Raw genomic sequence first — 144,179 nt, 5'->3', positions numbered from 1 at the left:
AGGCAGCAACAAAATACATCCCAAAGAAAGAGAAAACCAAGAAGGCAAAATGGCTGTCTGCTGAGACACTAGAAGTAGCCCAAGAAAGAAGGAAAGCAAAAGGCAACAGTGATAGGGGGAGAAATGCCCAATTAAATGCAAAATTCCAGAGGTTAGCCAGAAGAGATAAGGAATTATTTTTAAACAAGCAATGCGCAGAAGTGGAAGAAGACAATAGAATAGGAAGGACAAGAGACCTCTTCCAGAAAATTAGAAACATCGGAGGTAAATTCCAGGCCAAAATGGGTATGATCAAAAACAAAGATGGCAAGGACCTAACAGAAGAAGAAGAGGTCAAGAAAAGGTGGCAAGAATATACAGAAGACCTGTATAGGAAGGATAACAATATCGGGGATAGCTTTGACGGTGTGGTCAGTGAGCTAGAGCCAGACATCCTGAAGAGTGAGGTTGAATGGGCCTTAAGAAGCATTGCTAATAACAAGGCAGCAGGAGATGACGGCATCCCAGCTGAACTGTTCAAAATCTTGTGAGATGATGCTGTCAAGGTAATGCATGCTCTATGCCAGCAAATTTGGAAAACACAGGAATGGCCATCAGATTGGAAAAAATCAACTTATATCCCCATACCAAAAAAGGGAAACACTAAAGAATGCTCAAACTATCGAACAGTGGCACTCATTTCATATGCCAGTAAGGTAATGCTCAAGATCCTGCAAAGTAGACTTCAGCAATTCATGGAGCGAGAATTGCCAGATGTACAAGCTGGGTTTAGAAAAGGCAGAGGAACTAGAGACCAAATTGCCAATATCCGCTGGATAATGGAAAAAGCCAGGGAGTTTCCGAAAAACATCTATTTCTGTTTTATTGACTATTCTAAAGCCTTTGACTGTGTGGACCATAACAAATTGTGGCAAGTTCTTAGCGGTATGGGGATACCAAGTCATCTTGTATGGCTCCTGAAGAATCTGTATAACGACCAAGTAGCAACAGTAAGAACAGACCACGGAACAATGGACTGGTTTAAGATTGGGAAAGGAGTACGGCAGGGCTGTATATTCTTACCCTACCTATTCAACTTCTATGCAAAACACATCATGCGACATGCTGGGCTTGAGGAATCCAAGGCTGGAGTTAAAATCGCTGGAAGAAACATTAACAATCTCAGATATGCAGATGATACCACTTTGATGGCTGAAAGCAAAGAGGAACTGAGGAGCCTTATGACGAAGGTGAAAGAAGAAAGTGCAAAAGCTGGCTTGCAGCTAAACCTCAAAAAAACCAAGATTATGGCAACCAGCTTGATTGATAACTGGCAAATAGAGGGAGAAAATGTAGAAGCAGTGAAAGACTTTGTATTTCTAGGTGCAAAGATTACTGCAGATGCTGACTGCAGTCAGGAAATCAGAAGATGCTTAATCCTTGGGAGAAGAGCAATGACAAATCTCAATAAAATAGTTAAGAGCAGAGACATCACACTGACAACAAAGGTCCGCATAGTTAAAGCAATGGTGTTCCCTGTAGTGACATATGGCTGCGAGAGCTGGACCATAAGGAAGGCTGAGAGAAGGAAGATCGATGCTTTTGAACTGTGGTGTTGGAGGAAAATTCTGAGAGTGCCTTGGACTGCCAGAAGATCAAACCAGTGCATATTCCAGGAAATAAAGCCAGACTGCTCACTTGAGGGAATGATATTAAAGGCAAAACTGAAATACTTTGGCCACATAATGAGAAGACAGGACACCCTGGAGAAGATGCTGATGCTGGTGAGAGTGGAAGGCAAAAGGAAGAGGGGCCGACCAAGGGCAAGGTGGATGGATGACATTCTAGAGGTGACGGACACGTCCCTGGGGGAGCTGAGGATGTTGACGACCGACAGGAAGCTCTGGCGTGGGCTGGTCCATGAAGTCACGAAGAGTCGGAAGCGACTAAATGAATAAACAACAACAACTTACAGATGCAAAAAACCCCAGCAACAACAACAACCCACTCTGTGGAGAATATGTAACCCACAAGATACTGCTTGTCCAGCCTATAAAATCAGAGACAGCTATAGCTGACTCAATATGGCAGATGTATTTGTTCATATAAGAAGTAGATAAGAGAAAACTTTCCATCAATACTTTTGTTTTGATGTCAGAAGTTTGGCACCCTCACACATGAGAAGATTTGCAATGGATATTTGGGGGCGTGGGGGGGTGACAATATGAAGGGGCTCCATTGCCTCCACCAAGTTGATACGTCTGCCATGGAGACACCAATCAGAAAGCCATCATCAGAAGCTCAGTGTTCATAACCAAAGAAGCAAATTACTTCTTAATCAACCAGGTGCACCATCATGTGAAGTTAATAAGTGCCACTTATTTACATGAGATTCTTCTCATTGTTTTATTATTCCAACATAGAGAAATGAGTTAAAATTGTCTGATCATTAAGTTCTTCATGGTTGCCTCAGGATACCAATGTTCATTAGAAAAGAAGGAACCAGAAGAAGCTCCACAGTTGGTAGAATATTAAGGAGTATATACATTTTTAATAGCCCCTTGCTAATGTACTTTAGCCTATATTTGTAAATACATATTGCGTTCTCTAATCAGGAAAGCAATGGGGGAATGCCCATGGACCAAATGAATGCATCCACCAAGAAGCTTTTAATAAACTACATCTAAGTCCCACGAGTAACACTTGCTGATTTTATAGATTTGCGATCCAGCAGAGTAGTGCTGCTAACTGCTTGTCTAATTTTATACCACCAGGAGAAAAACAAAGTATTTGCCACCAGTTTTAAGCAACATAACATTAAGTCACAACACTTGCCCACTCCATCTCTCTTGCATGGCTATTGTCATATAAGACATATACTTAAGTATGCTCCACTTAACGTTACCGAAACATTCTTGAAATATTCAGTCTAAGAATTCCAGATTAAACAGCTGTTACTGGCATTAAAAAAATAAATGAATGCATGCTCATAGGTTGTGACTGAAATCTAGATTCAATTCTAGTTGCACTCTTCTGCCGTATCCTGCTCTTTCCTACATCCAAGATTCATTGAAATGTTTGATGGATAACTCCAATGATGTGGAATCAAATTTTCCATGTGCAAGCAGAAAGAAACTTCTCTTCCCATTGTAGCTCTTATGGCATGTCCTTGGTGGTTCCAGAGGACCTCCCAAACTCCAGACAGTTTCAGAGATGAGACAGGATGGAAAACCCTAACTGCTCAAGTTTCTTTGATCCCAACCAATGGAAATGATTGGCAACTGAGTATAATACTTCTGACCATTTTGACACCTACTTTCAAAGGAAAAGGCAGCATGGATTCAGTGGGAAGCTAGGACAGAGATGACTGCCAGAATAATAGCAGGCTATTCTTTATGAGTAGGTTTGAATACTGAGCAGTTCCAGTACAGTAGAGAAAAAGAGGGTTGGCAAAGGCTAAAGGGTCAAGGCTCCCATTTAGAATGGGAGGAAAGGGGAAGAAGAGGAAAGTGAAAATGTGGTAGTGATGGGCATGTTTAAAAAGAAATCATGGCCAGCAAGCAAGAACAAGCTAAAAAAGAGACTGCACACTATTTGATATAGTGGCAGGATGTATATGATATTGTTAAGAAAGTGAATGAGAAGTAATGAGAAGCAACTCAGTGATAAGGGCTGAGGACATGGAGACTCTTCCTATGGAATCAAACAAAGTTTAGTTGGGACCTTCTGCCCACTCACCGGCTGGCACTGATGAACTAAAGATAGGATAATTGTTACCTTACTTTTTTTTCAGCCAGAGTTGGTGCTCTTTTTTAAAAAATTAGGATCAGCTTTTCCTATTCTTAATTTAACCTTCCTTTACTCCTTCCTAAATACTCTGGAACATCATTCAGACCTCTTACTGAACTTAGTTGATCCTTCCTTGCACCATGAAATACACTTCAGTTGAGTCTTTTTCTAAACAGTGCTAGCTGGAACTGACCTGTTGGGAGTCATACCCTATGATCAGCTGCAACTGAAAGCCCCTTTGACCACTTGCTTAGTAAGCAAGTAAACATACACATCCCACTCAGAAGAAAACACCCAGTCTCACCCTATTAGCTAAATTCATCCTTTTAAACACAGCTGATCAGCTCTACAACTCCTCAGTTCTCTTGCAAAACTCCCTTCCTCCTGTTGACTCTGTTTGATGATTCTGCTCACAAATTCCCAACTCTCTCTCCTCTGTCTGAAACTGGCCCAGAAGTGAGGGGAGAGAGCCATCAGAACTACTATCTGATTCATCAATAGGTTTCACATAAGTCAACAAGGAGATTTACTTGGATTGATTGAACCAATTTATATCTCATCTTTCTGTCCAACTGAGTAACTCAAGGCAGCAAGCAACATATTTAAATCCAAAATGTTATTAATCTCACGTTTATGACTGAACAGGCACAGGATTGATTTTGCAGCACGTTGAGTTTGTTTAAATGGGATTAATTAGACCTTTAGAATTAATAAGCAGAAGACATGATTTTTCAAATGTAATGTTCTAATAAGCTCAAGTAATTATTCTGCTAGTTTTACTTTTGGTTAAACTGCTGCTACGAAAAATAAAATAACATACTATAAATAAGTTCCAAAGGACTGTTGGTATATTGTTTTCTGCTACAGAAATTAAGGTTACTATGGTAACAAATCACTCTGGAAGGGGGAGAAGGTCAAACTTAAGTATCCTCAATTTGGGGGTGAAAAGAATGACCAAATAAGGAAATTGCCGGGAGGGCAGCTTGCCTGGGCTTGTTTTAGTTTCAGTTTCCTTTCTACCTGCCTTCCTCCCTGTCCTCAGCTCTGCGCCTGTTAGTGCAGAAGCCTGTAAATATGCAGCAAACAACAGCCCAATCAAGGAACTCCCAAGGAGAGAACAACGCCTCCACCAACACAAGCTGGACAGTATATAAACTGAGAGCAAGGCCCACTCCCTGTTTGCACTGAAGATGTTGCCTAGCCTGGCAATGAAACATCTGCAAGAAAACAACAAGGCTCAAAGAGCACCAAGGACTCCACAGAAGGCATTATCTCAACCTTCATTTTGGGCACAAGTGGTAACTACTAATGCTGCTACTGTTGTCATGCTAATGCTCCCCCAAACAATAGGAATAAAATAAGTCAATCTTTTCAGAATCTCTGCAGAGAGGAAACATACATACATACATACATACATGTATAAAAAGCACATTGGTTTTCCAGCAAACAAGAATCCTGCAATATAGGAACCTCACTCATTGTCATGAGTGCCGTTGAGCTGAAGACATCAGCGCAATGGCACACATGACAATAACAAGGAAACAGGGGAAGGGGCTCAAGATAAGCAGCCATCAACTCACAAAGACGAAAGAACAAGATACAATGGCTAAACGGATCACGAGACACACCCAAGCTGTTAGCGCTAGTGCAACGGAGATCGCCCAGCTGACAGCAATCACCGGAGGAATAGGGAAACCGATGATGGGCGATCCCGGAGCGCCAGTGGGGCCTCGCAACCCCTCACCTACCGGCAAGACAGCATGTTGGACAAAGGGGGGGTGACGTAACCTCGAGTGAGGGGGCGCTGACCGGCGCGGGGTATTTAAACCCCGCACCGGCGCGCTCCTGTCACTCTCAGCTTTTTTCTACCACTGTATCTACACTACGAATAAACCAGAGCCTGCTTCAATGGAATCAGTGTCTGTGTGTTACTCGGAGGTAGGCAGCGCATGACATAAAGCTGAGAGTCACAAACTCAGCCTCGCCGAGCCCCACCGGACGACATCGAGCCGCGGGAGGAGTAGACGGCGAGAAGACCAGGAACGATGAGGCCGGCGCGACGCGGACAAGGGGGGCGAGCCGCACGGCAAGAAGCAGAGGAGGACCGATCGAGGCCAGAGGCACCGCGGACTCCCGGAGCCATGGACGCCCACCCGGCCCAACCCGAGCCTCAGCTCCAACCCCAAGGGGAGATGGCGACGGAGGCAACCCGGCCACAGGAGGGAGCAACATACCTCCCGAGACCAGCAGAGAACCCCGCGCCCCACATCGCACCCCAGCCACGGGCGTGGAGCGGCAGCCCAACGGCGGTAAGCATGGGGGAGGACGAAGAAGCAACCCAGCCGACGGCGGAGGAAGCGGGCCAACGGTCGGGAGTGCCTGAACCCCACCGGCGACCCACCCCCGCCGACACACCGATGGAACCGGCCCCAGTGGCAAATAAAGATATTCCATTTGCTACATCCACATGGGTGAATGTTCTCTGATTCTGAATGCCTGAATGGAGCTAGTGTTCAATTCTTAGATAGCAAAAATGGGACAATCCATGGGAGGGGGGAGGAATGCAAGGATCAGTAACTTAAAGATTTGTAAAAACAACTGGGGGGTGGGTCGGTGGGCACTAAAGTAAGGAACAGATGCAAAACAGCCCAATGAGTAGTGAATATATTCAGTGGTTCCTATACCTGAGGATAGGAGGTATATCCTATCCTTCCATAGGTCTGAGGTCTATGGAAAATAGAGGAAATGGAATGGGTACAGCAGATTTGAGTGTCATGAAAGGTCCTCCAAGATCATTTTTACCAAAACAAAACAAAACAAAACAAAACAATTAGAAGTAAAAACCAGAAAGTATATACAATATTAGTATACAAGTTTTTCTAGGAAAATCATTTGGTCATATAAGCCAAACAAAATGCAGAAAAGCCTTCTGGGAAAGAACTGAAAGTTACTTTGATGGAGGGCCATTCTTTTGCCTACTCTCTGGTGACATATATCAATAAAATCAGAGTCAAGAATAGCCATAAAATATAATTGTTTTTATTATAATATTGTAAACCGCCCAGAGTCCCTCTTTGGGAGGGAGATGGGTAGTGATAAAGTTTGATAAATAAATAAACAAACAAATAAATAAATGGTGCTTCTTGGATAAGCAGACCTCCCAAAGATGACAGAGGTGATAAAAGAAAACACTGCAGTACTCCAGATATTTTAAGTATCATTTTATCTACCATGGAAATGTAGCTATTGATAAAAATGTTTGACATAAAAATACGTTATCATTAAGAAGAGAATACGGTGTTTCCTTCTTAAGAACATACTGTGTGAATCAGATAGATCCGCTAAGTAATTATGTTACAGGTCTTTAGGAGAAATGTGTTAGTAACTTAATTGTGTCAACGTTTTTCCATGTTAATCTAACTCAGCAACATTTTGAAACAATTGTAGCTTGTCATAGATTTAAGTTTTAGCAAAAAGAGAGAAAGACACTGTTCATTTATCAGCTTAAGGATAAAATACTGGGTAGCAAAGACCCAGAGAGACACATGTCCCAAAGAAACACTGACAATGTACTGCTCTGAGTGTTCTCAGTAACTACTCAGTAACAGCTTAAAGCAGTCACACAACAGGATTTCTTTTTAATGTAGAGTAATAGCTCTCAGCACATTTAGAAATTTCAGATTATGTGGCAAGTGCCCTCACAAAATATCTGCCCTGGGAGTCTTACTGATTCACAAAATGGCTGCCATGATAGACATGGCCAGGTACAAAAATCAATTTATGAGAAAGTAGATTTACCTCCAGGATGCCATCTACCATCCCAGCATCTCAGTGGAACTTTGTGGGCCACCAAGTCACTGCTGCAAGTGACGACAATGCTAGAGTCTGGTGCTTTAAATTGCCGCTTGTCAGCCTCCTGCTAATTTTATTTATCTTACTTATAAAGTCAGGTGGGATGTCACAGAGGGTCTGAGTTGGAAACAGCCCCAAGCAGGACATAGGAATTGTGTGTCCTACTATGAACAATTGTCTTTATTAGCAACATGCTCTGCGAAACTCAAATTTACTCATTAAGTGAATAGTGAAGTGCTGTATTATGCATTGTACATGTTTTATTTCATATACGCTTCGTCTCATTTATCCTAATGAATTAATCATCTATCCTAGAGCTTATTCCTATATCTGAATTTAACTTTCAGTTCCACAGTTACACCATATACAGTACCTCCAGCTGGCTCTAACCAACTCCCAGCTCGTCTTTTTCACTTTAATGTGGCCTTTTCTTCTGGATTCTTCTTTCCTGTTATTGTTTATCTCTTCTACTGTACCTTATCTTTAGCTCACTCCTGTCAATTTATTCTATTATTGGCCTATGCAGTTCCCTTCTTAACTTTACTTAACACTTATCCATTTACCTCTATTATATTATTAACTATGTCAAGGTCCAGATGTGTTTTACCAGCCAGTCTTGATGTGGCTGTCTGCCATCCCTCTCTTTACCTCCCATGGCTAGACACCATTGAGGGTCTTGGTGCCTTTAGCATAGCTGCTCTGGACAAAATTCTCCAGTGTTCCTGCCCTTGACCAGCACTGTGTCCCACTGTTCCAGCCCTAAGTTGTGAGCATAACTGGAATGTCATTGGCTGCTTGGAACTACAAGGGGGAAAAGGGAGGGAAGGGAAGAGACCCCAATTTTCGTCTGCCCCCATCATTGCCTTGAGATCCAGCCCTTCCTTCATTGCTGAGGTTCTTGCTCCTCTGCAGCTCTCCTTAAGGCTTTCTCTGCTGATTTCTATAATTGCCTTCTAGATGCAACATCTAAGCTGTGAACATCTTTTGTGCTACTGCCTTCTAATTTATTTGGATTTCTTACTTCTTTCCCCCCTTGTTTCTTCTCTTACCTTCCTTTTAAAACCCTTTTCCCCCCTCATTTTTCTGACTAGCCAGAAATAAAAACAGATTGGTATAAATCAATCTGTGGTAGGAAAACCATTAATGGTATCTTTCTTCTTGAAAGCACCATCAGTTTCTTGAAGTGGACCATCTTGTCCAGAATGCAATGGGGGAAAAAAATAGAAAGATTTGGAATAATGGTTAGGAAAGAACCAAGATGAGCCAACATTTTCAGGCACTTTCAGCACCTAATTCATTCAATTATTTGTTGTTTAAAGAAACAGTAACTGTGACTATTTTAATCTCTATTTAAACAGGCTTTTTCACATAAGCTTTTCTTTCCCCTATTTGCTGACCAATATCAATAAAATGTATAAAAGATTGCACCTTTTGCATACCTTTGATTGTTATCATAACATACACTGCCAAAGTATTTCTCTAAGCTAGAATGTCTTTGTAGTTAAACTAATCCAAGGGAGGGAGGGAGGGAGGGATTATTAACTAGTTTTCAGAAGCTAAAAGAAATTAAATGATGTTTCTTCTGTTCACAACACTGAACAAATTTGTCCCTGATATAAAATCTGGTGAGCAACCATCTTTGAAAACTAGTCTTCTAATTTACTGCCATTATGAGATACTTTGATAGCTACGACAAAGAATAAAATAGTGGCCATCTTGTATTTCCTAATGGTAAAAACTGTTTAACAAATGGAACAAACTGCCTTGAGAGGTGGTGGCCTCTCCTTCACTGGCCATGTTTAAAAACCAGTTGGATGACTATCTGTTGGGGGTATCTAGTAGTGGATTCATGCACTGAGGATGGGGTTGGACTAGATGTTCTTTGGGATCACATTCAGCCCTGCATTAAATTATTCATTCCATGCATAATGTTAAGATAATTGAGTTTTCTATCAACTCTGTTAGTCATATAGCCTTCCACTGCATGGTACTTTAAGGAATATAGCTCAGTCTGCAAATCTCCCACAGCTATGTCTTCCCAAAAGCTCACTTCAAGATCTCCAAAACTGCCACCTAAAGTGATTGGGAACTGGTGTGAAACCCTTGTACAAGAAAAATGAATGATACTGTATACCACTTTTTTTTTTTATTTAGGAGAAAGCAGAAAAGGGCAAAAAAGGGAAAAACAGGATGCCCAATGAAAAATGTTATTTAAAAAAGATTATGCCAGGTTTCAAACCAGCAACCTTCTATTAACAAAGCTGTGAGTTATATTATTATTGCTATTAGACCGATCATGAAATGGGCCTAAAAGACATTACAAAGTAACAGAAAAATAAGGAATTGGTTTTTTTTATCCCACTCCCACCCCACATGTTGTGCCTGCATGTATGTACATCTTGATTGATTGATTAATTGATTGATTGATTATGTGCCATCAAGTCATTGTAGATTCTTAGTGACCACACAGGCAGATTTTCTCAGGATCTAAAAAGCTTCCTGTGAACCTTTTCTTTTTAAAGTTTTCCCAAAACTTATTTCAGAGGTATCCCTACCCATTTTATTGGTTTCAAATAGGAAAACAAAAGGGATCTCTCTTTTTTCCCCATTCTGCAGTGAATTGCAGCAAAATGTTGCACTTTAAATGTGGCTATATTGCCATCTTTTTTCTTCAAATTAGAAGACTTAGGCAATAGGAACAAAATTATATTGCTTGCTATCACCTTCTACCATTATGCCTCAATTGATTCTCACCACCACCAAGTTACTAATCTTTTAAACTGTAGTGCCTTTTCAATTTTATTTTACAGAAAAGTTTGGTTTCTTGTGAGAATATGAAAGTTTTTTTTAAAAATCCCAGAGAGAGATTGTGCCAGTAGGGGGTGTATCTGAACGCTCAAACCTTTAATCTCAGTCTAGCCAGATACTTGATGCAGATTGAAATATCCAGGTAGAGGCGAGCAATGGCATTAGCATGATTGACCTACAGCGTTCTTGGTAGAGGGTATCAGAAAAAGCCTTATAATGAATGGTTTTGCCTATGTGGAACTGGTCAAACTGAAACCACTCTCACTTTCTTCTATACTGTCCTTTTCATTAGCATATTCATGCATGATATTTGACACCATGAGTAGCAAATTCTCCAGGACATGCATATTTGTTTTATCTCTGGTATTTATTGTCTGATAAAATTGATACAGTCTCTCTGAATGTTGCTAAATACTGTTTTATTGCCTGCAGATATTGAAAGGGGATAATTGCATAACTGTTTGTGAGAGCATAATATCCTAGTATTTTACAGCCATCAATTGTTTTATTAGTCTGTATTTTAGTCTATTAGCTGGTCATTAACTCTAATGAAGTATTCATATTCTATTATTAGTATTTTTGTTGCATCTTAGCACAAACATTAGTTTTAAGAGCAGAATAACAGATTCCTTTTAGATTTAGTTTCTTTAGATTATTGATTTTATAGATTTAATGCTCTTAATGCCGTGTTATATTTCATTACTGTATTCATAGTTATATGGATGCCTCTTTGCATTTCACTATGTTTTACTTTGCTATTTGCTGGCTATTGACTGAAATAAAGTTTCTTCTTCTGAGATTTCTACATATTGTTTTGTATGAGATAAACTGAGATGTAAAACTTTTAGGAAATGTGCTGCTGCTATCAGAAAAGTAATTCTGGAGAGTTTGCTGACTCTGTGATAAGAGACTTCACAGTCCTGGGGATAGAAATGGCAAGCTGTGATCTAAAATTGCTGGAAGTTCCAGACCAGCAAGAGTGCAAGTAAAAGTATTTGGGGTGTGCCAAAATTACAGAAATAAAGCAAAAGAGGAGTGTGTTAGTGGCACAAAAGAACGAAAAAGGATAATGAATACAATTGTATATAGAATCTGAAGAACATAAGACAAGCTTGATGTCAAAGTGAGGCTTGAGGTACAAAAGCAAAATATGTAGGCAGATCATAAGTGTGTGGGAATGTAATCCAATCAATTTATTTGCATATTTGTCTAGCTCATTCCCAATCTGATTCCAGATTGGACCTGCAAATTAACTTTAATTCTGTATTCTATGTCATCAAGGTCTCCTGGCCAAAGGTCTAGTTTGGCAAGTTCAGAACACTATTCATTTTAATGTCCAGAAGTACTTACAGGGCTGAAATGTGAGGCAAATGCATTGTCATAGACAGTTGAAAGACTGGGAAGGAGAGGCAAAGTCCAAAGAGAGCTGGAAGGTGTTGGTTTATTTATTTCACTACCAAGTCAAAGTTACACCTTCTTTCTATTCAAAGTCTATAATTCAAAAGAATTATATAGAGAGAAAGGTCTCTGTGTGTGTGTGTGAGTGAGAGAGAGAGAGAGATAGAAAGACAGAAGGAGATTTTGAAATATAAAGGTTTTAGAACCAAGTAAAATAACATCATTAAAGGCCTGATGAAAAAGATTGATTGATCGGTTGATTGATATCAAGTCAGTATCACCTCTTAGTGACCACACAGACTGAGCTTTCTTAGAGTGATCTGTCCTCAACCAAGCGCTTCAGGATTTCCAGCACGACACCCATTGCCGTTATAATTGTCAATCCAACTTGCTGTTGGTCTTTTTTTTTTTCTTGTTCTTATCATGTGGTTTTCTTGTTGAAATACAGGAGCCATTTATCATTACCTTTTCCCATGCATATGAAATCATGCCTTTGCCATCATCACTAAAGTGATCATCTGCCTCTAACATCTACCTATAAAGCTGCTGCACAATATAGGAGCCTGTTGCTTTAGCTGGACAGCCAAGATGACCTTCACACCTTGAGTGAGCCCTGCTGGGAATGTATGCTCTTGGTATACTCTCCTAGTGTTGTTCTTTCATGTTGTTGTTCATTCGTTTAGTCACTTCCGACTCTTCGTGACTTCATGGACCAGCCCACGCCGGAGCTTCCTGTCAGTCGTCAACACCCCCAGCTCCCCCAGAGACGGGTCCGTCACCTCTAGAATATCATCCATCCATCTTGCCCTTGGTCGGCCCCTCTTCCTTTTGCCTTCCACTCTCCCTAGCATCAACACCTTCTCAGGGCTGTCCCGTCTTCTCATTATGTGGCCAAAGTATTTGAGTTTTGCCTTTAATATTGTTCCCTCAAGTGAGCAGTCTGGCTTGATTTCCTGGAGGATGGACTGGTTTGATCTTCTTGCAGTCCAATGCACTCTCAGAATTTTCCTCCAACACCACAGTTCAAAAGCATTGATCTTCCTTCTCTCAGCCTTCCTTATGGTCCAGCTCTCACAGCCATATGTTACTACAGGGAACACCATTGCTTTAACTATGCGGACCTTTGTTGTCAGTGTGATGTCTCTGCTCTTAACTATTTTATCGAGATTTGTCATTGCTCTTCTCCCAAGGATTAAGCGTCTTCTGATTTCCTGACTGCAGTCAGCATCTGCAGTAATCTTTGCACCTAGGAATACAAAGTCTTTCACTGCTTCTACATTTTCTCCCTCTATTTGCCAGTTATCAATCAAGCTGGTTGCCATAATCTTGGTTTTTTTGAGGTTTAGCTGCAAGCCAGCTTTTGCACTTTCTTCTTTCACCTTCATCATAAGGCTCCTCAGTTCCTCTTCGCTTTCAGCCATCAAAGTGGTATCATCTGCATATCTGAGATTGTTAATGTTTCTTCCAGAGATTTTAACCCCAGCCTTGGATTCCTCCACCCCAGCTTGTCGCATGATGTGTTCTGTGTACAAGTTGAATAGGTAGCGTGAGAGTATACAGCCCTGCCATACTCCTTTCCCAATCTTAAACCAGTCCGTTGTTCCGTGGTCTGTTCTTACTGTTGCTACTTGGTCGTTATACAGATTCTTCAGGAGGCAGACAAGATGACTGGGTATCCCCATACCACTAAGAACTTGCCACAATTTGTTATGGTCCACACAGTCAAAGGCTTTAGAATAGTCAATAAAACAGAAATAGATGTCTTTCTGAAACTCCCTGGCTTTTTCCATTATCATCGGATATTGGCAATTTGGTCCCTAGTTCCTCTGCCTTTTCTAAACCCAGCTTGTACATCTGGCAATTCTCGCTCCATGAACTGCTGAAGTCTACCTTGCAGGATCTTGAGCATCACCTTACTGGCATGTGAAATGAGTGCCACTGTTCGATAGTTTGAACATTCTTTAGTGTTCCCCTTTTTTGGTATGGGGATATAAGTTGATTTTTTCCAATCTGATGGCCATTCTTGTGTTTTCCAAATTTGCTGGCATATAGCATGCATTACCTTGACAGCATCATCTTGCAAGATTTTGAACAGTTCAGCTGGGATGCCGTCGTCTCCTGCTGCCTTGTTATTAGCAATGCTTCTTAAGGCCCATTCAACCTCACTCTTCAGGATGTCTGGCTCTAGCTCACTGACCACACCGTCAAAGCTATCCCTGATATTGTTATCCTTCCTATACAGGTCTTCTGTATATTCTTGCCACCTTTTCTTGATCTCTTCTTCTTCTGTTAGGTCCTTGCCATCTTTGTTTTTGATCATACCCATTTTGGCCTGGAATTTACCTCCGATGTTTCTAATTTTCTGGAAGAGGTCTCTTGTCCTTCCTATTCTATTGTCTTCTTCCACTTCTGCGCATTGCTTGTTTAAAAATAATTCCTTATCTCTTCTGGCTAACCTCTGGAATTTTGCATTTAATTGGGCATTTCTCCCCCTATCACTGTTGCCTTTTGCTTTCCTTCTTTCTTGGGCTACTTCTAGTGTCTCAGCAGAAAGCCATTTTGCCTTCTTGGTTTTCTCTTTCTTTGGGATGTATTTTGTTGCCACCTCCTGAACAATGTTGCGAACTTCTGTCCATAGTTCTTCCGGGACCCTATCTACTAAGTCCAGTCCCTTAAATCTGTTCTTCACCTCCACTGCATATTCCTTAGGAATATTAGTGAGCTCATATCTAGCTGATCTGTGGGTCTTCCCTAATCTCTTTAGTCTGATCCTAAATTGTGCAAGAAGAAGTTCGTGATCTGAACTACAGTCAGCTCCAGGTCTTGTTTTTACCGACTGTACAGATGTCCGCCACCTTTGGCTGCAAAGGATGTAGTCAATCTGATTTTGGTGTTGTCCATCTGGTGAAGTCCATGTATAAAGTCGTCTCTTAGGTTGGTTGTTCTTTCATACCTTCCAGAAATATTCACCCCAACCCACCCAACCAATGAAGGAGCATAGCAGGACTCGAGGGGGGTGCATCATTTCAAATTTCCTAAAGACAGAAAGAGGGAGGGACAGCCAAACACAGCTTCTGAGAGAAGACATTCCATTATCTTTAAATGACATACTTGAAGGCCCTCTCCTACATGCAGAACAGATAGACCTCTGATGTGACAGATTCATCTGACTGATTCTACCCACATCTATGGAACATAACCAGGAATATACCAGAGTCATGTAAGATTGATCAACTAGCAAATTAGTCCCTCTAGTATAGATGTTTGTCTCTGTATGTAAGTGAAAAAGAAAAAGAGGAAAAATGCCATCACAATATCTCACATATCTTTGAGATTTCATTCATTAACCTTGACAGAAGAGAATTTTCCATATTGTTCTTCTTTTTTCTTTTTTGACACTAAAGCTGTGACAGTGATAGTTGCTTCTCATATTTCTGGTTGGCTAGGTTTCTACTGCTCTCACTGGTTATTTTTCTGAAAACATGCCACTGAACAGAGACATGGCCCACTTTGTTCTGTGAAACCAACTTCACCTGAAGTTTTCAAGATAAATTCTGCAAAAATCTTACTGCTGTGCTCAAACTTGAAAACAGCACTGACAGATACATATGCCTCACATTACAAACTGAACTGACAGTTTCCTAACAATCTCCAGAGTTTTGAGTAGAAAATCATTCAGCTGAAGACAGAATATTTCTGAATTAAATATTTGGCAAGTGGGAGATAATTTGCAAGGGATAAACCTAGTGATCTTAGGGAAGCTAGACAAATATACTTTACTATCAACAACAAAATGGCATGGACATTTCTTAAAGTAGCAACTCTCACTAATTTAAATGACACTTATTTATTTCCAAATAAGTAAGTAACTGGACAACTACAGAATTACTTAATTCTGTGTTTAAATAAGTATTTTTCATAATGTTACAATTTATTCATCTGTCTTGATTTTAAATTGCCCTTTCCCTGCTTACTTTGTTTTAGCACCTGTCTTTAGCAAGAACCATTTTATCACTCAATGCCCAGACCATTTCAACTTCATTATTGGTTTAGAAATACAGACAAATACATGTCAGCTGATACAATTATTTATATACAATGTAAATTTTCTAGCATTATTGCTCCTGCGAGTAATATTGTTCAGATTTCAATTAAAATTGGTTTCCTTCTGGTGAGATTGGAATTAGCTCTCCTTTGTATCTTATCTTGCCTACTGCTTAGAACATCCAAAGCTAAGGGTGCTAGTGAGCAAGTATGGTGGAACACTGTGAACATCTGAACTGTCTACTTAAAAAAATATTTAGTATGCTTCTTGTGCAACTTTTTAATTAATTTGTTTGATTGGTTTCTTCAGTTTTAACAAGACTGTTGCAAATAGACTTCTTCAATGTTCTTATGCCTTGACCTTGTTGGTTAATTCTCTTGTGTATTTCCAGACCTTGTTGCTTTTAAAAAGAGCAGCGTAATTATTAAATCTAACCCTTTCAAATGTGGTTAAGAGGAAGTGTAGGCTTTTATATTTGAGGCAGGCCTTCACAATTTACAAACAGCAGTCCCTAAGGCCAGGTATGAAACTCACTAGATGTTCAGATAACTTTCTTTTTCCTACTCAGCCATGACTTAATATAGTGGTTATTGGGAAAATTGCGGGGGGGGGGGTGGAAGGGAAGAAACTTATTTGGGGTAATAAAGGAAGGAAAACATGCTGAGATCTGTAGCAGGAGTCACCCAGCAGATTCTAGGAAGTAATGTCATACTCTGCAGGAACAAGGAAAATTTTCGTAGTAGTTTTGTTCAAAAATCAGATAAGCCTTAATATCTTCCAGGTAAGAATTGGCTGAATTTGGTTCCTCAAGCAACATACAGAAGCACACAGTTTAAGAGAAAGAGTTTTGGAGTCACACACTGTGCCTTCATTAAATAACCTTGGATTGTCTTCCCTGTTTTCTTCAATGGAGATTCATAGGATTATAGCCATGGAGGCAACCAATGAATAATTGAAATTCAGCAGCTTCTGTTCCAAGTTCTTAGTGGAATTTTCTTTTTTAATATTAGGCTAATTGGATTGTTGGGATTACAACAATGATGATGACAATAATGTTGTTGTTGTTCCTGGCCTTAAGAGTTGCTTGAGTCTGGCAAGATTGATATCAGGGCCAGCCCAAGAATGACCAAGAACCAGTCCAGCCAAACTTTGTTTTTTTATTTGCTAATGCCACATAGACAGAATCTTGCCAGACTAAAGCAACTCTACCTAACCTAAGGGGAAATTACCTGGGAAAGCTCTAGGGCAGGGCTATTCTGTACCTCTTGGTTTTCCCACAACTGCCACCTGGACTATGTTTCCTCTTATCTCCTTTCCCTTCTTGGAATGTGCTCCCTCCTTCCTGAGAACCAGCAGTGCTGCTGAAATCCACCACATCACCTCCCCCTTCAGGGGCACATTCCAGAACAAACTGCTTCCAAGTTCCAGTTCAACAGATTAACATCTTCCCAAGGTTACTCAATGGAAAGGAGAGATTACTGTCTCTGGATCATCTACATATTGTTGACATTTTAGTAGCTGTTTAGTGAAGTTTAGCTCATCCTCTAAACCATGTCACCCAATGGCTTCATGAAGAATTTAAAAACCAGAGGGAAAAGGTAAAGGAAGATTAAAGAGGGTAAGAAATTAGAATTGTCACAAAATTAAATTCATCAAGTGCATATTTGAGTTCATATTAAATATATTTTAAATATATAAAATAGTGTATTTACTTCTTTTAAATACATTCTATCCCCCTCTTCAAAACAATTAATCTTACTTCTTGTTCAGATCTCAAGTGTTGTCTCTGTCTCTCACTGTTTAATTGATCTAACATTTTCCTGTCTTATTAGAAGTTAATTAAGATCAGGAATTCCAAGTTCCAGCTCACAATTTTGTCTCCCAATAATCCAAATAAATGCATAATAAGCTCAGACTTCCTAGGAACAGAGACTTTCTTTTACAGTGATTCAGAATTGATTGCTTCAATAGAAGATTCCCTGTACTGTCATTCTTTGGGAAGCTCCATCTACAGTAGCAAATCTGGCCCGCAGGACATTCATTCAGACTACTACTTCATTAGCTCCCATAAATTGCATATCATACAGTTGGTACAGGATTGATGGTAATACTAGTTAGCTGGTTATTCCTTCCTCACAGTAGCATTGGATAGCCTAGGAAAGAATGGTGGTGATATTACAAGTTCTTTTAAGTTGTTATTGAGAATATTTGTATGCTACCCAGTCCCTTAACACCCCTGTAGTTGCTGCCTCCTCAGTTCTCATTTCTTGACATTGTTGTCCATTTTTTCACCAAAACTCACTGAATGACCTTTTTATGGACACTCTAGGAATAGCTGTCTATAGACTTTATGATGCATTTGGCAATGGTAGCTGGGGGTAATTTAGAAATGGTGCTGGTCCCAGTAATACTCTGTGCAAAAAGTTCTGACAATTATTGGAGCTTTGATATTTACAGGGAAAACCTAAATGGAGAATTGCAGAAGCAAGCCTACTGTGATGCCCCACTTTTGGTATTTCAATGTTTTATGCAATGTTCTTACATGTATTTCTTTCTGCATCCTGATTAGCGAGAGAGCTTCTTCACTCTTTCATTTAGAAGTGACAGACAAAAATATGCTGTGGATTATCTGCTCTTCAATGAAATTTCCAGGTTATGGCTACTGCAGATGGTGCTCTAATTAGATCCTCTGCATATTTTATTCTATTGCATTGGAGGGAATTATTCTCAATATATTACTCCCTTCTCATTGTAATAAAAGAAGCAGATGGCATAAGGAAGAACCAATATAAGTTTGCACTTTCTAGTCATATAGGAAACATGAAAAATTCATTTTAAACAATATTGAAAATTAAAATATTTTGAATTTTCAGTCTTATGTACTCTTTCTTCTGTATGCATTTGGAGTTTTTTTTATTCTGAAGAAAATTTATTGTAATATTACTTGGACTTTAAAATCCTCTGAAGTCCAATCTTCTGTTGCATTGTACTTTATATAACTCTTGTGTATGTTGTGTTTTGAAAACTCTTTTTATGTATAACTGAGTTCTCATTAAAATATTTGAAAAATAGGATGCCTCTCAGGACTCAGGGTTTATTTTTTGTAAACTTTCAACATACTACATTTGCAAAATGTTCCAAATTTTACCAAACTCTCCCCTCATATCATACTAATTGTAGTAAATGAATGCTACAGTTGGAAATAAAATAGCATCTGGAATAACTGGAAATGTTGGTCATATTGTACAAAACAAAACAGGTGACAGATTTCTGCCAAGAAAATTCAATGTTTATGGCAAATACCTTCTTCCAACAACTTAAAAGATGAATGTACCCATGGACATCAATAGGATAGAGAAATACCAAAATCAAATTTACAGTACACTCTACAAGCAAAGATGAAAAAGTTCTATTTTGTCAACAAAAACAAGAAATTTTGATGTAGAGGGTGGATTGTGGATCTGCACCCAAAACTCACTCCTTAGCAAATGGTATCACCTTTCCCAGAACACTTTGCTCCTGAATTATGTATTGGAGACATAGTGGCTCCATGACAGATGTTTGATCAGGAACAAGGTGATTAGAAATTTCTACCCTACCTTAGATGAGTTGAAACCACCCCATGTGCATTTTGTGAGGAAAAGGAGTAGATATCATTAGCTTTTATTATTGTACATTGCCCAAGTAACTTTTGCTATGAAATAACTAACAATATTTAGAAACAAATAAATGAAAGAATATTAATGATAATTGATTTAAAGCAGAACTTGGATCCCTCAAATACAGAAGGCTCATTTTCTCCTGGCAGTTACACTTAAAATATACAACTAAGAGAAACAATGACCTAATTCATAATTGGTGGTGCATCTATGGGATTGCTGTGTGGACTACTCTCAACATTTGGTGGGTAAAGGCACTCAGATTCACTCTGAATTGAATTCCAGCTGGTCAGGTCCTATGGATGTGACTAAGGCACAGTCCTATGATGTTACCTGGGATGTTAAGCCTGTTGTCCCAAGGAAATGGACAGGGTCCTCAGAACTATAGATGCAGCCATCTGTACATTAGATCAAGCCCTCCAGGTTAGTTAATACCTCCAGGGAGAAAACATGTAGGTAGATCCATGCAGTGGTAAATGCCTCTTTCAAAGAGGGGTGAATGTGTTGGCTCTAAAAGAGGCAGTGGTGTGTCCCCTCCTTAAGAGACCATCCTTGGATCCAGCCAATCTGGACAAATTTTGTTTAGTCTCCAAATTCCCTTTTTAGGGAAGGTAGTTGGTCTCCAGCTTCATGCTAGATCAACAGATAACCTTACCTGCCCTGAAGGAAATGAATTATCTGAACCCTTTCAAGTTAGAATTCGCATATTCAACCGTGATATCCTTCTGGACCAGCTGAGAGGGCTGAAACTGGGGGACATAATTTTGCAGTGGTTCTCCACCTACCTCTGTGGGTGTTTCAGTCAGTATTGGTGGGAGGAGAGTGGTCAAATCCTAGGCTTCTGCTTTGTGGGATACCTCAGTACTCTACCCTCTCCCCCATCATTTTTAATATCTACATGAAGCCACTTGGTAAGGTTATCTGTTGATCCAGCATGAAGTATCATCAATACACTCATGATATCCAGCTCTACATCTCTGCCCCCGCCCATTCAAGTGAAGCAGTTAAGGTTCTGTACCAGTGTGTGGAGGCTATAAGGGTCTGGATGGGGAAGACAGATTGCAACTCAACCCAGACAAGACTGAATGGTTATGGGTTATGGGTCCCCCAAATCAGGGAACTAAAGTGTTTCCATCTTTGGCTCTAGACAGGGTGACACTGCCCTGTTCAGACTTAGTGTATAATCTTGGGGGTCCACCTGGATTCCCAACTCCTGCTTGAAGAGCAGGTAGCAGTTGTAGCCAGGTGGGCCTTTGCACAACTGTGTTTTGTGCCCCAGTTGTGCCCATTCCTGGACCAAAAGGCCTTACTCATGGTCACTTATGCCTTAGTCACCTCCTGATTAGACTATTGCAATGTGGTCTACATGGGGCTACCCTTGAAGATCATCCAGAAACTTCAGTTGGTCCAGAATGCAGTGGTATAGTTATGGGGTCTCCTTGTTATGCCCATATGACACTGTTATTCCACAAGCTGCTCTGGCTTCCAGTAGATTTCTGGGTACAAATGAAGGTGCTTGTTGTCACCTTTAAAGTGACACAGCACCAGGTTACTTGCAGGACTGCCTTCTAACAAGACCATCAGCCCACCTCACAACCTCTATAGGGAGGGTTTGCTCCAGATTCAATTTTTTAAACTTTGCCATCTCATGGGATCTAGGAAGTGTGTCTTTTCAGTGGCTGTCTCTGTGCTTTGGAACAATCTCCCTTCCAATATAAAACAGGCCCCAACTTTGCTTCTCTTTAGAAAGCCACTTAGCACCTAGCATTTTCCCCAGGCATTTAGTTCCAATTGAGTGGAGTTCCCTTTTGTTTGTTTAATTATTGTGTTTGGTCACCATTTTATATCTTATATACAGTATTTGGTAGGTTTTTTTTAATGTTGTGTGAGAGTTGATTTGTTTGTTTGCTTGTCTATGGTTTGTTCTTGCTATACACCTCTCAGAATCATATTATTTGAGTTGGGTGCCCTATAAGTCAATTAAATAAATCAATAAATAACCCCACCCACCCAAAACCACAAAGTACTGCTCACGTTTATCCAAAAATGCAGGGGACATGTGCTTAAATTGCTTAAAATACTTTTTGAGGTTTTTTTTAAAAAAGAAAGGAAAAGATAGAAGGGAAATCCCACCAAGGATATGCAGAACAGTTCTATATAACAAATGAAGAGAGGAAATAAGAATACCCTGATGAAAAAGGAAAGGGAAAAGAAGTTCTGCTTTCTAAATTTGGCTATAAACCACAGACTAACACTTTCTAAAAGATTAAGAACCCTTGTTATACTCCATTGGGGACCTTGAAATAAAGTTATATATTGTCCAGGTATTCTGTACTGCTAAATACCATCCAACAGGCAAAGAACTTTGGGAAGTTCAAACACATTTTCTGGCCTTTGATTGTATTGTGTTCTGATATTTGTGAGGCATGGAACAAAATCCACAAGGGGGTGCCCTGGGTGCTACAAAATGGGAAAGAAAATAATTTTATACTACAAATGAACTACTACCATACACAAATTGTAACAACTTAATATATTTATTGAAAGCTACATTTTCTGCATTTTCGGCAGCAACTCTGCCCTTTGGGATCTATTGCACAGTTCAAACAACCAGCTAGCTGTCCCCTCTGGCAATAAAATGTTAATAGACTGAAGCATTTGAGTTGCATTGCTCTTTGAGTGATGTAATTTAATTTTATACAGCGCCATCAATAAAACATGAAAGGTATGGCACAACACAATGGGATGTTTTTAATTTCTACAAGGAAGTTGAAAGGAAGACCGAAGGAAGTGTAGCAGGACACGGGAAAGAGTATCAGTGCTGAACCAAAAGGGGAAGAAGGCTTTGTGTATGGTTGCTTTTCATTCACTTATCATATCCACCATTTTGTTCCAATCTCCAATAGCAAATGACAACATTACATACAATCAAAAGGTGGATGTCAGTGAAGAGTGACTTCTTCCCAAAAAAACACAGGCTGACAGTTCCTATCTCTGAACCAGTCTCATAAACTAATTGGGGGTAGAGTAGCAGGTTTTCTTTCTAATGGAAAACAACACTCACATCCATTGCCATAAGAAGTGAGAATTAGTCTAGCAGGTGAACATGCCATGACAGATTAGTAATTTGACATACACTCTTCTCCAATAGCTTTTGTCTCTCTTCTCCTGTGGGAGGGAAAAACAGTGGGAAAATCCTCATCTTTCTTAGGAGTGATGCCATCAAGACACTAACCAAACTTACCTAGTAGTTCTACAACACAAAAAAACATTTATAACTAGATTTATATTGAAACGTCTCATAACTGACAAAGAACAAGACTAAAAGGCTTTCTAAAGTCATTTCTCTTTCTCTCTCCCTTTATAACCATTAATGATGGCATAATTCTCAACAGTTCCCCACCTGTAATAACACAGTGCCATCTACTTTTCTCCTTTCGATTTAATTGTTCAAGAAAAAAAATCAGTTAAAAAAATTAACAACAGGCTGCATAAATAGTAAGTTATTTGGTGTTCAAATACTAGTATATAAATAAAGCTCTTTTCCTAGGAATGTGAAAATCAGGACTAAAAACCAAACACATCTGAAATCCAATAAGTCATATGGAATGTTAATGTATACTTTATTATTAAAGAAATATCCCATTTTCAGTAGCTTCACCATACCACAATTTCTTCCTTTTTAAAAGGGGCTTGAAACCTAGGGTATTTTTTAAAGAAAACAAAAATGTGGAATGCTAATTGGGTTAAGATCAAACAACTTGACTAAGGTTTTGCATTAATTTTAAATATCCTGATCAAAGTTGAGATGAAGTCTGATCAGGACTATAGCATATGAAGAATATCTGTATGTAAAAAAATACATTCATTTTAAAGGTTTGATAGAGAAATAATATGTATGAAACATTCATGAAGCTGATTTTAGAAAGGTAAAGCTTTTTAAAATTGGAAGTTAATACAACTGTTTAGATCATTTGAAATCAGATTGTAACATGACATGAGAGATCCAGTCAGGGCAGAAGACATGAACTGAAACATTTGAAATGTGCTGTGCTGGCACTGCACTGCTGCAAAATGCAATTCTGTCCTACAAAATAAACTACTAATTTTCGACCTGAATCAAATAAAATAACAGTTTGAGCAGGTCACACACACACACACACACACATACGGATGGTTTAAGTGGTTTCTTGCTTAAAAATTGCTCCCTAGCGTTTGCTCTTCAGCAAAGGATCGTTACCTTGTCATGGTGCTGGAGCTTGAGCACCTCAATGATGCCATGAGCTAAACCGTGAAGGGCCACCCAAGACGGGAAGGTCATGACAGAGAGGTCAGACTAAATGCGATCCCTGGGGAAGGTAATGGCAACCCAACCCAGTATTCTTGCCGTGAAAACTCAATGGATCAGTACAACCAGAGATATGTCGGTATACCATCGGAAGATGAGACCCCCAGGCCGGAAGATGGTCAAAATGCTACTGGGGAGGAACAGAGGATGAGTTCAACTAGCCCCAGACATGATGACGCAGCTAGCTCAAAGCCGAAAGGATGGCTAGCAGCCGACGGTGCTGGTGGTGAACGGCAAATCCGATGTTCTAAGGATCAACACACTATTGGAACCTGGAATGTAAGATCTATGAGCCAGGGCAAATTGGATGTGGTTATTGGTGAGATGTCAAGATTAAAGATAGACATTCTGGGCATCAGTGAACTGAAATGGACTGGAATGGGCCACTTCACATCAAATGACCACTAAATCTACTACTGTGGACAAGAGGACCACAGAAGAAATGGAGTAGCCTTCATAATTAATAGTGAAGTGGCTAAAGCAGTGCTCGGATACAATCCAAAAAATGATAGAATGATCTCAATTCGAATTCAGGGCAAGCATCTAACATCACAGTGATCCAAATATACGCCCCAACCACAGATGCTGAAGAAGCTGAAGTAGAGCAGTTCTATGAGGATCTGCAGCACCTACTGGACAACACGCCTAAAAGAGATGTTATTTTCATCACGGGAGACTGGAATGCTAAGGTGGGCAGTCAAATGACACCTGGAATTACAGGTAAGCATGGCCTGGGTAAACAAAACGAAGCAGGACATAGGCTGATAGAATTTTGCCAAGACAACTCAATCTGCATAACAAACACTCTCTTCCAGCAACCTAAGAGACGGCTTTATACATGGACTTCCCCAGATGGACAACACCGAAACCAGATTGACTACATCCTTTGCAGCGAAAGGTGGTGGACATCTATACAGTTGGTAAAAACAAGACCTGGAGCTGACTGTAGTTCAGATCACGAACTTCTTCTTGCACAATTTAGGATCAGACTAAAGAGATTAGGGAAGACCCACAGATCAGCTAGATATGAGCTCACTAATATTCCTAAGGAATATGCAGTGGAGGTGAAGAATAGATTTAAGGGACTGGACTTAGTAGATAGGGTCCCGGAAGAACTATGGACAGAAGATCGCAACATTGTTCAGGAGGCGGCAACAAAATACATCCCAAAGAAAGAGAAAACCAAGAAGGCAAAATGGCTGTCTGCTGAGACACTAGAAGTAGCCCAAGAAAGAAGGAAAGCAAAAGGCAACAGTGATAGGGGGAGAAATGCCCAATTAAATGCAAAATTCCAGAGGTTAGCCAGAAGAGATAAGGAATTATTTTTAAACAAGCAATGCGCGGAAGTGGAAGAAGACAATAGAATAGGAAGGACAAGAGACCTCTTCCAGAAAATTAGAAACATCAGAGGTAAATTCCAGGCCAAAATGGGTATGATCAAAAACAAAGATGGCAAGGACCTAACAGAAGAAGAAGAGATCAAGAAAAGGTGGCAAGAATATACAGAAGACCTGTATAGGAAGGATAACAATATCGGGGATAGCTTTGACGGTGTGGTCAGTGAGCTAGAGCCAGACATCCTGAAGAGTGAGGTTGAATGGGCCTTAAGAAGCATTGCTAATAACAAGGCAGTAGGAGATGACGGCATCCCAGCTGAACTGTTCAAAATCTTGCAAGATGATGCTGTCAAGGTAATGCATGCTATATGCCAGCAAATTTGGGAAAACAAGAATGGCCATCAAACTGGAAAAAATCAACTTATATCCCCATACCAAAAAAGGGAAACACTAAAGAATGCTCAAACTATTGAACAGTGGCACTCATTTCACATGCCAGTAAGGTAATGCTCAAGATACTGCAAGGTAGACTTCAGCACTTCATGGAGCGAGAATTGCCAGATGTACAAGCTGGGTTTAGAAAAGGCAGAGGAACTAGGGACCAAATTGCCAATATCCGATGGATAATGGAAAAAGCCAGGGAGTTTCAGAAAGACATCTATTTCTGTTTTATTGACTATTCTAAAGCCTTTGACTGTGTGGACCATAACAACTTGTGGCAAGTTCTTAGTGGTATGGGGATACCCAGTCATCTTGTCTGCCTCCTGAAGAATCTGTATAACGACCAAGTAGCAACAGTAAGAACAGACCACGGAACAACGGACTGGTTTAAGATTGGGAAAGGAGTACGGCAGGGCTGTATACTCTCACCCTACCTATTCAACTTGTACACAGAACACATCATGCGACATGCTGAGTTTGAGGAATCCAAGGCTGGAGTTAAAATCGCTGGAAGAAACATTAACAATCTCAGATATGCAGATGATACCACTTTGATGGCTGAAAGCGAAGAGGAACTGAGGAGCCTTATGATGAAGGTGAAAGAAGAAAGTGCAAAAGCTGGCTTGCAGCTAAACCTCAAAAAAACCAAGATTATGGCAACCAGCTTGATTGATAACTGGCAAATAGAGGGAGAAAATGTAGAAGCAGTGAAAGACTTTGTATTCCTAGGTGCAAAGATTACTGCAGAAGCTGACTGCAGTCAGGAAATCAGAAGACGCGTAATCCTTGGGAGAAGAGCAATGACAAATCTCAATAAAATAGTTAAGAGCAGAGACATCACACTGACAACAAAGGTCCGCATAGTTAAAGCAATGGTGTTCCCTGTAGTGACATATGGCTGCGAGAGCTGGACCATAAGGAAGGCTGAGAGAAGGAAGATCGATGCTTTTGAACTGTGGTGTTGGAGGAAAATTCTGAGAGTGCCTTGGACTGCAAGAAGATCAAACCAGTCCATCCTCCAGGAAATAAAGCCAGACTGCTCACTTGAGGGAATGATATTAAAGGCAAAACTCAAATACTTTGGCCACATAATGAGAAGACAGGACACCCTGGAGAAGATGCTGATACTAGGGAGAGTGGAAGGCAAAAGGAAGAGGGGCCGACCAAGGGCAAGGTGGATGGATGATATTCTAGAGGTGACGGACTCGTCCCTGGGGGAGCTGGGGGTGTTGACGACTGACAGGAAGCTCTGGCGTGGGCTGGTCCATGAAGTCACGAAGAGTCGGAAGCGACTAAACGAATAAACAACAAAACAAAGTGTTTGCTATGTAAACTATGCTGTTTTGAGTTGATGCTAACGTGAAGTGTATTAAAAGGGAATGAAGTTATTCATGGAAAATCAGACTATAAATGGCTAGATGTATTGATGGCTATGTATTACTGTTCTTCAAAATCCCAGACAGTACTCCTTTTATCAGCCGTGAATTTCTTTGTATTTTATTTTGGTGGATGAAATTTTTTTCCCCCTTAATCTGGAAAGATGCTTTTTGGTAGGGAGGGGGAAGGCTACCTGACTCAGTGGTGACTCCTGGAGACTGCCTGGATGTGTGCCTGCAGTTTTCTTAGCAAGGTTTTTCAGAAGTGGTCTGCCATTGCCTCCTTCCTAGGGCTGAGAAAGAGTGACTGGTCCAAGGTCACCCAGGTGGTTTCTGTGGCTAAGGTGGGACTAGAATTCACAGTCTCCCAGTTTCTTTATTAAGGAAGTATATTGCTCTTGTTAAATAACAATGGATAATCATGAAGTATCTATCACAGATGTAACCCATCTGTGATGCTATATGATCACATGGCATTTTTCAGAGACTTTACAGAAAAAAGATGAATTCAGGAAACAATATCTTCTCCTCTCCTCTCCCTCCCCCCTACAGTCCTATTATATGATAACTTAGGAAATTCTAAAATAACCCCCCCCCCCATTCTAAGAGCTTCCTAACCTCATGCATAAATGTTAACTTCAAATAACATTTTTTTTAAAAGAGGAAGACAAGGCAGTTTAAGAGCTTTCAGGTCATCTTGCATTATTGTAGATTTGATATGCTTTTCCTAAAGCATACGATACATATACAAAACTTTTTAAAAGGTTAACATTAACGTTTATAAATTTTGTTAGGTCTAAGTTAGGACCTTTTATAGGTATTTGTCATGTTCATCATTCCAATGTTCTGAATATATCGTAACGTTTTGCATGTCACTTTCCTGATCCGTGTTTGCTGGGTGGAGATTTCCAGCCGTGCCAGGCTGTAATCTCCTTGCTGTAACTGTGCAATGTATGTTTGGGTTATGGAATGTGTTCAAGGTTACTTTCTCAGGCCGATGTGGGCAACGGTTGCTAGCACCTGGGAGGGGGTGGTTTGAAGCGAGGGTGGAACCGGGTTTGAAGCGAGGGTTTTTAGTTTGTATTTGGCGCGCTTTTGCTCATTCTCAGCTTTCTTTGTATCTGCATACTATTCTTTCAATAAACCAGTTATCCTTAAGCACCTGCTTGTGAGACTGAGTTTGTCCGAATAGGCAACCATTACATAAAGCTGAGAAACTCAAAAACCTTATTCTGCTAGCCCCTATCCAGAGTCATCTGTGAAGGGGAGCGCTAGCGAGGAACGAACCGTGATTGCAGGAGATGGAGAGCGAGGCATCGAGCGAAGGGGAACTGAACTCCATGGTGGTTAGAGCAGAGAAGGTACCCTGCAGCGACGCTCCGGGGGTCTGGGCAGAACCCAACCCCAACTCGAAGGAGAAGGAGGGACGTCAAAAAGTACCCGAAACAACCAGTACTTCGGCTGGTGACTACCTTACTTGGGAGGAGGAATCGGACCATGGGGCAGCTCAGGCATCCTGGAAGCGGCGGTACCCGCTGTCACCCAAGGTGGTCAGAAAGGAAGCGCCCGAGGGGTCCCCCACCCCTGATCATATAAAAGTGTTGGAGGCAAAATTAGACTCGGTCGAATTCATGCTGAAGAAGATGTCAATGGGATGGGGGTCGCCTGAAAAAGGAAGGGAAGGGTCCCGCCGTAGGCATTCCCCCTCACCGTCACCCCTACCATCCCCCAGAGGGAGAAGCAGGGTCCGGCGTTGAGGAGAGGAGAGGGACCCTAGGGTGACAATTTCGAGGTCCCCTCCGGCGGAGAAGCACTCGCTAGGGGCCGTACAAAGGGCTGAGCGACCAGAAACTGCAAGACCCCCACCCTTCACAGTAAAGTTTGATGGGGACCCTGCCAAATTGTCCTTCTTCATAACTAATGCTAACAGTTATATGGAGGATTGGGAACAGGGGTTCCAGTCAGAGCGGGGAAAAATAAAGGTTCCTCCACTTTCCCCGCCAGTGCTTTAAATTCCAGCGCATAATCCACCACGGATCGTGACCCTTGGTACAGTCCCTTTAATGCCCGCTTCGCTCTTTCCTGAGCTAGCGGGTCTTCAAAATGTTGCCATAATGCTCACAGAAATTCCTCGATGTCTTCTAACTCCAGAGCGTTCGATTGGCACAGCTGTACATACCAATCAGCCGCCCTCCCCTTCAGCTTGCTAGCAATGGCATTGTGGGCTATGGTTGATTCAGGGTGCTCACGGTGTTTAATGCATCCTGATGTGGTAGCTGCGTTGGAGTTACCCACGTTTCCTCTGAAATGGCCCATGATCTTCACCCAATTGGATGGATCTACAGCGGGGGGGAAACCGGTGACTCACTCCACAGGGATGGTGGCATTGCAAATGGGAAGCCACTGGGAGAAGCTGCCTTTTGTGGTAGCACCTGTGCGGGGTCCGTTTGTCATTTTGGGGATGCCTTGGTTTGTTCAGCAAAACCCACACATAAATTGGGTGCACAGGACTGTGACTTTTGCAGATGGATTCTACAAAGCCCCGGAGGGGGATGAACTGGACAGCAGTGAGGTGGGGAGGGTGGCAGCAACAACTCCGCATCTCCTTACTAGTCCGCTAGATGGACTGCTGGAACAATACCAAGACTTTGCAGATGTGTTTGGCGAAAAGGAAGCAGATCAGCTACCGCCGCACCGTAAAACTGACTGTGCCATAGACTTTATCCCTAATGCAAAGTTGCCTAAGCCAAAAATTTATGCTATGACCCAGAAGGAACTGGCAACGCTAAGAGAGTTTGTCAATAAAAATCTAGCCAGGGGTTTTATTGAACCAGCCAGTTCCCCAGTGGGTGCTCCTGTTCTATTCAGACCAAAGAAAGATGGGACTTTGAGATTATGTACAGATTTCTGTGGATTGAATGCAGTCTCAATATTAAATAAATATCCCGTCCCGTTAATCAAAGACATGTTATCACATCTGGCAAAAGGTAAAATATTCTCTAAGTTGGACCTGAGGGAGGCATATTTCCGCATTCGTATAAGGGAGGGGGATGAATGGAAAACTGCTTTCAATTGTCCTTTGGGCTCTTTCCAGTATAAAGTGTTGCCTTTTGGTCTGGCAGGGGCGCCTGGAGTTTTTATGCAACTGATCAATGAGGTCTTGCATGACCATTTATTCAAAGGGGTCTTGGTGTATTTGGATGATGTGTTAATCTATACTGAAACCATGGAGGAACATATAGAACTGCTTAGACAAGTGCTCAGCAAGCTGAGAAAGGCTGAACTGTATGCTAAATTGTCCAAATGTGCTTTTCATAAATCTCAAATTGACTATTTGGGCTATAGAATTTCAGACAAGGGTATTGAAATGGATCCAGCTAAGATTGAAGCCATTCTAGCATGGGAGCCACCACGCACGCATCGGCAGCTCCAAAGTTTCCTCGGATTCGCGAACTATTATCGCCAGTTTATCCAGGGGTTCATGGGGATAGCATTGCCCCTCACTGAGCTACTAAAAACTAAAGGGCAGGGGGATACATGGAGGGCAAAGAATCCTGGGGCGTTGTTGAAATGGATGCCCGCATGCCAGGTGGCTTTTGACCAGCTTAAAACGCTATTCACAGCAGAACCCATTCTACAGCATCCTGATTCTAGCAAGCCATTTGTGGTGCAAGTGGATGCTTCTGATCTCTCCATTGGAGCGCTCCTGCTACAAGCAGATGAGTCGGGCTGTTTGAAGCCTTGTGCTTATCTCTCCCGTAAATTCTCTGAGACTGAAAGGCGGTGGCACGTTTGGGAGAAAGAGGCTTTTGCTGTCAAGGCGGCTTTAGACACTTGGCACCATTTGTTGGAGGGGGCTACCCACCCTTTCGAGGTTTGGACTGATCACAAGAACCTCAAAGCACTCAGTGCACCTCGTAAGCTCAACCCAAAACAAATCAGATGGGCTCAATTCTTCAGCCGTTTTGATTTTAAGTTGAAATTTATTCCGGGAAGGAAAAACTTTCTGGCTGATGCACTTTCCCACAGACCCCAGGATTCCAGCACTGGTGACCCGCAGCCAGACTCGTGCGCAACAGCCAGATGCTTCAATTTCACCCCGTCCTGGACATTTGCCAGTTCCCTCAGACTTGCAACAACAGTTTCTTTCCCAATTGAAATCTGACACTTGGTTGCAAGCAAATTTACACACTGTTACTTTTGACCGTGATTTTGCTTGGAAAAACGATTGTCTCTATGTGCCTGAGACTTTACGCAGAGACATTTTACTCCGTTGCCATGATGACAAACTGGCTGGACATTTTGGGTTTGTCAAAACACTTCACTTAGTTAGACGCCAATTCTGGTGGCCCACACTAAGGCGAGATGTTAAAGAATATATTGCTTCCTGCCCTGTCTGCGCTGGCTCAAAACGGAAGGTGGGTAAGCCCCAGGGGTTGCTCCAACCAGTGGCCAGTCCTTCTCACCCTTGGGAGGAGATCTCTATGGATTTTATCGTTGATTTACCTCCAAGCCAGAGGAAAACTGTGATTTGGGTTGTGAAGGACTTTTTCTCGAAACAAGCCCATTTCATTCCATGCGCTTCCATTCCATCAGCCCAACAGCTTGCCCGCCTCTTTTTTGTACACGTGTACAGGCTCCATGGGAGCCCCTCCCATTTGGTGACTGACAGAGGCACACAATTTACCTCCCAGTTTTGGCGTGCTTTTATGAAATTAGTGGGTACCAAACAAGCGCTCTCCACTGCGTCGCATCCTGAGACTGACGAATCTACAGAGGTGCTTAATTCCACACTGGAGCAATATCTGCATGCTTTTGTTAACTATCAACAAGACAATTGGGTCGATCTCCTGCCCTTCGCTGAAGTCGCCTACAACAATGCAGTGCATCAGTGCACTGGTCAGGCGCCATTTCGCATTGTCTTTGGCTGGGATTTTGTGCCCATCCCAGAACTGCCGCGACCAACGTCTCCTCCATCTTCCCCTGCAGACTGGGCGGCACATCTGGGGGACTCCTGGCCTCAAATCAAACAGGCTCTCGCCGATGCTCAAGCTGCTTACAAACGCCATGCTGACAACAAACGGGCACCTCAGCCACCCTTCAAAGTTGGGGATAAAGTTTACCTCTCCACAAAGTTCATTAAATCACCCCAACCATCTAAGAATTTGGCACCAAAATTTGTGGGTCCCTTTCCTATTGTCACTCAAATTAATCCTGTTACTTTTAAATTGGATTTGCCTCATAATCTTAAACGTTTGCATCCCGTTTTTCATTGCAGCCTGCTCAAGCCTTTCCACCAATCCGATTGCTGGCACCCACAACCCTCACCACCTGCTCCCATTATGATTGATGGGCAGCAACACTTCGAAGTCCAGGAGATTCTTGATTCTCGATGCCTTCATTCTACTTTGCAATACCTGGTCCGATGGAAACATTTCCCTTATCCCGAATGGGTTGCTGCCCGCGATGTTCACTCCCCTGTTTTAGTTGACCATTTTCATGCTGCATATCCTGCTAAACCTGCTCCTTAATTTGTTGTTTTTAAGGGGGGCGGTATGTCATGTTCATCGTTCCAATGTTCTGAATACATCGTAATGTTTTGCATGTCACTTTCCTGATCCGTGTTTGCTGGGTGGAGATTTCCAGCCATGCCAGGCTGTAATCTCCTTGCTGTAACTGTGCAATGTATGTTTGGGTTATGGAATGTGTTCAAGGTTACTTTCTCAGGCAGATGTGGGCAACGGTTGCTAGCACCTGGGAGGGGGTGGTTGCTAAGCACAAGCGAGGGTGGAACCGGGTTTGAAGCGAGGGTTTTTAGTTTGTATTTGGCGCGCTTTTGCTCATTCTCAGCTTTCTTTGTATCTGCATACTATTCTTTCAATAAACCAGTTATCCTTAAGCACCTGCTTGTGAGACTGAGTTTGTCCGAATAGGCAACCATTACAGTATTCCAGAATTACAAATAAACCAGATTTGTCTCTATAGGTGTATTAATCTTGAGTTTCAAATGACCAAATTCTGATTTTTTTTTTATTAAAACAAAAAATATTACATATACAGTATGTGTGGAAAAGTTCTAAAACTACTTACAACCACATTAATATTCTAGAGGTTTTTATTACTTCAATAAGCATTCTGATAGCTCCAATAATAACACAGTATTTATAGATACTAAAAAAATTAATAACATCCTCATAAATAGGTTGTATATTCCTATGAATGTACCCCATTATAGTAATATCAAGCTTCAAAAGCATGAAATATATAATTGAAAAAAAATCACTGCATCTTTACTTCACTGTGTGTAGTCATTTATACCATAAACAAATGAAAATGACATATCTCAGACAAATTGATATAATGTTATTTCTTCAAAACTTTTGCAAGACCTCTTTTCTCTTTCAGTGATGATTGGAGGAAATCCAAGTTAAGATATTAATTGAGTACTAGGCTGAAATATTCATAGTCAATGGGATGAAATGTTTTAAGCATGCTCTACGAAAGTCAAACTCTTTCTCTGTATGTTGGTCAAGTCTTAAGCCTTAGCCACAACTCAGACAAAGCTGAAGCTCCCAAGTTTCATTTTTGAAGACCATCAAGCTCTCCCCCAATACTTTTTTCCTTAAAAATTGGTAACACCTTTTTTGCTGGTGATGATGATGATTTATATACTTTGAGGGCAAAATCAACAAATATAGTTCAGTAAGCCCTAAAATAGTTTTAATGTCATTTAAAAAAAAAAGGAGGAAACCAGAAAATCCTGACTTCAGCTATGCACATGACAAGGCCTGGCTCATTTTGCATAATTGTCATATCTAGTGTGGCTTTTGTCTTCTCAAAAAATGTTAAGTGAGCCCCCAGGCTACTCAAGGTTGCCTAGTCTGCTATACATAATTTCAACTTAGCCCATGTGATCATGGGCTGATTTGAGACAGGCTCACATCAGGGCTGTTTCTAGCTTAATGACTAGAGGGTAGATTTTCAAAAAGATGTTTAGCGACTTTTGCAACCTGGCACCTCCCAAATGTGGTATCATCACAAATAATCTCTCGTGCATGGAGAATTCTGGAGGCCACCCAGTGGGGGAAGATAATATAAAAAGTAATTCTTAACCACAGACAATGAGTTAGCTGTTTAGTCACCAGAGATTCTGCCCCCCTTTTTTTCCTTGCCTGAAGTGGCAAGATAATTATATTGTGATATCTTAGAAGATGGCAGGACTGATATTTGGTGGAGTATTGGGGGCATTGAAAGTCATGAAATGAGAAATCAGGCTATCAGTGTTTTATAATTTGCTGCCAATTTTCAGTGGTGTGATTCTCTGGGAGTGACATAATGCTTTTTTCCAATGTTCAACAGCTTCTCTGAGCTTTTACATGGAAACTCTTTGACTGATTATGTGCCATCAATGGGAAAATCAACCTCTCATTTTCTCTGACAGTATTCACTCCATTCTCTTTTGCACTGATCTTCATTAAAAAAAAAATTACAGATTGCATTTAAACATATCTGTTAATATTTATTTTACATCAAAATATTTCTGAATATGGTTTCTCCTAAAATATGCCTTTATGCTATTTATACTAAATATGCTAAAGTATTTTGTTTGGAGTCTTCTTTTTTTGATGGGGTATGCTTTTTAGTTTGTTTTTTGAACCAATAATATTTGGGAATGTTCAGCAATGTGAAGACTTGGGAATTAAATAAGTTGTGAATTGCGTATGATTCCAAAGATACAGATCAAGTCAGCTCACTCAGAGATAACATGGTTGTCTGCGGCCTCAAAACCATTCTTAGACAATGTTAATAAACTTCCAACTTACATTCTAGATCTAAACAACAACAGTTAATTCTGAGAAGGCAAAGGAAGCATTTTAAAAAGTGCTTTTGGAAAATAATGAAAATGGGATGAGAAATTCCCTCCCTCTTTGCCATCTATCTCTCAAGGAAAGACAAGGAGGCATTTCAATGATTGGGAAGGATTAAATGGAAACTTTACAACTGAAGCATCTTTGGGAATGGCTGGTAACCACCAGACACACTCAAAGCTATACACAGTGTTGCCTTTGGAACAATACCTAAATGATAAAGTTGTAGTGTTCCAACAGAAATTCAATATATGTCATAAAGAGTAGCTCTGCTACTGCAAATTCAAGTCAAAGTATGGTTACTTGACTCTATAAAATAACTCTTTGCACAGAAATCACAACACCACTATGCAAAAGAGCCATCTTAATGTATAATAGGTTCAGCTTTCTTCAGGTCAGACAGTCCTGTTTGGTCATCATCTTCACATATTTTAATTTCCATCCATCTAATGGGTTGTAACACCTCTAACAGAGAGCCTATAGGACACATGGACACACGGCTTGATGGCACATAATCAATCAATCAATCAAATTGCATTAGATGTATGTCCATAAATTAATTGCCATGCTTTTGAAGGTGGTCAAAATCAGTTATTTCCCATGTCCTACTACAACTAATTTATTACTCATATGTAAGGACAGATGTTATTTGAAAACTGAGTTAACTATAATCACATAGATAACAATTAAGGGGAACCAAATGAGACTCTAAATCAAGTGACATGTCACTAAAGAAAATCACACTTACAAAAGAGAAGAAAGAAGAAGAAAAATGCAAGCTTCCCAAAGCAAGAGTTTGGAGCATGCTATCCAAATGACTCATTTTTTTACAGCCCATTACTTTCAATCTTTTGTATATTTAGACAAAAAAGAACAGTTCTCTTCTACCATTATCAGACCATCATTAAAGTGTTCAGCTCACTAGACTGCACAGTTTTATATCTACATCAGTCCTCTCAAAGCTAACTTTTTTTCATAAGTAGTTTGCTGTGGTAGTTAACTTTTTCTATTATTAAAAGGGAGATTTTAGAAGTGCTATTTTTTTCCAAAACAAGAAAAAGCACTGCCAATAAAATAGTAACACATAGGAATAACCAATATCTTAGATTAAGAATCTGAGATTGCTATTTAGAAGGATATGTAATTTACTATTGTAAGTTTTTACAAAGAAGCAAAGGATTTTGTAAGCCCATTTTCTACAGAAGAAGTGAGAAGTGTATAAACCTCCAAATGTTGCTAACAATTCCCAGCATTCCTCAAAATATTGCCATGCTGGTTGGGGCGGCTAGAGATTGTACTTCAGCAACTGCTGAAAGGAAACAGATTTTCCATTCCTGTACAGTGTGGAAGAGCCATTGACTTGATCCTGCTAAGATGCCCACTGAAATAGGATTGTTATCCATTATAGGCAGCTTTAAAAGTGAGATGTCACAAATTTATGGTTGATAAAGTAGTTGTTTATCTGCTCAGTCGCTTCCGACTCTTCGTGACTACCTGGATCAGTCCACGCCAGAGCTTCCTGTCGGTTGTTGCCACCCCCAGCTCCCCCAAGGTCGAATCCATCACCTCTAGAATGTCATCCATCCATCCTGCCCTTGGTCGGCCCCTCTTCCTTTTGCCTTCTACTCTCCCTAGCATCAGCATCTTCTCCAGGGTATCCTATCTTCTCATTATGTGGCCAAAGTACTTCAGTTTTGCCTTTAATATCATTCCCTCAAGTGAGCAGTCTGGCTTTATTTCCTGGAGGATGGACTGGTTTGATCTTCTTGCAGTCCAAGGCACTCTCACCCCTCTTTCCTCCAACACCACAGTTCAAAAGCATCTATCTTCCTTCTCTCAGCCTGCCTTATGGTCCAGCTCTCACAGCCATATGCTACTATGGGGAATACCATTGCTTTAACTATGTGGACCTTTGTTATCAGTGTGATGTCTCTGCTCTTGACTTTTTTATCGAGATTTGTCATTGCTTTCCTCCCAATGATTAAACACCTTCTGAGTTCCTGACTGCAGTCAGCAACTGCAGTAATCTTTGTGCCTAGAAATACAAAGTCTGTCACTGCTTCTACGTTTTCTCCCTCTATTTGCCAGTTATCAATCAAGCTGGTTGCCATAATCTTGGTTTTTTTGAGGTTTAGCTGCAAGCCAGCTTTTGCACTTTCTTCTTTCACCTTTGTCATAAGGCTCCTCAGTTCCTCTTTGCTTTCAGCCATCAAAGTGGTATCATCTGCATATCTGAGATTGTTAATGTTTCTTCCAGCCATTTTAACTCCAGCCTTGGATTCCTCAAGCCCAGCATGTCGCATGATGTGTTCTGCATACAAGTTGAATAGGTAGGGTGAGAGTATACAGCCTGCCGTACTCCTTTCCCAATCTTAAACCAGTCCGTTGTTCCATGGTCTGTTCTTACTGTTGCTACTTGGTAGTTGTACAGATTCCTCAGGAGGCAGACAAGATGACTTGGTATCCCCATACCACTAAGAACTTGCCACAAGTTGTTATGGTCCACACAGTCAAAGGCTTTAGAATAGTCAATAAAACAAAAATAGATGTTTTTCTGAAACTCCCTGGCTTTTTCCATTATCCATCGGATATTGGCAAGTTGGTCCCTAGTTCCTCTGCCTTTTCTAAACCCAGCTTGTACATCTGGCAATTCTCGCTCCATGAAGTGCTGAAGTCTACCTTGCAGGATCTTGAGCATTACCTTACTGGCATGTGAAATGAGTGCCACTGTTCGATAGTTTGAGTGTTCTTTAGTGTTTCCCTTTTTTGGTATGGGGATATAAGTTGATTTTTTCCTATCTGATGGCCGTTCTTGTGTTTTCCTCAGTGGGGAACAACACTGGAAGACTACTATTCTATTTCTTCTGCCATTGTGGGAAATGCGGTACTGGCCTAGATAGGCATTTAAAATTAAGCAGCAGGATTGTTTGTATGTTCATATGACATAAAACTGATTATATTGCAATTATTATTGCAGTCCTATGGCCTTGGATACAGTACTTCAGCTCCATAGGATAGAATGGCTCCCAAGTATAAGATCAGAAGATAATGTAGAATGAAGAAACCGATGTTGGAAAGCACAATATCTCTACCCCATTCACATTCAGTTTTACGCAAATTGGAATCTATGATAGTAGGGAGGCCTCAAAGGGTATCATGGGATGTGAGGATTTGATAGAGGAGCAGTTTGAGGATTGTTAGTACAGTGGACTGCTGCTGTGAACCTAAACAAAGACTAGATCTGCATTTTCTCCCAACCGTTGCTTGCACTAAAAGCAAATTGCCTAACAAAGCCCAGCAAGGAGATGAAAAGACAACAATCTCTCTCTCTCTCAGTGTATGTGTGTCTTCACTTTGCATCTGCCGTCAGACATGGTGCTGGATTAGTCAGAGCTCTCTAATGTTGAGACATTCTGTAATGGTTGCCTATTCTAAAATACCATCAGACTCATGAGTGTGAATTCAAAGATATCTGATTTATTAAAGAATAGTATGCAGGATCACAGAGAAAGCTGAGAATGATGAAAGCGTGCCAAATTCAAACTAAAAACCGTCGGTGCAAATGAGATCCCTCCCCCCGTACAATCTTCTCAAGTTCACAATCCCAGGTGATCCTAACGGTTTCTGATGGTCTGCGGGAAAAGTCCTTGAACAGAGCACATAACCCAAACACATTCCATTGTACTGATTTCACATACAGAGCTTGGTACAAGGTCTCACAGCAGCTCCCTCCCAAACAGAAACGTGTGTCAGCACCATGGCATGTGAAACGTTACGATGTATAAACTACATTGAATCAGTGAACATGACACATTCTAGATTAATGAGATGAACAGAATATTAAAACCAGTGAATTAGTTTTCATCAACTTTACCATGACATGGTCTGTAAAACTTCCTATGTTTTGGGACTCTCTTTGGTTTAACTTTTGAAATAACTATCAATTTCAACAACAAAACCATTGCCTTTTTCAGATTATTAATCTGGAAATGTTACAGACACATATTTTTATTAGTCCCTGGGCCAGCCCTTAATATCTTAGTCTACAGGCATGAGAGGACTTGCAGTTGAGAATGCTGATTCCAACGATGTCCCTATGGTTATAGATGTATGATAGTGCCAATCTGAACTCTGTGTCCCTGAACTCATTAGCTATACTATCTGAAATATATTAGTCCAGTCTTTAAATGCATGGGAGGTATCCTGGTATAATTAAGGCAGCAGAACTGGGGCACTGATTAGCACAAGGCTAAATTATTATTTCTATGTTGGCTAGCTGGCTCTGTGGAAATCGACAGGGTATCAGGTATGCTATATATAGTTTCTCCAATGACTTATGTCCAAACTTCACACCTACACTTTTACTTATGCTGGTACCTCAGAATTCACATGTTAGGTGCAAAGGGAATAGCATGTTAAGTTGACACCACTAACAATTTTAGAAGTGCATTCATTCTGATCAATACCATTGGGAGAAAGATCTCTGAAGAGAGCCTACCTAGGCTTAAAACATTCCCTTGTGCCTGTTTTTAATAAACATGAGAGAAATATAAATTCAAGGAACAACTCTACATAGCAGTCCATGCATTCATTCACTCATTCATTTTATTCAGTAGTATTCCCAACCAAAGAGCTGCATGGAAATGCCATTTTTTTCCAAAAGTATATGAGCTGGTATTGCCAAAATGTTTGTGGTTCAAACCTCATTTCACCTATGAATGGGAAAACCATTTATTATATAACCTTGCTACATTATTTATTCTTATATCTATGTCAGTGTCAGATTGAGTGTCCTATAATAACCCGTTACAGAGGTAGGCAAATTAGAGTCCTTATGAGTCAGTCCTTCAGCTTCCATCAGTCTCAAACAAAGCAAACAAGGAGTATTTGGATGGTACCAGGCTGCCTACTTCTCTGAGGAGGTAAATAACAGGTTTGATTTTTTTTTAAACAGGCTGGATCACTGAAAGGAAATCTTTAGTTCACTGTTGTTTCCTGTTACTGTTTGCTAGACATACCACATCTGGGCTGCAAATTGTTAGAATTTTCAATGTCTTTTTGCTGCCATTTAGTGATTTTCCAGATTTTTGCAGCCCAAATCAGGCATGGCTGCTGTTTATGATCTTCCATATTAATGAATGGTTTCTTTGTATAGCTTGAAAGGCCTTTAGCAATGCTCTTAGGAATACTCTCCTAATGCAGGAACAAATCATTTAAACCATTCTCCAAACTGACTTGGCTCAGTTCATAGGGATGCATTTGATGCAAAGATCCAGTTACACACAACCATGTCCAATTTATTTTGCTCCTGGAAACTGGGTTTTTATACCATCTAACACTACAGCTCTGATATGGAAGCAACATTAATATCAGGGATTAACATCATCAAGCAACTGCCATGGCTCATCCCTTCAAAAGGGAAACATGCTGATTCCTACTGTGCTTCCCTGATCCCTTTTGCCCTGGCAAGACTTGGCCATGTGTTTGCTGAGGCTCCTTCCTCAAATCTGAAGCTAGAAAGATGCACCCCACATAACCAATTATTTGTCTCGGGGTTAGCCCTTCAAGGTAGTTCCAACAAGAAGCACCAATCACGAGTACTAACACTACCTTCATTGAAAGGTTACAGTAACAGAACCTTGCAAGTCTGAAAGCATTTCTCCTCTCCTTCATTTTTACTTTCCCCAAAAATGAGGGAGGATCCCTTCTGACCTGCTTCCCAACCCCTTTTGCTTCTGTGGGCTGAGATACTTTTTGCATGACACTTGTCTAGTCTGGGGTTCTTCCTCCTGTCTCTCAAGGTCATTCCCACAGACTATTACATCCAAGGTATCTTAAACCCTTTGTTCTCAGGGCCCCTTCCCACTTTTAGAAATTATGGATGACCCCAAAAGAGCCTTTGCTTGTATGAGTTATATTTATCGATATTTACCATATTAAAAATTAAAATTGTCTCATTCATAGAATATTTATTTAATCATCAAAACAACAATATTAAACTCATTAGATATTAACATAAATAAAATAGTTTTCATGAAAAAACCCTGTATTTTTTAACAAATAAAAAATAAGAAGAAGAATAACATAGTTTTAAATTTTTGCAAATATCTTCAATACCTGGCAAATACTTTTGATTTTGTGGATCCCTGAGAGGGACTTGGGAGACCCCCAGGAGTCCTCAGACCACACTTTAACTCACAAGCAGGCATTTCCCTGTTTAGTAAATTTATACCTGCATGTGTCTGGGCTGCTGAAACAGATCTTGGTCTGCTTAACCTAAAGTAAAAAGAAAAAAAGATAGTTACTGTACCTTTAACTCCAGCTCAGTCTATTGGAAATACTTGCAAGGTTTTCAGGAATCCTGTGGTGATGACTGCTCATAATGCATGCTATTAGTAATGACTTGAAATTAAACATTTATAATGGTATCATACATAGGCGCAATCCATCCCTGATAAAAACAGGTGGCAGTGAAACTCTTAAGTGGCCTCTTTACTGTTACAAGGAGCCTGTCTCTCTCAAGCAGTGAAGCCAGTCGATGGTTCCATCTGGCTGAACTCTGTTTCGGAAAGTCATGTTCTGAAATCTAACAGAATGGGTGAATCCACAGAGAGTTAAAGCTGAAAGTGATATTCTAAAAAATGGTATGAAAGCTAAGAATGGAGTCACAAGCACTTGGAGGTGCTGGGGATGTGAAACACAAGATAATATACAGGACCACCTTGGGCTGGAAGCCAAGTTACATAAGCTTACTGCTTTCATTTCAGATCCATAGCTCCCATAGTAGACATGGAAAATATAATGAACAGGAGATATCTTACATCTACTCCTAAAGAATAATTCACCTTTTGGATCTCAAACCCACTAATTGCATGTCACATTTACAGACATATTTTCTCTCTCTCTCTCAAAATGTAAATGACTGAGCAATGAAAGGTACATTGTAAGAGTTGTTCTACAAATACTGTTGATGGTAATCCTTTGTTAATTTATCAAATGAAGCTCCTGCTTCTTCGCCTCTCATTGTAAATGCTTACAGCAGCTGCTTGTTATTATTAAAGCTGCAATTTTCTCTCTCTGTACAGAACATGGTGTATTGAGTAATTATTCATATAATAATCTATACATCTCCTTAGATGCATTTGTGAACCAGCAGTAATTGTTTTAATAAATTCTAGCATGCACTGTAATTTGCTCCACAAAGCTACGAGAGGTGGGTATTAAAAGGAACACACACTTTATCAAGTGAAATAAGTTAAATAAATAGTTCTTGTTATTTATATCCAAACTCGTATTTTCCAAATGGTGGAATTACCGGCAGAAATATTAGAACAGTTTTCATTGTCCTGAGCAAAACGTCTAGCACAATCTAGAGCCAAATAATGTTATATATGTTATATGTGTGTGTGTGTTTATGTGTATATATGCATACGCACACACGGTATATTTTAATTAACTTATTAGCAAATAATTAATGCAAGGCTAATTTCAATTTTTAAAATAACCACAATAACATTCATCAGCCAGATTTTTTTTTCCCCTCAGGTCATGGGACTTCTCTTTGCAGTGCTTCATTAATGTCACAACTAATTGACATTACCAGTGTTCAAACTAAGGATTACAAAAAATTCCAGAGGGCAAATCAGCAGATTCATAGAAAGAGGAATGCTGCCAAAATGAAATCTCAGTAGTGTTTAGCCTTCCCTAGAAAAAAATCCACTGTCCATTGTGTGATCACATGACCATTCCAGGAAGCACTATGTTGTATCCAAACTATTTTTTTTTTCTTAAAAAGAAAATAGAAAACATGCTTTGACCACCTTCTGGACTTTAGAATCTCCTTTCATCCAAAGTCTGATCTGTTGTTACTGTTGTTCTTTTAATTAAAAAAAAAAAGGAAAATTTACTGGATTAGGTAATTGTTCCTTAAAGCGGGGAGTTAAATGAAGCAGACTTCTGTCTACTAATTTCCAGTCCTGACCCATTTAAAAAGCATTTAAACTTATGCATTACTTTTTCTGATTCTAACACTGCCACTTGTGTTAAATTATCCTGTCCAAAAAACTTTTACCTGCTGTGGGTGGTGCAATATCCTTGTGAGTATGGCGTTGGTACATAAATTTGCAGAGGTGACTGTCAATCATTGATTGATAACCCTAACCCTAACCCATTTGGTGGAACAAAGTATAAGACAGCCAAAATAAGCAGACTGGTACATGAAACTCACTGGCGGCAAAAACATTTTGGTGGCCAAAAACAGAAACAAGAGCCCAGGGCTGTGCGGACAGGAATAATCTTACATCCTCTCTGTGAGACAGAGTTCAGGAAAAGGGGTTTAATAAATGTAGGGAGAGCGAAAGAGGATATCATTCATTTCATCTTCCAGACAAATGGTGAATCAAGGAAAGGAAGATTAATTCTGACTCAGTGTTTTGTAGACTACAGTAATTACTTTTTTCTTTTAGATGGATCAGTTGATATTTAATTTAATTACATAGAAAAAAATAAAATTGTTAAACATCTACAGTCATGGGGCTGGGGGAAGAGATTCAGCTGGCTTGTATTAAAAGTCACTCATACAGACACACACAGACACACACACAATGAAGAGGTTGTGTCTCTCTTCCATCCCAGAACCATCACAATAATGTATATTTGATTAAACCTGGGTGATATTCAGATGAAGCTTTCTGAGAAACAATAATGAAAAACCCAAACTGAACATTCATGAATTATGGGTGCTCACTTCAATGTAATGATTGTCTTTCCTGGGGTTATGTGCTTCTGTCCTTCGTTTTGCCTCTTTCTCTCTCCTCCTCCACCCCCGCCCCCCACCCAATATTAACTAAGAAACATTCTTAGCATCTTTTCTGAGGCATGATCCGCCTTAATAGACAAGAGGTCTGTGACAGCAAAAAGTTGCTGATGAATGGGTCACAACTGGAAAACAGAAGGAGTAATCATCTACCTAGGAATTAATTTTAGTTACATTTAATGTTAAAATCTGACTAATTCCAGCAAGGCTCCTTTAAGTGCTATCTTCACAGAGAATCACTTCCTGATTCACAGCATAATAGGAGTTGCTTTTGATTACTCAGGCAAAAAAAAAATGATTTTGCATTCAGCTATAGTACATGGCAAAATGTGTCTGGGTGTTTGATTCCTAAGGTCAGAAAGATAAGCTGAAGAAGGTGAGCTAGAAGGGGAAAAACCCTAATTGCTGCTGTGCTGCATTAAAGAAATGCTGTTTATCATTGGGCACAGCATCTAAAAGGGATGTAAAGATAATCCAAATTTGTTCCATATCAGTGCCACCTGATGCTCACCTTTTACTCCAGTCCATCATATTTTATGTAACTATTAAATTGGACATGATAGAACAGATTTAAAAAATTAATTAAAAAAAACTGAAAAATAGATTGATGTTTCTATATGCAATTTTCCCTAACATACTCATTTGTGTGCAAATTTACCTAATACATGATGTTGTTTACTTGCCTCAATACACACTGTTTTTAAGCAATGACTGCTAATGCTTTATACAACTTTATACAACTTTTCATAGAATACATTTTTCACACATTCATTTTATAGATTTTTTTATATGCAGTTTTCTCAAATATGCTTTATGTTTTTCAATTCTAAATCTGTGCTTGTGGAAATTTTGAGTTGAAAACAATGGATACTAGCAAGTTCAGTTCAGTATCTCAGTCCATTCTGTTATATCAGCAGCAGTATATTTACAATATTTCACACTAAAAGGAATCTCTACTGAATTTATTTATATGCATGAATACTAAGAATATTTTTACATTCATTAACACCATTTCACTGTAAAAGAATTCTGTGCAGATTTCTTTTACACATCTAGCTACTACTAATGTTATTTTGACATTTCTTTGCTTCATTAATATAGCTCATCATTTTAAGCAATGCTTAGCATTTTACAATTATTCACTAGTCCATGCTAATCTTAATGATGAATACAAATGAAATAATGATTGCACAATAGAGCCCTAAGACACAGGAAGCAAAGCTATATTGATGAAAAGAGCATAAATATGAAGACAAATTCCCTGAGGATTGAATACTCAAAAACTGCCATGATAAAGAACTATAAAGCTGTATTGCAAAATACTGGGATCAGCCCCATTCAAAATAAGAATGACTGGATTACCCCATCTATTAAAGATCTGCAGAGTAAGGAAAGGAGGGTCTCAAGAATAAATAGAAGAGATGGAACAGGGAGAAAAGGAGTGAGGGAAAAAAATATATTTATTTTTATATTTGTTTCCTGAAAGAGTAGGAAAACTTGAAAACCTGAAATAGAACAATGATGCGTTGAGCATAAAAATAATTATCAAGAAATGGAATGGATCAAGAACAAACATCTTTGTTTCATGTCAAAACCAAAACTATTATGATATGTTATAGCTCTTCTATTATCAGAATTCAAACTGATATAATGTGATATAAAGGGAATTATTTGCACACTGTAACGAAGTATTTCATAGAGACTTATATAGAGACACATATTTGTAGAACACTGGCAAAATATGAAATCAAAGACCAGCAGATACTTCTATCAGTCCAAACTCTTTTCTAGTTTTCTAATTTTGAATTCTATTGGTCCTTAGGAAGGGCCTTTTGGCTAAGATCAAGCGTGTAGGAAGGGCCTTTATCAACAACCATTCATATACATTTTATCCTAATCAGTAGTTTGCTTTTCTGATGAACATTCTGATGAATATTTTCCCTATTAAAACAATTCTAATTCACACTATAAAAGTCACATCAACAGCAACTGATCCTTCAAAGGTCATTGATTTGCAAATAAATAAGTGAAATACCAATTCTTTATTTAAATCATTAGTTTTCATTATCTGGTAATTGATTACTAAAAAGTAAATAAATCTTACTGAATTCTTGAAGTTTACTTTAATTAAACATACAAAAAATTTAAAATCATTTCAGAAAATGTACTCTGCATCTGTCTACAGGAAAGGTACTTTGAAATTATAATGAATATTTAGGTTCCAGTTCCTACTTTGACTTTTAAATGACAGTACAAGTAGAAACTAAACTTCTGATATTTAATCATATATAACACAATGAAGGGGAAGACAGAGCTGCAAATATACACTGAAAGACAAGGGATGCATTAGGAATAACTTTTTGGTAACTGGAAGCTGCACTGAACATTGGGAGAGAGCTTCAGCATAAATAGAAAAGCTAGGATTTTAGGAAAGGTGCCCTGAGGTTTTAGAAGATATTTATTGATTTTTTTGTTTTAAAACTATGGTAAACTAATTAGGTTTCTGAGTATTTTGCATTCTAATTAGGTCCTCATCTACTATGCTTCATTGCTTGAAAGATACTCTCCTAGACCAATACTGGGACAGACATTTAATTAAGTTTAATTATAAGCTTTCTCTGGCTTGTCCAAGTGCTATAATGAAATGGGTGACTTTTCTACAGCATTCTTTGGGAACATAAAGGGAGTCCTGTGAAAGACCTATCTAGTCCAGCCTTCTGTGTTGGATATTGGCCAACCAGGACATTAAAGAGGCTCCCAAGAAGGAAAGAATTAACTAGTGTTCATCAGAAGTTTGTGTTTAAGGTATGCTGTCAGTGACCTAGCAGCCATCAAGACTAGTAGCGCTGATGGCCTCTCCTCCATGAATACCTCTTGTCTCTTTTTAAAACCATCTCAATTGCTGCCCATCACCACATGCAGTGGCAGCAAATAAAATAGTTAACTATACATTCCATAAAAATCAGCCCTGAACTTCCCCGTGTTAGCTTGAATAAAGGGCCTGAGTTCTAGTAGTGTGTGAGAGAGAGAGAAAATTAATCCTGTCCATTTTCTCTCTTTTCTCACCAAGATCAAGCAAGACTATCAGCCACTCCATGCTGCAGCCTGGTTATTCGCAGTAGTTATTTATTCCAGAAAACAACTAATTGCAGAAACTGCACCGCTAAGTAACATAGCCTGATCATTTGGGCAAAGGTGAGACATGAACTGAAGCAGGCCTATAGCTTCTTTACATAGCATTTTTCCCAATAACTTCCAGTAAATCAGCAGAAGGTAAATTCTATGTACAAGACCTAAACCAAATCCTTATGATTAATCGCAGTCCATCATCATAAGCAGAACACTGCTTATTGTCTAAGTTTTTTATAAAATATGTAAAGTACAGGCAATCCTCAGAAGGCCTTGGCAAGTATCTCATTTCATTTTCACAGCTCATGAAACATTGTACCAAAGCTCTCCATATAGACATGATAACTATTGATTGTTTACAGCGGGATGCGATCTCTGATGCCAAGAAGAATCTGTAGGATATTATGCAATGATCTTATCCTATCAGCTCAATATTATGCTTCCGAGAACACTAACTGTCCCACAGTGGCCGAAATGCCTTACCTAAATCTCACTGAAACAATCATTTATAAGTATGCCCCCCCCCCTCCAATGTATCACAAAAGTATCTGAAAGCAGGAAGCAGCAGTGATGTGGCTGCTTTGAAATCAGTCATAAAGTTTGGTCAGGTTACATTTTTGATTTAATTATCCAGAGGAGGCACTTTTTAAAATAGCAACAATGTGTATTATTTTATATACTTCAAAATGTAAAAATCAGTCTGGTTACATTGGAAGCTTTTCTCATTTTACTAAGTGGGTTCCTGATCCCCTGCCTTTTAAAACTCTGCTGTGATAGCAGTAATGAGTGAGCATATATCCCACCCTTTCACTCTGTTCTTCAACCCAAGTAAGTCAAACTATTATTAACAACAGTATTTAAAGGTTCTGATTAGGTTTGAGTCAGTGAGACTGGAACATTTGCAATAATAACTGCTCCTGTTTTTCTCCCATGGACAAAACAAAACATAACAGAGATGTTTTATATGGTTTTTTTTTCCCCATCGGTGGGCAAATTGCCAGATAGAAAAGGATGGCTTTAATCATAAAAATGGTTCAGAGGGAAAGGTGAAAACATCTGGTGCCCTGGTCAATGATACGCATATCCTATCCTATAACTGGTGTTATCATTTTACTCAAAGGATAGATCTGAATGTTTGTTTTATTATTCTACAGTCTAAAAGCAATTTGAAACTAAAATATATCAAGATTGAAACTGAAGTTTTATGATGCATGTTAATAACAGAAAATGTTGCAAGGACTCTTAGCTGATCTTCACCGGTTAAATTACCCAGTGCTGTTCTTGTTGGACAAGTTTTACAGTTTGCAGAGAGAACACCCAAGACTTAAATTCAGATAACACTGACAAATTCTGTACAGAACCAAAGACTTTTCTTGGGGCAAATAGATGCAATTGTCCCTGGCCCAAAGCCAAAATGACCAGATGAATCAATGCTTTTCATTCAATATAGTAAAATTAATCTGTTATTAGAATATTCCCAGATCTCATTTCAACTTGTAGGTTTATATTTATGGGGCACTAATGTCAGTGGATATAATACAGGAGAAAAAAATACATATCTTGATATACAGATATATACATATAGATATATAGATACACAGATACAGATACAGATACAGATACAGATACAGATACAGATAGATATAGGGCTTATATAAAGAGCTGTATCAACTTCATCTGTAATTAACAAATACCAAGACTAGTTTCATTTCTGCCAATCTTTTCTCTCAGTTGTAGACATCAAGAGCATGTTACATGAAGGGCACAGGAACCAAACATTCCTTATAAATCACAACTGGTTGGTTCTCACCTTTAAATGATAGCACAAGGGCAGGTTATCTGAGGGACTGCCTCTCCCCCAGAGTATTTGCCTGTCCCACTAGGTCAGTTAAAGGGTACTCCATGTGCCCCCAACATGACAGCTCAAAGATGTGCCTTCTCGGTAGCCACCCCAACCCTTTGGAATAGCCGTCCACCTGAGATTTGAGGGGTCCCAACCCTTTTAGCCTTGTGGAAGGCCCTGAAAACCTGGCTCTTCCATCAAGCATCGGGCAGGTGATGTCTGGTTAGTTTGGCCACTGGTGGGAAGCCTTATTTTTTCTATTCTTGTTTTTTACTGGTTGTTGTGAGCCACCTAGGACCACTATATGATATAGATGGCCATATAACTTAATTAATTAATTAAACCAATGAAAAGTCGTGAGGTGGGAGCCATCATATATCATTCTTACAGGAAGTTAACACACTGGAGCTCCTAACAGCCTCTTAACTTCCTTTATGGACATTCAACTTCCATTTCTACCAGAACAGCGACTAAAAAGGTTCCCAACATTGGAGGAATCAACAGAAAAATTAGACAATTATTATACAGACTGGAGTATTTAATTTTATAATAATTCAACCAGGTGGAAAATCATTTATTTGGCTTTTACCTGTTTTTTTTCTTATACTGTTATAGCACTTATTTCAATTTCATTCTACAATGTATCGCTACCATTTCCATACAGATCTTATGTCATTTCAAAAACTGTAGCTCATTATGAAAATCAAATTAATATTAGTATCAATAACAGTAATCAATGGTGTAAATCATGAAGCAAGCTAAGAAGTTGCAGTAATGTCTGTCTAATCAGTTAAAAGTCTATCCTTATTTACTAGATCAATGAAAACTTAAACACTAAGATGGGTGTCCAACCTGCGGCCCGCAGGCCACATGTGGCCCTGAACAGCTAGTAATGTGGCCCCAAAATATTATTTTGCCATTTTTTTCACAACTCGTACCTTGCGATCAGCCCAGCAGGTGGCAGCAGCCAAGGGAAGGTGCAGGGTAGGGCATGTGTGGCAGAGGGCAGATTTGGGCACCAAAGAAAGAGGAGGCCTGGGAAGGGTGGCAGGTGCATTGCAAGCCACAAGGTGAAGAAGCAAGTCACTGATTGGCCAGCCCTGGATTGCCTCTGGGGCAAGCGTGCCATCAGGCATTTGCAGCAATGGGCAAGAAGCATGAGGTGGGCTGCTTTCTTTTCCTGGTGGGGCTGGTGAGGCTTAGCCTATAAATCTCTGCACTGGGAAGCCAGGGCAGGGGGCTGCCTGCCCAGCCCTCTCCTCCCAAAGGAGGGGTTTGGGAGATGTAGCACTGGAGGTCTCCAGGGAGGGTGGAAGAAGGAAGGGCTAGAAAGGGATCAGCCCTCCTTTCCTCCTTTCCAAGGCTGCCCGCACTGCAGCCATCTGGGGAGGCGAGGCCGGGGAGGGGTCCCCATGTGGGGAAGCCTGGTGGGGGGCTGCCTGCCCAGCCCTCTCCTCCCAAAGGAGGGGTTTGGGAGATGTGGTGCTGGAGGTCTCCTTCAGGGAGAAAGTGTGAAAGTGTGCATATCAAAAGTAGAAAAATAGAGAACTAAGCCATATTGCACTTGACAAATTTAGCTCCTCTATGTTCCTGACATCTCATTTGGTGCTAGAAACAGCTTTTGCTGGATCTTTAGCAGTCCACATCAAGAAGCTTCAAGGGGACCCAATGATGTCAATACTATGGGTCTGATTTTGAAGAAAGACAATTACACAATAAACATTTATCTGAGAGCAGCTGAAGTCTACGTTAATAGCAATAGTCTCTGTTTCCTTCAGTTCTCTTCCTGTTTTCCTCTACATTTCTCACCAGGCGTAACCAATTAATAGCTAAGTAATTTATGATTTGGTTGCAAGTAATAAATCCAAGATCCATTATATCCTAGACTATGTCCATGGATCTCCAAAATAAAATAGGACATTGATTTTCTTTTTTAAAATATTCTTAAGAGGGAAAAATGCCCCAGAATTCATGAAACTACCAAATCTCACATTTTGTATTCTGATATGGGGTTTTTTGAGATCTACCATGGCAGCAGTGAAATATAAATTTACTCCAACACTTTTTTGCTTAAATGATAATGTTTCAGCTACAACTAGTTTGGATTATTGCAATGTGCTCTACATGGGGCTGTCCTTAAGGACCACCTACAAGTTACAACTGGTCCAGAATGCAGTTGTGCATGTAGTGTTGGGCACCCCTAAGTTCACCCATTTTTCCACTCTTATTTGATTATTAAACTTTGCTTTGTTTATTTGGTGACCTAACAATTTAAAATGGGCTTGTTGTGTTATTTCTTTAAAAAAATATTTATTTATTATTTATATTTATTCCTAAATAAATTTATTTCATCATGGCTTCAACGTCATTTCAACAGAAAACAAAACCCAAAAAAGAAAAGAAAAAAAGAAAAATTGCGGATGAAGGAAGAGTATTCAACGAAAAATGGACAGATGAGTACTTTTTTGTCAAGACAAATACTAAGGCACTATGCTTAATTTGTAGGGAAAATGTGTCAGTTTTCAAAGACTACAATTTGAAATGGCATTATACAGAAAAGCATGCTGCCAAATTCGATGCATATCAAGGAATTTGTTGTAAAAATAAATTAGCGGAACTGAAAAAAAGTCTGTCGTCCCAATGTTTTTTTTTAAAAAGTCACAACTGAAAAGGACTCTATTATAAAAGCTAGTTATTTGGTAGCAAATCTAATTGCAAAAAATTCAAAACCATTTACTGATAGTGAGTTTATTAAGCAATGCATGGAAAGCGTGGCAGATATAATTTCTCCTGATAAAAAAGGTGATTTTTCTAAAATGAGTTTGTCTCACCAGACTATAGCCAGGCAAATTGAAGAAACAGGAAAATCTATCAAAAGAGGTTTGAAGAGTAAAGCTGCTAATTTCAAATTTTATGCTTTGGCGATGGATGAAAGTACTGATGCTACAGATTCAGCTTAACTTGCCATTTTTATTGATAATGAAAATAATGTCACTGAAGAAATGGCTTCTTTGGTGCCACTAAAAGACATAACTAAATTTCCTGATCTGTACAAAGCAGTAAAAATGACATTAAAGCAATTTTCTTTAACCATTGTCAACATGTCTGGTATATCTACTGATGGCGCCCCGGTGATGGTTGGTAAAAGTGAGGGACTTACAAAATTGATAGAAGACGATGCAAGTACTGCCGGCAACTCACATTTGATGAAGTATCACTGCATTCTACATCAAGAAAATTTATGCGCGAAAGCTTTAAAAATGGATAATGTCATGCAAATTGTCATCAAAGCAGTGAATTTCATAAGGGCCAAGGGACTGAATCATTGCCAATTCCAGGAGTTCCTTAAAAGTATGGATGCTGATTATGGGGACATCTTTTACTTTTCTGAAGTACGGTGGCTAAGTCAGGGTAAAATGCTGAAAAGATTTTATGATTTGCGAAATGAAATCAAGTCATTTATGGAATCAAAAAGAAAATTTGTGCCAGAACTTGATGATGAAAAATGGCTCACAGATTTAGCATTTTTGGTGGATGTGACTGCTCATTTAAATGAGTTAAATATGCATCTTCAAGGTGAAAACCAACTTATCACTGAAATGTTTCAAATCATAACAGTGTTTGAAATGAAACTTAAAATATGGCAAGCTCAAGGTATGGAAAATAATTTTATACATTTTAATATGTTGGCTAAACACAGTCCTGTGAACAGCAAGAAATATGCAGCCTTGCTTTTCTGTTTGATACAAGAATTTGAGAACAGAAATCTTGAGGTTTCAAGATTTCTGGAAAAATCATCAATATTTTGGTATATTTTCGACTCCATTTTAAGTCAACATAACTACATTACCTCCGAATTTTCAAGTGGAATGCATAGAGTTGCAATCAGACATTCAACTCAAAGAAAAATTTGATCATGTTTCTCCACTGGATTTTTATAAGACCTATCTTCCCGGAGAAAAATATCCCTCACTTCACAATCATGTTTTATTCATGACATCGCTTTTTGGCAGCACGTACATTTGTGAGCAACTATTTCCAAGGATGAAGCACGTGAAGAGTAAAATTAGAATTAAAATTTCTGATGAGCACCTTGAGAACTCACTGAGAATTGCAACCACTTTCATCGAACCAGACATTGATGCATTAGTTTCACAAAAACAAAGTCAAATATCCCACTAGTTTTATGTTGCCCTCTCTTTAAAAATTTTATAATAAAAATATAAAAAAATAAATGTAGTTTTATTACTGATATACAATAAATATATTATATATTTTATGTGTGGCCAAGACTTTGTCTTCACTCAATGTGGCCCAGGGAAGCTGAAAGGTTGGACACCCCTGCACTAGGACTTTATGTTAAGGGAAACCCAAATTTTGAATGTGGTACATTTAGTCTTAATTATATTCACTCTGCTGGTGGCTTCTTGTTTAGTCCTTTTCACTCAATTCCAAAATATTGTTTTAATCTATGTCCATCAAAATTGCTCTATGATTTCTGCACTCTCCATGACTACATCCTTGCAACTATCTTCTTCTCAGTATGTGTATGTGTGTGTGTGTATATATACACATACAGTAGAATCTTGGTTAACCAGAACTCAAGCAACCGGCGCTCTCAAGCAACCGGCACAAAAATGAAGAAATAATATGTTAAATAAAAATTTAAATAAAATCAATTTTTAGCAGAAAGATAAGTTTAAACTTGGTGTGCCACACCGTGCCAATCCAATCCCCCTCCAGCAGAAAGGCAAGCCCAAACCTGGTACTCCGTGCCACGCTGACCCCTCCAGCAGAAAGGCAAGCCCAAACCTGGCACTCCACGCCATGCTGACACAACCCCCCCAGCAGAAAGGCAAGCCCAAATCTGGCGCTCCATGCCATGCCAACACCCCCCCAGCAGAAAAGCAAGCTCAAACTTGGTGCACCGTGCCATGCTGCACCAATCCCCCTCCAGCAGAAAGGCAAGCCCAAACCTGGAGCTCCGCGCCATGCTGCACCAACCCAACCTGATCCCCCCCAGCAGAAAGGCAAGTTCAAACCCAGCTTTTTACAGGTAAGCCCAAACCCACCCCTCCACTAGAAAGGGACCTGATCGGCACAGCGCAGCACGCCAAGCCCAAACCCACCCCTTTGCCAGAAAGGGATCGACTGATCCCTCTCTAGCAGAAAGGCAAGTCCAAATTTGGCGCACCTATTTTTAATAGTAACCCTCAAGCAACCAGAAACTACATTTATCCAGCATCTACCAATCCCCACAGGTGGTGGTTAACCGAGATTCTACTGTATATATTATGATTGCTTTATCCCTTTTTCAGCAATTATTCCTTTATATGCATTATTTTCTGATCCACAGACTCTTTTACTTCATTCTTCTATCAAGCATCCCATCTCATTCTTTCCATTAGTGTAACTCAACTCACATCCATGAAACTTTGTAACATAATCTTTTTCCTTCTATTCAAAATGGCTTCCACATTATCTTTCCTTATATCTACGTTACATTTATTCTGATCATTCTTCCAATATTATTTTCATACAGAACTCATAGTTCCTCTTCCTGCAGTCATTCTACTGTTAGACTCATTTCTTTCATTTTCCTTTCACGTCCATTTTTCCTCAAGTTTATAAGTTTTCTTGACACAACCTAATAAGGGTCGGACTCAAATCTTATCTCACCTCTGTCAATTATTTTTGCAATCTCTTTGTATAAACAGTCAAAACATTCATGTTTTAAATTCATTCCTTAGCTGGTGTAGTACAGGCAAGTAGACTTTTTCTTAAAATATGTATTCAGAATAGACTAAGCTGAGCAGATAGCAATATTCACTAAACAATCACAATCGCTTATTCATCAAACGCTAATGGGAGCCTTTAATAAAATGCAAAGGCCAAAACCTAAGAAAAGTGTAATTACTGCTGATAATCTTTTCTCTCCTATGCAACTAAAAATATCAGTAATCCCAGCCACATTAGAAATGAGCCCATTTTTTAAAAAAGTACAGAAAGCTAGAAAACAATTTCCCTGAGTTATGGAGTACACAAATTTAAAAGTCTAATCCTGTATACATTTACTCAAGAGGAAGGCAAAGTAATCTTGACAGTGTTTACTTTTAAGGACATGCTCAGAGAATTCTAGTTCCTGAAACCAGGAGAGACACATACTGCAACTGAAATCTTGTTAAAAGAAAGGGAAGACTGTAAATCTACCTTGAATCATACAGCTTCTTACATGGCTTAGTAGTGGTTTTGGAAGAAATAATTTGGCTTTTGTAGCTGCACCGTACACAGGGAGAGGCAAAGTTGCAGCTATACAAGTCTACGAAAGATTCATAAACTTAAGGAATCACAATTATACCTTTTTTTAAACTCCCACATCCTTTCACTGGTGTCTCAGCTCCCAATTCACTTTGAAAAATGCCAGGATGTGCAGAAACATGGAACAGAAAAAGAAAGGGCTGCAAGGCAGCAACCAGGAGACGGGGAGTAAAACAATCTGAATATCAAGAAGTATTTCTCCAGTAAAAAATGTGTATAAAAATACATTGGCTAAGTGAAATTGCCTACAAAAGAGACAGAAGGGAATGGATGGAGGTGTTTTCATGCAGTAGGAAAAATATAATTCATAAAAATGCATGCATACTTTGGTTTTTTTGAAAAAAAAAAGGTACAGAATGATGTAGAAACAAAAATATGTTTGAAACAATGCAAATGTGACAGAAAATGAAGGGGATAGACTTTTCCATCCATCATTTTTCTGGAGAGTGGCACTTCTGATTTAACACAATGCACATGGGTTCATCATCCACACAAGCCCAATTAACCCCATAAAAATAGCTTTGGCACATTATCTCACTAGATACTTGGTTCTTCCATCTCGCCTGGGGCGGGAAGGTGGGTAGCCATTCTTGGGGGTGGCTCGTGCCTTAGAGCCCCTCCCACCAGATTGAAATCTTTAGAGCCACTTGGATTTTATATTTATTTATATTGTATTTTATATTTGTAACTTCTTTGTATTTTTATGGGATTTTAACTTGTGTTGTTATTGTATTAATTTTATTGTAAACCGCCCAGAGTCCCTCTTGGGGGAGATGGGCAGTAACAAAATTTGAATAAGAAAGAAAGAAAGAAAACTTGTATCTGTGATATTTTCTTTTTTCTAATTGTGTTGAACTTAATGGTGTCAGAGAGAGGAAAAATCAGAGTAAAATAAATAAGTCAACAATAAAGATCAAGGATATGGAGAAACTGAGATGCTCAGGTGGACGGAGTGAAGGCAGAAAGTTCAAAGAATATTGGTCTGAATGTGGACTGAAAATCACAAATGCACATACAATTTATTAACTGTAGCCCATTCTTTCAATAGAGCAATGTCCTTGAAAATAATCTCTGTTATGTAATACTTTGAAAAGAACTCAAAATAGAAACCTTTCAAAACATCAAAATAGAAACCTTTTAGAACTATCACAGTAGGTCTGAAAAGATATTTGTCAGTTTCATTATAATTTTAGGTGAACTATCACAACATGCTGCTTTAAGCAAACCTCCGTGCTATTCATTCTCTACGTACTATCTCACCTGTGTCTCATTTTTATATAAAGAAAGCATTGTTGTAAGTTATAGATGGAGATGAGTTACAGGTTTTCTACCAAAGTTTTCCTCATAATAAAGTGAAGGGAAAGAAAAAGAACTATCATTATAAAAAGATTAATTCTGAGGGCGTCCAGGACCTCCACTGCATTTCAGGAGGATTTTTCATATTGCCATTTGCTCACTCATGAGGAACAGTGTAGTAAGACACAGAAGCTGAGTGAACTACATATGATGATTATATGCCATCAAGACATTGTCAACTCATAGCAATCACCTAGAAGAGTTCCTTTCTGATGATCTGTCCCTAACCCGATCCTACAACTCTTCCAATGGAGCTACATACGTAATTGTTTAAAAAAATCTTGCAGTGAGTTCCTTAAATGTATGGGAATTGTTTGAGGCAGGTACTAATTTCCTGTAAGCCCTTCAAGGTAGTCCAGACAAGAAGTACAACTATGAGTACTGACTCCATCTTTATGGTAACAGAATCTTGCAAATCTGAAAGTATTTCTCCCCTCCTTTACTTTTACTCTGCAGAAAACTGGGGAGGGTCCCTTCTGAAATGCTTCCCATGACCCCTCTGCTTCTGTGGGGTGAGATATGTTTTGCATGATGTTGTCCGGTCTGCGGCTCTTCCTCCTATCTCCCAAGGTCATTCCCACAGACCATTACTTTTGTATTTCCTTAGGCAACTTTCCTTATAAATTATAAAAAACTTGACCACAATGGGGCAGCCGTTGTGTCCTTGCTTCCATCCAGGTGGAAACCTCTGGTGAAGGAAGCTTCCCTCCCTCCTTCCAAAAGCTTAACATTTAGAGTAGGTGTTCCAGGCAAGCCTAAAAGGGGATTGACGAATCCCCAATCTAAACCCATTTCAGATGAGTATAGGGAAGCCAATGCTCTGCAAAGACATTACTGGCGTCTCTTCAAAAAAATGCCCTGCTGGTCTCTTTCCTCCCCAGCCTTTGGCACCCTCTGCTGAACATGGCGCTCCTCCTTCTTACTGCTCATCTTCCTATTTTGGGGGCAGTAACAAATAAACAAACTGACCAATCTACATTGGAACAAAAAAATTCCAACTTACCCCTGAAGGGTTCCAGCCATGTTTTCACTACCATCTGAAATTCAGAATGGCTCTGAGAAAGATAGGCCAAAACAATCCAGTCCTGAGCCCCATCCTACCCTGTGGGGAGATGCTAATATTCCCACATCCTCTGCTCTGTCCAGTATCCTATCCTAGACCTCTGGCACAGAAAATACAAGCATGTGAGGCCCACCTATATCAGAGCTGCAGCAGAAGCAGAAGGATAGACCTTCTTCCTCAAGCTAAGGTTCCAATCTGAATCTATCTTCCCAAGTTTGCTATAGGAAGAGCATCTTGTCTCACACCTTTCTACCCAAACCCTACAATCTTTATCCAGAACACCTTCTGAGGGTCTTTTCCAGGGGAGGGTTGCCAAAAAAGCAAAAAACGTGGGTGGCCTCAGAAAAAAATGCATTTCTCAACGTTTGTCTGTATGGTAAGTTCTCCCCAGAAAGTTTCTTCTGGCACCAACAAAATGTCCCTTTGGCATTGTAGAAAACTGTTTTAGAATTATTGGGGGGGATGTCTGCTAGTTTTATTGTGATTTTATTACTGAGGGGTTTTTTACTGTTGTTTTTCCCATTGTTTTTAACTCAGTTATATTGCTGATATAAATGTTCCCTGCATAGGCCAGAGAACTAAGATTGCAGGGCAATCAAGGAAGCAATCAATCAATGAAACAATAATAGGTATAAAATTCAGTTACTTAAATTCTTTCAAGCAACATGTAATCTGGCTATAAAAGTCCATGTTCTAGTTGCAAAACACTTTCCCTTTAGAGACAATGCATGTCTCTCTTGAATCCTCATTTTCATTATGCGAACACCTTTACCTTAAGCATATCTTGTCAGTACCTGCTATTGATTTCTTACATCTTAAAGTATTTAGATGGTGAATAATGAGGATTGATACACATGTTTTCCCCTGTGCTTAATTATTTCGTGCTATTTAAGTAATTTCATGTGCTACAGAGATTACAGGTCTCTATCAATGAACTTCAATAACAATTCTAACATCCATTTACTCATTTTTATCTTCCCGCTGGTTTCCATGGAATACACACAACACTATTTTAGTATTAATTGTCAAGGTTAGTGGGGGAAAACCTTTAGGAGGTTTTAAACTGGTTTTTAAATTTCATTTTCCCCTGGTTCTGTTTGCTGGTTAGACATCTCAGCAAAGCCCCACTACTTCTAAAAATGTAGGAAGGGAGGAAGGGGAGAAAAAACACAACCTTTATAAGAAGTTATATGTGCTTCTGCAGGAAGCTGTTTGTTGCCCCTCCCACATTCCTCACTTCCTCTTTCTCCTTCAGAGAGGTAGGAGCAGCAGGCATGCTGCCTCTCCCTCCATCTTGGACCATGCGGTGGGCTTAGGGAAGGAGTTTCCCCCTTTCTCCACACAGCCTTCAGCAGCAATCAGGGCTGAGGGTAAATTAAGTTTAGGGAACAGAAAGAAGAACCAGAATAATCAACTTTTCTGCTGAGATGGATGTAACTGGACCGAATAAATAAGACTTCTTTTTACTTACTTTTTGAAGCTACTTTGAATAAGTGTGTAATTCTTTATGCTTGGGTGGGCTAAGTGTGTAAGATCAATAACCTATATTTCTCTAATGTGCTCATTAAAGCTATTTTAGATAATATTCTTTTTCTGTGCACATCTTTCGTTGTATTACGCTCTGCTCCATTCAGTGGTCCTAGCTGTCCACTAATGGCTTCAGATATGAGAATTAAGTTAGATATTTCTCATGTCTGTTCTATTCTTCATTTGATTTAGCAAAACAGTAAAGTTAGAGTCTAGGTTCCTAACTGATGTGGCGTGTAAAGCAGAGATGGAAAACCTATGGTTCTCCAGATGTTCCTGAACAACTGCTTATAGTCTCAGCTAGGTGAGGGATGCTGATGACAGATATTGTAAGAAATAATAGTAAAAATGGTTCAGTGAGAGATATACTTTAACAACATCTAAGGGTCACAGGTTCTCTATTTGTGCTTTGAATTTGCCATGAGGACAAGCTCAACTCTCAATTTAATTGTTTATTTCTTATTAAAGGGCTTTCAGATTATTTCTTGATAAAATAGACCAGACACAGCAGTTCCCTTCATTTCACTTTTTAAAAGGCTCGACCTCATCCCTACAATTCAGCTGTTGCTTTCCCTGTGTTAAAATGTCTTTATCTCACTGTGTCTGCAGTAGAAAAGTTAAATTCTTTTGCCTTATAACTTCAAAGTAAAGGCACATTTGACCTTGACTTCTGATGATTGCATGGACAAATCCATGACATTTTCTTGGCAACAGTACAAAATAGTTTGCTACTGCTTTTTTCTAGGATTTTTTTTTTTCATCTTCCCAATCAAAGTTACATCCCTGGGGCTTCCAATGGTCTCCTATCAAAGTATTCATCTGGTCAGCCCTGCTTGGCTTTTTTCAAGATCAACCAAGTTCACTAGGCACTGCCACCATTATAGGCAGTGCTTAGAGATTATAAAATCTGGTAAAACAAATTAGACAATACCAAGGAATCAGTCCTACAGTTTCAACTAACCTTTGGGCACTCTATCCTGCACTCCCCAAACCATAGGTTTAGTGTTCCAAGCCCCTATAATAGTTAACTGCAGAGTTGTTGTTTTTAAATCTTAAAGAGAGTAAATAATTGATAATAATATAATTGATAATAGTTAAGTGCATTAACTGCATTGAATTAAATTAAATCAATGGGGGAGAGGGATAAGAAATTACATTAACATGCAAACAGAATACATTCCCAGCTTGCTTTTTGTTTCTTTAGCAGAAACCATGCTAAGGTCCTGTTTAATTTTCAACAAGCAATACACAAGAAATGGAGAATACATAAGAGAAAGAAAGAAATTAATTTAGCTCAAAGATGCCGCATAGGTGACAAGGCTGGTACATAGTTTCTGATTCCTGGAAACAAAGAAGACTTCTTTTTGTTTTAAGATTAGAATGGAACTTCTCCATTAAGGCCATTCTACACATTTTAAAATAATGGGGAGAATTATTCATCTGACAGCAACTATCATTATATCCTGATTCTACTGTCACAGCTTATTGGGTCATCCCGTCAACTGTTTTCTAGAGGAGGGCTGGAGCTGGTAATTAATTCAGAATGAGCCTCATGCTGTTGTACATTGCTTCCATTGGTTTCACTAAATCTCTCAAGATTTTGCAATGCTTATAGACACACTATCAAACATGACCTATAATTTAATTTATAACATATAGTATTTTCCTGATAGCTTGTAGCCCAGATACTCCCAGGTTCCACTCTCAGGTCACCAGTTTTTTTTCCCCAACCCCCTGATTTGACACCTATGTACAGTCATGACTGAAAACCATTACAGACTAATTCACAAGATCAGACGTGATTACCAAAACTGGATAAAGATGTTCAAAGGTATATCTTTAAGATATTGCTGTTAAAATAAGCTGTTTTCCATCTGCCAAGTTTCTCTACTTGGTCTCACTTGGAATGGGGTAATTTAAAGCAAGTAATTTGAAAACAATTTGTTCTAATCATGGTACCATGCTATTTGGAGAAGAAAGGAATCTAAAATCTTCACTTGTACTTCCTACTATACATCTCAACCATATCTTTAAATTTCTGCCTGGCTGGATTTTTCATATATCTAAAATATCTGAGATTTTTAATCCTGGGCAACAACACTGGCAGGAAGACACACAGGGAAAAAATAAATCACACACAGTACACACTATCTCAGATTGGAGACATCAATCAATACTATAGTCCTGGCTGTAGAGCAGTGTTTCTCAACCTTGGTGACTTTAAGAAGTGTGGACTTCAACTCCTGGAATTCATGCTGGCTGGGGAATTCTGGGAGTTGAAGTCCATACTCCTTAAAATTACCAAGATTGAGAAACACTGGTGTAGAGGATGAGCAGTATATATAGAAGTGATGCTATATAGGCATGCTAAAAGATGCAGTGCATCATTCTGGGATTTGGGTAAGGGTTTCATAAAAAGATGAAGACAATATTCATTCATTCATTCAATTTATATAGCTGCCCATCTCAAACCAGTGCCTCTGGGCAGCTAACAATAATAAAAACAATAAAACAATAAAAACAATACCAAAAAATTAAATATAAAATAAATACAGCCAAGAGATCTTAAAAACCATTGGTGTTAGCACAACCATGAAATGGGGCCCTTCACACACTCGGGGTCCCAGGCCCAGGCACAAAGCCAGGTCTCCAAGGCCATCCAAAAAGCCAAAAGGGTCAGGGCCATCCTAATCTCAGGAGGGAGGATGTTCCAGAGGGCAGGTGCCACAGCAGAAAAGGCACATCTGGTCCCCACCAGCCGACATTCTTAAACTTAGCCTAGTACAGAGGGCTTTTCAAGAGAGGGATTAATTAGACAAACTACTTATTACTCCAAACTTGAAAGCCTATAATTTAGAAGTTTTGTTTTTTTTTAAATGCAAGACACTGTTCCTCCAACCCGGGGTTTTCTAATTTAGAAGAGATTGCAATACTGAGTCTCCTCTGTGTCTTATCCCTGCAGCACTTCTTTTCACTGAAGCCAAATCCGTTGGAAAATTGTTCAGGTGGGTATTTCACTGTAGACTAACCACTGTATTACCTAAGAGGTAGGTTAGAGCAGGGTTCCTCAACCTTGGCAATTCTAAGCTGTGTGAACTTCAACTCCCAGAATTCCCTAGCCAGCTTTGCTGGGAGTTGAAGTCCGCACAGCTTAGAGTTGCCAAGGTTGAGGAACCCTGGGTTAGAGGATGGGGTTTATCATTTTCTGCCTTGCAGAGGAGATCCAGCTTGCCATAAAGTAATATTGAAAGTTCTTGTTCAGTCTCCTGGAGCATTGGGCAACATAACTTTTTTTTTTTTAACTTGTCCTGCACCTGAAGTGTCTGTGTCCTTTTCCTATTCTTTTTGTTTGAGGTCAATCCTGTTGATTTTTCAGAATAAAATAAGACCATTCAATCACTCGTAGAACTGGGAGCATAGGAATATTGTGCCTTACTCCTCAATGCAAATGACAAGTAGTAGCTAGTATTATATTCATTCTCTATGCTTGCTGTTATTTATTTATATATGCAGGCTATAGTAACATGTATTTATAGTATATATAACACACATTAATTAACTAGGTAATCCAAATAGAATCTCCAAAATGGAAAGTTAGGTTGTAGGTAACCTTGTTATGGAGACAGAATTAAGCTACTAAATAAGGTATTTTTTTTCAAACCTGGAGTCTTGAACTTAGTACCATAGGCATTTTCCTCAGTATCTACCAGGTTCCATGCCCATCCTGATTTGTTAGATTATATTGTTTAAAAAAAAACCATATGTGGTAACCAAAATCTGAGTTTATTTCTAAATATGTTTCTGGGCTCCACATACAACCTGGATACATACTTCAACATAAAAATTCTAAGTGCCCCTGACATGCTTTGGTTATCCAATACTTTGTTTGGAAGTGTTTGAATCTACCTAGAAATAAGGTACAGTTAAACTGAAGCTGTAGAAAGTATTCAGGAAGTTAGAGTTGATAAGTAAACGCTGGGGTAATTAGTGTTTTGTAAACTACAATCCCTAAAATGGAAGCCATATTATGAGATTGCCCATAACATGCTTTTAAAATTTCAAATGTGTTCACTGGCCAAAGAAAGTTCAAAGTTATTTTGGTATACAATTCAGTCTAGCATTTTCATATAAAAAGGTAATGGCTGTCTTTACCACTGGTAGGGAATGTTGCAGTGTGACATGAAAAGGTTGGTGACCTAGTTTATTTCACCCTATGTGAAAGCCCAATTTATCAAAGGCATGATGGACAGCAGAGACCAATATTTATGGCCAGTCTGGTGATGACCATGGCTTATGGAAAGCTGTGACATGGAATGCAAGAGGCAAAGAGTATGTATTAATGGAATTAAATGAAAGAAAGAAAAAAGTGACATGGACAGATGGGTGGGAATGAAATGAGAGAGCACAGAAAAAGTTACAGACAAGGAATGAATGGGAATGGTAACTAGTGATTATCTGTTTAGAAAATGTTGTTTTCAATATGTGGTTTAAGCCCAAGGTCTGTTTGTGTGTGCATGTATCTCTGTCGCTGTCTCTATCTCTCAAAGGAATGAACTTAAAACAATGTTTGAGTTGATTGTTTACGATGAAAGACTGCAAAATTTAATGAAGGATATGAGAGTTTCTGAATATGAGGAAGAACATTATTTGCTTTGGTCAAAAGTGACTCATGGGGGAAAATAGGCATTTAAAAAGGAAAGGAACAAAAGAAATGTGAGTAAAAGGATAATGACTGCACCAGGAGAAAGAAATATTAACGCAACAGAAAGAATAGAAACTGGATGTAAAGAAAGAGGATGTGGGGACAGAGTGAAAAGAACAACAGAGTGCCACAGAACTGTGTAGAGTTACACTCCTGGGAAGTATAAAAATGAATTGTGGAATTATGATGTGAAAGAGGCTATGATGAGAAAAAATGCATATAAGAAAACAATTGCTGCAAAAAGTTAGGATGAGAAAAAGATATCCTATAAAATGTATAGGAGAAAAAGGTGGTTGCAAAGAATATAATCTGAGAGAGCAAGGAATCATAATTATTAAAAGAGGCAGACAAAATGCAAACAACCTTGTTAGAAATTTAAAAAATCGTTTGGAAGTGGATGAAGAAGTCTAAACAAAAGCCTCCTGCAGAGGGAATGGAAATAAAGAAATATTATTGTATTGCATAATTATTAAATTAGGAACAGCAAATTATTAAACAAATAGTCTTAAATTATTATACATTTTGCACAGATATGAAGTTGAGGGTTGGTTGTCAAATATGACAAAAGTGGTATATGATAGAAATAAATTATGCATGAAAATAAATGTAATTTTTAGCAAGTGGTTCAGCATTGAGCAGAGAGTAAGACAAGGATGTGTGATGTTGATAAGGCATATGGAATGACTGTGGTGATGTTAGTGTGTTGATCAGGTACACGAATGTGAATGCAGTTTTGTACACAGAGAATGCTGTTCCTGGTGATTTGAAGTGAATGATAAAGACTGATATAAGGTAATGCAGAGTATAGATATGGAAATTATTGAAGATCAAGGTAGTGAGAATGGGGCACTTAAGACACGCACGTGATAAAACAAGTAGAGAAATGATCAGTCATGAATGAATGTGTATTAAATACAAAAGTGAATGACAGTAGGAAAGACATACACTGAATAAACAGACAGACATTGAGGACTATTGCTTTAGGCGGTACAAAACAGCATTTCTGAGAAAAGATAACCATCACCCTAGCCATAAAGGTGTTTTTAAAAAAGAAGCTTGTATTCTGCTCAGACTGACTGCCACAGGGGACAAATAAATATATCAAGGCTTGACACCCCTGCTATGGACTCCACTCCCAAACCTGTTCTTGATTGATGCATACAACTCCTTCTTCCTTCCTTTCTCTTTGTGCTGTCCACAAAGCTATCAAATGCTCATTTTGCACACAGAATCAATATCCTCACCTCTCTTCAGTGGGTTCTTTTATTGTTCCCCGCACACAGGGTTGGCATTGTAAGACAGCACTAAGTACAACTTTTCAAACACAATGGATAAGATCAAGTTGTTTTTCTTTTTTAGTAATAAAGGAACTCTCACACTGACTTCATAAAATTGCTGCAATGGAGTAATTTTGGCAATAGGTAAATTTTGACCTATTTGCTGGATGAATTAGTCACTAGCATGCACCCCATCCATTATGTCTTTCACCTTGGCTGTGAAGCACAGGGAAAAAAACCCTAGACACTAAATCAAAGATAGTTTAAGGATTTCAACAGTGGAAAAGATACTGAAAATGGAGGACTGATTTATGTATTTCAGATGTGATTCGAATATCTGAACTAGAAAACAAGCTTCTTTTTTAAAAACACCTTTATGGCTAGGGTGATGGTTATCTTTTCTCAGAAATGCTGTTTTGTACCGCCTAAAGCAATAGTCCCCAATGTCTGTCTGTTTATTCAGTGTATGTCTTTCCTACTGTCACTCACTTTTGTATTTAACACACATTCATTCATGACTGATCCTTTCTCTACTTTCAACTCTCTTCCAGAGTTGAAACGGTAATTTAGAGACATTTCCCCTACCATATTGGTCCATGGCTGAACATAACAATAAAATTCCATCATGATGTTCAGTGCAGTCATCTTTCCACTTCAGACCTTCCAATAAACACTGGGAGATTGTCATGCCCAATGTAGTGGTAAACCAAAGAAGTGAGAACCATACAGATTTCAGGAAGCTGGGGTTAAAAACATAATCTTAAGAACTGTAAAACTACATTCACGGGCAGACTTATAGTGAGTTAATTAGGGTGAAAACAGTAGGCTGCATTGCCTCTTTTCATTTAAGCTGAACTCCTCCACCACCCCTGCTTGCTACAATCTGTCACCCAGACTGCCAGATGAAGGAAGAAGGGCCATTATGCAGATCCCTATCAACCTCTTCAGTTATAATTTCTAAAGATCTGAAGATAGCACTATGGGTGAGAATGGTCTGAGAAATAAACTGCCACCAAATGGCAGAGAGAAGTAAGCATCCCAACAGATAATTACCTCGCTTGGTAATCACTTGTTTCTGCAAAGCAAAAGGAATTATCTATGACATTACTCATGGAGAACAGAACACACACATGTTTCTGGCAGCACCTGCCAATAACTGGATCTACACAGGCAATTAATGTTAGATTCCAAGCATTATGTGAGTAAACATGCTCACGTCAAAATGATTGTTGAAAGTTAAAATGAATTTTGACAAACCAAAGAGAGCTTCTCTGTTTTCTGCAAAAGTCTGTTATTTGTGAAATGAACCACAGAAGCAAAAGCCATCAATGGATTTCTTGCAGGCAAATGTTATGATGGATACCTATAAAATAAATTGATTCATCAGCATAAGATAATATGGAATATGAGGATGAATGCTTGAAGAACTGTATCTGTTTAGAAGATAAACCTACAACATAGATTTTTGGAGAAAAGTTAAGAATTTTTTCTTTGCCAATTCCTTATAGTAATTAAGGCAAATAATCCAAACTTTTGAAATATTTGGAAGAGTTTAAAACAATATATCACAATATATATCAGGATCTCAAATTTCCTGCATTTCTAATAGTTTAATCATATGCATCCTGCTTGGAAATCATATAGAAGTTCATGCTACAGATGTTCATGCTAAATTACAGCATTTAATGGACTTTTATACCAGGAAACGGTGTTCACAATTGCAGTTGAGAAACTATTTCTTATATTATCCTTTTAAATGTGAATGTAGCCTGTTTGCAAACATTTGTAATATTTAGATACACTTATCAAGCAGCTGTCATTCAGTGAAATTCCCTATTGAGTGCACACAGTTGGTAGCAAACTCAAATTTCCCTCAATTTAATGTATGATAGATTATACAATTTAACATATGATTATAGACATTTTATATCCATATCTGTTTTGAGGGGCTATGAAATTGTACTTTTTAAATGTAGATTAACTGGCACACCTACTCTAAATTTGTAAAACATAATGACTTGGAAATTGGTTTGATCTAGTTGAAGTCTAATCACCTTTGTCAGCTTTCAGTGGCGATCCAATTATGTAAAGTTAGCCTTATGATTCAGGCACAAGTTTTGTGCCAATGGATTTGGTTTGGAGAAAAGCAAGTAAGTGAGCTGTCTTCCACCTGTTCAGCCATTCATAGTATCTAGAAATTTATGTCTTGTAAAGATGTGTGCAATGTCAGCACCTCAAATTCTGATTGCAAGGCTTTATCTGAGTCAAGACTCACAATGCTTGGACAAGAATATCGTTTCAATAGGGTCTGACATTCCCAACAAAGACAGTGCTAAGTATCTCAATGTTATCTTCAGAGGGGGGTTGGGGGAGAATGCCTTTAAATCCCAATTACGGGGAGCCATGGTGAAAAATGGGTAGGTCTCCATTTCCAGCTGGAGGGATCTGGTTAGGCACTCTGACAATAACATGCCCAAGTAGGACGTCTTTGATCTGATCCTCTAGGGCTATTCTTGTCACAATTCTTCCATTTATATTTCATTCATTCTTTTCCTCTTTCAAATGCACTGCTGAGCCCTATATGCAGGTCACCTCCCTCACAATCTATGTAATCCAGATGGGGCTACAGAGAGGCAGCTGAGGCAATAGCATATAGTCTTGGTGCTATTTCTTTCAAAGGAGATACATGAGGTTCAGGGTGTTATGCAGGAATGAACTGCTCAAAGGGAACACCAAGCAGCTCTGTTAAAATACAAATGTTTATTAACTACAATTGCTTAAGCATTACACATGCATGCACACACTTACTCATACTCATCTGCCCAGTACAAAACTGATCAGGTAACGTATGGGTATTGGGAAGGCAGAAGCGCTTCACAGATTAATCGTTGCAGGCACAAATTGGAGGTGTCCTGGCAGAGACCTGTTCAGCTTGTCCTTTTATCCTTTGCCAGCAGCATCTGCCACACATTCCCTTCCATGTCATCTCAGCTTTTTGTTGACTGTTATGTGATCTGCTGCATGGCAGTTAACTATTAACTTTCTTATCTCTGGTTGCTGTCCTCTGGCCCTCATCTGATCATGATAGATTGTTTCCTTGTGACTTGCTGCATGGCAGTTCTTATCTCTGATGCTGGTACCCGGACCTGAACTGGTTGATTTTCACCCTCTGCACATCCACATTCTTCCTTAGGATCAAATTCCATTCATCTCTTTCTCCAGATTTTTATTTCTTGTAACACTTTCCTCCCCTTTTTGGCTTTATAACAAAAGGTGATTCACATTTACACATTTATGCACACATTCATACTCACTAATAATGTTTACATTGGTAATACTGATTTGCAACAATTATAGAGCTCTTACAACAAATACCAGTTACAAATAAATATATGATAATATAAGAATTATGTGCCATCAAGTTGTTTTCAACTCCTAGCAACCACTTAGACAAATATAAATAGATAAATATAACAATTGCATAAATGATTATAGACATGATACTTCCAGCCATCCAACGAACCAATGGTTTCCATGACCCATCTTAAGTGACAAGTAATTTCTTAATCTAAAACTTGTCTCTTTTGTATAGTCATTTGTCAAATTGGGGCCACTTCTTTATTTAAAGCCTGGTGAACCCTGACTGTTTTTCACAACCTCTTCTAGAATACAACTTCATTTTTTTTTTATACTTCCTTAATTGTGCTACAGTTGGAAAGCATAATAGCAAAACCCCTTTCTCTCTCTGTTACTGCTCTTTTACTTCATCCTTTGGGAACCTGAATAGTGTGTCACACAGTGGGGAAAAATGCTCCCCACGTAGCAAACTTCCCCCATCCATTAGGCACATGTTTACAATATATGCCCTGGTTCCACCAATAAAATAATGTCCCACCAGATTGGGAACTCATTTTTATAAGGTACTAGACAACCATGTGACCCACTAGGTTGCCCTTTGACAGAAAGGTAGTGCAGTCTGATATGACCAGAATGAACATTAAATTTCAGGCTGACCGTGTTTTTTTACCCCAATGCTGGATGGTCCCATGATCATCTAAGAAGAGTATATATTATAAGTAGAAAAATAATTGTAGTGGCAAATGAACTTCAATAATAAGTCAATATTTATTTACTTAAACAGATAAACAGAATGACCACAGGTGGGCAAAATAGCAGTGGGAGTGGGAGCGACTTCTGACTTCCTGCCAGCTTCCCCATTGACTTTGCTTGTGGGAAACTGGCAGGGAGCATCAGAAATCACAATCATGTGGCTGTGGGGACACTGCAACAGCCACAACTTTATGAATAAAACTGTCTCAACATCATGGAAATTTCAGTTCCACAGGAGTAATGGCTCCTGTATTTTTTACACATTCTTAAAGTTAGTGGATTTTAGGTACCTGGAGTCAAAAATTGTTGCAGTATTATCCACCGTTTGGGCTAACTTGAGGGTACAAACAGACAAACAGATAAACACAATGAGAGTTTTAGTAGTATATAGAAACAACAACAAATCTTTGTTATGGTCAAAGACCAGCATAGTGTCCTGTTCTGACTAGGAGACAGCCAGGCAGAGATACAAATAAGTCCTTTATTTACATGGGAATCCTTAGAATAGATTAGGCAGTACAGATCAATCAAGTCCAATGAAGAAAAACAAGGCAAGGCTGCAGGATCAGGAATAGAAGGAGTTTGTGGCAACACAGCAAGGCAGAACTCGGCTAACCCTCTCAGTGAAGCAGCAAGACCAGGTGTAGCTAGGATTCATGACAAGGAAGAAGCTTGAGGCTTGGCTGCAAGGTGCGGCACAGAGGTGAGGCTAAGCTTTACAATGGAGGCTAGGCAAGACTCAGCTGGTGTGACAAGGCAAGGCGCGGATCTGGATATGAAGTAGGACTCAACTGGAGCTGTGATGCTCAGCTTGGAACTGGAGGCAAGGCTGGACTCAGATGGAACAACTCGAGGCTCAGAACTGGAGGCGAGGCTGGACTTGACTGGAGCAGCAAGATGGGACTCAGAACTGGAAGCAAGGCTGAAATTGGCTGGAGCGGAGTACAAGGAAGGCGGGTCTGCATTGGGAGAAGGAGCTGGCGTTGATTCTGTGTCAGCTACAGACAAGGCTCTGGGTTCAGGTAAGGACTCTTCCACAGAGGCTGTGAGCTCGAAGGATCAGTTGTCTCCAGAAGTTTGCTCTTTGCGCTGCTGCCTTTTAATACGATCCTTTTCATGCCATTTCCCCTATGTAGCCAATCGAGTTGCTTTTTGCTTGGCACATTTCTCCACTCTCCTCTCGCAAGCACTGATTGGAGGATTCAAACCTCCCTCTGGATTCTGTCCAATCAGTGTTTCCAAATTCTCCCACTCTGCTGAGTCTCTCCTGACTTCTATTTCCCGATAAGTTTTGTTTTCCCCTTCAGGCTCAGGATAAGTTTCGATTTCGGAGTCAGATTCAGACTCAAACCTTACATATAGAATATATATATTTTATATCAAAATACTTGGCTATAGTACCCCAAAATGCCTTAGTCTTGTATGGCAATGTTTCTGATAAATTTCCCAGTATTTTTTTATGTTCCATCTTTAATATATATTATAGCACATGTTCAATCCCTACAAATATAGAACCATGATATTATAAATAATGCAATCCAATTGGATGCTTTTATACTCCAACAAATTCAGTGACAATTTCTATGTATTATTAACCATATATTTGTTTTAACTATTATCATTTCAGTAAGGTTTAATTGGTAGTCTAACATGCAAATCCTTCCTTATACATGTCTGGGTATATGAGCACCGATCCAACAATTGCACACATTTCAATCTAAGGAAATTGCAATACAGTGTGCAAAAAGGTATCCCCCACATCCTCATTCAAAAGCCCCCAAAACAAAAATCTACAAAGATCGTCATGACAGCCTCTGAAAAACAGAAAATGGTCCAGAAACATCCTAAATTTTGTGCCACTGTTGTACCAATTGGATTAAGGTTTCTTCATGAATTGTAAAAGACAAATATTGTGTCTTTTATTTTCTGTACCTTTTTAATGTATTTTTAGTAATGTGCCCTCCCCTGATTTCCCAATGCTGTCCTAAGGACATGGGAAAATGCAGACAGATGCTGATGTGGACTACAACCATGTTCTCCAAAGGTGAGTTTCCCAAAGTAGCCAATACGATAGGCAAGAAGATGCCTCCACCCATTTAAATATAAAAATAACAGCCCCAAGCACATCCATGTTATATACGTGGCTGAGGATTCATGCTGAAAGACAAATGCAATCAATGCTGAAAGTCAAATGCAATCAATAGTCTATGAACATGCAAAAAGAGATCTTGAAGAACATGTTCACGTTCCACAGAAATGTGTTGGAGTCTGTGAGCAAGAAGAATGCATTCCAAGAAAATGGGAAACCAAAAATAAACAATAACAGATAGAAGACTACAGCGAAATCAGCAGATAATGTATACATTGTAACCCAACTACAGCTGCACATAAAATTATATTGATGTTCATCATTTTTTTTTAAACTTGGTACAGTCCCACTTATACTAAGGTGCACCTAAACAATGTATTCCTCTGAAATCATAGCAACATTTTGTCTGGTGGCAAGTAAGGTATCTGTTCCCCCAGAATGGCCCAATGCTTTTTTTCTTCAGACTGTTTCAAACCTCACATAGAATACTTTCCTCTATTAACTAATTCCCAGCATATAAAGGTGTGTGGCCATCAGTTTAACCTTCAACTATGTAAAATTTACACAAATTGTGAGGCTACTTGGCACACCAAAATTGATGGTCTCTTTGGGGTAGACCACAAGAGACAAATCTTCCTGTAATCCTGGAAGTTTCTGGAAATTGAAAGTTTACTTCTTCTGTGTCATTATTGTTCTTAAAGTCTATGAACTTCATTTGATTTACAACCATAACCTCACTTTAAAATTTCCTTCCCCACAATTTTCCTTCCTTTGCTCCAAATTCCTCACCTCCACTGGGCTAAACACATCTATTTTACTCAACCCTCCTCCAGTTCTCCCAAATAGTCCCAAAATGGGCTGATGATTTCTATCTTACCCTTTTTAATAATATTACCACACCACTGTCACACCATCTGTGGCACTTGGGGGCTACTCAAAATATTGTCTTTAAAAGTGCAACCCCTAGTGGCAAAAAGGCTGTGCTTTATGTGATGCCACAGATTTACACATCCTCATTTGGATATTATAGGCACAGTGAGAAATAGTCACTACATAGTAGCTGAGTCTTTATGCATACATTCTAATCACATCTCATTCTCAGAATGAAAGCAGTGAAAAATATCCTTTTCAAACCACATTTGCTGAATGATTGCACTAGTTCTTAGTTCTGTTTTGATTCTGGATACTATGTGATCTCACAGAACAGCCTGCATACAACATCCCCCAATGCAGAAAACTTACTAAATCTTTCATGCAAGAATGTCAAAAACACTGCCAAGTTTTACTCATTCACAACATCTATATGTTCTACTTCTAACTACCATGTGTCTGAAGAAACCACCTTTTTTTAAGAAAAAAAGAACAATGCTAACATAATTATAGCCATAGTGTGAAACAGTATGATATTTGACCAGCCTTTCTGATAGGAATCCTTCACAAGTGCCTCTTTTTGAAGAATCAAATACCTTTGCAGCTCCTTGAAAATTTCTTCGTTGAATAAGCTGATAGTAAGGACTGTAGAAATATGGAGAAGAGTACTTGAGAATCTCTTGGCTTTTTGTGAGGAATGAATTTTCAGGGCTGGTCATGCTGTCTCATATTAATCACGGCTGGTGCAATACTTTTATAATTGCCATAGAAGCAGCAATGATACTTCATACCTCCACTCTGGGGACCAAACTAATATGACCTCCAGAGTGAAAGTAAACTTTAACACAAAGCCTCTATTTGTATGCTGCACCAGCCTCGGTTATCCTCTACTGCTGGATACACTGCTGGGTCCTTGAGGATTATATACTTTTTCTGATCTATCAAATTTCTTAGGTTAGGAAAAAACATTCTTCCCCACTGTTCCCAACTTGACAATACTCCTATTGTGGACAGTCAAGTTGGGAACAGTGAGGAAGAATCAAGATTTCTTAAATGCAAGTATTATTTTCACTGCTATACTTTTGTTTTAGAATGCCTGATTAAATGGAGCAAGTGTTTGTCTTCTCTGCTATGGTTTGTTGCCTTTACCTATGGAAGTTTTAAAAGTAATTCTTTGATTTATTCACATATCTCTCAGACTAGGTTCATCAGATTGAAAGCAAAGCTTATTTATTTATTTATTTGTCAATCAAATTTGTCACCGCCCACCTCCTCCCGCCAGAGGGACTCTGCGTGGTTTACAACAAAGTAATCAATAAAACAATAAACATACAATAAATTACAATACATACAAATACAGTATATAAATAGACATATTTATAAACTACTGAGAGAAGCTCAACAGTTTAGCTATTAACAGTATGTTACAGAACTTCCTAAGAAACAAAATACCTCCTTTATTCATCAGGCAATGAATAATTAAAGTATAGTTGTAGTTACTCTCTTTCCCTACCAGCATCAACACTCACAGCCCCTTAATATTTTACAACATATATGCATATATATTTCAGGCTTCTTTTTTAAACAACCAAGAGGTTAAAATTTGAGTCTTATTAAAGGATTTCAAGAAAGGGTATTGCTGTCTGGCTGTAGTTTTAAAGGTACAATGATAGTTCCCAAAGAAAAGTGGATTTCTTCTGGCTTTGGATTAGTTTAGCATTTTTACAGTGACGTATTGTATATCTGGTTCCACTAAGCTTGCGAGTTGAAAGGGAGCCGCATCCAATGTCATGAAAGCTGCATATTTCCCAAAGTAAAGGAAATTCTTTCCAAGTGTTAAGAGTTCACACAGCCACACAGTTCTGCAATGAGTCAAAAGAGAGGCATTCAGTTTATTTCCAGTTTCTCTGGAAATATCACCCTCATGGATATATGGCTCCCTATATTTGATTTTGAATCTGGTCTATTGAATATTTGTCAGGCTACATGTAAACGTCATTTCCTATTATAGATATTAGCTATGGGGAAGGGAATTTGGACTCTGGGCATGGCATGAGCAAAAAATATAAAATTTGGATTTTCTGTTCCTGATTCAAATTTCCACTCTCGCAATACTGCTTGTGAATTTTAGTTAAAATTCTGGAATTTGTAGCCCAGTGCCACATCTGCAGTGAATCAGATTGGGGAAGGCTGTAGAAGGGAGTGAAGCAGGTGGGCAACATGTGAGTTTCCAGATGTTGTTAAAAGTAACTTTCAGAAACTCAATCAACCAGGATGGGAATTATTGTTTAGGCACATCTGGAAGACCACTCATTACCCATCCTTGGAGTAAAGAGATGCCACAGAACTTACTTCTAAGTAAACGTACATTATATATTAAATATTTAAATATTAAATATACAGAGAGGGCATGTTACAGACCCCATCTGTAAAAGAGTTCCATCTGGCAGGGTCTCAGAAGCGAGCCTTTGGAACATCCTTCCCCCAGAGGTGAGACAAGCCCCCTCACTCCTGAACTTTCGTAAGGAACTAAAAACCTGGTTTTGTCATCAGGCATGGAGTGGGAAGGGGAACAGTCATTCGTGGGGATGGCTAGTGCCCTAGAAGGGCCTTTTACACTCACAGATTGAGATACAACCTTAGCCATTGGGATTTTATTACATATTATATTTTATTATCTATTTATACTTATTTTTATATATTTATATTCATTGTATTTATATGGACACTGAATTTTAAATTTTGTTTTGTTGTAAACTGCCCAGAGTCCCTCCTTGTGAGGGGAGATGAGCGGTGATACAAATGTGATAAATAAATAAATAAAATTATGCTCTTAAAATGTTATATTTGTTCTTTTCTAAACTGCAAGCAGTTTTTTTATGCCCACCTATAAAAACCAATTCTTTTAATTTTTTCCTCTGTCATGCAGAGGCAAGTACTACGGTGCACAGCTCAGTGTAGCACTGAAGTGAATAAATCCTTAACATATCTTGGCTAAATCATTCAGGAAGTAAATTTACAAAAAAAAAATTCCGATTTTTAATGACAGCAGAAATGATATCCAATTTCTACAGCCTTTTTGTGTTAATGGTTCACAAAGCATTACTATTTCAAAACAATTTTAGATAATATTTAATGTTTCCAATAGATACCCATATAGTCATTCACAGTCTGCTTTTAAGGCTGAGCCATATTAAACTGCTGTCTTTTCAGAAAGAGAATTTTAGGAGTTCAAAGATCTAGGCTTAATATTCAGGAAGATCATTCAGATAGACAAAGCTGTATCAGCCTACATTATCATCCTGTATCCACTGATTTACATACAAAAGCAGAGTCACAACCCAGCAATATTAATCTATAACATGCTTTTAAAAGATATTATCAGTAGAACCCTTGGCACAGGTAGAAATTTGCCTGTAGTTAAGACTAAGCAACACCCAATCAATGCGGAGGACAGGCATCTGTGGTACAAAATCTATTTTGAGATGAGAGAGAGAGATAATAGACTGGGAGTTCAGACTGAACCGTGAAAGAGTGTATTATGTAGTTCGCAAAACACTTTTAGCGATTCTTGACTGTGAAGCCCTGCTTCTGGCAATCTGTAAAATCTTTTCAATCACACCTCTGTAGCTCTCCCTGCAAAGCTACGGGAGATTCCCCAGAGGTTTCCCATCCCAAAGTGGTTGTGACACCTGAAATCTGGCGCAGCAGACGTAGGAATGGAAACATACTAGATTATTATTTTCCAGGAACTGCTGATTATAATTATGTCTTAACATGGATCAATTGGCTTCAGTGTTCAATCGGATTTTTCTGAACAAGCAGAATCGTAGATCACAACCTAAAGCAGGCATATTTTAAAAGCATCATACTTAGAACTAAAGATAGTTGTCTTCATTTGGCTAAAGCAGTGTTTTTTAACCTCAGCAACATTAAGCTGTGGACCAACTCCCAGAATTCTGGGAGTTGAAGTCCGCACAGCTTAAAGTTACAGACATTGAGAAACACCGGGCTAAAGTAAGAAAAAATGCATTTAATTGAAAGGTTCCTGATTCATCCTCTTGCCAGAGACTGTGCTCATTAATGTAGTATTAACTCTGTCTTTGGAATATGGCTAAAGATGGCAGTGACTGAGTTCGCCTAAACTATAATGTGTTTTGCTGGTTCCTGGCTTAATGCATGGGGCCAATAAATAACCATAGATGGTTTTGGGGAGGTAAACCATAATTTCAAACAATGGTGGCATTTAGCTGTCTTTGTCCTACAGCAAATATTTGGAAACTTGAAACTGTGTGTGCATAACCAATGAAGGCAATCTTTTACAGTATAAGTGATTCCTCATTTGGATGGAATTGTAGCAATCACATGTAAAGGATCTCAGCATTCATCCCTATTCGCCTAGTTGTAATCTTGCACTAAAAAGGCTACAAGAATTGGACAGCATGCCACAGATATTTACTTCCTCTACCACTATTCTTATGTATAAAGGGGCTTCAACAACATATTACTTAAATGAATCTTAGTACTTAGTGTGCAGCTTCATTTTGGGGTGGTTGTTTTTTCCCTTTTTTCTTTTTCCAAATTCCCAAGATCAAATGGAGATCAATGCTATCACATTTTGAAAGTTGAAATCCCATTCTGATAGCCACCAGACTAGAAGCGCAAAGAAGAAAACCTGCTCTCTTGTATAAAAAGCAAAAGCAAAAAGTAGGTCTGTAATTATTCTATTAAGTAAATGTAGAAAATTATACTCAGAAGTGTATGGACTGTCAGATTTATTGCAGCTGATTTCCCAAGCTGTAGCTTCTTGCAAAAACATGTTTCATATCTAGAGATATGTTTAGGTCTTTTGGTTTTTATGGATTCTGTTATCATTGGTAGGTTTTGCTGTTTCACTGAAAAGTGACATGTCCTAAACACAAGGTAGTCTATTTCATATTATATTCTAATATACCTTCCTTTTTTTTTTTACTTTCATGAAGTCTTTCATATAAGTATATAAGCAGTTACTATGTCTTGCTTGCAGATTCTAAGATCAGATTTATGATGAAGAATAAAGCTCTTCCTCCTCCTCAGATTTATGCAGTTATGGGTCCTTCCTTTCCATCACAAATATTGTCCATGTATGAGATGTAGCTAGATGTGTGAATTTCAACCTTTGGTATGTACTGATTACAGTGGATAATTCTCTTCCTCATGATCTGTTTATGCCATACAGTGTGAATCTAAATTTATTTCTAATCACAAAGAACATTGCATCAACAATATACTCATGCTTTCTTGGCAATGAAGTATCAACTGCTACAAAGCATTCTATGTGGGACTGCCTTTGAAGATTACCTGGAAGCTACAGCAGGTATAGAATGCAGCAGCTCAGGTGCTGACAGGTAAAAGCTGCCAGTGTCATGTAACACCGGTTTGGAAAGCACCATAGTGGTTGTCAGTAGGCTTCCAAGTACAATTTGAACCTATACAGCTCTCTGTGGCTCAACGCTTAGGTGTCTAAAGGAACAATCAGTTTGATTCATAGAAACATACAATTTGAATAGAAATGTCCAAACATTTCATGTATATAACTATACATGAAATGGCATCCATTGCTACCTTTATTTCATATTTTTCTCACACAAGCAAAATACCTTGGCTAATTGTCATATTAAATTATACGACAATTCCAATACATATGGAAGCTGGATTGGAAGTAGATGGGCATGGTTTTAAAACTGAAGAAAGATCAATAACTGTGGAGTCCTTGGTGCTTTCTGAGCCTTGTTGTTTTCTTGCAGAAGTTTCATTGCCAGGCTAGGCAATATCTTCAGTGTGAAGAGGGAGTGGGCCTTGCCCTCAGTTTATATACCGTGGCTTGCCCTGCTTGTGTTGGTAGGGGTGTTGTTCTCTCCTTGGGAGTTCTTTAATTGGGCTGTTGTTTGCTGCTTGGTTGATTGCCTGAGCTAATCGTTCCTTGATTAGGGTGTATTGTGCTGTTTGATGGTTCATCTGCTGTTAATCCTAGTGTTGATTTTTGCATATCTGGGTGTTGATTGCTGCAAGGGAGTATACTGGTCTTTTGGCTTTTCTATTGTCTCTTTTGAATGGTATGTAAATGTTGTTTACCTCTCTGTGTCTGTTGATGGCTGCTTTGTCTGAGCGCCAGGCTTCCAGGAATTCTCTGGCATTTTTGGATTTGGCTTGGTTTAGGATGCTCACAGTTTCCCAGTTGAAACTATGGTTGAGTCTGTCCATGTGTTGTGAGATTAAAGAGTGCTCATCGTGTCTTCTGACTGAGAGTTGGTGTTCGTGGATGCGCTCTGCTAGTCTTCTGCCTGTCTATCCTACATAGTGGCTTGTTACAGTCTTTGCATTGTATGTTGTAAATAACTCCTGTTTTTTCTTCTTGGGCTATTGGGTCTTTTGGGTTGCTTAATACGTTTTGAAGAGTTTTAGTTGGTTTATGTGCTACAGTGATGCCATGTGGTTGTAACAGTCTGTTGGTGGTTTCTGAGATGTTTCTGATGTATGGCAGAGTTATCCTTTTCATAGTTTCCTTTGGTTGGGTTGTAGTGGGTTGGGTGGTGAGGCACTTTTTGATAAAGTTGAGCGGGTATCCATTTTGTTGGAAGATGTTGTACAGATGATCTTTTTCTTTTTGCTGGTGTTCTGGGTTGCTGCAGTGTGTAAGTACTTGTCTGAATAATGTTCTTACACAGCTTCTCTTGTGGGAGGTCGGATTGTTACTTTGGTAATGGAGCACTTGGTTGGTCTGGGTAGCTTTCCTGTAGACTTGTGTTTCTAACTTACCATTATTTCCTCTACTGATGAGGATGTCCAGGAATGGTAGTGATTGTTGTTTTCTTCCTCCCTTGTGAATTTTATTCCATTAAAGATGTTATTGATGGTTTTGTGGGTTTCTTCCAGTTGTTTCTTTTGTATTATGGCAAAAGTGTCATCTACGTACCGGATCCATACTTCGGGTTGTATGTGTGGGAGTGCTATCCTTTCCAGACACTGCATTACAATCTCTGCTATAAGTCCTGAAATCGGTGATCCCATGGGTGTTCCCTTGACCTGTTGGTATATTTCTCCATCAAACGGAAAGTAGGTTGTAGGGCAGAGGTTGATGAGGTCCATTATCCTGGGTATTTCTATTTTGGTGTATTTGGCTAGGTGAATAACTTGTGCTATGCTGATGACACTACTGTCAGGGCAGCCTTGCTCCAAATAACACATGGACTCACTTAAAGGGTTTAAGGATTTCCGGGTTTATTGAAACAGAATGCATGCGGAGAAAAAGATGGGAATGTGGGTGTGGTATCAGGGTCTCCCGTTAATACCCCGGTGGCGGACCTTGTTCTCCTCCACCCCCTATTGTCCCCCAAGCCAGGTCCGGATGGGTGATTAGCGTTGGTATGGGTCCGACGATGGGCGATTCGGGCGATCTCCGATGTTCCCCTTTGTCTCCTTGTCTTCGTCCGGTGCAGGTGCGTCCCCCGGGGTAGTGGGTGGGAGTTCTCCCGATCTGTTAATGGTTTCCAGATCCTGTCCTAGGTGCGGTTCATTTGTCCTGTTGATTTATTTATGGGTTTGGGTGCTTAAGGGATTATGTGTGTGTTTAAAGGATAATGGTTATCCCTTCCTCTTTCCTGATGTGCATGTTCCCCATTGTGATGCACTTATGCCTTGCAACAGGGAACATGACACTACTCTAAAAGCTGAAAATGCAAAGGATATGTAAGCTCTAGTAATAAACGTCAAGAAGCATAGTGAAAAAGTGGGACTCAAGTTAAAGATAAAGAAGTCCAAACTAATCATTCCAGGTACAGCAACCAGTCTTAGAATTGATAATGAAAATATCAAAGTGGTGGATAGCTTCTGCCTTTTAGGATCAATCATCAACAGTAAAGGAACAACAAGTAAAGAAATATGCTGCAGACTAGGACTTGATAGAACAGCCATGAAGGTATTCAGATGCCATGATTTATCCATATCAACAAAGATCAGACTTGTGCAAACACTGATATTCCCTGTGACACTCTATGAAAGCAAAAGTTGGATTTTGAAGAAGCAGGATGGGAAGAGTATTGATACTTTTGAACTTTGGTTTTGGAGAAGACTCCTGAGAATACCATAGACAGCCAAGAAAACAAACAAATGGATCATTAAACAATCAATCCAGAGTTCTCACTTGAGGCACAAATAACCAGGCTCAAATGATCCTACTTTGTATATAATATGCAAACACTTAGCTCTCTAGAGAAGGCTATAATGTTGGGAAAGTAGAAGGAAAGAAAGGAAGAGCATGACCAGTAGCAAGGTGGATGGATTCAGTAACAGTGGCAGTGGGTATACGATTGGAAGAACTGAAAGACCCAGTTAGGACAGATCATGATGGAGAAAATCTAGCTGTGTAGTTGCTAAGAGTCGACACCAACTTGATGGCACATTATCAATCAACCATCAGATAAAATAAGAGCCACCATATGCCACAGATTCTAACATCTAAACATCACTCTTTAAGAATAGGAGTCTTGGAAATCAAGATAAAAATCATCCAGGCTCTAAAAAGTACTTTATTTCATGTTTCCACTTTTATATTCATATATTTTATAAAGTTTGCAGCAGCAGATATTAATGCTACCACCCTCCTTTGGTGCCTTGCAAGATCAGCAAAAACACATTAACCCTATATTTAAAAATGATTAATTTAAATTCAGAGCTTGTACACCTGTTCCAGGGAACTAAGCAGGCCACTGACAAGCATATTATAGCACGTCAGCCTTTCGTTCAATGAACATAGGAGTGAAATACAGAAATGAAATTGTCATTTGGAGTTATTTTTTAAAAAAAATCAAAGGAGAATAAGATGACTGGACAACTACTTTCTCTCATACAAAGGCTGCTTGGATCACTCTATAACTTTTCCTGGCAGAAAAGAACAAAAGAGTCCTATTTTAAGTCCTTACTATATGTAACATGCTTGCTTGAATGTATTTAGAGTAGATTATTATCATTCAGTACAAATTAAGTAAAAAGGCTACTACATGGGATAGAAAACCTCCCATAATAACTATGTAGTTAAACATTTTAACTACATTTTAACTTCATTTAAAGCTTTTAGCTTTTCCTGTTGACATCTCTTTGATCTCCCTTTTCACATTTTGGGCCACCTGTTCAGCTGAATCTATTTTACTCTGACTGATTTTTTTTTTAAAAATGAAGAGAAACCTACATGGAGAGATGATCATTTTTAAAGCTACTTTCATTATCCATTGGTTCAATTAAAAGCTACCACCATTCAGCTTCTGCAGTGAATATACTTTGGGTTGGGGTTTTCAGGCCTAGGAAGATCAATACTAAAGCAGAGGCCATATTTTTTGTAGTGTATTCTTTGCATGGAGAAGCAAAACTATTTATGAAGGTATGTTGAATTTTCAAAAAGAACAAACCTAAAGAGGGCAGATATGGAATGAAAATTTGTCCCATTTCTTTATTATTATCTATGCAAGGATAGAAACTACAGAATAATTAAATGAAACCATATTTCTCAGAATTCCACATTATACAAAAAGCATCAAGGCAGGCCTTTGGGACAAAAAATCAATATCCCAAGCAACAGAATAAGCATGAGATCTAGATGTGCAGCACACTTGGATTGCTACATTTAGAAGTCAAATATTCCATATTATCATCTAAAGGGAGGCAGCATCTCCATAACTCTGCCAAGTCTGTAGCCTAAGTCACACACTTCTGAGAATATACGTCACATATGTTCACACACAACAGATTCCAGAAAATGAACACTGTGTTGATGCAGGCAGTCGCTTCACTCCCACTTGACTACTTCCATTAACATGAAGAGTTAAAGAAACTGAACTCTCAAATTTTTGCTCTGATTACACATCGGGGTTATTGCTTTGTTTGGGAGCAACAAAGCAGGAACCCTGATTCAGATGCTAGGAGTTGGAGTAGACAGTATCCTAGCTTAATGTTAATGGCAGGTGTGACCACACTCAGCAATTCTATATTAGAGTTCTAAAGTTCTAAGATATCTTTTATTTCAACTTCGTTTGTGAGAAATGAAAAAGTGGATCTTAGCAGCATAGGTGGAATGGTTATTAACATACTGGTGCTCATCTGGTTGTTGGTTTATATCTTTATCAATGAGTTGTGGCATTTCACTGAAGTTCAGTTAGATTCCTTATGTTCAGTCAGATTTCATCAAACAGGCAGGAAGATGAACTTGGCCATTTCATCATCAGCATTCAAGTTAAAACTGCTTTATTAAACCTAGGAAACATCCTCCATGTGGTTGCTGCATGTTGCTGCCTAAAACATAGGTATATAAAAATACCTTCCCAGGCATAACTGGGAAATTTCATTTGCATATACCCAAAGCCAAGTGTTCAGCACCATGGTTGAATAGCACACCTACCTTTATTATTATTTTTTTTAAAGGACTACATAAAGTGCTGCATAATTGCACAGTGACACTTAAATTGCTCAGAACCCACTTCTAACATTTTAAGAAAAAGCAACCTAAGTGTGGGTTGTTAAATGACAACAGAAGTTTCAAAAAGGATGAAGGAATATTTAAGGAAGCAATGAAAAGAAGGCTTCTTTCTTCCTCACCTCAACAGAGTAAATAGTGCCACCTAGGAAATATACCAAGACAATTAAGCTGTTGGGTTGGAAAACAATCATTGAGACGTTAATGTCTATTCAGGGTAATTTTGAGGACAGTGCAAAGTATTTTTTATTATACAAATGAGAAATCATTTCTCAGAGTGTTCAAGAAACAAAGAAGTGGGCAGATCAGACAAGGAAAATAACTGCCAACTTGCAAGGTGGAATTTGATTATACATACTGCAAAGGATCGTTACCTTGTCGTGGTGCTGGAGCTTGAGCACCTCAATGATGCCATGAGCTAAACCATGAAGGGCCACCCAAGATGGGAAGGTCATGACAGAGAGGTCAGACTAAATGCGATCCCTGGGGAAGGTAATGGCAACCCACCCCAGAATTCTTGCCGTGAAAACTCAGTGGATCAGTACAACCAGAGATATGTCGGTATACCATCAGAAGATGAGACCCCCAGGTTGGAAGATGGTCCAAATGCTACTGGGGAGGAACAGAGGATGAGTTCAACTAGCCCCAGACGTGATGACGCAGCTAGCTCAAAGCCGAAAGGACGGCTAGCGGCCGACGGTGCTGGTGGTGAACGGCGAATCCGAAGTTCTAAGGATCAACACATCATTGGAACTTGGAATGTAAGATCTATGAGCCAGGGCAAATTGGATGTGGTCATTGGTGAGATCTCAAGATTAAAGATAGATTTGGGCATCAGCGAACTGAAATGGACTGGAATGGGCCACTTCACATCAAATGACCACCAGATCTACTACTGTGGACAAGAGGACCACAGAAGAAATGGAGTAGCCTTCATAATTAATAGTAAAGTGGCTAAAGCAGTGCTTGGATACAATCCAAAAAATGATAGAATGATCTCAATTCGAATTCAGGGCAAGCCATCTAACATCACAGTGATCCAAATATATGCCCCAACCACAGATGCTGAAGAAGCTGAAGTAGAGCAGCTTCTGTGAGGATCTGCAGCACCTACTGGACAACACGCCTAAAAGAGATGTTATTTTCATCACAGGAAACTGGAATGCTAAGGTGGACAGTCAAATGACACCTGGAATTACAGGTAAGCATGGCCTGGGAGAACAAAATGAAGCAGGACATAGGCTGATAGAATTTTGCCAAGACAACTCACTCTGCATAACAAACACTCTCTTCCAACAACCTAAGAGATGGCTTTATACATGGACTTCACCAGATGGACAACATCAAAATCAGATTGACTACATCCTTTGCATCCAAAGGTGGCGGACATCTATACAGTCGGTAAAAACAAGATCTGGAGCTGACTGTAGTTCAGATCACGAATTTCTTCTTGCACAATTTAGGATCAGACTAAAGAGATTAGGGAAAACCCACAGATCAGCTAGATATGAGCTCACTAATATTCCTAAGGAATATGCAGTGGAGGTGAAGAATCGATTTAAGGGACTGGACTTAGTAGATAGGGTCCTGGAAGAACTATGGACAGAAGTTCGCAACATTGTTCAGGAGGCGGCAACAAAATACATCCCAAAGAAAGAGAAAACCAAGAAGGCAAAATGGCTGTCTGCTGAGACACTAGAAGTAGCCCAAGAAAGAAGGAAAGCAAAAGGCAACAGTGATAGGGGGAGATATGCCCAATTAAATGCAAAATTCCAGAGGTTAGCCAGAAGAGATAAGGAATTATTTTTAAACAAACAATGTGTGGAAGTGGAAGAAGACAATAGAATAGGAAGGACAAGAGACCTCTTCCAGAAAATCAGAAACATCGGAGGTAAATTCCAGGCCAAAATGGGTATGATCAAAAACAAAGATGGCAAGGACCTAACAGAAGAAGAAGAGATCAAGAAAAGGTGGCAAGAATATACAGAAGACCTGTACAGGAAGGATAACAATATCGGGGATAGCTTTGACGGTGTGGTCAGTGAGCTAGAGCCAGACATCCTGAAGAGTGAGGTTGAGTGGGCCTTAAGAAGCATTGCTAATAACAAGGCAGCAGGAGAAGACGGCATCCCAGCTGAACTGTTCAAAATCTTGCAAGATGATGCTGTCAAGGTAATGCATGCTATATGCCAGCAAATTTGGAAAACACAAGAATGGCCATCAGATTGGAAAAAATCAACTTATATCCCCATACCAAAAAAGGGAAACACTAAAGAATGTTCAAACTATCGAACAGTGGCACTCATTTCACATGCCAGTAAGGTAATGCTCAAGATCCTGCAAGGTAGACTTCAGCAGTTCATGGAGCGAGAATTGCCAGATGTACAGGCTGGGTTTAGAAAAGGCAGAGGAACTAGAGACCAAATTGCCAATATCCGCTGGATAATGGAAAAAGCCAGGGAGTTTCAGAAAAACATCTATTTCTGTTTTATTGACTATTCTAAAGCCTTTGACTGTGTGGACCATAACAAATTGTGGCAAGTTCTTAGTGGTATGGGGATACCAAGTCATCTTGTATGCCTCCTGAAGAATCTGTATAACGACCAAGTAGCAACAGTAAGAACAGACCACGGAACAACGGACTGGTTTAAGATTGGGAAAGGAGTACGGCAGGGCTGTATACTCTCACCCTACCTATTCAACTTGTATGCAGAACACATCATGCGACAAGCTGGTCTTGAGGAATCCAAGGCTGGAGTTAAAATCTCTGGAAGAAACATTAACAATCTCAGATATGCAGATGATACCACTTTGATGGCTGAAAGTGAAGAGGAACTGAGGAGCCTTATGATGAAGGTGAAAGAAGAAAGTGCAAAAGCTGGCTTGCAGCTAAACCTCAAAAAAACCAAGATTATGGCAACCAGCTTGATTGATAACTGGCAAATAGAGGGAGAAAATGTAGAAGCAGTGAAAGACTTTGTATTCCTAGGTGCAAAGATTACTGCAGATGCTGACTGCAGTCAGGAAATCAGAAGACGCTTAATCCTTGGGAGAAGAGCAATGACAAATCTCGATAAAATAGTTAAGAGCAGAGACATCACACTGACAACAAAGGCCCGCATAGTTAAAGCAATGGTGTTCCCTGTAGTAACATATGGCTGCGAGAGCTGGACCATAAGGCTGAGCGAAGGAAGATCGATGCTTTTGAACTGTGGTGTTGGAGGAAAATTCTGAGAGTGCCTTGGACTGCAAGAAGATCAAACCAGTCCATCCTCCAGGAAATAAAGCCAGACTGCTCACTTGAGGGAATTATATTCAAGGCAAAACTGAAATACTTTGGCCACATAATGAGAAGACAGGACACCCTGGAGAAGATGCTGATGCTAGGGAGAGTGGAAGGCAAAAGGAAGAGGGGCCGACCAAGGGCAAGATGGATGGATGATATTCTAGAGGTGACGGACTCGTCCCTGGGGGAGCTGGGGATGTTGACGACCAACAGGAAGCTCTGGCGTGGGCTGGTCCATGAAGTCACGAAGAGTCGGAAGCGACTAAACGAATAAACAACAAAAAAGAATGTTCAAACTATCGAACAGTGGCACTCCTTTCACATGCCAGTAAGGTAATGCTCAAGATCCTGCAAGGTAGACTTCAGCAATTCATGGAGTGAGAATTGCCAGATGTACAAGCTGGGTTTAGAAAAGGCAGAGGAACTAGAGACCAAATTGCCAATATCCGATGGATAATGGAAAAAGCCAGGGAGTTTCAGAAAAACATCTATTTCTGTTTTATTGACTATTGTAAAGCCTCTGTGTCATGTTCGCCGTTTCAATGTCTTTGATGCATCGTAACGTTTCGCATGTCATTAATTGGATGCGTGTTTCATCTTTCTCGGGAGGATGGGAACGGTTATCTTTTGGCTTTGCTTTGGAATGTATTTGTATTATCTACTGCGCTCAAGGTTACTTTCCCAGGCTAGCAACTCTGACGATTGCTAGCACCTGTGTCGGGCGGGGCTGTTACGAGGGAGGCGGGATACGTTTGCACCAAGGGTTTAAGTTTGTATTTGGCGCGCTTTTGCTCATTCTCAGCTTTCTCTGTATCTGCCTTTAGTACTCTAAATAAATCAGATTTCATTTAGCAGCCTCTTGTGAGTCTGAGTATTTGGGGGCTAGGGTAACCATTACATAAAGCTGAGAATCTAAGTTCCTAACTCCGCTGGCCCCTGTCCAGGAAAGACAAGCGTCTAACCCTGTGAGGGAGAGAGCCCGCGATGACTGAACCCGACATCATGATGATGGAGGAAGGGGAACCGGACTCGACCGTGAGGCAGTCCGGCCGACCGTCCCAAGCTGGGGAGCTGTCAGCCATCCGAGAGGAGGCGAGCTCCGAGTCGGAGAGTGAAGCCGGGGGGCTGAAAACGGGCCCAGAGACCACCGTAAATTCTCCGGGCGAGCTGCTCACCTGGGATACGACCCAAGGAGATGCCACGGCAGCGGGGGGTCCCTCCTGGAGGCAGAGATACCCATTGTCCCCCAACGTGGTGCAGGTGCAGCCAACGGAGGGCTCACCCACTCCGGATCGGATCCGAGTGTTGGAGTCCAAAATGGATTCGTTGGAGGCTATATTGAAACAGCTGAGCTTGGATGTGACCTCGTTGCGAGAGGTCCGGGAAGAATCAAGCCAAAGGCATTCAACCCCCTCTTCCCAGGGGCTGTCCCCGGAACGGCGACGGGTGGTGCGGAGGCGCGAAGGGGACCAGTCGGTCCGGATGGAAATCGCAGCATCGCCAGGGCGATCGCCCCGGGGCCCCGTGCCGCCCCAAGCCAGGGGAACACAAGCCGCGGCAGCACCGGTGGTGGGGCGCAGCGCGGCGGGAGGCGGCATGCGAGACTTCCCTGTCAAGTTTGATGGGGACCCGACCAAACTCTCGTTCTTCCTGACGAACGCGAAAGCCTATATGGAAGAATGGGGGGCGTTTTTCCAATCGGAAAAGGCAAGGATCATCACCATTGCCACCAAACTGAAGGGGAGGGCGGCAGACTGGTATGTCCAGATGTGCCAGTCGGAGGCGCCCGAACTGGAAAGTCTCGAGGAGTTCCTCTGGGCGTTGAAGCAACACTTCGAGGACCCCTTAGCAAAGGAGAGAGCAAAGCGAGCCCTGAAGGAACTCAAGCAGGGGTTCAGATCAGTGGCCGATTATGCTTTGGAGTTTAAAGCGCTAGCTGGGAAGGTGGATGACTGGTCCCAAGCCACCATTATCGAGCTCTTCAAGGATGGCTTGAATACAGAGGTGCTGCGCTGGTCCCTGGGGAGGGACGACCCATACACGCTGTATGAGTGGATCCTGCTGGCGGGGAGGGCTGAACATGCACAGGAGATCTTTGCCCAGCGGAGGACCGCCAAGTCGGGGCGGGAGGTGAAGCCCAGCCGCCCATCGACCACCGGGGGGAAACCGGGACAACGACCCTGGGACGAGGAGCGGGAGAAGCGGTTCGCAAAAGGCTTGTGCCTGAGATGTGGTAAGGAGGGGCATAGAGTGGCAGCATGCCCGAAGGCAAAGGTGGAGGAACGGCCCGGAAAACCGCCAGCAAAGTCCCCTGCATTGCCGAGGAAGCAAAAAGCTGCGGTGGCTGAAACCGAGGGAGACGATGTAATGTTCTTCGAAATTGAGGGGGAGACCGAAATCCCGCAGCCGGCGGGAAACGCCAGCCACCTGCTCTAAAGGGCGCCGCTGGGCAGGTGGTAGAGGATGGGCGCGAGCCTCCATCGGTGAGTGGCACTTACCGCATACTCATGGTGAAATTGAAATTGGGCTCCCAATCCAAGACTGTGGAAGTATGGGCCATGATTGATTCGGGGTGTTCCCGCTGTCTAATGCACCCCGACGTGGTGGCGGCTTTGGAGCTCCCCACGTTCCCTTTACAGCGACCCATCGCTTTTACTCAGCTGGATGGGTCCGTGGCAGGGGGCCAACCGGTCACCCATTTTACAGGGCGTGTAGCCTTGCAACTGGGCAGTCACCAGGAAGGGCTGTCTTTTGTGGTGGCTCCGGTTGGGGGGCCATTGGTGGTGTTGGGGGTACCCTGGTTGGTGCAGCAAAACCCCCACATAAACTGGGTCTACCGAACTATCACGTTTAGGGATGGGTTTTATCAAGCGGCCGAGGGGAAGGGTGCCCCAGAGGAGATGGTGGGGGTTGCGGCAGCTGCGACTCCGCCTTACCCGGCCTCTCCTCTGGAAGGCTTGCCGGCCGAGTACTGGATGTTTGCTGATGTATTCGGTGAAAAGGAAGCCGATCAGTTGCCCCCCCATCGAAAGACGGACTGTGCCATAGAACTGTTGCCCAACACCCAATTGCCTAAACCAAAAATTTATTCCATGACTCAGAAGGAACTAACTCTGTTGAGGGAATTTGTGGACAAAAATCTGGCGCGCGGATTTATTGAGCCGGCAAATTCACCCGTGGGGGCGCCGGTTCTTTTTCGCCCAAAAAAGGACGGGACATTGAGACTTTGTACGGATTTCCGCGGATTAAATGCCGTCTCAATTTCCAACAAATATCCCTTGCCATTGATAAAGGACATGTTGTCACATCTGGCCAAGGGCAAGATCTTCTCTAAGCTGGATTTAAGAGAAGCCTACTATCGTGTACGGATCAAGGAGGGGGATGAGTGGAAAACCGCCTTCAATTGCCCGTTGGGAGCTTTCCAGTATAAGGTGTTGCCGTTTGGGTTGGCTGGGGCCCCTGGGGTATTTATGCAATTAATCAATGAGGTTTTGCATGAACATCTGTTCAAAGGTGTACTTGTGTATTTGGATGATGTATTGATTTATACTGAAACCATGAAAGAGCATGTAGCTCTGGTAAAGCAGGTATTGTGTAAACTCAGGTCGGCTGAATTGTATGCTAAGCTGTCGAAATGTGCCTTTCATCAGACCCAAATTGACTACTTGGGGTATAGAATTTCTGATAAAGGCATAGAAATGGATCCTGCCAAGGTGCAGGCTATCATGGACTGGGAGAGTCCCCGCACCCGCAGGCAACTTCAAAGTTTCTTGGGGTTCAGCAACTATTACAGATTGTTCATAAGGGGATTCGCTGAGATTGCCTTGCCCCTAACTGAGCTGCTGCGAACCAAAGGGGTGGGAGATACTAGGAGAGTCAAGAATCCCGGAGCGCTGTTGAGGTGGACGCCTGCTTGTCAAACGGCGTTTGAGCGCCTGAAAGCCGCTTTTGTCAAAGAGCCAATTTTACAGCATCCTGATCCCTCCAAGCCGTTTGTTGTACAGGCAGATGCTTCCGATTATTCTATTGGGGCATTGTTGATGCAGAAGGATGAGGCAGGATGCCTCAAGCCCTGTGCTTACTTATCCCGCAAATTCTCTGAGACTGAAAGGCGTTGGCATGTTTGGGAGAAGGAGGCATTTGCAGTAAAAGCTGCATTAGAAGCTTGGAGGCATCTGTTAGAAGGGGCAAATCATCCCTTTGAAGTATGGACTGACCATAAAAACTTGGAGGCTCTTAGTACCCCTCGGAAACTGAGCCCCAAACAAGTTCGTTGGGCTCAATTTTTCAACCGATTCAATTTTCAGTTTAAATTTATTCCAGGGAAAAAGAACTTCTTGGCTGATGCCTTGTCAAGGCAACCTCAGGACTCTGGGGCAGCGCCAGATGTGGTAAGCACCCTATGGACGGCGCCCCAATTGGGCATGCAGGCTGTGACGCGAAGCCAAACGCGCGCGCAGCAGCCGCCCACTACAAGCGCTGTTCAGCCAAGTCCTTTGTCAATTCCCTCCCAGTTGCAACAAAAGTTTCTAAAAGAACTAAAAACGGATACTTGGTTGCTTGCAAATAAAGACAATGTTACTTTTGACAGAGGCTTTGCTTGGAAATCCGACCGCCTCTACGTCCCTGAAAGCCTCAGAAAAGATGTGTTACTACGTTCACACGATGACAAACTTGCAGGTCACTTCGGGTTTGTAAAAACCTTGCACCTCGTTCGGAGGCAATTCTGGTGGCCCACGCTACGTAAAGATGTCAAAGACTACATTGCCTCCTGCACTGTTTGTGCAATGTCCAAGCGCAAGGTGGGCAAGCCCCAAGGACTGCTGCAACCGGTGGCAGCCCCTTCTTCCCCTTGGGAGGAAATCTCCATGGACTTTATTGTCGAGCTCCCGCCCAGCCAACGCAAAACGGTCATTTGGGTGGTCAAAGACTATTTCTCCAAACAGGCGCACTTCATCCCTTGCGTGTCCATTCCGTCGGCCCGTCAATTGGCTCGCCTATTCCTTGTACACGTGTACAGGTTACACGGATGTCCCTCCCGCTTGATTTCGGACAGAGGTACACAATTTACCTCGCAATTTTGGCGGGTGTTTCTCAAGCTGTTGGGCACGAAACAAGCCCTATCCACGGCTTGGCATCCTCAGACGGACGGGGCCACTGAGGCGCTTAACTCGACTCTAGAACAGTACCTTCGAGCTTTTGTGAATTACCAGCAGGACAATTGGGTAGACCTCCTACCATTTGCTGAAGTGGCTTACAACAATGCAGTGCATCAAAGCACTGGCCAAACCCCCTTTCGGGTAGCCCTGGGTAAAGACTTTGTACCTATCTCTGATCTACCACAACCTCCGGCTGGTGCAGTCACTCCAGATGATTGGACAACACAACTGGCTGACTCCTGGCCAATGATTCAAAAGGCATTGGCAGATGCACAAGCAGATTATAAACTATATGCTGATCGGAAGCGGGCCCCCCAACCGGCATTCCAAGTGGGGGACTCTGTGTACCTTTCAACAAAGTTTATCAAGTCATCCCAACCTTCAAAGAAACTTGCGCCTAAGTTTGTGGGTCCTTTCCCGATTATCGCTCAGATTAACCCTGTGACTTTTAAACTTGACTTGCCTCATAACCTTAAACGCTTACACCCTGTTTTTCATTGCAGCTTACTCAAACCGACTATTCCTTCTGACCGATGGCATCGTCAACCTCCACCTCCCACCCCCATCATGATTGATGGTCAGCAACACTTCGAAGTTAAGGAAATTCTGGACTCTAGACGCCTTCGCAATTCTTTGCAATACTTAGTTCGTTGGAAACATTTCCCTCATCCTGAGTGGGTCGCTGCACAAGATGTAGCTTCCCCTGTTTTGGTAGCCCGCTTCCACTCTGCTTATCCCACAAAACCGGGTCCCTAAGTGTATTTTTAGGAGGGCGGTATGTCATGTTCGCCGTTTCAATGTCTTTGATGCATCGTAACGTTTCGCATGTCATTAATTGGATGCGTGTTTCATCTTTCTCGGGAGGATGGGAACGGTTATCTTTTGGCTTTGCTTTGGAATGTATTTGTATTATCTACTGCGCTCAAGGTTACTTTCCCAGGCTAGCAACTCTGACGATTGCTAGCACCTGTGTCGGGCGGGGCTGTTACGAGGGAGGCGGGATACGTTTGCACCAAGGGTTTAAGTTTGTATTTGGCGCGCTTTTGCTCATTCTCAGCTTTCTCTGTATCTGCCTTTAGTACTCTAAATAAATCAGATTTCATTTAGCAGCCTCTTGTGAGTCTGAGTATTTGGGGGCTAGGGTAACCATTACACTCTGACTGTGTGGACCATAACAACTTGTGGCAAGTTCTTAGTGGTATGGGGATACCAAGTCATCTTGTCTGCCTCCTGAAGAATCTGTATAACGACCAAGTAGCAACAGTAAGAACAGACCACGGAACAACGGACTGGTTTAAGATTGGGAAAGGAGTACGGCAGGGCTGTATACTCTCACCCTACCTATTCAACTTGTATGCAGAACACATCATGCGACAAGCTGGGCTTGAGGAATCCAAGGCTGGAGTTAAAATGGCTGGAAGAAACATTAACAATCTCAGATATGCAGATGATACCACTTTGATGGCTGAAAGTGAAGAGGAACTGAGGAGCCTTATGATGAAGGTGAAAGAAGAAAGTGCAAAAGCTGGCTTGCAGCTAAACCTCAAAAAAACCAAGATTATGGCAACCAGCTTGATTGATAACTGGCAAATAGAGGGAGAAAATGTAGAAGCAGTGAATGACTTTGTATTCCTAGGTGCAAAGATTACTGCAGATGCTGACTGCAGTCAGGAAATCAGAAGACGCTTAATCCTTGGGAGAAGAGCAATGACAAATCTCGATAAAATAGTTAAGAGCAGAGACATCACACTGACAACAAAGGTCCGCATAGTTAAAGCAATGGTGTTCCCCATAATAACATATGGCTGCGAGAGCTGGACCATAAGGAAGGCTGAGTGAAGGAAGATCGATGCTTTTGAACTGTGGTGTTGGAGGAAAATTCTGAGAGTACCTTGGACTGCAAGAAGATCAAACCAGTCCATCCTCCAGGAAATAAAGCCAGACTGCTCACTTGAGGGAATGATATTAAAGGCAAAACTGAAATACTTTGGCCACATAATGAGAAGACAGGACACCCTAGAGAAGGTGCTGATGCTAGGGAGAGTGGAGGGCAAAAGGAAGAGGGGCTGACCAAGGGCAAGATGGATAGATGACATTCTAGAGGTGACGGACCCGTCCCTGGGGGAGCTGGGAGTGTTGACGACCAACAGGAAGCTCTGGCGTGGGCTGGTCCATGAAGTCACGAAGAGTTGGAATCGAGTAAATGAATAAACAACAACAACAATGTATATAACGTAATGATAGGTGTGTAGATGAGAGAAAATGTGTGTTTGTTTGTTGTGTTTATAAAACAACATAAATACAGCATGCAACATTATCAAAACTTTCTATAATAGGGACAGCAATGAAACTGCCTATGAGAAATGTTGTATTTAGCCAAACCCAGACAAAATCAGTAAATACAAATAATCTAATACATTACTGTAAATGGACAGCAAATGCTGCAATTGCTAATATTAGTTACTTGCAGAAATTGAACTTTGAGTGTTAAGATACTAGAGCAGAAATGGGCAACCTTTTGGTAAATGTGGGCCATTCCTAACATCTGAAGACAGCTACATTGCCTACCTATAATGGTAGCCTTCTAACCCAATCGGTCCAACATCATAGATCATATCTGTTGCCCTTCAAACTATGAAAGACAATGGAAATATTAAACAGCTTGGCAGGCTGCAGGTTATTTAAAATCTTACTGACTAATGGATGAAAGGACTTCAGTGAAGAGAAGAATAAGCAGTTTTCATATCTTGCCCACTGAGGAGCAAACCTGCCTCCTGAATCAGCAGCTGTTTCAGTTTGTTAGATGAGAAGAAACCTTAACTCAGATGGGAAGCGGGGTGGAACATTGCCCAAACACCTAGAAAAATGGAATATTTTCCGTTCATTAACAGCACTCAAGTTCAGAACTCTGCTTTCATTATGTATTATGCCTATAGAAGGAAGACAGCTAATGTCCTGAGAAGATTCTGATCAGTGCAAATTCATAACTTAGACCATAATTCATAGCATGCCATTCTAAACCTTTTCAGGTTGTTTCAGTAAAACAAATCCATCATTTATAGGACATCAAATTATGTATGCATTTTTATATAAAGTTTATTTATTTATATTTCAAATTTCTATCACCACCCATCTCTCCCGAAAAGGGGACTCTGGGCTAAAAGTTGTCTTTTAGCATTTCATCAGTATATGCCTCTCATCCAGAAAATGACCAGAACCTTGTGAAGCTCTTTTAGGCAATTCCATGTCTAGGTTAAAGCCTGGAGGGGAATTCTTATAACATATTCGAACTCTTACATCTTATTGTCAAGAAAACGACATGCACATGTCCATGTATTCCCCTTCTTTCAGCTCAAAGGAGGCTTTATCTTACATTTATGTCACATTATAAGAAATATTGCAAAGTGCGCAAGGGGATTCTTTAGCTTTTCTAAGGCCCTTTGAATGTTTTTGGATCAAATGCAATCACTAGACACCCTTTTAAAATATCTTGAAAATGAAACAGATTCTAGATTAAAGCATATATATTAAACCCTTAATTTAACAGGCCTCAATGTAGCAGATTTCATATTTAATGGACACCATCTTCAGGATCTGAGTTTTGTCTGAATTTCAAACAATAACAGATTTCATTTGAACAATGTAGCCTGGGATGTTGAGAGTACCCAAAAAACAGTAGTCCAGGCAGAAGCAACCCTTTACTCATATGGAACTAGGTTGTATGTGGCTATCATTGTTTAGAAATATGGTCCCATTTTTAACAGCTCTAGCTGCAGCATCAGCACTGTGGGTTAACCACAGTTATCTCTTTGCCTTCCTCCATGCTCCTTGATACAGCAGTAGAAGGTACAAGTCCAAGGGTGTTCTCAGGCTTAAAAAATCCCATTTAATGGACATTTGGTTTTTTCAGACTCCCCTATCCCTATTAGTCCATTAAACTGAGAGTTTACTGTACTTTTATTTACTTGACATGGCAGAGTAATACAGCCACTTTCCTAATTTGCACTAGATTAAGTTCCACTAAACTAATTCAGCCAATGGCTTGTATAAACTATTCACTGCTGTGCACCTAGTTTGCAAAGGTTCCTTGTGCCTTCATTATTTGCTCATCATCTTATGTATCTGGACAGTTAAATCACTGAACCAAAACAAGAACACATTTCTAGAGATGATTCAAATCCACAGCCAGTTCAAACAACGATCACTCATCCATCTGACTAGCACCAAGTAGTGTGTGAAACCAACAACTACAGAATGATTGTTATGAAGACAGAATGTACCTGTAACTTGATCTGCCAGATCAAACCCAATATTTTGTCATGAAGAATGTAAATGCATTTCTCTCATTATCATCAAGATAAGTCTGCAAGAAAGAGACCTTGGATTTTAGTTCAATACGATATTGTTCTCAGATCACCAGGAAGTAAACTGATCTCACAGTCATTAGATTAGTCATTAGATTAGCAGGAGCAGGAGTAGCAGGACACAGGTTCCCTTTCTATGAATTTGAACACAAGGGTTATTTTTCTTTTCAGGCCATCTATTAATGATTGGGAATCATAATCATCAGTGGCACTGCACCTTATTTAATACTGGTATCATATATCATATCAAATCAAATCAAATCTTTATTACAAAGACCAGCATAAGGAGAGTAGGGTATAGTCAGTTAAAAGCATAGAAAATATACTAAAATCTTATGTGACATATATATATATATATATATGAATGAATGAATGAATGAATGAATGAATGAATGAATGAATATGGTGGAATCCCATTTTAGAACAGGGGAGGAAATAGAATGCATAAAAAATGAAAATTAGGTGGAAAGAGAGAGATAGATCACAACCTTTAAATTTTTGTGTGGTTTTGTTTTGTTTGCAAAATTAACATGTCACTTTTTGTTAAAAGAAATATCTAAACCATTTGCATAGAACGTATCTACAGTATATTACAAATAAGTATAACAAGTATACTTTTTTTAAAATAACCCATAAAATATCTTATACCAATCTGATAATCATAGGATAAATCATATTAATTTAATAAAGAATAAAATTGTCATGCATCTAACAAAAAATGAAACCTAGACCCATTTATACAACTTTTTGCTCAAGCTATCTATTTATGCCGATAGCTGCTCACATCAGAAGCTGACTCTGATTACAATGTTCAAGTCTTCTTGAACTCTTTGTAACAGTGACAATTTCATTATGAAAATGCGATTGTTGCAAGTCACACATAACATGGTCACAAGGCCTCTTTATTAGCTGCACTTCTCAGTATGTAGTCAACATTTTTTCTGTCATTTGTAACAACATTAAAAGGGTTATCATGAATATTCAAACAAAGTTCACCATTTCAACAGCTAGGAAGAATTGGGGGGGGGGGGGTTAAGTGAGAGGGAGCAGCATTCAAATAGGAAAACAAGCCTTTCCCTTTCATAAATGTGTAATAAAACTACCATAAGCAGAGAATTAAAACAAGGAACTACTTCTACCTGAATGCATACCTTCTGTGTCATCTGATATTTACAATCTCACTCTTCCCACTGAAAGGTAATGTTGGATGACCCCCAACAGCAAGAGATTTCTAGGATTACTCAATCACTATTTTATTATTTTAAACATTAAATTATATAATTCCCTTTTTGCCTTTTTTTTTTGTCATCATGCAGGGGAAGGGAATGATAAATTCTGCTTTCAAGTTAAATTCATAATTTAATCATTTTTGTACTCTAATATTAGCAAATATTCAATGACATAAAACATCTATTCTTTTTTGTTTTAGTTTAGTACTTTGACCATAAGCAGACCCTATCATTTTACTACTAAAACATCCTAAATGCACAGATATTATCTCTTTTATCTGAAATCAGGAGGGCAGAAGTTTCAGATAAAACCTGAAACATTGGTCAGATGCATCTAAAACAGGTGCTATTATGATAGACACACATGCCACAGAGACTTAATTCAGTGGTCATCATTAAACTGAACTTATTCAGTTGATACTGTAATCTGGAAGGTCTTCAAAACCATTTACTATAAAAGTTCAGTGTAAACAGATGACATCCTCCTAGAGAAGCTAAAGATGGAAAGCGCTGAAGAAGTATTACTTTGAAAAATTATTCAGAGTTCTCATAGAATATGTCAGATTCACCATTCAGCAGACATCTGGGTTGCAGTTTGGTTACTGAAAACACAGTAAAGATATGTATGATTCCTTTACCTTCAACCTCCAAAGAAGTTGATAGAATGATTCAAACTTAGACAATCCTCATGCCACTAAGGCTCTTGGAAGATGTGTCTATGTTTAACAGTATGGCCAACATCCCTTTTATGGGCCTTCGTGCCATCAAATAAGTCCAATAGGTGTATAACTATCCAGAGGAAGACAGCTGGAATCTTAGGTCCTCCAAAATGCAGTGATAGTCACCTACTGTTTAAAAAGCATCTGAAGTGAAGCAGGACCAAGAGGAAAATAAGATTTTCCAGACTTGATCATTTTTTAGGTCCTTTGAATCATCCATTACTGACAATATCAGTGAAAGTTATATCTAGCAACATGGGCATTCATGGAGGAGGGCAAAGGAGAACATGATGACATGTTATTATTACATTCTGACACAAATTATGTGACTTACATACTTGTGTCATATGCCATGATCCAAGTACATAAGTGTATTATATGCGGGACAAGATCATGATATACAATGTGTGTCATGATTTTGACATTGTTGTAGCTTGTTAGAGATGCTGCTGCCTAGCACAGCCCATTGGGAAGCTTTCTGTAAACTTGATGAGGTTTGTCAGAAATGTGGATAAAGCTTTGCAGTGTCAAACTATATTCTCCTGAATATTTTATCTAGCACATTTGGCCCACTTACTTTATCTGCTTTGACAAATAAGTCAAATAGATTTGCCTTTCCTAAGAGTTTCATGTCCCACATGTATAAGAGGCATATTTCCTATTAAATCAAATTTCCTTCTTTATTTAAAAAAGCATTTTTTAGTTTTGAAGCATTCTCAGGTACACTGGATTTATTCCCAATAAAATGTGGCCTTATCTGTGGAAAAACCCATCCCCAAACATCAACAACTGGAAAAGATTCAAATGATCGTTGTATTGGTTCCAAGTTACATATTAAAGTGAGTCATTTTTTTATAGCCAGACAAAGAAAGATCAAGACCTACAAGGTAACATAGATCTTATATAGAATGTTGATTCAAATTTAAGCGTGTCTTTACACTAGAAAGAAGATTCAAAGTACATTTTTTTTTTTTACAACTGATAAAGAAACAAGACAATCCAAAATGGAATATGGGAACCCCTCAGGGTATGAAATCATTAAAGGCATATTCCTAGAAAAAGAAGCATAGTATCTTTGATACATGAGCTGAGCTAAGACTATGACTGTCATTCCAACAGGCTGATCTTGCATTCTCAGCCAGGCATAGCAACATACAATACATTCTTGAGTTCTGCTTCCTCCCAAGGTGTGAACTCTACAATCAATTAATCACTACCAAGCATGGATTGGCACAGTAATAAAAAATCCATTCTTAAATCACATCACATAAGGGATAGAACAAAGGAGCTATGAAACTAAAGAAACATATACATAATGTGTAATACTATGCTCATATAAGTAAACATAAAACATGTTGCAAAACTGATTCGACCTGAGTTCTTCTTCCAACAAAACACGTATGCAAAATATTTTACCATTTACTGCTTTTAATACACCAAATTTAAACCTTTTTGAAGTTAACCTGGTACTAATCTCCCCACTGGAATCAATGAGATATAAATTGCTAAAGGTTAACTCAATCATTGTCCTGTCAGCAAGTATAGCAAAAAGTTAAGACTCCCTTGAGTTGAGCTCAACCTCTGGTAACTACCTGAATACATGTGTCCATGTAGCTCTCTTGGCAACACTGTCATAAAAGAGAATAAATGGATTTTCTAAAAATCCAGTAGCAGATAAAGGATGGTTGAAGGCTTGGGTATTAAAATATGCAGATAAAACTTGCTGTGCCTTAGGTAACAGAAAAGTGTTTCTCAATACAGTTATACAAAAATGCCAGCATTTACGTTTATATGATGGGAAAGTGATTTCATTTTGCCGTGTCTTCCTCTCCCTGTAGTTTTAAAAGTCAGCTACAAAGATACTTGCCTAAGTAACTCAGTTTATTCTTGTATTGGCACCACAGAAGAGTTGTGAGGGGTTAGTGGTGTGGACCCCTTTTTCTATGTGCACATGCAAGAAATACCTGTGCAAAAAGGATTATTTAAATAGCTGAGGAGACTGCATTGGTCGCACTTATGGATGATCTCTGGCGGGAGTGGGATGGAGGTCGTGCATCCATCCCCGCTCTCCTTGATCTCTCAGTGGCTTTCGATACCATCAACCATGGTATCCTTCTGGGACGGCTCAGGGAGTTGGGGGTGGGAGGCGTGGTTCTGCGCTGGTTCACCTCCTTCCTCCAGGGCCGGTCCCAGTTGGTGGTGATAGAAGATGAGAGATCCGACCCTCGACCCCTGCTGTGCGGGGTGCCGCAGGGTTTGGTTCTCTCCCCTCTCCTATTTAACATCTACATGAAACCGCTGGGTGAGATCATCTGTCACCATGGGATGAGGTACCATCAGTATGCTGATGATACTCAGATATATATCTCCATCCCGAGTGAAGTAAGTGATGCGGTCAGTGCCCTCTCTCAGTGCCTGGGGGCTGTGGGGGCCTGGATGGGGAACAAAAGGCTTCAGCTGAACCCTGGTAAGATGGAGTGGCTGTGGATTGATGGCTCCTCAGTATCCGGGAAGTTGTCATTTTTAGTTCTGGATGGGGTTGCACTGTCCCATTCAGAACCCGTGCATAACTTGGGGTCCTCCTGGACTCACGACTCCTGCTCAAACAGCAGGTGGCAGTCATGGCTAGGAGGGCCTTTGCACAACTTCAGGTTGTGCACCAGTTACGCCCTTTCCTGGATCGAGATGCCTTCCGGACAGTCACTCATGCCCTGGTCATCTCCCATATAGACTACTGCAATGAGCTCTACATGGGGCTAGCCTTGAAGAGTATACGGAAGCTTCAGTTGTTCCAAAATGCAGCTGGGTGAACAGTGATGAGTGCTCCAAGATCAGCACACGTAACACCTTTACTACGTGAGCTGCATTGGGTTCCAGTTTGCTTCCGGGTCCAATTCAAGGTGTTGGTTATCATTTTTAAAGCCCTACATGGCATGGGGCCAGGCTGCCTGAGGGACCATCTCATCCCTATAACATCGACCCGCCCCACCTGATCATGCAGAGAGCACATGTTGCACACCCTGTCTGTAAGAGAATTTCATCCGGCAGGGTCCAGGAGGCGGGCCTTCTCTGCAGTGGCACCCGCCCTGTGGAACATTCTACCCCCCGAGGTAAGGCAGGCCCCTCCACTCCTGACCTGCCGGAAGGGCTTGAAGACCTGGTTCTGCCACCTCGCCTGGGATGGGAAGGGCAATAGCTCTTCCTGGGGGTGGCTGGTGATGTAGAGTTCTCCCTACAGAATGGAAACCTCCCACTTGGATTCTATATTTATATTTTTGTTATTTTAGTATTGTAGCTGTTGACTTGGGGATTTTATGATGTTGCGGTTTTAAGGTGAATTTTATTGTAAACCGCCCAGAGTCCCCCTTTTATGGGGAGATGGGCGGTGATAGAAATGTGAATAATAAAATAAATAAATAAATACCTGTGCAAAAAGGATTACTTAAATAGCTGAGGAGCAAATTCCTCCACGTGTGTGGGTAGAAGAGCTTTGTGGATTGCATCATGGTACTGTATTGTTAATCACTCTTGCTTACCTCTTTCTTATTTGTATTCCTACTTGTACCCATTAAAATAAAGAAGACAACATCAACTGCCTAATCTAACACCTGCCAAGGGAGAGGAAACAATAGCTGCATAAGAGTACTGTTCTTGTAAACAAAGGGTCACTTACTGAGACTCTGAAGGTGTTGACCAGATGAGTCATCAGACCATTTGCAGGTGCTGTCTGCTAGAGAATGTGTCTTCCTTGAAATATCTTTGGCAGAGATTCCACTGCTAAAATTAGGATCAAGTTCCTGAATAAGATGGGCTACCAAGCCATCCTAGGTATAACTGTTTATACACCCTGTCTCTTAAGAAAAGTATAAAAAGGTAGAAGAGGCTCTGAAAAGGTTTAAACTTTGCTATAGACCCAAAGTCCTGGGAGGTTAGAAAAGTAGAGAAAGTAGCAAAAAGGGTAATTTCTTAAACAATTTTCCCCAATGCAATGTACAATTCCTATCACATCAATGATTGCCCCATTGAAATTAGGGATGATGGAAGTTGATGATGGAAGTTCTAGTCCAGCTAAGAATTGTAATTGTCTGAACATATTAAATAACTCCCCTGTTACTGTCAGGACTTAGCCTGCTGTCACTGCAAAGGATACAGCTCCTCTGCAAATATTTCTGTTTGTAACAAGCAGGTAGCAGCTTCTATCATTTCAAACATCTGTCTGTCAAATATTTCTCATATAAAATTAATATGTAGCATAGTTAAGCTGAGAATGAATTACTCATCGACTGGGTCAAAACGCTATACAAGAATACTAGTAGCCGTGAGCAATGCTCAGCTGGCCTATCTGACAGTTTTCCGGTGATGGTCAGAGTACACCAAAGCTCCGTGCTGTCACTGCTCCTATTTACATTACTCATGGATACCATCACACAAGACCTGCAGTGCAATGCACCCTGGACCATACTTTACGCTGATGATGTCATGCTTGCTTCTACCACTAGGGATGAACTACAGTGGCAAGTACAGGCATGGAATGACTGCCTCAGCCATTTTGGACTCCACCTGAACATAAAGAAAACTGAGTACCTAGAGACTGTAACCACCCATGGGATGCTCCAAATAAATGGAGAAAACTTACAGAAGGTGGATATCTTTCGGTACTTTGGCTCCCATCTCCAAGGTGACGGTGGCATCAGCGGTGATGTACGAGTGAGGGTGAATGCGGCTTGGCTGAGCTGGCAAGAACTCACCAGTGTGCTGTGTGACAAACAAATACCAACCCGTCTCAAATAAGACGATCGTTCGCCCTGTGGCACTGTATGGAACCGAGTGTTGGGCAGCAACAAAGGGTATAGAAAGCCGCCTCCATGTTATGGAAATGCATGTGCTCTGTTGGATATCGGGCATCTCCCTGCTCAATCACATCACAAATAATGCTATCTGACAACAACTAGGTGTGTCATTAATTGCAGAGAAGATGAGAGAAACCTGGCTTTGTTAGTATGGACATTTCCTTAGAGCAGAACCTTCCACTGTCACCAAAATAGTTTACCATCTTAAAATCGATGGCTGGCGGCCATGTGGGTGACCAAAACAGAGATGGCAAGACACCATCAATAAGGACATACAAATTGAGGGTCTGCACCCTGAGGATGTGGACGAGCAGGCAAAGTGGCGTTTCAGGATCCAAAAAGCAGACCCTGCGATAGTGGAAAAATGCTAGGAAGAAGAAGATAGTTAAGCTGAGAATACCCATTTAGTTTTTATTGGATCACCAGAGTGAATAAAGTATAGATTTCAAATAGGAAGGCATATAAATAGTGCAATTTACTCGTAGGTGAACAGGTATAAAACCGCCACCAAACCAAGCCATCTATGTTCTACTCAGTACTCCAAGGACAGAGCACTCTGATGAGTCCAGATGTTCCATGACTGTCAGTAACAACTCTTCCTACTGGCAGGGGGTGGCTTGAGAGAGGCTCAGAGGAGGGAAAAAGTGGAAAAACTCAAGTTCCACTAAGCATTAAAAATAACCTTTTGGTATACAAAAAAAACTTATACTGAATACAAGCAAAACAATTGCAATATTTCAGGATAATTACATTACAAGGCACATATCTCTGCTTAAAATTCTCGTTGCCTACCCAAAAAAGAAATGTGTGATAATTGTTAAGAGTATACAGCTCATAAACATGAGTACCATAATAAATACTACTGAATTGAGCTGATCTTAAAAGCCATGTTGGCAGGATGCTTTGTATTCCTCATGTGAGAGAGCCCTAAGCCTCAAAAAAGATGCATTATGGCAGGTCTCTATAATAGTAATCGATGTAGTATACATGCTAATTTGAAATGAAAGCACTGTGGGCTCAGCTGAAGTTTCACCATTTCCAACATCTTTAAAGCTGCTGCTGCTGCTGCTATTATTATTATTATTATTACTATTATTATTATTATTTTCTTAAACTCTTATTTAAAGTGTGCAAAGCCACCTAGTCAGAAGGACTAAATTACTTGTCAATGAAATTCTTTGCCTGAAAGGTTACACAGAAAACATCTAAGACTGTATTCTATCCTAGAATACAAAGCACAGAATAATGGATTTAAGTAATATGAAAGAGATTATAATTAATAAAAAAAACTTTCTTAATAGTAAGAGCAATTCAACAGGGGGGGCACAATTATTGGGGAAGTGGTAGGCGTTCAAGCATAGTGTAAGGAATGCCTAAGACCAAATAAAAGACTCAGACTCTAAATCAAGTTTAAGCTCTAGCTTTTATTTAGAATAGAATGCACACCAGTAAAAAGCTGAGAGTGAGGGAAGCGCACCAAAAGTTGAATTAAATATTCTCGCGCCAAACAGCGCTCCACCCCCACACTTCCCAAGTTCCACGGAGTGACAGGCCATCAAGGCTTGATAGGTGAGAGGTCGTCCAGCCCCATTCGCCCAGGGCATCGCCCTGTTTATCTTCCTGCGAGGTAATGGTCCATTACCAGGCGATTAGACCTCGATATTCCTCGAAAGCCCAGACGCGCCTTTCCAAACCTCGCCCTGATCCTTTCTTTATAAGGGGCGTCAATGGCCGATTACCGGGCGATGGGACCTTGTTTGTTCAGTAGATCTCCCAACCCTTCTTTGTCCGGTTTATCGCCCGCACCTCTCCAGCCATTGACACGCATCCGCGCTTGGTCATGTGAGTCGTTATGATGTCGCAAACATCGCAACGGTGTTCATGACACATATGTTGTATGGCCATTTGTCAGACAGCCAAAGAATCAGAAGAATAAGAATACTTAAAATCACATCAAAAGACCTTACAACAAGGATGCTTTTGCCATTTGAATAGGAGCTTGAAAATAGCCAAAAATGTCTTTCCCAACTCAAGGATGCTATGATTCTACACAACAAAATTACAAGACAACAATTGTATACAAAAAAAGACAAAAATATTCTTATACATTTTAATATATATTTGGGAGAGTAATTGGATGGAATGAATTTAAGACTGGAAAAATGAGAAATTGAAATGGACAGATTTGCCTATCCTGAGCAATCAGTGTGTTGACTTTACACTGGCTGATTTATTTATTTATTTATTTATTTCAATTTATATAGCCACCCATCTCACTTATGTGACCCCTGTTGATGCCTAGCTTGTATGCAGCCAGCTCATCTCCACAGTTTGTTGAAGTTATTGCTCTGCCTTCAAAGTGAGTTTATATTCCCTTATCTTTAATTGGAGATCACTCAATGACCAGTGTCCTTTATTGTCCATGCCTCTAATTTGTTCTTGTCACATAAATATGAAGGGCAAAATTCCAATTATTTCTCCTTTACATATGAGCAAATTTATTTTTGAGCAAATGAATTATTAAATGTTTATGAACAGATTCTCCACAATCAAGCCTTATTTTCCAAGCCAACATTTGTATAATAAAATAAGGACTTCATACTTCAGTCATGCACTTTCCACACCTTTTATCCTTCATTGTCCAAGTACCTTCAACCATCAGCTTATGCTCTGTGTCCACTGATCAAGCTCAGCCTAACCAGGGTACAGTTGTTGTTTCTTTGCAAGATTTCCTACTTTTTTTTTCCTGAAGTTTTTGTTCTTTCACAGACCTAGACTCAGACTCATGGGATCCTTTCCCATATAAAGATTGCCATGGAATGTGTGCTAACTATTAGTAAATAGTATGAACATATAAGAAATGTACGGGGCATGTAAGGCAGATTTGCCTTTACTGTACATTGCTACTTTATAATGATTTCCTTCCTTCAAGAGACGAATTTCAGAAGAAAGACATATTGAAAAGTATTTAGTTTTAATAATTTTTTTTCTTTTAAATTGACTTTTTCACCACTGGGCCTTCTGTGCATGCTCATGGGAGTTGACTTCTGGCTGACATGGAATATATGATGGTTTTTGTGGATTTTCGTTCGCAAATGGTTCAGAAACAGAAGCTGTCCAGAAAGACTGGCCAGGCAGCTAAACAAAAGTCAAGGATTTTTTTTCACAGCATTTTTTAAATATATAGCTTTTCTTCAGTTCTTGTTATTATATTATTTGGGGGTATATGGATCCTTTGTTAGATTAATAGATTAATGTATTAATAAGTATAATATTGGTGCAATAGCTATGTCAGATCATATCCTAGCAACATCATCGATTACTAAAAGAAATAGTTCTCAGCTTTTTCTAGATAAGATATCTTTGCTAATGGAGCCACTTTTTATCAGAGGCAGTATGAGTTTTGAGATTTTGTTCTACTACAGCAGAATTATATATATTTTTATGACTGCTAAGCAAGAACTTAATTCCCTTTATGCACCTGAAACAGAATATCTACTGAATCATACAAAGAAAAGACATTGGGAGTGAAATGGAAGACCTGGCAGATTATTAGCCTCTCACCTAAAGCAATTATAACAATATAATGTTATTTCTACTATTAAGGATACTCAGGGTAAATATATATGATGATTCTAACTCAATACATCTCTTTTTACTATTAATGTTAATGTCAACGGTGTAATGCTGAGTCCGATGTAACAGAGGAATAAATTAATAACTGATGGAGAATCAGTTCATAAGAAGAACAAATACATATCATCAGTCCAAGATTTTAATTTTGGGGTAGGCCTATCTTTCCATTGTATAAAAAATAATTTTATGCTGCACCCCATGCCTGGAAATCCATAATTCTTTATCATTTAAAAAAATGGGTACATACTTCAAAAATCACATTCACATCTTCAACTCTTATAGCCATATTAATATAACCATACTATTACTTTAGAACAACTTATTGCCAATCAGGTTTGTAAATCATTTGAGTTATTGCAAATGGAGTTTGGATTGCCTAAAATTGCAAGAAGGCACTATATTCAATTGAAACATCTCTTTATTTCACAATTAGGCCCAGATGCATTAGCAGCATCTAAATCTTCAAAATTACTATCAATACTGCAATGTGCTTTACATGATTCTAAATCTACATTATTTTTTATGAACAGTTTAAGAGTATTATCAAGATAGATATTAGTTATTTGCAAATATTTAGGACTAAAGAACTGGAACATCCCATATTAACAAATCACTGGCTAAGTCCCTTAAGGAATATTAGATATGTTTCTTGTAATCTTAAAGTAAGATGAATTGAACCAATATTCTTTTTTATGTTTTTTTGACATTATCAGAACCGGCTATTAACCTCATTATGTTGGAAGTATAAAAAGTTATGAAGAAACACTTACTCATATGATACGGTATAAAAAATAATTGTATTAAAAATTATACATTGTCCTATTATTGTCCTATTTTGATTTTATTTCCCTCATTTCATTAATATTACAAAGTTAAACATGGCTTAAGGATGTGATTGCAATGTATCAAAAAATCAGATCTTATAATGATATGAAGAATTACGGATTAATTGTGGGGGAATAAAAAAGGTTGTTGGAAAGATGGTGCAACACAAAATCTAAAACCTTGGGTCATGAATGAGAGTTCACTTTATGTTTATGAGCCATCTGTCAACATAATGAAATTATCAATTAATGTTATTTCATGTGATCAAGATTCAATGTTTTTTAAAAACTAGGCTAATTTTTCCTTGTATGCCATATCATAATGTTGGTTGTTTATTATTTTGGGTTTTTTTTTTCTTTTCTATTTTAAAGGGATTTAAAGAAAAAAAAAGCCCTCAAAATGGCTGTACCAAAACTTCAAGAAGTCATAACCTCCTTAATGCTTCACAGAATAGTATTTTACTCATTATATTGTAGTAACTGAAGCCCTCATCCAAATAATTTGCACAGGCCATTATTATTACTATTGGAAAATTAGTTGTAGATTTTTTATAATTATTTTAAATGATCTTTCCAAATCATTTACACCATCCTTTGATTCTTTAGAGAGATGCTATTGCTACCCATCTTCACTGAAATTCATATATAATCAGTTAAGCACATGGATAAAGTAGAGGCTAAATATCTTGCTTAAATGTAATTCAATAATAAACTACTTTGGCAAAGGGTTAACAATCTTTGCAAAAGCTCCCATTCATTAAAGCATTATAGAAAGTCAATACCTGTACACTGAGAATGGAATGAATAGCTAATTAAATTATAAACTATTGAAGTCATAACGTTCACCTCTGAAAAATAGTGGAACGTGTTATTTCAGAACATCAACTCCTCAATAATTGATGGGAAATTTTCAGTTGAAACAAGAAATGTACTCGTAATATGGAAATAGAAAATGTCCACATGGGCCACAGCATAATAAATGCCAATTGCATCTCTCTGAAGGTACCTATGTCCATTTTGAAGTTTTGTTTGTTTGTTTTTTAATTCCATCAAACTTTAAAACAACTGACATTATTGCTGAGGTCACCTGAAAATGTTTTCTACATCCTGGTTGCCTCCAGTTGTTTTGGATTATTATTCCCATTGTAAAGGATATTTTACTTAAAGGTAATCTGTGTGTATATGCCCGTGGTTGTTAAGCAAGACAGATCTGTCTACAGATTAAACACAGAAGTTGCTGAATTAGGCAAAGCAATTTGCTGAGCCTCAGGGGGTTTTGAGGAAGTGAGAGACCTTGGAAGGACCAAAAACATGAAAGTGAAAAACAACTTTTTATATGGATAAAAGGGTGTGTTATGTTTAAAACTAGAAAGATTGATTTATAGTTTTGCTGCTTGCTGATATGTATTGTTCCAATAAATTATATAACCTATTGACAATGGATGATCAGGAGGGAGCAGGAAAAAGAGATAGCTTGTTTCCCTCACCAGCAAGCTAAAGTAGTAAAAGCCGTCATATTGAAATTATACTGTGTTGGATTTATTCCTTGAGACCATCATCCCCAGCATTGGGTTGGAATGGTGGGGAATGAAGTTTAACACACTCAGGATAAATTACACTATACCAAACACATCTTCCTCCATAGCCTGGGAGCCACTCAGGAAACAACCTCTCACACATACCAGATAGATGAAGATGGCCATATTCAAAAGAGCCTATTGTACTAATCTAAGCAACCAGACATGTTCATAGAAGAAGTGGTCCCTCAAATATTTAGGCTATAGGTAGTCCTCACTTACTGACCCTTCATTCAGCAACCATTCAAAGGTACGATGCACTGAATAAGGAGACTTATGACCAGTCATCAAAGTTGCAGCCATCACAGCATCCCCACAGTCACATGATTGTGGTTCAGGCACTTGGCAGCCAGCATGCATTTACGATGGTCTCAGCGTCCCACAAGCATACGATCACCATTTGTGACCTTTACAGCTGGCTTCCAACAAGCAAAGTCAATGTGGAAGCCAGCAGGAATTCACAAGTCGCAGTCACATGACATCCCACTTAACAACCATGGGTGATTCACTTAATGACTGCAGCCAGAACAAACGAACTGTCATTGTAGATCAGTTGCGATCACGTGCTTTTTGACTTTCTGACTGCATCACTTAGCAATGGAGTTTTCGATCCCAACTGTGGTCAGTAAGTGATGACTACCTGTACAAGGTAAGCCAGCATCAACACCTTAAACTGTGCATGGTAGACAACTGGCAACTGGTGCTGATCTTTCAGTACAGACATCATCGAGAGCACCCGGGAGGCGGAGACATCACCATTTCCAAGTCACGCTGTAGCCTTAAGGGGACACTAAGACCAGCCACCCCATTTCTAAATCACCATTTTTTTTTAAGTATATGTACCCCAAGAGAGGCTTTCTACAGAGAGGAGAAGCTGGTTCTCTTAGTGCTTAACATTATTTTTGGGATTACTTTTAATTTTTTTTTTAAGTTTTGGATTTTGTTTTCCTTCCAAATGAAATTTCAAAGATTAAGTAAATAATTGTCTTCCTGTTATTATTTTTGTATTTCATTTGAAGATACTAGCATTTTCCTACACATTGAATTGGCTGATTTAAACCTTCAGTTTTCTGTCTTCACTTTCCCTTGAGAACAGTCTGCTATTCACTCTCACTTTGTGTAAACAACTTTCGAACTTTCCCATATTTTTGACTTTCACTGATTAAGTACCTAGGGGGCGCCATAATCTACTGCATGAAACATGGAGGATTTCAAGCAGATTCTTTCTGACCTTCACCAGGACTTCAAACAAATATCTTCTGACTTTTATCAAACGTTTATGCAAGATATCCAGGACATTGTAGAAAATATGAGAGCTAAAATGCACCATCAGGTTGGGGATATGGTGGATGAAATTGAGGAATCTATGAGTGATAGAAAGGTTTCTTTTAAGACTGAGATTGGGATTTCTGTCAAGATGCTGGATGAATATGGGATAATGGAGTTGGAGAAATCTAGGGGAGAGGGTGATCTGTAAGCCCTAAGTAGGATCAATCTCCTGGTGGAATGCCATGAAAAGAACCTGGAATTTTAGAAGGGGGCAGCTGGGCTGTTTTATTTTCTTAAGAAGAAAGCTCTGTGCATATCTTGGGAATTTGTAACTGCTCTGGTTTATTCTGAAGTGGGATAAGGGTTGAAGAATGTTTATTTGGCTTGCTTTAAGGATTTGACTGATGTTATTTGCCTTTAAAGATTTGGATTTACTGTTTTGAATTGGCTTTGTTTTTTTGTGTTTATTAAGTTTTGCGTTTATTAAGATTGGGATTATCAAAATTGTTATACCATTAAGTATAATAACTGACAACTTATGTGCCTTTCAATTTGATTTTTATTATAGTAGACAGAAATATATATAATAGTGGTAGGAAGGGAATAATTAAATATGTTTTATTTTTTGGAGGGGAAAAAGATGTTTAGGAGGTTTATATGAATTTTTTTTTCTTTATTTTAATATAAGTGAGAGGAGTAACCATACTTAGTGATCTTTATTATGTGTTAAAGGGGAATGATTTATAGAAATTATGTGATGTTTTGGTTTAATATTTAATATGGAGTAAGAGATTGATTATGGAAATTTTGCATATCCTTGCTGTTAAAAGTCAGAAGCAACATCTTCCTGTAAATTTTAATTTTTTTTCTTCTCTTGTGTTTCTGCACTTTAGTTTTTTTTCTTTTTTGTAGTTTTTTGTTTTTATTGTTTTTATTCTTTCTTTGAAACTTAATAAAATTTACTATAAAAAATCTCTTTCCTTATTTCTAGAAAGTATTTTGTTTTCTGAATACTAATTTATCATTTATCTTTTCTACTATTACTTTTCTATAGTTCTACAATCTATCATTTGAGGCCCTATACTTCTAAATTCCTACTTTTTATTTAGCGTTCTTTAATTCTGGCCCTTTTTTACCCACTATTTCTTCAGACCTATGCCTGCTCCTCCCCAGCACATACAGCTACATAGTATTTGTGTGGTCTGCTGATGATTGTGTGTTGGCTGAAGGACTGAGATTATTTCTCTTTGACTATTCAGGTAAGACTGTATTTGCTATTTTGGGTCATCAATATAATGCTGGTGTGGCTACTACTCTGCTTTCCTTTTCATTTGGCTTCAGTCCCCAGGCCTTGAATATGTCATGGCCTGGAACATTCATATATGCCAGTGCCTCAACTGCTTGCCAAAGACTCAGATTTTGAGAAATACCTGCATCCAGGGCCACAACGGGGGGGGGGGGCGCAAGAGGGGCATGTGCCCCGGGCGCTGCGCTGGGGAGGCAACAAAATGAGCACTGGGGGGTGCCAAAATGGAAGATTGGGAATCCATGTTTGCCCTGGGTGACAGAGACCCTAGTTGCAGGCCTGCCTGCATCTGATCTATTTAGCTTGCCAGTACCTATTTAGCTGCTGTGGATCAACCAGTGCCTGGGATTCAGCTGCCAACACCTGGATCTCATGAAAAGTTTAGCTAGTATCTTCTGTGGTGGTCTGTTACCACTAATGTCTCTCTTACTCCTACCCCATTATCATTGCTACTGAGACTCATCTCTTCTCCTTGCACCCGTAAGGTATTCAGCTGTCTGGCTGCTGCCATGCTCAGCTTTTTGTGCCTTTATCTTTCCCTCTTCTATCATCTCTCTCCTCCCTTCCTCTTCCTTTTTCATTCTTCTTGTCTCCTTTTGCTGGCTTCCCTATCCCAACAACTTGAGAAATGCTTCACACAATGGAAAATCATCATCAGCCTCTACCATGCAGATGCAAAGCACGAAGAGGTAAGGATATTTTTCACTGCATCCATTGCCATAGAAGAAGAATCCAAATAGGCCCCATTGCATATTTGATCTAATCCATTCCTGAAGTTGCTCCTCTGGTGCTTTAACCATCTACTCATGTAATTGCTCCGAGCTTCTTGGTAAATCAGGATATCTATCCATCTCAGCTATAGAGAAAAGAGCATGTTCACTTTGAAAGCCAGAAACAAGAACCCATCTCTTTCTAACTGTCTCCCATCATCCTGGCCTGGAAAGGTTCATCTCATTATATAACTAGTTTTATCAGCAGATGGCACCAAAGTAGTCAAATTATGGTTTAATAGGTCTATTTACATACTGTTAAGTTAGGCCCTGGAGCTTTAGATGCTGTTTTATTACTGATTGGTTCAATTTATATCCCTCCTTTCTGTTCAAATACTCAAAGCTGATGTAGAGGGGAATGATTACCGCAGATAGCTGCATCAAGCTCTAAGAGAGTTAAAGATGTTAGAAAGAAACTGAAGCACAGAATGAAGACTCATCAGATGCCAGTGTGGAAAATTAATGGCTGTCAAGAAGACACTACTTGGTCCCTTTTCTCACTTTTTGAAGCACCTTCTTTCAACTAAAGCATCTTATGAAGCACCTTTTTAAAACTAAAGTTAGCTTGGCCCAATAGAATACTGTAGTACATATGTATTTTTTACATCTGTGTAATTGTTTTTCACTCTGAAAAAAATCTTGTTCCATTAACCATAAATAATACAACTCTTTGAGATGAGTGATCCTCAGGACAGATATTGTGTCCTTTTTTAGAAACTACAACAGCCAAGTCTCTTCTTCCATGGTTGCTGCTTGATGAGATCATTCAAAACATGCTCTCAGAAGTCCAAATATGTTCACCAGTTCCCAGATATTACCTACTCCTGCTTTACACAGACCAAAAATATGGTATAGTTAATGATAAAGGTGAAAAGCAGTTTGTTTATCTAATATCTATGAACATGAAATTTATAGATTTGGAAGATATCTGTCATTCAAGCATCCTGTTTTAACAGTCAGGAGCGAATAAAGTATCCAGAATCTTAGAGGCAATTCATATAGGTTTGAGATGGATTTTTTTTTCATATAAATATCATATCTACAAGGGCAAAATGTTTGGCAATTAAGTTGCTGAATGTTTTGTAGCTTAACTTGAAATAATTTGAAAATATATGTTGAGGACATATACTTCCCATCATCATCACTATGTAATAAATACTGTATGTAGCCTGTTCATTTCTCCTTTATTAAAAAAAGTTGTAGCTTGTTCAATCCAAGCAGTCACTTAAAACTGTAAACAGTCATTTCCTACAATAGACCAGAGTGATTTAAATAGTATTAAAGCACCACAAGGCTGCTCATAATTTATACCAAGATTAAAAAGAGAGAGAACTTGAAATACAACCATTTCTACTTTAGATAAAAAATATGGCTTCAGAGATAATAACCAACTTATTCTTATTTTTCTTTCCATGCTGATGGCAAGAAACAAGAAATTGAAATTACATATTCATCAATACTTTTGTTAACAGAAAGCAAAGGATTCTGCTTCATTTAATATTCTCATCTTCAAAGATTAAATCAGACAGCTCTTTCCATATGTTGGAAAGCTGAATAATAAACTTGCATGTTTTAAATCCTTGATATGTGAAAGGTGAATTATAATCCCAAAGGCATTACCAAACAGAAAAGAAAGCTCAACGTCTGTTTATCATCAAGGTCAAACTAACTGATACCATTTGGAAAAAAAATAAAAAATTGAAGCATTTGGCAATGATGTCAGAATGTAAAGATGAATTTTCTGCTCTTAACAATACATGACATCCTCTATAAATAATTAAATAAAACAGGAACTCATTATAAATGCAAAATCTGAGCACAGAGAACCAGAAAATTGTGTGTGAATGGAATATAAAAAATGTTTTTTGTCCCTAATTGCATGCTTCCCTTTCAGAGTATATCAGAAAAATACTTTGATTAAACTTTCATCAAAACAGAATTCAATAAAATTATCAAAACATAATACATGAATCAAAAGACCATAAGAATACAAAATTTGTTCTTGGCGATTCCAAATTAATAAAGTCACATTGACTGCATCACTTTCTGCCAAATTACTCATAAAGGACTCTGATGAGTATTCATGTGGTATGACCAGTTGCCCTTCTAATTGCTAAATATCTAAAAAGAGAATATTATTGACTGAACCTGGAGAAGAAATTTAATAATAAAGCAAAGTTCTGACCTTGGCACAGAATATGATAGTACCATTTTGTCAGTAGAATGAATATAAATGATAATACATGAATTTTATCCTGTAATCTAGCATATTGCTAAAAAAGAAAGAACAAAATGAGAGGGACGAAAGAGATACATTTCATTACTATGTGTAGCTTTCTTAATTACATCAAATAGACTTTCATAAAAATCTCTGCCATGATACAATCAGTATTCAGAAACAGACATTTTTTCCATTTTGGAATTCCAGCTTTGATGAACTGAACTTTAAACTCTCTAAAGATCAACCTTCCAAACTGGGCAGCCACTTTCTTTCCTCTCCTCCTGCCAAAATTTACTGAAAGGTAGAGGAGAGAAGGATTACTTCTGTCTTCTTAAGCTGCAACAGCATTATGCTTATCAAGATCATTGGAAATAAAGCATTTCAGAGTGTCTTGACATTAGGAAGAGCTTAGTGACCTATACAACTCTTAATTCTCAGGGTTGTTGTCACTAAAGCCTTTCTGTGAGTATGCTCAGCAGTATCATGGGCACTACATTTATACCTGAGATCATCTTTACTAAGGTAGCCTATACATCCACAGAATGCCACTGCCAAGGTTGATGTGCCATTGTATTGAAATTCTTTCAAATTTTTCATTCTGGCTCTCTCATGTCTTCTTCTTTGTCCATAAAACACCACATTTAAAAGAGTTTAGCTTATTTCTAACTAACAACATGCAGTATGGTGTCTTCTAGAGTCATCCAATCATTGTTATAACAAAATAACAGTAAAGGGGATATGCTTTATATCCAACAAAGGTTGGGTGATACTATAAAGAAGCTACAATTCACTAGTGGTTTAATAGACTCAATTTGAAGCTGTTCCTGTTGGAATTAAATGGGCAACTTTTCCTTTCAGTGTGGTGAATCTTTGGGCTGTTAATCCCATCCATCCAAGCTGCTTTTGGTTTTTCCTAACCAGAAAAGACTATAGAAGCCCCACCTGGTTCAGTCTGTCTTATGTGTTCTTTGGTCCTGCCTCCTAAATTGTCCCTGTGTTGTGATTTCTAGCTTGTCCCATGACTGCTTGGACAGAAGTGAACTCAGTTTGATATACTTTAGATGACATTATTATGGATTGAGTTTTGAGAACTTGAGACACACTTCTCCACACTTCATTTCATATCCATTGCATTCTGCCATGATAACGGTGGTTTAGAAATAAAGAATATAGGAACTGACGTGTGATTAGGCATCTGCACTCTTTGAAAGATTAATCTATAGCATTTTTGCTTCAGATGCTGTGGCTTCAGATAAGGGACCTTTCTAAATTCTTCCAAATAACCTCCTGAATCTATGGCTGTTTTCACATAACATGCTCCAAGTTAATTTAACCATGGTTTCCTCAGCCTAACCTTCTTAGTTTTCATATATACTGTACACCAAACTAACCGCAAGTTTAGGTCTTCACAAAGCACAGTTGTTCAGTAAGACATACAAATGCAATCTATAGATAAGTCCTTGGTTAGGGCTACACAAGATTTCTAGCACAACACTGATGGTATTGGCAGGATGCACCTAGTCAAAAGAGATACCTGAAGAAAGAGTAGCCATTCCGTGAAATAAAGGTTCCTTGTGCCCAAAGGAATAACAAATGAGAAGAAATCCCCTAATCACTATATTGGTATTATTACTTACCCCAAATCTGACAGGATTGGAACAGGATATAAACACAGGAAATAAATAATATAAATACATAAATAAATAACATTTAAACCAGGCTTCCTAAATATAGTCTGAGTAACTAGGAGACCTGCTCTTCCTGAAAGTAACGACGTTTGTCTTGCCCACACTGCATAAGGACCAAGTAACTTCTTTGAACCCATTGTAGTCCAACTTTGCCTTGATAGTTTAAAAATCTTACACAAGAAGCAGTGCAGTTGACCAAGGCAGGGGATTTGCTGTCTTTCAGATGTTAATGAACAATAATTCCAAGCAGCTCCAGTCAGCATGGCCAATGATGAGAGATGAAGGAGCACTATTTCAACATCCTGCTTAGGATAGATAGAAATTCACCACTTATGTACACATTACATAAAAGCAGTAAAAAAAAATCATTTTGCTTTGCTGCCACTTTGCAAACTTACCAGGCTGAATGTGGGATTTGAAGCTTGAGAGCTAATTATAAAATGTTTATTAAAAAGACAAGAAAAAGCTGTGAGAATAGCATAGGAGGACACAGAGTAAATCCATATCATAAAACCTGGAGGAATTATCCAGTTCAAATACAGGAGAGGTTAGATCCTCCCTTATAACTTTAAATATTATATAAGAAAGTAAAAACTAATTGTTGAGGCTATAGCCTCCATTATAGACCAATATGCTGGGGCCACCTTTGCTTTTGTCAGCAGAATAAGCCTTGAAATGAAAAGTTTGGTCAAGTGAGGAACAATTAAGATTCTATATGGATTTACTTGGAAACAAATCAATTTATATTCAATGACTCTTTAACAAGCAAACTGAAAGCTGTAACTTTACTTACTAAATTACCTCCTTGAAATATTTATATACCTCAAAAGTGAGCAACCAGTGAACTTAGGCACAGGCAGGACTCAGGCTAATTTCATATAGCAAATAACATAATTTAAGGACATTGCCCTTCCTCTTGGCAAAACAGATTTAAATCTCCAGTAAGAACAACATGTACGTCCTACAGAATATTGTTTGAAAGAGAGAAAAGAGTATCTGAAAAGAAAGATAGTCTTCTACAAAGAATGAGTGTCTTCACCCACTCTTGGCTCTGGTCCCTTTATGCTTGCTTCAGCTCTCACCAATGTGTGCTTGCAGCAAATTAGTCCATAGACAATGCAGTTCTCAACAGAAAAAAAAAATAGTTGCCTGCTTCTGGTAGACTACCTTTCCTAGCCTTCAGAAGGTAAAGTATACCTGGAGAACCAAACAAAGCTACAGTGAAATAAGATTGACACAATTAACTACCCTTTATCAATATGCAGTTGGCAGAGTTTTTTGGAAGGTCATAAGGGAGCATCTAGAACCCAGAAGAAGCAACTTGAAGTTCAAGAAGTGAGAGCCCAGGTCTTCTATGCCTATTCAACTTTCATAACAAGTTCTCTAATAGTGAGAGCAATGTGAGGGCAGTGCTTGGGTTTTAACCTACTGAGCAAAAGGTGTAAATAAACCTTGCAGTCAAAATCGTTCTGTTGTGGTCAACTGGATATAAAGCTTTTGTATTTCTACATGAAATAATTGTTCTGCTACTGATGGGTTTTTACTTCAGAGGCAAATACCCAATCCCATTAGATCCACAAATCATATACACATGAACTAAGCACACAGAGAAGGTTCAACATGGATAGTGGTGAGAGCAACAAATCAGTAGGATGTCAAGTAACAAAGAAACGGAAGCCTACATAGACACTTCCTTGTAGCATTGCTTTTTGATTAAAGGTCCACTGCAAGGAGATTTTCACAATATATGAACCCATAATGGGTTTTGAATTAAAAACAACCTAAAACATCTTCAGCTGTAATTCTGGTATGTGTTAACACAGTCATACAATATCCAATTCTAATTCTGTCTCTGGATTCCTGTATTTGCATGTCTTTGCTTCTCCTAGTTAATGTCACTAGGTGATAAAATAAGCAATGAGCATTGATGTTATTTTTATTTCATTAAATATGCATGCAAATTAGGGTTATTTCTAGGTCAATGAAAACCTACGGCATTCCATTATATTTTTATGACCATGTTTGGATAACTGGATGCCTGTACCTAGGGAGTTCAAAATTTCCTCTTATTTACAATTCACTGTGAAATTTAGACTTCTTTTGCTCTAAGAGGAGGGGACTTTATTCACATTAGCCACAAATTACCTTTTTTTTTTTGCAGATAAATAAAAATTATTATATATCTCTGGTAGTTTTGAGCTAATAACTCATTTCTTCCCTAATGTTATATTTTGTAGTTTAGACTTTCTCTGTCTCTTGCTAGGCAAGCAAAGAATTTCCAGCATTATGACAAATACAATTTAGTTTATCATACTTCATGCACTGCAACTGTGGCTCGGAAGGCAAAATGGATAATAAGAATGGAGCCTTATTGCTGATTAGAATCCACAAAACTGTTTTATAAGAATCAGACCACTAGTCTAGGTCCCAAGAAGTATCTAGGCAGATCACTGTAGAAACTGGACTTAACTGTCTGATTCTACCCCTCCCATGCAAGGCAACTGCCTTTTTAGATGGTTTTACTTCATTTGTTCCACAGTGTGGTGGATTTCTTCTCATTCTGTTGAATGAGAACCTAGTCTTCCACTTCTAAGTGATGTATGCACAACAGATAGTCTGCAAGAAGGATAATCCATTGATGTCCTTTAGGTGGCTCTTGGAATTCCTGATTTGCACTGCTGAGGTTTGGCAGTACAATCTTTTTGAGTTTTCTTAATTGAATAAGAAGCAAAATAGATATTCAAGTCCCTGATAACCAGAGCTCCATCTTAGCCCAACACCACCGCCATTATGGCCCTGCCCCCTTTAAGAAAGTCATTATGGTAATTTCTCAACTGGAACCTGTAGAATCTTTTAGAGTTATCCAACCATTGTTATGCCAAAATAATAAAATAATAATAATAATAATAATAGGTTTATGTCAGTTCAGGATGGCTATGAAGATTCTTAAAGTCACAAATGGGGAAATGGCATATATTACTATGTACTACATTCTTAGGAACTCCAAAGACATAGAAAGACAGACAGACATATGGACAGATAATAGGGCAAATTCTGACCATAAATAAAAATCATGTTCCTGTTCTAAGATCTGACATGTAGCACAACTGAGCCCAAATATTTTTGGAACAGACTACAAACTTGTACTGTCTCAATCTCAAGCATAAAACCTGTAGATCATGAAAGAAAATGTTCAACTTCAGTTTGAAATTAGTTTCTACATTGCTGAAATTACATATAACCTATACCAAAAGTCTTCCTAACTTTACTTCTTTTGTTTATTATAATACCCAAGATTATTACAAAGCATGCTGGCTTATTTGGTAAAATCTGGTTCATTCAGCTGAGGTTTTGACTATTTTTAAAGTTACAGTGCTCATAGTTTACATTTACCTTAAAACTTCATTTTTCCTTGGCTTTTTCATTGCAAAGCACAAATTATCTCTTGTATAGCAAGACATGATAGTATGGTATATTATGTGAAATCTTCTACATCCTTTCAAGAGCACTGACTGGGATAATGTCTTCCATATTACATTGCACAACAAACTCTAGGACCCAAGGGGTCAAAAGAATGGTGGCCACAACCATGTGATCAAAATCCTTTCTTTGTTTGTTTTTACTCATTATAAAGTAGATATAAATTACTGTGGCCTGTGTACTTCCTGGATAGGCAATGAGACATTGTAATCTGATATTTTAAAGTAAGAATTAGCCAATAATCCTTGAACCAAAACTGAAAAGAACTTAAACTTAAATTTCTCATTTTAAATCTAAGTATTAAATATGGAGAAAAAGGTGATAATACTTAAATCTCTCCTCTGAAATCAATACTTAAGATATTCATAATTAACATTGCCAAGGGCTTGGATGTTCTTAGCTGAGAATCACAAAATAATTAAACCTCTGCAAATCTATAATAAATTAATTTTAATATTAAAATTCATAAAGGGTTTTGAAGAAAGCTTCCATTCTAATTCACAAAAACTGTATTTTTCTTTAACTTTTTTGTATGTGCAGCAATCAAATATTAGATCTTTACTAAAATTACCTTTTGTTGGGGGTGAGGCAGCATAAGCAAATTTAAAATGAGCAATTTTAAATTGATTCAAATTTATTTTATTTGAATCAAATAAAATGACTATTTTATTCATAGTCACTAAACAACTATAATTATGTTAGGAATCTGCCTTGTGTTAAACAACTATCTATATATTACTAAAACTCTCATTGTGTTTATCTGTTTGTCTGTTTGTCCCCTCAATTAGCCCAAACACTGCATTATACTGCAACAATGTTTGAATCAAGGTAACTAAATCCACTAAATTAAAGAATGCGTAAAAAATCTGGAACACATTACTCCTTTGGAATTGAAATTTCCACAATGTTCAGACCAGTTTTATTTGCAAAGTTGTGGCCACTGCAGTGATCATGGAGATCCTTTGCTTTCCAACGCTCCCTGCCAGCTTCCCACAAGAAACTCAGTGGGGAAGCTGGCAGGAAGTCAGAAGTTTTTCCCACTCCCACTGCTTTTTTGCCTGCCCATGGTCATTCTGTTTATCTGTTTACTAACCTAAACTTATTAGGTAACTGTTTACTTACCTGATATTGACTTATTATTGAAGTTCATTTGCCACTACAATTATTTTTCTATTTATGATATATACTCTTCTTAGATGATCATGGGACTGTCCAGCATTGGGGTAAAAAAAAATATGGTCCACTTAAAATTTAATGTTCATTCTGGTGACGTCAGACTGCACTACTTTTCTCTCAAAGGATGATCCAACAGGTCACAGGTTGTCTAGTTTCTTTTACACTCAGCTATCATTTTTTGGCAATAACCCAGATTATCTCTGTGCCCTAAGGAGCTTCAGTAAATTTTATGAAAGAGGTGGACGATGCTGGATCACATGGATTGTACCACTTCGGACAATGGGTGAATGAAAATATTGCTGACCTCTCTGGAAATACAGTAGAGTGGAGACCATGATAGGCCATCTGCTGCTAATGACATCAGCCCTGTGTTCTGTCTGCCACCATGCTATCAATGATATTTTTAAATTATTCTAAGCAGCATGTATGAACTTGATAGAAGGAAGGAAGGTTTGCAAATATAAATGGGAAAATATAGCAAATGGTGTTGGTGTACAGAAGATTTAGGTTGTAAAGAAGAAAATAGGAAATAAAACTATCTTTAATTTCTTTTACTCACTGCTGCTCAATGTTTGTCTATTTGAAGTAATATTGTTTGTTCTGGAGGAAACAGTATGATAGTTATGTATATACATTTTAAGCAATCCTTTGGCTGCCCTATTATTCATATTTTTTGTTTTCTGATTGATTAATCTGTGAACAAGCCATATTAGTCCTTTTATCTCAAGGCCACTAAATTTATTTAAGAACCTAAGGGAATTTGTTAAAAGCCTTTTGAAAATCCAAGTAAACAGTGTTGAGGGGATTATTTCCATCAACATGCCAACTAACACTCTAAGTCTGGGGAAAGATTTACCTTTGCAGAATCCATGCCAAATTTCTTTTCTCCTTTAGAAAGTCAATAAAGGTTCAAGTATCTTTCCCATTTCTTCTGTAATAAAGGCAGAGGCAAAGAATTAATTTACTCTTCAATTCCATATCCTCCTTGAGAAATATCACTAAATCTGACCATGCATTTATCATGTTCAGTTTGTAAACGCATAAGTTGCTAAAACCTTTTACTACTTTAACAGAGAGCCAGTTTGGTCTAGTGGTTAAGGCGCTGGGGTAGAAACCAGGAGTTTGTGAGTTCTAGCCCTGCCTTAGGCATTAAAGCTGGCTGGGTGAGCTTAGGCCAGTCACTTTCTCTCAGCCCAATTCGGTGCAGTGTAGACTAGCCTCCTCGTGGTGCACCCTGGGCAATGTGATTTATCATGGCTAAATAGTCTACACATCTGCTGGACCTCACAAGGATTTGCCAGCAAGAAAAAGCAGCATGAACACCAAACTGCTATGCAATACAATAAAAAAACCTAATAATAATAACAACAATAATACTTTAAAAAAAAAAAAAAGTATGCTTCTTCACATGGAAATACCAGAATTTCAAGTCAAATATATGTTTTTTCTTATTGTATTGTTAAAATAGCACTGTTCTGTCTTTAGCCAGGCTGCTTTCCTAGGCTGAGCACTCCTGAGTTCTTGACAGCATATTCTAAATGGGCATTACATTGATCTTTGTCTAAGCTATTCTAGAACATAAGTTTAAATCACATCCATTTGCCTGGGAGGGATCTGGCACTTTCTGCAAAGGGAGCAAAGAAACTGTTAGGCTTTACATGGCTGAGAAATATCTAGACAGAAGCAGCATCTGGCATTTCAAGCCTTACAATTGACATGGCTCTGATTCTACTGTTACTGGCTTAAGTGTGCTTCTATTTACCATTTCAAACTGTAATTTATTTTTATATACCTGAATGAAAAGATTATTACCAAGATAATATTAGTCTCTGTTCCTTTCTCTTATATGTGTCCCTCCCATTTTACTACCCCAACAGTCCTTTGAGGTGAATTAGGATAATATACAATAATTGCCCAGTGTCACTTAGTGAGCTTCATGGCAGAATGGAGATTTGGAACTGGGTCTTCCCAGTTATAAAGAAGCACTACATGGGGGAGGTGGGGTGGGATGGTACTTTTTTCAGGCTGATAAACATTTTGGTCTTTGAGCCAGGGATCACACACTCTAACATACTGACAGGTCCAAGACAAACTAGATTGAACCAGCACAAAAGGATCTTGGATTTACTAAACACAGATAATAATATTGTTCCTAACATACCTCTTTGCTTGCTTGCTTGCTTGCTTGCTTGCTTGCTTGCTTGCTTGCTTGCTGCCCTCCATTCAGTCTTGACTCCTGGTGACTGCCTGGACAAGTCCCTGCAGTTTTCTTGGCAACATTGATTTGCCATTTCCGTCTTCCTAGGCCTGGAGCCTTAAGACACTACACCAAACTTGCTTTTCTTTGATGTTACATTTAGTAAAGAGTAGGGAGGGAGGGAGGAATAGGTAGGTAGCACACTTAAAATTATTATTCAGTAGCAACTTAGGAAGAAGTTCTGGAAAGGTTGCATACAAGTTTTTCAATGCTGCATGCAGACTACTCTAAAGTCTCAGGATGTGCACTCTTTCACTAATCCAAACTGGCACTTTGATATCAGACAGCTTAATCAGCACCAGCCAGAGGAGCCTAAATACTTTTCCAGTTCCTCAGAAATCAGAAAGTCCCTCTGAGAAAGCCTTTGGCAGTATTCAGCACTTACCATCCCCATAAAATCCCTTAGCATACTGCAATATATATGGCTATTGAATAGCTAACCATCTGTTCTACATTTTTCTCCTGTGTGGATACATTACAGAAGAGGCATTCCCTGAGATCTTAACACAGAACATCAAGCTGTGGCAAAATGTATAGCCCAAATCATATAAAGCAAAACAGAGTAAAGTCTAAAACAGTGTTTCTCAACCTTGACAACTTCAGACTGTGTGGACTTCAACTCCCAGAACTCCCCAGCCATAGCTGGCTGCAGAATTCTGGGAGTTGAAGTCCACACAGCTTGAAGTTGCCAAGGTTGAGAAAACAGGCCTAAAATACTGTGCAGTAACTCCCCACCAACATACTTCAGGAAGTAAGTCTCAGACAAGCTTCTACCAACCTCCCATTTGGAGGAATTTCAGGAGCTACTTCTCATATAATGGAAAAACTGGATTGAAATATACATTTATTTATATTATTTCTTTGCTGGGGTTTAGATGCCCCTCCATTCCAGTGGGACAATGGATTACGATCTAGAGACTACCTTGCAAGCCAAAAGTATACTGCTTGTATCCCATCAAGTAGGAGGTCCATGCAATGTATTGACAGATACTTCCTATATAAAGTAAGATATTGAGGAAAAACTCACATACTCCTAAAAGCTCTCTTTATGTCATAATGATAAGATACTAATCCATGTCAAGGCATGCTGAGGAAGAGAAGCGGTGTTACCCATATTCCGAATTTCAGGCTCATAATTCTGGGAAAGGTATGATCCCAAGATATCTGGAAGTTACCAAGTAGGGAAAGTCTACACTCATCAATAAAACTTTTCTCTTGCAAATGGCTGCTGTTTTTAGCACCCTGGTAAGTTTAGCACATATTACTTGCTTTTAGTCCACACTGCCACACACAGTACACAAAGGAAATCGCACATAGGTGAAGCACAGCGAAAATACTGTGCACAGAGGCTTTCATGATGGCACTGTGTACTTGTGAGAGACTGTCAACCTGCATTTTACCACCTCCAAATGTCTTATCAACACACTGTCTTCCTGGTACAATCCTGTATATTTGTAATGTCATTCTGTGCTACAGAGCTTACTATTTACATATCATAATTGTAAGAAATCTCCAATTCTCTTCTTCCTCTTTTCTTCTATGTAATATACGTGCCTGATGACAGCAAATGCTGAAGGGCTACACTTTAAGTAGCATAAAAGCCAAAGCAGTTGTGTTACTGTTGAGGAGAAAAGATAAAATAAAACCCACTTTATTAAGTGAAGTGAATCCCGAGAAAAATGTATAAGCTTATGGGTTTCCAAGCTTAATCAATTTGGTTAAGAGACTCAAGGAAAAAAAAGTGTGGGATAAAAATTGTGGCTGGTGTATCTGTAGCATTTTTGCTCATGTGTCAGACTTTATAGCACTCTGAAAAAAGAATGAGAAAATATGGGGAAATAATGATATAATACCCAATGTAGATGCCCCATTAAAATAAGCAAACCCTCCCGGAGTATTGTTTGAGTAAATGCATATTAAAAGAACTGGATCTTTGAAAGACCATTAACTAAAAAATTTTACTTACCATGTATATGTTTGTACTGTGTGGCAAATGAAGAAAATCTAATACTTTTATATAACTGATCTGTGAATTAATGACACCACAAACAACAACACGGCTATTGCTCCATCTTTGTTATAGCATCACATAGGCATATAGTATATGAAAAGTTATAGTTCCTTGTAGATCCTTATTCCTGTATTTGGTAATGTTGTTGATATAAGTTGCTCTTTTTGAAACGCCTTGAGCATTGGCTCCATTTTCCCCCAATCTAAGTAGACTGGTGTAAGAAATACATTTTATTCCTAACGTACATGTAGGTAAATCCATATTCATGGATGTCAAAGCAATCACAGCTAGGCAGCATACAACTTGCTATTTCACACACTGCACCTGCCGAGTTATGTTTTGAGCTATTGATAACATAGCACAGGCCAATTATGTTTTTCTTGTCTATCATTAACCAGCCAGTCCTATAGGTTTTTCAGTAGCTGAAGGATGGGGCTATTAAAAGTAAAGGAGTGTAACACATTGTGGGCAATGAAATCCTTCAGCGATGCATAATAATTATGGGAAAAAAGAGGACAGTGGCATACAAATAAAAATTATGTGAGTTGCTTTTTCTTGTCTGGGAAACATCAGGAAGGGTTATTTTGTTCCCAGTGCAAACTGAGATCTGTTGTGTCAAAGGTAGTGCAACTGCCTTACATCTTAGTAGTCAAAATATTTCAGGTATATTCATAAGAACTTGCCCATGTGTTGTTATGCCTTGTTTATAAAGAGCATACAATTGCAGTAATTCTGCTTCTAGAGCTCCTTTTTTTCTTTTAAATTAATTTCTAAAGATGCAGGAGACTAATATTGAGAACTTACAAATCTACCAACCGAGCTATTTATGGAAGATTCAATTTCATGTATACAGTATTTTCCTACATAGGCACAACACAGGAGTACTTCCTACATCTGCATTGATCCAAAAATGTAACTTTGTCCTAGTTTCAGGGAGGAAAGATCATACATTTTATTTATTTATTTATTTAAAACATTTATATAAGCATCCATCTTATATCAAACTTTGAGTGGCTCACAACCAAAAAAAAACAACATCTATCTACAATAAAAAAAGATTAAAACCAAAAAATATTAAAACAAGAATATTTATTATATTCTAATCTGGATAAAGAGGACAATTCTAGAAAGTTAATATTTTTTTGTTGAACATCAGCCATCCGTTTTTTTAAGGAAGGATTTTGTCTATCTTCCTGCTTCCAGAAGCAATTGCTGAATTTTCAGTACATAATGTATTGAAATTGCTTATCAAATATGGCATGATTTTTTTTCCCCAGGCTCTGTAATTTCTTTGCATCGCTGCACAGCTCACATTGGTAATGCAAGTTCCCTTTCATACTATCATCCAGTTTTAAACTAAACTCTCTACTTGTAGGCAGAATCAATAAGATATGCCATTCAGATGAGTAAGAGAGGCAACAGAATCAGAAGAAAATACTCAGTTCTTCCTCTGAGCCCAGCCAGGGCAAATCCAATTCTCCTTCTCTTTGCTAGGCCATCTTTCTGAAGATAAAATATACTCAGATATAACCAATTAAAAATTTAACACAAACACCCACCTCCCTGATCGCTCAGCCTTTTGCTGAACAAGAACTGAAACAAATACTTAGAAGATACTTTATCAAGTCCTCATGGTATCAGTTGGCCAACAGGAAATTCTCACCTTGAAATAGTCCTACTGCCCTTCTGGAGAGCCCTCTCTTGTCAAAATTTGCTTTATTCTTCAACAGTAGGTGAAGGAAAAAGGGCTGAGTTCCAGGGAGTCGCCTTCCAGCTGATAAGGTTTCCTCAAAGATGCAGGTTTCTCATATACAGTATTTAGTTAGTCAAGAGCATAAGCATAATTTCTGCATAGCCTATTGCCTGTACAGGCCACTTAACACTTCCTGAATGCAGGAATGGATGACATAACATCCTTCCACACCCAGCCCATTTCATATGCACCTCCTGCCTGTGTTTTCCAGATTGGATGCAAAATGACTGTTTTCCAATCCAAGCCATCTTAAAACCATCATAGCAGATTATTTATTCCAGCATTTTGTTCCATTCTAGTAGTAGCCCCAGCTTCAACTGTCTACAGTGTCTGGCACGCCTCCTCTCCTGCAGAAGCTGGTCCATGCCCTGTGCAGCCATTTTGTCTGAGTTGCTAAGCTGCTATATTCTCTACTAATTGGCAGTTGTTATTTGTTTTGTGGTCTTGCAATTGATCCAACAATGGTCCACTAAGTCAATAAACTCTCCTCAATCCTAGGGTCATGATCCAGACTCAAGACTCTGAATCTGAAGAAGCTGCTCCAGCTGAACCTGTGGAATGCCAGCCTCAGAAGACCTCAAGCCAAGAGTCACATGGGGCTAATCAAAAATAGGCATCACCTGGACAGCTGGATGAGGTTGATGTAAGGCCTCCCAGTCCCTGCCCCCAATGAGTAGAGAGGAGAACAGAGATGTCTATGAGGCTCCTTGTCAAGCAAGGAAGTAAATCTCTTGATTAATGACAACTGGCTGCAGCCTGATTTAAGAGGCAGCCCTGACCCATGTTCCCTTTGCTGGAAACAACGTCTGATTTCTGGCTCTTGAATGATGTTCCTGTCAATCCTGTTTGTGTAAGAAACCTTGAACCTCTGACTGGCTGACAACCCTGATCCAGCTCTCAGAACCTTGGGCTGATTTTGGATTATTCTTCTATGCACTCCTATTTAAAAGCCAAGCATCTGAGACTCTGTTTGGTTTGCATGCTTTGTTATTATCTCTTGACCTTGAGTAAACTGTGAGCTACCATAGCAACCGTGTGTGAGTCAGTATTTGAAAGCTGAAGCAGGACACCTAGAAGCTCATGCTCCATTCAGCCCTTGCATCTTTTAGTGCTTTCAGTTTCTGCTCAGGATAGATGAAGCATGCTTTTCTTGTTTTCCCATCACCTGCCCCCAGTACTGCAAATCCTGTTCTTTTTTTCTATTACCTTGCAAGTAGGAACACTGCTATTTTGTTCTTCCTTGCTACAAAGTTTCCATGGACCTACAAAGGAACATCAGAATGAAAGAAGCACCTATTCCCTGTTATTTTGATTACTATAGCGTCGGTGCTGAAATGAAACAAAACATAAGGGAAGAGAAGAAGAAAGGATCTGCATTAGTGTCAAAGGAGATAATGCAGGAAGTCTGGGGGAGGGTATCCATGTGTACAAACATCTAGGTAAGCAGAGGAAAGGTACAGGGACTAATGAGAAAAACCCTAAAAGTCTCCCAAAGTCACTGGGAGTTGGGTGGCATGATGATGATGATGATGATGATGATGATGATGATGATGATGATATGTCAGGCACCAGTAGACCACCCCACACAGAAGCCAGCCAGCAAGGCATGCCTTTTCTGCACAGAAAGGGCAAGAAACAGGAGAGCAACCAATCAGGACTTGCAGTGGCCATTGTCCAGACTGAGCACCAGCCCAGCCCAGTCCCATTGCCAACCCACTACAATCTGGACTGGCATTTCTGAAGTTGGTATAAGACTGCTGGGAACAGCATGGGAGACAATCAACTTAGGGTGCAGTGTGGAATTGCCCTAAGTAGTGTGTGTGTGTGTGTGTTTATTTGCTTGCTTGCTTTAAAAGCTGATCATTCTTATCTTCTCCTGCTCAATTCTTTCCTAAATCTTTTGGCATTTATTTTTCAATTGCATATGAGACCCGCTCCCAAATAGTTCTAGGCAGCCTACAAGTATAAAAACATTTAACACTTCACAGTCAGTAGCATTTTTTTAAAAATCCTCTACATGTTGTAAGCCGCCCAGAGTCACTTGTTGAGATGGGCGGCTATAGAAATCAAATAAATAAATCTGTAAATGGTCAGAGTAAAAAGATTCTTTGGGCTTTTGACTTTATTCTAAACAAGTGTTTCTCAACCTTGGCAACTTTGAGGTGCATGGACTTCAACTCCCAGAACTTTGTATTGCTGGCTGGGGAGTTCTGGGAGCTGAAGTCTGTACACCTTAAAGTTGCCAAGGTTGAGAAACACTGTCCTAAACTATTAACTCCAGTTCATTCCAGTATTTCATTCTTTTCTCTGTTCTCTGTTCTGGAGAGATACTGCTATAGAAGTGACCTTCATTCACACTTAGCTATCTTTTTAGGGGAGTTAAAGAAACATGTCTTGAAAATACTTCTCTGAAGATATAATATCCTCAATGTCTCTACCATTATTCAGAATTAAAATCAGTGGTAGAAGAACTACTTCCTTTGAAATACGCAATAAAAAGGATATAGCAACCTGTCCCACTTTGTAAGGTTATGAGTACAGTCTTCCTGTTCCTAAAGAAAGCCAGACTGCTCACTTGAGGGAATGATATTAAAGGCAAAACTGAAGTACTTTGGCCACATAATGAGAAGACAGGACACCCTGGAGAAGATGCTGATGCTAGGGAGAGTGGAGGGCAAAAGGAAGAGGGGCCAACCAAGGGCAAGGTGGATGGATGATATTCTAGAGGTGACGGATTTGACTTTGGGGGAGCTGGGGTTGGTGACGACCAACAGGAAGCTCTGGTGTGGGCTGGTCCATGAAGTCACGAAGAGTCAGAAGCAACTGAACAAATAAAGAACAAAAGAAACATGTCTTGAAAATCCTTCTCTGAAGATAGAATATCCTCAATGTTTCTATCATTATTCAGGATTAAAATCAGTGGTAGAAGAACTACTTCCTTTGAATTATGCAATAAAAGGGATATAGAATTTTATTGAGTTAACTGTGTCAGAACTTTACAAACACATGCTGAACAAAGAGCTTTGCTAGCTGTTTAGCAGTTGGCACACCTGCACATGGGATAAAATGTGCTTGCTTAGAGAACAGATCAGTTACTGCCCAAGTCACCATTTTCTTTCTGCTTTCTGGCAACTCCCCTATAATGTCCACTGCAATCTCTTTCCAAGGTGCAGTGAGATTAGCCACTGGCTGCAGCAACCCTTGTGGCTTTCCTCCTTTCTTTTTAGAGACTGCACAAACTGGGCAGCTGGCCACATAGTCCTTTACATCTTATCTCATGTTAGGCCACCAAAATTGTTTGCGAATTAAATGCGAAGTCTTTGCCAGTCCAAAATGCCCAGCTGACTTGGCATCATGGCTGCGTAACAATATCTCCCTTCGAAAGGTTGCAGGTACATAGATCTTATTTTCCAACCACCAGAGTTCCTCTCTTTCTGTAAGGGAATATTTATTAGTGTGCAGCCAAGGATCATTCTGAAGTTCCTTAATTAGGTTCTGTTTTAAATCACCAGATACTTTTGGTTTTGTTGTTGTCTCCTTCACTTACCTCCTTGTAACTACCAAGTCCAGTTGTTGCTTAGGAAATACAGTGTCTACTACCTCTTCCTTTTGGCTATTATGTTGGGGAAGGTGCGACAGAGCATCTGCCAAAAAAATTTTCCCCCCAGGGAAATACTTCAAAGTGAAATTGAATCTGCTGAAAAACTGTGCCCACCATATTTGCTTGGCATTTAGTCGCCGCCTTGTTTTCAAAGCTTCCAAATTCTTATCATCAGTCCACACTTCAAAAGGTTGTGCAGCCCCCTCCAATAGGTGTCTCCAAGTTAACAGAGCCCAACGCACAGCAAATGCTTCCTTTTCCCAATCATGCCACCTGTGTTCTGTTTCACTAAACTCTTTTGACAAATAGGCACATGGCTGCTCCTTTACATTTTTCTGCAACAACACTGCTCCAATGGCTATGTCCGATGAATCAGCCTGAATGACAAAGGGTTTAGTGGGATCAGGATGACACAGGATTGGTTCAGCAGTGAACAACTGCTTTAAATTGTCAAATGCTGCCTGGCTTTGGGAGTCCAATTTAGCAACGCCCCGGGGCTTTTAGTCCTTTTTGCTTCTCCGATCCCTTTTGTCTTTAATAACTCAGTCAGTGGTAATGCAATTTGTGCAAATTGTAGGATGAACTGGCGATAGAAATTTGTGAACCCTAGGAAACTTTGTAATTGTCTCCTAGTTTTAGGGGCCACCCATTCTAACACATCTCTGACTTTCCCTCGAGCTCTTGTAGTTATCGAGGTCCCGGCCACTGCTTCCTCCTCTGCCATCATCCTCTCCAACTTGGCCTGCTCGGTTTCTTCCATTTCAGCCAAATGGAACAGGGAAACGTTGGCTTTCCTCAGAGATGAATTCTCCGGGTAAAGCTGTATGATTTTTAGTCATGGCTTTATATAAAGTTCTGACACATTTGACTCAATAAAATTCTGACTCATGCATCCAGATGAAATGCAGATTTCAGATTTATTGATGATGTGTACAGATTTAAGCAAAAAGCCACGACTAGAAAAGTTCTCACACAGCTACCTGATAAAAGACACATAGGCACGTCAAAACCTCCACACTCCCCCCCCCCTTTCCCTTAACAGTCCAGCATTCCAGTCCTGGCTGGCTGGCTGGCTGATACGACCTTGAATTCCTTCTCACTCTCAGCAACTTTTGTCCTCCCATCCAGAGCTTGACATTCATTGCTTCAATGGCAGAGAACACAATCAACAGATCTAACAACTCTTTGATTGTGGGTTCTGACATATAGCAACCTGTCCCACTTTGTAAGGTTATGAGTACAGTCCTCCTGTTCTTAAAGCTAGCATAGAAACCAAGCAGGTATGATGATCCCAGTACCAAGATCCTAACTTAGAAATTTTCCAGACAGTCCATTAGAAAGCTTAAAGAATTCTTTATTGAGGATCCTATTAACACAGGATAGTAATCAAAGCTCCAAGTGAGATTTTGGCACCAAGACATTCAAAGTGATTCTTTCCCTACTCTGATCTCATCCCTCCTCCCTGTCTTGCAAACCAGCTGTTTCTCACTCCTGAGTTCCCCCTCCCATCTCGGCAGTTCATTAAAGTGATTAACAGGTGCCTTATCAGCAGCAAAGCATCCTTGGCTGAAAAGCCTGAGGCAAAGGAATGTGAGGCTGACACGGGTTGGTTCTCTCGGAATGTGGTGAATGTGTGAAGCCAGCTAATGTGTGTACAAACCTCTAATGGCAGGTGAACCAAGAGAAAGGAGCCTGACAGAAGGTGACTAGAGCAGAGAAGACCCCTACTTCTTGCTGTATAAAGTTTCATTTCTCCCCCCCACTTTTTTGGGGGGGTTTGGTATGCTAGAAACTTTCATCTGCTTGTTTATAATGCTGTTAGTATTATCCAATTACCCTCCATCTTATGGCTTAGTGTTGCAGGGTTATTATTATTTAACATAGTGGGAAGATATAGTAGCTCACAACTATTACAAGCGGGTTGTTAGAAGCATAACATCTTTATGGCTTGCAGACCATATAATGTATTTTCCCTGTAAAGCTATTATAAAATAAAGCCTGTTTCTCACTGGTTATATTGGTATCTTATTAAAGTAGTAGAATGCTTTTAAGGAAGCCTGCATTATTTTTATATTGCCACAATGATTAGTCTAGCCTTTTGGATTACAACATCATTTACAGTCTAAGAAAAGCTAGCAGTCTGCTTTAACAGTTCCAGAAATAGAGACATGATTTTTTTTTTCTCCATCTGAACACGGATACCAACTTTGGTGTCTTCCAGATTTGATTTTTAATTTTAAAAGTTAATAGTGACTGAGAAGTTGGAATGCAGCAATGTGCCAATCTTTTGCATTTTAAAAAATTCTAAGAATAACCCAAAGGCATCCATCTCTCATCTAGGTATACTTAGAAAATAAAAGTGGTGAATGGTTATCAGCTACTGCTTTGTTTGAAAGTAGAGAAATGGAGAAATGAACTGGGTCTATACAGAATGAAACAGCACAATTGTACATGATGTTTTCAGACAGGCTATATCTACCATGACTGACATTTGAGGAGAGGAGATATTCTATGTTCTCAAAAGTCTACTTGTACCCACTCCCTTTCTATAAGCTTATCTTTAAGTGGATAGGAGCAAAATCAAGTCTCCTTAATGATACCAGAGGGAAAACTCAGTGATAAACAGATCAGTCTATTTACTAACCATCACTTTAGTATACATTCAGTCCCACTTCTTTGTTCCACAAAAAATATACAACCAGTAGTAGAAGAACATTTAAATGCTTCTTTTTGAACATATTTTCTCAAAACTCTTCTTCTTTCAAAACTGGCACTTCTAAATATGTTTTATCTGAAACATGCATTTTCACATGCATGGTGCTACATGGTTTGAATTCTTGAAAGTTGTTAGATGGTTCCTATGAAGGTGAGGTCCTTGATAATAGCTGTTCACTAGGGCTCTTTGGCTGTTCCTGAGCTTCCTGAAGGGTGGACATTGGTATACTTCTTATTTGTCTGATTCTGGACCCAGCTGAGCATGTGAAGATAGCTGGCTTCATGGGCATGTGCTCATGAAACCCAACTCCAGGGATCCAGAAAAATTGTAAGGCAGTGTAATGGAAGGGTTAAATTCAGCTCTTGTAAGGCCAATTGGCTGGCCACAAGTCCAGCCCGTTGGGTAGGTAGGGAAAGGGATGGCCTGCCTTGGAGAAGTTTATCTCTAGTTTAAGCAAAAGGCTGGGAAGGTATGGGAGAAAAAAACTCAAGGCTGGTTGCCATTCTCTGCAGTTCACCTGAATGACATCAGCTATTGAGGGAGAGAAAGAGAACTCAGAGTTTTCCTTCTACTTTTATAGATTTCTTCCCTAAGTCAAAAATATTGGTAGACTTAGGCTGACCTGGGAAATGAGGAACAAAACAGTTGGTCAAGACTCATAAGAGAGAATGAAGAGAAGATTTTAAGAAGAGGGATTTTTTTCTTTGTTCATTTGTTTCAGGCACTTTTATGCCACTTCAATCAAGTGATGTGAAGAGGCATACAAGTACAATAAAAATCACAAAATAATAGTATCTATAAAATCATAAACATACATTCCAGTCAATTTCATAAAATCAAATGTACGGAATGACAAAAGACTTCAAGGAATTCCAGCAACTTGAGACAGTCTAAACAATAATTTTATTAGTCCAAAGCTGGCAAGTTACGATGAGTCACTGGACTCTTGCACCCAGATGAGCAAAGAGCAAGATCCACAAGGTTACACAGACCTCATATTAGATGTCGAACAAATACAATTTAACCATGTGTATATACTAGCCGAATATCCCAAATATAGAAAGAATTTATTTACAGCTGAATCTGCAGTGGGTTAGTCACTACTAGGTATAGATTGGCACAATAATAAAAATTCCATTCTTACAGATGTTACAGCAAAGAACATATATAAAAATATAAATATATACTACATTCATATAACAAGCATAAGCATGATTATAACCATTGTATAAATATTGCTTGGCACTTCCTAGGTATCCAATTGTCACATTCCTAATTCTGGCCTTTATTATGGCCTCTAGGCCAGAAAACACAACACAGAAACACATACACCTAAAATTATTGATAAGACTAAAAAGTAGGCATAGAATACAATACAATTAACATAATAGCAATAATACAAATATCAGTGGCAATCCTGGGGATTAATGCTAGTCTTCAGTCAAAGCAGGGATGAATAGAACAAATAGAGGCACAGGTAACCTGGGAAGATACGTCATAGTCCTGTTTGGATAGAAGACATTACAGATAAGCGTTGTGGTCTCCATGAGGGTAGTTCTTCAAAATGGGATAGATTAATGTATTCCAAAATTCCCTGTAAAGAGAGCAACAAAGCAGCATGTGGCTTAGTAACTCCACAGAGCCATCTTCACATGGACATACACTGTATGCTGCTGTAGAGAGATATTTTTGTAATGCCCCCACAGGACTGCGGAAGGTAATGTGTCCAACCTGGCCAAGGTGAAGGCCTGATGAAATTTCAGAGTTAGAATGGAAGACACATAGGATGGTAGAACATCCTATCTGTGAACTGTGAACATGAACTGTGGGGTTGGATACTAGGCTTAGACTGTTTGGGAAATCAATATCCCAGATACACTGCTTTAAGATGACTCCTGGCATTTTCAAAAAGTTTTGGGTTTAGAAACTGCCTAATGTATATTGGGTTAAAATCTCTGGAGATGATTTTGACTAGAACCAGCTTAAAGGACAAGCTAAAGAGAAACCCTCTACATACCATTATTCCAGAGACTGAATTGAAGTTGGATTACCCCAATGCTCAAAGCAGAACAAGCTGCTGAGGATAGTATTTCTCTGAATTATTCAGATTTTGTAATTTAGCCAGCACAATTCCTCATTCATTAAAGGTATATGTGAAAGATAACTGTTCATGTTTCCACATATCCATATTTGAATAGCAAGGAAGACAATGGTTATACAGGACAAAGAAGACATATGATACATTACTTCATTAAGAAAATAAGATCCTAATTAACAGTTTCCAATTACATTGACAGGTCCATTGTAACCTCCACAAAATACAACATGGCTTGGGAACCACAAGGAGAGAGTTGGAGGACAAACATTATAAAGACGAAAAATATTTTTATTGAAACAAAAATCCCAGCTGAAGGGATCACTGCTGAATATATTTTAATTGCTTTTGTAAAAGAATCCTATCTGCTGAGAAAGACTATCTTTTAAATTTATTTGCCCAAAGCTGTAGCCCATGTTGTCAATTGCCAATGCTTTTTTGCCTTCTCTTATTTGATTAGTTTTAATATTCTTTAGCACCATGCAGCATTCTTCATTCCATTCTGTCACTCACAGCTCTAGAAGAGAGTGAAAAATTGTGCAGCTAACAACACAGTTTTCTTTAGGTGACATAAAGTGCTCTAGAGGGCTGTGGAGAATTAACTGCACACACTATGACATTAAAAAAAAAGCTTCATATGGCATAAAGCTTAGGAGTCCATGCCAAAATTAGAAGGGCCAGCTTAGATTTTGACAATAGTGGTGTATTAATGCAGCTCATTGTACCACTGCAATCTACCCAATACCAACATGGGCCCCAAAAGGAGGGGATCCTACATCTTCCAGTGTAAGATGTAGTTGTAATTTGAAGTAGACTTCACTCAACACACTTGCCTATTTTCCTTACATGTATACAGGGCTGTCTGCAGAGAGGGTTTTAAAAGTCAAGATGGGCGAGACAACCATCCAGTCAAAGCCTGCCCTCTTCTGCATATGTAATCCATCAAAAGGGGTGGGGCTTTAATTACATGTTTAATTGCATGGTTGTAGCTACCATCTTGACCTTTTTACTCCCTCCCTGTGGACACCTCTGCATGCATGTTGCTTTGTAATTTAGCATCCTATTCCAGGTCAGAAAGAGTACTACAAGCAAAATTTATTAAATTAATTTTGACAATTACTTTTTCCATATGTTTGACAACTTTGCATGATTAATCAGTTTTTTAATAGGAATGTGAGGACTTGCCTTAATTCAAGATATGGCTCTCACCCTGTGGAACATCCCCGGGAGATCAAATTGGCCCCAACCCTACTGGCTTTTCACAAGGCCCTGAAAACATGGTTTTGCCAATGGGCATGGGGACCTGGGAATTTGGTAGAGCCTGTGCAGTGGCTGCACTGACTATTATGGATGGATGTGTTCACCTCAGCTACATATTTTGTTATAGTTTTTATGTGGTTTTATATTTTTTTAAATGTACTGTTTTGTTGTTTTTTATATTGCTTTTAATGGCCTGTGAGCCACCCAGAGTCAGGGATTAATATGAGCAGCTATAGAAATTTGTTTAATAAATAAATAAGTGAGACATTGTTTGACATCTGGCTCAAAATTGTTTACCCTGACTTGTAGCTGAATTCAAGACTGATGTATTTCCTGGTTGTCCCTGGAGAAATCAGGGATTCAGTCTAGGTCTTTCTGCGTGCAAGGTCGTCTACAGCTCTTTCTCTCATTTGGAAACATTGGTAAGCATTTTGAAGAGAGTAACTATGGATTCTATGATGAATGTTTTTAACAATGGCTATGTATAGTAAGAAAACTAATATATTTGACCAACATCTGGAGCTTGCTTTACTGTTGTTTTGTTGATCAGTCACTTTTTATTACCTAGAATCATTGCATTTTTCTAAATTTTATATTGCACTATTGTTCTTATAATTCAATATTTATTCCTAGAACTCCAGATCTCATGTCTGCACATTTAATAAAATAAATGAAAAGAGAGACAGCTCCCCTGCTTCCTTAAGTAGTCATTTCTAACAGTTCTGGAGACTTGATAGTTGACATTTCTAATAATTCTAGTGACTAAGCAATCTGGACAGCAGGTCTGCTAAAACAGATAGACCTGGCCTTGAGAAATTGGTGTACTAGATTTGACTTTCTTTCTTCCAATGGAGAAACCTAGAGTCAGGACAATATCTTTCCACTTGTGATTAAAACCATCATGGGATGAAGTCCAAGGAAGCTGTTCAAACCCTAAAACAGTGCCTGGAATCAATCATGTCCTGCATAGAAGAAAACAAATTGATGTTTAATCTAGATCAGATAAAGGTGCTCTTGATCAGTTAAAAGGCAAATCAATGAATCACTTGCTGTCTCAAATGCTGTCTGGCTTCACACTTGGGCTAGGCAATAAATCTTAGAAAAGAGATTAACTGCTACCAGAATGACATCCAGGCCTTTGACACATGGTAGGTCAGTTATAAAGTCCAAGAAAACTATATCCAAAGGCTTCTGTGGAGGGGCGGTAAAGCAACCCAGCTGTTTGGCTGGTCAGAGGCTTGGCATAACAAGTATTGCATGAAGAAAAATAGTTCTTAACAGCTGTCTTAACAAGGGGCTATCACAAATTATAGAGAAAGAGTTGCTTAGTTTTTAATACTCCAAAATGCCCAGGTGGATGTCTGTTGTGATAGGGCTGCAACACCTCCTCTCTAAAGGAAGCAGGAATGTATAACCAGTCATTGTGGCACAATTTTCTTGGTTTCCAGGAAAATGGAGATGGAGAAAATAAAAGATCACCTCAAAAGCCATCTATCCAAGCTTGCACAAGCCCCAAAAGTCTTACAGAGCAAGGCCGCAGTTAGAGGAGGTCATAAGACAAGAAATAGTTCGGCTTACATGATAAAGCGTCAGCCTGCTTGTTCTGTAAACTAGATTCCTATCTATCTTAGAGATGCTAAAGTTAAAGCAAGAAAAAATGTGCCCAGTTTATCTAGTGTTGTGTGAGCTTGTGGACTTTTGAAAGGTGTTCCAAGTTCTTGTGGTACATTAAAAACTTTATAGCATTGAGCATCTTCAAGGAGATGGTGCCAGTGCTGAAAAGCTTCTTTGATGGCCAAAAATTTCCATAGTTTCTTTTGACTGGTTGGAACTTCCCAGAAAGAAAAGTCTAGGCAATGAGATGGTCTTCAAATTCTGGTGCCAATTGTAGAACCACAGTTCCCAGATAAAAATCATCCTGTACAACAAAGATGAGGGTGGAATCTGGAAGATGGGATAGTAGGTGAATGCCAGTTTCAGTTCAAGAAAGGCTTATTGGCCCTTGGGAACTTAAACAGACACCACCACCCCTTTCATATAATGAGCTATTGATGTGGATAATGCATCAAAATTAAGAATACATTTACAGTGAAATTGGCAAAGCCTAAAATATGCTGTATATTCCCAGTAGTGCAGGGAGGACTCACAAGATAAGTTGGATTTTATCTTACATGATTCCATTTGAATTCCTTTCAAAGAAATACAGTTTACCAAATAGTCTAACACAGCCAAATCAAGATGCTTTTTATTATCTTACTATAGAATCTGTAGTCACAAAGGCATTGAAGAGCTGCTCAAACTATAGACGACAAGTTCCTTAGAATATATCAGCAAATCATCTAAATAAACAATTAAAAATTGAATGGAAAATATGACTCATAAATCTTTGAAAGACCAGGTGGCTACCTGCCAGTCTGAATGGAATTACCATATATTTAAATGAGAATCAAAGGCAGCTAAATATTCATCCTTCATGCAAATCAAATTGTAAACTCTCTGAGGTCCAATTTGGTAAACATGTATGCCTTCTACAACTGTTCCAATGAGAAGAGGTTAGTAATTTTTAATGTTTACAGAGTTCAAGTGCCAGTAAATCTGGACCATATACAAGAAGTCATCCAACTTCTTGTCAAAAAAGTTGGAGCACTGAAGATGGAGGGACAAATACAGACTTTCTGTCCTGACAGTCAGAAATCACGCTGAGACAAGGAGTAGGTCTCTAGTGTTTATTATTGCTACATAAGACAGAATCCTAACAAACTGAAGAGTTTAGGCGCGCTTTTCTCATTCTCAGCTTTCTCTCTGTTTGCACCTTATTCTAAATAAAACCAGACCTTAAACTTAGATTTGGAGTCTGAGCATTTTATTTGGGTAGGGCAATCGTTACACAATGTCCTAGAAATTTTCACTGGTAAAAAAAAATGGAAAGATCATAACAGCATTTCCAAGCTGATCCATTAAAATGGCATAGTGAATAGGAGAAATCTCTTAGGAAATAGAGACCCAGGCCAGATAATACATCCTCAATAACTAGATTTTTTTTGCTCAAACAGAAGAGAGGCTGTCAAAGATAGGATCTTTTTTAGTCTCTAAAAACAAGTTAATTATTTGAAGTGGATGTATATCTGTATTTTGACATTTTAAAACATATTTTAAATAGTTTATGGGGAATTATAATTGACGTTATAATATAATTAAGGGTTATAATCAATGCCTAGAACTGCTAATAACATTTTAAGAATAGTGCTCTTCTAATTTTTCTTATTCACTGCGTATCTTGTGCTTGTATCAACCTAAACAGTGTTGATATTGATCACCTCCATAGACTAAAACATCTGCTTAATTTGATCTAGCTCCCAGACTTCTGTCACTATAATCTGGGAAAAGGGTTTGAATATTCTAATCAGAACTAAGAAATCAGTCAAAAGAACAGCCCAAAAGAACATCTTACCCAAATGCAGCATGTGGATCTTCAGTCATTATTTTCCAAAGGTTCCTAGCACTAGCTGCAAATATTTGTAACCCCAAATCTTTTTATCTTCCCTCTCTTTTGGGGAGGCAAGTACACCTATATTGGATTGTCAATATACATTGGTAATTAATGTGAATAGACTCAATTTCATGAAACCATTTAAAAAAATAATAAAAATGTAAGAGCAGCCCTGCTGTTTCAGGTCAAAACCAGTTGTAGTCCAGAATTGTGTTTCTCACAGTGGCGCACTCAGATGCTCTGGGGGCACATGAGCAGGAGTCAGACATACTCCTCCCCTCTCCTTGCAACTGCTATGTCAAGGCATGCAGAGATAGCACTGGGTCTTTCAGACTCATAGCCCTTGGTATACAGCAGCTGTCATTTTATGGTTTTATCCCATTCTCTTTTAAAACCATCCAAGTTAGAGGAGATCTCCATGCTTTGCAGTAATGAATTCACCAAAATAATTATGCGCTATGTAGAAAAGTGCTTCCTTTTGTCTGTTCTAAACCTTCCACCAACCAGCTTCAGTGATGGTGAACCAGCTTCCACTTTCTCCATGCCATGCATTATTTTATGCACTCAGTTATGTACTCACAAGACACTTCTCCCCCACCCCCCATCTATTAGAGTCACAGTCTACCCTTTTCTCTTAGGAAAGGAGTTCAACCCACCAGAGCAGCCTTTCTCAACCTTTTGACCCTGGAGGAATCCTTGAAATATTTCTCAGACCTCAGGAAGTCCCTGCACATTCAGGCTCAAATATAGGCCAGAAGTTACAAAACTATTATATCTGTTTCCTGTGAGGACCTGTATATATGCATTAACAGTGTTCTTAAACTAAAGATAAAGGATAAAATTTACCTCTGTAATGTGAAGTTGCCTGAATTTGAATTTTTTTTAAAATAAATCATGATCTCCCAGGGAACCCCTAGTGATCTCTCATGGCACACTGGGGTGCCACAGAACCCTGGTTGAGAAACCTTGCACCAAAGAATCTTGGCTGCCATTTTCTGCACTTTTCCCAGCTACATTAGATTTTTTTCAATGCATCGATCAGAACTGTGCACAGTATTCCATAGTTAAAATTACCTCTCTTTTTTTTGGTATAAGGGCATTGCAGTGTTGGTATTTTTTGTATTTTCAATCTTTTTCCTAATGATGCCTAGCATGGGATTTACTGTTTTTTCACCACTGTGGTAGACTGAATCAATATCTTCATAGAGCTACCCATTATGACCCCAAGAAGTTTTTCCTGATTAGGTACAGGTATTCAGACCTCATCAGTGTTTGTATGAAGTTGGGGAGGGAGTTGCCCCAATGTGAACCATTTTATACTGACATAAATTAAATTGCATTTGGCATTTGGTTGACCAATCACCTTGTGAAAAAAAAAAAACTGCCTGAAACTCTTCAAAGTTATTCTGGCTTTTTCCACCCTGAATAATTTAGTATCATGTGCATATGGGGCTAGCTTGCTGCTTACCTCTAAGACATGGTCATTTATGAACAAGTTAAAAGATAGAAGTCCCAACAAAGATCCTTGAGAGATTTCACTTATTTCTCTCCAATGAGATGAAATTGTCTTTATTCCTTCTGTTTGCTTTCATTTTTAGCCTGTTAGCAAACCATACAATTACAGGTTCTCTTATCCCATAACCATTAAAGCCTCATGAGCTTTTAATGAAGAACTTTGTCAATGGCTTTTTGAAAATCCAAATATGCATTGTTGACAAGGTCACCTCCATCCACATCCACAAACTTAAAAATTTGGTTATGTAGTATTTACCTTTGTAGATTCTGTGCTGATTTTTCCTCTACCTGCCTAGTTATTTTTTCTTTGATTATCTTTTCTACCAATTTGCCTGGAACAGTCATTAAGGTGATCAGCATATAATTTTGCATATCTCCTTTGGATCCCTTTTTAAAAATTGGCCATCTTCCAGTCTTCCTGCACTGAGACTGATTTAAGTGACAAATTAGATATTTTTGCCAGCTAGTCAGCAATTTCACATGTGAGAACTCTTGGACAGATGCCTCAGGACCTGGTGATTTGTTACAGTATTGTCTCTCAAGTGATCCTTGAATACCTTATCTTGTTACCTCAATTTATTTTAGGTATTCTAATTCCTTCCTTGAAAAAGTCAAGGAAGCTCTGGCGTGGGCTGGTCCATGAAGTCACGAAGAGTAAGAAGCGACTAAATGAATAAACAAAAACATTCTACTGGAGAAGATGCTGATGCTAGGGAGAGTGGAAAGCAAAAAGAAAAGGGGCCGACCAAGGGCAAGATGGATGGATGATATTCTAGAGGTGACGGACTCATCCCTGGGGGAGCTGGGGGTGTTGACGACCGACAGGAAGCTCTGGCGTGGGCTGGTCCATGAAGTCACAAAGAGTCGGAAGCAACTAAATGAATAAACAAAAACATTCTAATTCCTTCCTTGAAAAAGTCAACTAAAGCTCCAATATCTATTTTATACCTTCTTCGATAAAGATAGATGCAAGCAATTCATGCGGTTTGTCTGCAGTTTCCACATCTCCCTTGAGCATCCCTGTCCCTCCTTTGATATCTAATGGCCCAAACATAGTCCCTCTTTCAAACATATTTAAAGAACTGTTTATTGTCCCCCTTGTTTTTATTGAAACCCCCCCCCCTGTTTTTGCCATACAGTCCACAAATAAGGAGAAGGAAGATTACAATACATTTAATTTCATGTTCCCTTTTCCCCCAAGTTTCTGAAATTACTTGGGTAGCAAATATTTCATAATTGAACTCTTCAGAGAAAAAAAGTTATGCCTAAATAAACCTGTGTTATGGTTCTTCAGTGGTTTTCATGTATAAGTTATCTTTTCCTTAAAGAAGGAATGTCTTAATTTTAATAACAACAACAACAACAATGTTCAGAGGAGCAAATGCTATGTGGTTGGTTCTGATCACACTTTTCCAAGACTTCAGAAGAGAAGTTTGGAGGCAACAGTTTGAATTGCAATCAGCAAACAAACAAGCACAGATGTCTTCATGGGAGACAAGAGAGAGCAAGTGATGTAATGTGTGCCATGAGGTTATTAAGGCCTCTTCCAGACAACCCTCCAAACAAACAGAGGAAGAAGGTTTATGCATCCTTTATCTGCCAAAATTCCCCTGCTCGGAAATTGCTTCTTATACTATATATGGGGAACAACATCTGGATGATGTTCAGGCTTAGGTATGTTCTACTCAAATATAAAGCAAAAAACTGGACAATCTTTAGATGGTAGCAAAAAGATACAATTCTGTCTCCTGGTCATCTGGATTTTTACAGCCTAGATCTGATAGCTTTACTCAGATATAATCCATGGCTGAAAATAACATCTTCAACCTCTAAGTAAAGTTCTAATATATGAGAAAGAAACAAAAGGCTAATGTTAATCATCATCATAGTCATCATGCTAATGTTAGTCAACAATCTCCTGTAGAAACAAGGTGGAAAGATGTTATTTATTTAAGGGCATCTTTTATCTTGAAGACTTGCTTCTTATTCTATAACATCAGTGTCTTAAAGATTAACCAGCCTTGGTTTCAACGCTAGCTGAATAGATGATGTTGAATAGATGCTACAGAATAAATGCTGTTAAAATCCCTTGTGTCTGAAAGTGTCACTTGGAACATTCTCAGTAAATCACAACCTCAATTTGTTTCTCGCTCTGTAGCAAACATAATGAACACATAAACTAGGCCAGAGCTGGAGCTTTTCCAAACAAGTTGCTTTCTATACAATTAGGCTACCTTTTAGCTTTGCACATTAACAACCTCCTTGGGCTGTTCGTGCTTTGGAGGATTACCAGCCAATTCTTGAGTAAATTTTCTTCTGTCCTTTCACTTTAAGCAGCTGTGACTGAAGACTGTGACCGAATTTAATAGGTCCAGCTCTATGCTATTGTCACAGCTTGAACCTGAAGGATACAATTGGCAGAGACTTCGACAATGTAAGCACTCTATTTCCTCAGTGTGTGTGTGTGTGTGTGTATATACAGTATATTTTAACTCAAGTATCACAAAAGCAAAATAAAATAAATATCTGCCAAAAAACTGGAAGTCTAAAGGAAGAAGGGTAAAAATAATTTTGAAAAAAGGATAGGTGCAAAATGTAAATGAAAAACAGGAAAGATAAAACATTACTACATTCATGAGTTGAAAGCAAATACTGAAAAATATAGAAAGATGCTTAGCACCAAAGAAACCATCTGTTTCATCAGCTGGAAAGATGAAGCAGTTTTTGAGCTGGGATTATCATTTTTTAAATTTATTTAGCATTATTTAAAAACACTGTAGCTTTAAATACAGCACAGTAGCCTGAAATGTTTATATCCCTGTATTTGTACAAAAGGGAAGGAGGAAGGAAGGACAATTTTTCAGGACTGGAAACTTACTGTATGTCTAGTACAGGGTTTCCCAACCAGGGTTCCATGGAACTCTAAGGTTCCACAAGAGGTCACTAGGAGTTCCCTGGGAGATCACAATTTATTTAAAAAAATATTTCAAATCCAGGCACCTTTACATTAAAGAGGTAAATTTCATTCTTTATTTTTAGCTTAAGAACACTGTTAATGCATATATACAGGTCCTCACAGGAAACAAATATAATAATTTTGTAACTTGTGGCCTATATTTGAGCCTGAATGTGCAGGGATTCCCTGAGGCCTGAAAAATATTTCAACGGCTCCTCCATGGTCAAAAGGTTGAGAAAGGCTGGTCTAGAAGATATGAAAGAGATTACATACTTAGGGTAGATGTGCAATGAGCACTGAGCACTTTCTTTTACCAGTTCCTTTGACACAGTGTTTGGATTAGTTAATTTTTTTGAAGAATCCAGTGTGCTTTAACAATTTTTTTTTTCAAAATATATGTAGTTATGAAATTAAGGTAGCATATCATTCCTGTATTAAGTTGGCATATCATTTTTTTTCCAGACAACA

Source organism: Candoia aspera, chromosome 6 (genome assembly GCF_035149785.1).
Source record: "Candoia aspera isolate rCanAsp1 chromosome 6, rCanAsp1.hap2, whole genome shotgun sequence".
Lineage (NCBI taxonomy): Eukaryota > Metazoa > Chordata > Lepidosauria > Squamata > Boidae > Candoia > Candoia aspera.
Note: the sequence above shows the minus strand (reverse complement) of the source record.